Source organism: Salmo salar, chromosome ssa15 (genome assembly GCF_905237065.1).
Source record: "Salmo salar chromosome ssa15, Ssal_v3.1, whole genome shotgun sequence".
Classification (NCBI taxonomy): Eukaryota; Metazoa; Chordata; class Actinopteri; order Salmoniformes; family Salmonidae; genus Salmo; species Salmo salar.
The window spans coordinates 31,813,832-31,958,010 of record NC_059456.1 but is presented as its reverse complement, the minus strand read 5'-3'; the positions used below and the strand labels follow the sequence as shown (position 1 = coordinate 31,958,010).

The 144,179-nt window shown below is 42.9% G+C and overlaps 3 protein-coding genes across 4 annotated transcripts; 1 reads left to right on the top strand and 2 right to left on the bottom strand.

Moving 5' to 3' along the window:
* The first annotated feature begins 43,858 nt into the window (after positions 1-43,858).
* Positions 43,859-90,044, top strand: LOC106571262 (5'-3' exoribonuclease 2). Of its 2 annotated transcripts, XM_014144086.2 has the most exons (31): positions 43,859-44,115; positions 44,633-44,760; positions 44,934-45,045; positions 45,168-45,279; positions 45,431-45,489; positions 49,024-49,113; positions 49,345-49,417; positions 49,609-49,659; positions 50,834-50,991; positions 51,884-51,958; positions 52,355-52,488; positions 52,605-52,662; positions 52,949-53,056; positions 53,342-53,386; positions 54,057-54,200; positions 54,450-54,494; positions 55,101-55,189; positions 59,718-59,853; positions 63,967-64,074; positions 64,158-64,247; positions 64,462-64,534; positions 64,744-64,827; positions 66,844-66,941; positions 67,314-67,393; positions 67,511-67,567; positions 69,065-69,133; positions 72,685-72,819; positions 78,178-78,308; positions 83,126-83,189; positions 86,535-86,670; positions 89,705-90,044. In XM_014144086.2, exons 1-31 carry the CDS (start codon positions 44,041-44,043, stop codon positions 89,765-89,767), a joined length of 2,880 nt encoding a protein of 959 aa, XP_013999561.1. In that variant the 5' UTR covers positions 43,859-44,040; the 3' UTR covers positions 89,768-90,044. The 2 variants fall into 2 exon arrangements, with proteins under 2 accessions (XP_013999561.1, XP_013999563.1); XM_014144088.2 differs by lacking the exon at positions 54,450-54,494.
* An 838-nt stretch (positions 90,045-90,882) lies between these two features.
* Positions 90,883-93,158, bottom strand: LOC106571263 (homeobox protein Nkx-2.4-like). Its single transcript, XM_014144089.2, has 2 exons — positions 92,689-93,158; positions 90,883-92,511 (listed from the first exon to the last, which is right to left on the bottom strand). Exons 1-2 carry the CDS (start codon positions 93,053-93,055, stop codon positions 91,844-91,846), a joined length of 1,035 nt encoding a protein of 344 aa, XP_013999564.1. The 5' UTR covers positions 93,056-93,158; the 3' UTR covers positions 90,883-91,843.
* Positions 93,159-107,812: 14,654 nt separating this feature from the next.
* LOC106571299 (homeobox protein Nkx-2.2a) lies at positions 107,813-109,754 on the bottom strand. Its single transcript, XM_014144208.2, has 2 exons — positions 109,132-109,754; positions 107,813-108,665 (listed from the first exon to the last, which is right to left on the bottom strand). Exons 1-2 carry the CDS (start codon positions 109,364-109,366, stop codon positions 108,121-108,123), a joined length of 780 nt encoding a protein of 259 aa, XP_013999683.1. The 5' UTR covers positions 109,367-109,754; the 3' UTR covers positions 107,813-108,120.
* Positions 109,755-144,179: the final 34,425 nt, after the last annotated feature.

Genomic DNA, 144,179 nt, shown 5'->3' with positions numbered 1-144,179 from the left:
TTACCTTTTAATGGCGTCAGACCAAGGCTCTGCATCTGTCATCGTGCTCCTAGACCTTAGTGCTGCTTTTGATACCATCGATCACCACATTCTTTTGGAAAGATTGGAAACCCAAATTGGTCTACACGGACAAGTTCTGGCCTGGTTTAGATCTTATCTGTCGGAAAGATATCAGTTTGTCTCTGTGGATGGTTTGTCCTCTGACAAATCAACAGTACATGTCGGTGTTCCTCAAGGCTCCGTTTTAGCATCACTATTGTTTTCACTATATATTTTACCTCTTGGTGATGTCATTCGGAAACATAATGTTAACTTTCACTGCTATGCGGATGACACACAGCTATACATTTTGATGAAACTTGGTGAAGCCCCAAAATTGCCCTCCCTGGAAGCCTGTGTTTCAGACATAAGGAAGTGGATGGCGGCAAATGTTCTACTTTTAAACTCGGACAAAACAGAGATGCTTATTCTACGTCCCAAGAAACAAAGATATCTTCTGTTGAATCTTACAATTAATCTTGATGGTTGTACAGTCGTCTCAAATAAAACTGTGAAGGACCTCGGCGTTACTCTGGACCCTGATCTCTCTTTTGACGAACATATCAAGACTGTTTCAAGGACAGCTTTTTTCCATCTATGTAACATTGCAAAAATCAGAAACTTTCTGTCCAAAAATTATGCTGAAAAATGTATCCATGCTTTTGTCACTTATAGGTTAGACTACTACAAAGCTCTACTTTCCGGCTAACCGGATAAAGCACTAAATAAACTTCAGTTAGTACTAAACACAGCTGCTAGAATTTTGACTAGAACCAAAAAATGTGATCATATACTCCAGTGCTAGCCTTTCTACACTGGCTTCCTGTTAAGACAAGGGTTGATTTCAAGGTTTTACTGCTAACCTACAAAGCATTAAATGGGCTTGCTCCTACCTATCTTTACGATTTGGTCCTGTCGTACATACCTACACGTACGCTACGGTCACAAGACGCAGGCCTCCTTACTGTCCCTAGAATTTCTAAGCAAACAGCTGGAGGCTGGGCTTTCTCCTATAGAGCTCAATTTTTATGGAATGGTCTGCCTATCCATGTGAGAGACGCAGACTCGGTCTCAACCTTCATGTCTTTATTGAAGACTCATCTCTTCAGTAGGTCCAATGATTGAGTGTAGTCCGGCCCAGGAGTGTGAAGGTGAACGGAAAGGCACTGGAGCAACAAACCACCCTTGCTGTCTCTGCCTGGCCGGTTCCCCTCTCTCCACTGGGATTCTCTGCCTCTAACCCAATTACAGGGGCTGAGTCACTGGCTTATTGGTGCTCTTCCATGCCGTCCCTAGGAGGGGTGCATCACTTGAGTGGGTTGAGTCACTGACGTGATCTTCCTGTCCGGGTTGGCGCCCCCCCTTGGGTTGTGCTGTGGTGGAGATCTTTGTGGGCTATACTCGGCCTTGTCTCAGGATGGTAAGTTGATGGTTGAAGATATCCCTCTAGTGGTGTGGGGGCTGTGCTTTGGCAAAGTGGGTGGGGTTATATCCTGTCTGTTTGGCCCTGTCCGGGGGTATCGTTGGACGGGGCCACAGTGTCTCCCGACCCCTCCTGTCTTAGCCTCCAGTATTTATGCTGCAATAGTTTATGTGTTGTGGGGCTAGGGTCAGTCTGTTATATCTGGAGTATTTCTCCTGTCTTATCCGGTGTCCTGTGTGAATTTAAGTATGCTCTCTCTAATTCTCTCTTTCTCTCTCTTTCTTTCCTTCTCTCTTACGGAGGACCTGAGCCCTAGGACTATGCCTCAGGACAACCTGGCCTGATAACTCCTTGCTGTCCCCAGTCCACCTGGCCGTGCTGCTGCTCCAGCTTCAACTGTTCTGCCTGCGGCTATGGAACCCTGACCTGTTCACCGGATGTGCTAACTGTCCCAAACCTGCTGTTTCAACTCTCTAGAGACAGCAGGAGCGGTAGAGATACTCTGAATGATCGGCTATGAAAAGCCAACTGACATTTACTCCTGAGGTGCTGACCTGTTGCACCCTCAACAACCACTGTGATTATTATTATTTGACCCTGCTGGTCATCTATGAACATTTGAACATCTTGGCCATGTTCTGTTATAATCTCCACCCAGCAAAGCCAGAACAGGACTGGCCACCCCTCATAGCCTGGTTCCTCTCTAGGTTTCTTCCTAGGTTCTGGCCTTTCTAGGGAGTTTTTCCTAACCACTGTACCTCTACACCTGCATTGCTTGCTGTTTGAGGTTTTAGGCTAGGTTTCTGTACAGCACTTTGTGACATCAGCTGATGTAAGAAGGGCTTTATAAATACATTTGATTGATTCATTTGACAGACTGATTGATCGTAATAGGTCCCACATTGAAGTTAATCAGGAATACAACAGGGAATTGGCCTAGGAACAATGCTGTGGATTATACTATATAGCCTTTGTGTAGGTCTCTAATGCTCGTGAGTCACAGCATAGCCTTGGTAGGCTGGCGGAGGCGTCTCAGCATGTTTCCCCAATGGCACAGTATTCCCTATATAGTGCACTACTTTTGACTAGAGACTATGAAGTGAATAGGGTGCCATTTGGGACGCAACCTGATTCTAGGGAGAGACAGGTGAAAGTGTTTCGGCTTACAGTGAGAGGGATAGAGCCGTAGAAGTGGAAGTAGAATAAGCAAGCAGCTCAACATACTGTAACTAACCAATTAATAAAATGGGCTTCTGAGCATTAAAGCATGACAGGTAGTGTACAATAAACTGCACAACTCAAAGTTTACACAATGCTATGCTGAGAAAGGTGTGTTTTGTATGTACCCATAGTTAATATTCCGAATTAACTACAAGTGTGCAGGACAGACAGGAGAGTGCCTCAACGCACAGCAGTAGGTACAGCTTTTTGACATTGACGGGGAGGACACACACAGATACACACTCAGTCACAGGGCAGCACTACAGATACATTTTCCCAGTATATGTAAGAGAGGCTGAGCCTCTAAGTGCCCATTGAAACGAGCCGGAGCATCACTTACCACAGGCCTCCCAGTGCTTTCAGCTCTGAGGGGGCATGATAAAGTGGTCATGCACCCTTCTCCCCCAGAAACCACCACTCTGGGGTGGAATGCTAATCCTGTCACTAAATATCACATTTTTATACCAGACCAGATGTGTCATTGGTTCATCACTCATGTATTTTGTATGGATTACCCTCCACACCAAGAGACATTCTCACATGAAGTAGTTTATTTTCTTTATTAATAGGTAACTAACTCACACTCTTGTATAGTTTTACAGGAATAACACAATGTTAGTGTCAAGGAATATTTCACTGCAATATGCAGAAGACTGATCCAGGCTCAGTAAAACTAGTACTTATGCTTCCATTGGGACTCGGCACAAACGACTGGAATATTTTCACCAAAAAGGGCATTTAGCCTAGTAACTGTTACTATAACTGTGGTGGTTCCAGACCAACGGGACACAGCTCGATGCCGGCACGGTAGCAGAATATCAAGTCAGAGGTTGAAGCAGAGGCGGATTTAGGTATGGGTGACATGGGCAGCCGCCCAGGGCTGCCGCCCAGGGCAGCATCTTGCCGGGGGCAGCACAGGGCGCCCGCACATTTTTCTTTGTAATGGTGACATTTACGCAATAGGTTTTCTATCGCTCATTTGCACGTCACGTCAATGATATCATGTCACCGTGTGGGACTGTGGGTCAATTAACCTTGTCGGAGTGGGCGCCCTGATTCTAGTTTGTGAGCTAGGCAGGCTACTGCCTGGGAAAGTCTCCAAGTCAGAAGTACGAGATGGGGAGGGGGGCGGGGGTAGGTTGACCTCAGGTCTCCCCACTGGAAGCCCGAGGTAGGGGGAGCAGGGAATCTATCAAATAGCGCACCTCTAACTTTGTACAGTACTAATGCAATTAGTAAAATCAGTCACACTACAAAATGCTACCAAATAAACCACAATTCATTCATAATACTGTGAGAATATAGTTTCACAGACATATTGTTTCATTTTTTTCTGGTTTGTGCGAAATCGTTAAGAATAATATAAACCCAGTCTGCACACCACCAAGGTGAATTGGTTTAGTCTTGACTCTTGGTTGACAGTATTACACACAGGGCAACAATATTCTGTTTTCTGTCCAACTAGCGTACATAACATTGGATATAATTTCACACAGTTTCATCATGATAATGTGTGTAGCCTGCAGCAAAACGATTACAACCTAACGAGCACATTATTGATTTGGTTAACTTTCATTGAGGTGACATCATAAAGGTGATTGTATTGACTAGGTTGACTAGGTCCTGAGCTCAGTAAGGGGAATTTCCAAAGCTGTCGGCTAACTTAAAAGACGTCTATATTATGCTGATATTTAGTATCTTTTGTGATATATTGAGTCTTTTCGGGTGTCTGATGCCTAGAATTAGCCAAGGAGGTTGTATGGTTCATTTGGTTCCTATTCTGAAAGTTAAATAAATTGTGCATAATGACATGTGTATTTATTTGTACAACAAATATATTTAGGGTGTCAAACTCATATACTGTATTTCAATGCAAATTCAGGGACACTTCTGAAATATTTTGGAACACCCTCTGGCACTGGCTAGAATGATGAGCCATTTACCTCTTCAGCCACACAGGCCTCTTCAGAAATGATCTCGGAGCCTCTTCAGCCACACAGGCCTCTTCAGAAATGATCTCGGAGCCTCCTCAGCCACACAGGCCTCTTCAGAAATGATCTCGGAGCCTCCTCAGCCACACAGGTGTCTTCACAAATGTTGTCTGAGCCTGAGGATGAAGACCCATTTGCTTCCACTTCTCCCCAGCAGGATTCTTCAGGTGTCTGTCAGTCAGAACTGAAGGCCAGTCAGCAGGGTCTGTAGACAGTGGTTCATCCTTAGCAGCAGGATTTGGTGGGGATGCTGCTATATGCATTTCTAATAGAGAGCACATGGGCATTAGTTTACACACGTTATTCACAGCATGTATAGTGGTGGAACATCCCACATACATACCCAGTAATAATAAAATCATCATTGTTACCTACAATATGTAAACTTAAAACTTTGCAAAATTGAAATTATTTATTTTGTTTATGTTATGCAGGGATGCACACATAAACACATGTGCGTGTACCCACACACACAGACCCTGCTGACTGGCCTTCAGTTCTGACTGACTGTCACGATTCCCACCGACGGTGGCGCCCCCTCCTGCTCGGGTGGCGCTCGGTGGTCGTCGTCACCGGCCTATTAGCTGCCACTGTTTCCCTTTTTTGTTTTCCCCCCTGTTTGTGATTGTGTGCACCTGTTCTTAGTGGGGGTGATTAGCGGGGCTATTAGTGCTAACTGGTCCGCTTGTTCATTGTGCGGGATTATTTTCCTGTTGTGCTTGGGGTTACGCTGGTGCGTTTGTTATTTGCGCCGCATGTTATTTCCCCTGTGTTTGGGACTCATTATTTTGTGTGCGCATTATTTCGCTGTTTGGGGTGGCTTGTGTGTGCTCGCCTGTTGCAACTATTAAAAGCCACTACCCTGTGCTCGCTGCTTCCTGCGTTTGTTTCCTCGCTACGAGACCCGAGCCTTACAGAATCCCGCACCAAGATACTATGGAATCAGCAGGAGCAGCGGCCAACCCCCTTCCCTCGATGGAGGAACGCGTACTCCACCACACTACTGTCCTCCACCGTATCGGATCCGCAATGGACCAGATGATGGAGAGGATGGACCGATGGGAGAGGAGTGGTCTCCTCTCTCCACCTCCGGCTCCTCCGACGCAGCCATCTCCGCCTCCCACTGCATCTGGCTCTGGCGCTCCCGAGGGAGTATGATGGATCGGCGGCTGGGTGCCAGGGATTTCTGCTCCAGCTCGAGCTGTACCTGGCCACCGTCAGACCTGCTCCCTCGGGAGAGGTGAGCGTGAGTGCCCTTGTTTCCTGCCTGACGGGCCGAGCTCTGGAGTGGGCAAATGCTGTCTGGAATGGTCCAGACTCGGCGAGGGATCACTACCCGGAGTTCACCCGCCGCTTTCGGGCCGTGTTCGACCACCCTCCGGAAGGAAGAGCGGCGGGTGAGCGGCTGTTCCACCTCAGGCAGGAGACGAGGAGCACACAGGACTTCGCGCTGGAGTTCAGGACCTTGGCTGCTGGGGCGGGGTGGAACGACAGGGCCCTTATAGACCATTACCGGTGTAGTCTCCGGGCGGACGTCCGCAGGGAGCTAGCCTGTCGAGACACCGCTCTATCCCTTGATGAGTTCATAGATATGTCCATCCGTCTGGACAATCTGCTGGCTGCCCGCAGGCGTTCGGAAAGGGTCCTGTCCGTTCCACCTCCGTGCACCCCCGCCCCTACTCCTATGGAAGTAGGGGGGGCTGTGCCAAGGGGCACCGGAGGAGGTCTGGGAGTCGAGAGGGCAGGCAGAACACTTCTCGGTCACCCCAGGTGAGTCAGCACCAGATTCACCCAGAACCCCCTGTTGGTCATGTGTTCTTACCTATTTTGTTTTCTGATTTTTTCCCCCTCTTCCCAGCATAGGGCGCTAGTCGATTCAGGCGCAGCTGGGAACTTTATGGATCGCGGACTTGCCATTAAGCTGGGCATTCCGCGAGTGCCGATAGATTCCCCCTTCCCCGTGCACTCCCTAGATAGCCGACCATTAGGGTCAGGGCTAGTCAGGGAGTCTACGGTTCCACTGGACATGGTAACGCAGGGGAGTCATAAGGAACGGATTAGTTTTTTCCTTATTGATTCGCCTGCGTTTCCGGTGGTGCTGGGTGTCCCCTGGCTGGCTGATCACAATCCCCGGATTTCGTGGAAACAGGGGGTTCTCCAGGGGTGGTCAGAGGAGTGTTCAGGGAAGTGTCTAGGAGTTTCCATAGGTGCCACGTCGGTGGAGAGTCCAGACCAAGTGTCCACCGTGTGCATTCCCCCTGAATACGCCGATTTGGCGATCGCTTTCTGTAAAAAGAGGGCAACCAAATTACCACCTCATCGACAGGGGGATTGTGCGATAGATCTCCAGATTAACGCTGCGCTTCCCAAGAGTCACGTGTATCCCTTGTCACAGGAGGAGACGGTGGCTATGGAGACATATGTCACGGAATCCCTGGGACAGGGGTACATTCGGCCCTCCATCTCACCCGCCTCCTCGAGTTTCTTTTTTGTGAAGAAAAAGGATGGAGGTCTGCGTCCGTGCATTGATTACAGAGGTCTAAATGCGATCACGGTGGGGTTTAGTTACCCGCTACCTCTAATCGCTACGGCGGTGGAATCATTTCATGGAGCGAAGTTCTTCACAAAACTGGATCTCAGGAGCGCGTATAACCTGGTGCGTATCAAGGAGGGAGACGAGTGGAAAACCACATTTAGTACCAAATCGGGCCATTATGAGTACCTCGTCGTGCCGTATGGGTTGAAGAATGCTCCAGCTGTCTTTCAATCCTTTGTAGACGAGATTCTCAGGGACCTGCACGGGCAGGGCGTGATTGTCTATATCGATGATATTCTGATATATACCGCCACCCGCTCCGCGCATGTGTCCCTGGTACGCAAGGTGCTTGGTAGACTGCTGGAGCATGACCTATACGTTAAGGCTGAGAAATGTGTGTTTTCCAAACGAGACGTTTCCTTCCTGGGTTATCGCATTTCCACCACGGGGGTGGTGATGGAGTGTGACCGCGTTAAGGCCGTGCGTAATTGGCCGACTCCAACCACGGTGAAGGAAGTGCAGCGGTTCTTAGGCTTTGCCAATTACTACCGGAGGTTTATCTGGGGTTTTGGCCAGGTAGTGGCTCCCATTACCTCACTGCTGAAGGGGGGGCCGGTGCGTTTGCGGTGGTCGACGGAGGCGGACGGAGCCTTCAAGAAGTTGAAGACGCTGTTCACCGACGCACCCGTGTTGGCGCACCTGGTCCCGTCTCTAGCATTCATAGTGGAGGTGGAGGCATCCGAGGCTGGGGTGGGTGCCGTGCTATCACAGCGCTCGGGTACGCCACTGAAACTCCGCCCCTGCGCTTTCTTTTCGAAGAAGCTCAGTTCGGCGGAGCGTAACTATGATGTGGGTGACAGGGAGTTGCTAGCGGTGGTAAAAGCCTTGAGGGTGTGGCGACACTGGCTTGAGGGGGCTAAGCACCCTTTTCTCATCTGGACCAACCACCGAAATCTGGAGTACATCCGGGCAGCTAGGAGACTGAATCCGCGTCAGGCAAGGTGGGCCATGTTCTTCGCCCGGTTTAGGTTTACGATCTCCTATAGACCAGGCTCCCTGAACAAGAGGGCCGAAGCGCTGTCCCGTCTTTATGACACAGAGGACCGGCCCATCGATCCAACTCCCATCATTCCAGCGTCTAGGCTGGTGGCACCGGTGGTATGGGAGGTGGACGCGGACATCGAGCGGGCATTAGTATTGGAACCTGCGCCTGCACAGTGTCCCGTGGGTCGCATGTACGAGCCGCTCGGTGTTCGTGATCTATTGATTCGGTGGGCGCACACGCTACCCACTTCGGGTCATTCTGGTGTTGCGAGGACAGTGCGGAGTCTCAGGAAGAAGTACTGGTGGCCCACCTTGGCTAAGGACGTGAGGTTCTATGTCTCTTCTTGTTCGGTGTGCGCCCAGAGTAAGGCTCCTAGGCATTTCCCGAGAGGGAAGTTACAGCCCCTCCCCGTTCCACAACGGCCATGGTCGCACCTGTCTGTAGACTTCTTGACAGATCTCCCCCCGTCTCAGGGGAGCACTACGATCCTGGTGGTTGTGGATCGGTTTTCAAAGTCCTGCCGTCTCCTCCCGTTGCCCCGGTCTCCCTACGGCCCTGCAGACTGTGGAGGCCCTATTTACCCACGTCTTCAGGCACTACGGGGTGCCGGAGGACATTGTCTCTGATCGAGGTTCCCAGTTCACATCCAGGGTCTGGAAAGCGTTTATGGAGCGGCTGGGGGTCTCGGTCAGTTTGACCTCCGGTTATCACCCCGAGAGTAATGGGCAGGCGGAGAGGGTAAACCAGGAGGTGGGCAGGTTTCTGAGGTCGTATTGCCAGGACCGGCCAGGGGAGTGGGCGAGGTACATTCCTTGGGCGGAGTTAGCCCAGACCTCACTTCGTCACTCCTCTACTAACACGTCACCCTTTCAGTGTGTTTTGGGTTACCAGCCGGTCCTGGCACCATGGCACCAGAGCCAGACCGAGGCTCCTGCGGTGGAGGACTGCGTACAGCGCTCCAAGGAGACCTGGAGAGCCGTCCAGGAATCCCTGAAGCAAGCCACTGGACGGCAGAAGAGGAGCGCTGACCGCCACCGCAGTGAGGCCCCCGAATTCGTACCGGGGGACAGCATCTGGCTCTCGACCCGGAACCTGCCCCTCCGCATGCCCTGCCGGAAGCTGGGGCCGCAGTGTGTGGGGCCCTTTAAAGTCCTGAGGAGGATAAATGAGGTGTGTTATCGGTTACAACTCCCTTCATATTACCGTATTAACCCCTGGTTTCATGTGTCTCTCCTCAGGCCGGTGGTAGCTGGTCCCCTGCAGGAAGGTGAGGTGCCGGAGGTCCCTCCGCCCCCTCTAGACATCGGGGTCCCCGGCGTACAGCATACGGGCCATTCTGGACTCGAGACGCCGGGTGAGGGGCCTGCAGTACCTCGTAGACTGGGAGGAGTACGGTCCGGAGGAGAGGTGCTGGGTGCCGGCGGAGGACGTCTTGGACCCATCCATGTTAAGGGATTTCCATCGCCTCCGTCCGGATCGCCCTGCGCCTCGCCCTCCGGGTCGTACCCCTCCCAGTCTACGAGGTACTGCAGGCCCCTCACCCGGCGTCTCGAGTCCAGAATTGCCCGTATGCTGTATGCCGGGGACCGTCACGATTCCCACCGACGGTGGCGCCCCCTCCTGCTCGGGTGGCGCTCGGTGGTCGTCGTCACCGGCCTATTAGCTGCCACTGTTTCCCTTTTTTGTTTTCCCCCCTGTTTGTGATTGTGTGCACCTGTTCTTAGTGGGGGTGATTAGTGGGGCTATTAGTGTTAGCTGGTCCGCTTGTTCATTGTGCGGGATTATTTTCCTGTTGTTCTTGGGGTTACGCTGGTGCGTTTGTTATTTGCGCCGCATGTTATTTCCCCTGTGTTTGGGACTCATTATTTTGTGTGCGCATTATTTCGCTGTTTGGGGAGGCTTGTGTGTGCTCGCCTGTTGCAACTATTAAAAGCCACTACCCTGTGCTCGCTGCTTCCTGCGTTTGATTCCTCACTACGACGCCCGAGCCTTACACTGACAGAATTCGGACACAACTAGTTTGCAGAGGACCAAGTGATGTACCACCTAACTTTGTTTTCCCAAGGAATGAGTGTGATGGAAGAAGTTGCCACCGCCAGTATTTCAGGAAGACCTTGGTGAGTGGTGAACACATCCCTAGAAGTTGGTTGGTGTATTCTGAAAGAAACAACAGCCTCTTCTTCTTCTGTTGAAAACTCTTTTCAAAGAAGAAAATGAATTTAGCAAACTCAGGACTGACAGACTGGAAACATGCAAGTTCTTTGCTGACATCACACGACAGCAGTCGACAACACCAAAACTGCATGAAAACATGGAAAGAACTGTAAATGAGGATCAAAAAGGGGAAACAATTGATAAGCTTGAGATGGCACTTGTGGAGGCTGAGAGGACAAGATGGAAAGAGGTGTTGACATGTCTGACTACTATTGTGCAGTCTCTGGCAATTACAAATCTGGCATTAATGGGACACACAGAAACACTGTACTCTCCATCAAATGGACATTTCCTCAAAGAGGTTAAAATGACGGCACAATTTGATCCAGTCATGAAAGCGCACCTTAACCGTGTCCAAAAAGGGACCTCGAGTCACACCTCCAGCTACCTTGGCCACCAAATACAGAACAAACTCATTGATTTGTTGAGCAGCAAGGTAATTTCAATAATGGTGAGTGACATCAAGCTGGCAAAATTATTCTCTATCATTCTATATTGCACCTCAGATGTCAGCCAAACTGAACAGTTGTCAGTTGTGATTAGAATTGTGTCACTGAAGAAGGAGCCCCACATAAAGGAAACTTTTATGGGGGTTTTGGAGGCAGAGGAGTCCACGGGCCAACATGTTGCATCCCTGATTCTCAAAAGATTAGAGAAGTGAAAAATTCATTTTGAGGACTGCAGAGGACAGTCTTATGATAATGGGGCCAACATTAGAGGCAAAAACAAAGGTGTCCAAGCCAGACTCCTGGAAATGAATCCAAGAGCTCTATTTGTGCCATGTGGGGCTCACACATTGAACCTGGTTGTGGCTGATGCTGCTAAAAGTTCTGTTGATGCCACAGGTTACTTTGGCATCTTACACAAACTGTACACCTTGTTCTCAGCCTCCACACAGCGATGGGCCATCCTGAAAAAAACATGTGGACATCACTTTGAAGATGTGGACTGAGACAAGGTGGGAGAGTAAAGTTAAGAGTGTCGAGCCACTGAGGTATCAGACAGCAGCGGTGAGAGAGGCACTGATTGAGGTGAGGGATCAAACCAAAGACCCTGTGATAAAGATTGAGGCCCAGTCCTTGTCAGAGGAGGTGGGATCATACCGCTTCAGCATCTGTACAGTGGTGTGGTATGACATCTGGAGCCAGATACAACATGTGAGCAAGCTGATGCCGTCTCCCAGTATGCATTTGGATGTTGCAGTCAGTCTTCTCAGAAAGACAGAGAGAGGTCTCAGCAACTACAGGGCAACAGACTTTATGACTGCACAAACGTCAGCCAAGGATATTTGCGAGGGTATGAATGTAGAGGCCGTTCTACAACAAAAAAGGCTGAGGTCCACAAAGTGGCACTTTTCCAACAAATCATTTGGTGAGCCTTTGAGTGATGCCCTAAAGAAGCTGGAGGGGACATTTTTCAATGTCGTTGTTGATGCTGCAATCTCAGCCCTTTAGGAAAGATTTTCCACATTGGAAAATGTGGGAGAGAAGTTTGGAGTGCTGACAACCTTACAAAGTCTCTCAAATGAGGAAATGACAGAACAATGTGAGGCCCTTAGTGTGACACTGCACTATAAAGAATACTCAGACTTGGATGGCAGAGATCTTGCACAGGAACTGAAGAACTTGCCTGACTTGCCATTGAAGACCATGACCCTGCTTGAGCTGCTGATATTTATACATGAAAGGGAGCTCTCAGAAATGCATCCAAATTTGTGAACTGCTCTCAGAATTTGTCTTACTCTTCCAGTGACTGTAACTGAAGCAGAGAGGAGCTTTTCAAAGCTGAAGCTCATCAAATCGTACCTGAGGTCCACCATGTCACAGGAATGCCTTAGTGGTCTTGCTGTCATCAGTACTAACCATGCAATTGCTGGGCAGATTTCTTATGATGATGTAATTGATGACTTTGCATCAAGGAAGGTAAGAAAGGTCAGGGTTTACATGGCAGTTGTGCAATTTAGTTTGTGTGTTTCTTGTTTGAAGTGCAATAGTATAATAATCAGGTTCTCTTCTTTATACGTGTGTTATTCTATTTGTGTAATATAGGATTTGTGCAATTTAGTTTTATTTGTTTGTTTTTTGTTAGCTATTGGGTTATAATGTAATAATTAGATTATCTTTTTTATTTGTATTTATATATTACAATTTGTTTCTATTTGTCGATGTTACTTCTTTTTAATATTTATGAGTCTTATTTTTGTATACATTTTTATATTTATATAGTTTTAAATGTTCTGATTATTTTTTTGTGTTGTTCCAAAGGTCTGAATAAAAATGACAGGCTGTTATAGGGTGTAGACCAAAACGCAGCGGGAAAATGTATACTCATCTTCTTTTATTTAGGACAAAGAAAGAAAACCAAAACAAACACATATACAAAAACGTAACGACGATTAACAGTCCTGTAAGGCATGAAGCTATACACAGAAACAATCTCCCACAAAATCCCATGCCTAACACATACCTATTTATAGGACCTTCAATCAGAGGCAACGATAGACAGCTGCCTCCAACTGAAGGCCCCAACACCAATTAACTAAACATAGAAATACAAACGACTAGACTGAACATAGAACTAAACTAACATAGAACAATAACCAAAACCCTGGACTAATAAATCAAATACCCCTCTACATGAACACATACACAAACACACCCTGAACCACATAAAACAAATACCCCCTGCCACGTCCTGACCAAACTACAAGAACAAATAACCCCTTTAGTGGTCAGGACGTGACACAGGCGGAGTTCGCCCAGGGAGCCATACAAGCTAGAACCGCCACTGGGTTGAGGGAACTAAAGAGTTCCCGCGGCAAGCATCATTGTGCTTTTGTTTTGATCTGTTTAAACAGCATGGTGGCTGAATGTGTTGGTGGTCTGGCCCCGTACCCCCTAGGACTGTTTTAACTACACAAACTGCTAAGCAGCTCACAGTCCTCTTTTGTGAAAAATGAGCAGGCAAGCACACGGACTCCAAACGGAAGCTTTTGGATTTGAAAGAGATACTGTTTGATCCACAGTTCTCTGCATGTTTTTCAGTATATTGATCTGACCGTAGATATGCCCTCCCAGTCCATCATGATCTCTCTCACAGACAGACAGACAGACAGACAGACAGACAGACAGACAGACAGACAGACAGACAGACAGACAGAAAGACAGACAGACAGACAGAAAGACAGACAGAAAGAAAGACAGACAGAAAGACAGACAGACAGACAGAAAGACAGACAGACAGAAAGAAAGAAAGAAAGAAAGACAGACAGACAGAAAGAAAGAAAGAAAGAAAGAAAGAAAGAAAGAAAGAAAGAAAGAAAGAAAGAAAGAAAGAAAGAAAGAAAGAAAGAAAGAAAGAAAGAAAGAAAGAAAGAAAGAAAGAAAGAAAGAAAGAAAGAAAGAACGAACGAACGAAAGAAGAGATTGACACTTTATCTGGATAGTCCGTCTCGATAGTCCATCTACAGACTATCAGTAACATTTCAACTAACTATCTAGTAACCCTAGCCCTAACCTTAACCCTATCCTATCCACCTAACCTAATTCTTATTCTAAACCTAACCCTAACCATAACCTTAGTAAGCAGTTGCTTATCAACAGATAGTTTGTCAATAGTGTGACCATCTGTAGAGCATCTACAGATGGACTATCTAAATAAAGTGTGACCAGAAAGAGAGTGAAAGAGATCATGTGTTTGTAGTTTTGACCCTCTCTACTGTGTTTAACTGTTATTAAGCAAATGCTGTGATTGGGGGTGGTCATGGATGGAGCTCTCTCTGCTCTGTTGTTAACCTCCATTAGCAGGGCTTAGCTGAACAGTACATTATGCTGACATTTCACAAGTGTCATCCTAACAAACTTCCAGCTAGTCACTAGCAGTTTTTACTGTCACCCTCACTCATTAACTCACTCAGTCCACTGTCTGTGTCCCAAATATCTCTATTTATCACTCACTCACTCACTCACTCACTCACTCACTCACTCACTCACTCACTCACTCACTCCACTGTCTGTCCCAAATATCTCTATCTATTTATCACTCACTCACTCACTCACTCACTCACTCACTCACTCACTCACTCACTCACTCTGTCCACTGTCTGTCCCAAATATCTCTATCTATTTATCACTCACTCACTCACTCACTCACTCACTCACTCACTCACTCACTCACTCACTCACTCACTCACTCACTCACTCAGTCCACTGTCTGTCCCAAATATCTCTATCTATTTATCACTCACTCACTCACTCACTCACTCACTCACTCACTCACTCACTCACTCACTCACTCACTCACTCTGTCCACTGTCTGTCCCAAATATCTCTATCTATTTATCACTCACTCACTCACTCACTCACTCACTCACTCACTCACTCACTCACTCACTCTGTCCACTGTCTGTCCCAAATATCTCTATCTATTTATCACTCACTCACTCACTCACTCACTCACTCACTCACTCACTCACCACTCACTCACTCACTCACTCTGTCCACTGTCTGTCCCAAATATCTCTATCTATTTATCACTCACTCACTCACTCACTCACTCACTCACTCACTCACTCACTCACTCACTCACTCACTCAGTCCACTGTCTGTCCCAAATATCTCTATCTATTTATCACTCACTCACTCACTCACTCACTCACTCACTCACTCACTCACTCACTCACTCACTCACTCACTCACTCACTCACTCACTCACTCTGTCCACTGTCTGTCCCAAATATCTCTATCTATTTATCACTCACTCACTCACTCACTCACTCACTCACTCACTCACTCACTCACTCACTCACTCACTCACTCACTCTGTCCACTGTCTGTCCCAAATATCTCTATCTATTTATCACTCACTCACTCACCACTCACCACTCACTCACTCACTCACTCACTCACTCACTCACTCACTCACTCACTCACTCACTCACTCACTCTGTCCACTGTCTGTCCCAAATATCTCTATCTATTTATCACTCACTCACTCACTCACTCACTCACTCACTCACTCACTCACTCACTCACTCACTCACTCACTCTGTCCACTGTCTGTCCCAAATATCTCTATCTATTTATCACTCACTCACTCACTCACTCACTCACTCACTCACTCACTCACTCACTCACTCACTCACTCACCACTCACTCACTCACTCACTCACTCACTCACTCACTCACCTCTAAATAACCCCATATACGACTACTGCTCTATTCTGCTGTAGCCCTGATGGGTGGAGATACTCATGTCTATGCCCAGCTAATCTTTTTTTTATTTAACCTTTATTTAACTAGGCAAGTCAGTTAAAAAAACAAATTCTTATTTACAAAGATGGCCTACCCCGGCCAAACCCTAACCCAGGCAGCGCTGGGCCAATTGTGCGCCGCCCTACGGGACTTCCAATCACGGCCGGTTGTGATACAGCCCTGGAATCCAACCAGGGTCTGTAGTGACACCTCTAGCAATGAGATGCAGTGCCTTAGACCGCTGCGCCACTTGGGAGCCCAAACTATCAGACTGTAACATAAGCTAAGTGAATGTCCTGCCAACCCAGCTTTGATGAGACAACATGGCACTGACAGAGATGGTCACCTCGCTTCGCGTTCTTAGGAAACTATGCAGTATTTCGTTTTTTAATGTATTATTTCTTACATTGTTACTCCAGGAAATCTTAAGTCTTATTACATACAGCTGGGAAGAACTATTGGATATAAGAGCAACGTCAACTTACTAACATTACGACAAGGAATACAACTTTCCCGAAGCGGATCCTCTGTTTGGACCACCATCCAGGACAATGGATCGGATCCCAGTAGGCGACCCAAAACAACGGCGCCGCAGAAGGGGCAGACGGAGCGGTCTTCTGGTCAGGCTCCGTAGACGGGCACATCGCTCACCACTCCTGAGTATACTACTCTCCAATGTCCAGTCTCTTGACAACAAGGTAGATGAAATTCGAGCAAGGGTTGCCATCCAGAGAGACATCAGAGATAGTAACATTCTCTGTTTCACGGAAACATGGCTCACTTGGGATACGTTATCAGAGTCGGTACAGCCACCCGGTTTCTTCACGCATCACGCCGACAGAAACAAACATCTCTCTGGTAAGAAGAAGGGCAGGGGTGTATGCCTTATGATTAATGAGTCGTGGTGTGATCATAACAACATACAGGAACTCAAGTCCTTTTGTTCACCTGACCTAGAATTCCTTACAATCAAATGCCGACTGCATTATCTACCAAGAGAAATCTCTTTGATTATAATCACACCCGTGTATATCCCCCCCCCCCAAGCAGACGCATCGACGGCCCTGAAAGAACTTCATTGGACTCTATGTAAACTGGAAACCACATACCCTGAGGCTGCATTTATTGTAACTGGGGATTTTAACAAAACTAATCTGAAAACAAGGCTCCCTAACGTTTATCAGCATATCGAATGCGTGACTCGGGGTGGCATCATTCTGGATCATTGCTACTCTAACTTCCGCGACGCATACAAAGCCCTCCCTCGCCCTCCTTTCGGCAAATCTGACCACGACTCCATTTTGTTGCTCCCAGCCTATAGACAGAAACTAAACAGGAAACGCCCGTGCTCAGGTCTGTTCAACGCTGGTCCAACCAATCTGATTCCACGCTTCAAGATTGTGTCGATCACATGGACTGGGATATGTTCCTGATAGCCTCAGACAACAACATTGATGTATATGCTGATTCGAGTTTATTAGCAAGTTCATCGGTGATGTTGTACCTACGGTGACTATTAAAACCTTCCCCAACCAGAAACCGTGGATTGATGGCAGCATTCGCGCTTTCACCACAGCCCTAGTTGCATTTGATGTGAAAACCTTCAGGAAACTCAGGAAGCGGCTATTTGTTAATGCGGTGAAGTGCTCAGTTATGAATGCAGTGGCTAGCTCCTATTTGAGTCATCATAAACTCTCTGCTTTTAATCATGGCAAGGCAACCGGAAACATGACCGAATACAAACAGTGTAGCTATTCCCTACGCTAGGCAATCAAACAAGCTAAGCGTCAGTATAGAGACAAAGTAGAGTCGCAATTCAACAGCTCAGACACGAGACTTATGTGGCAGGGTCTACAGTCAATCACGGATTACAAAAAGAAAACCAGCCACGTCGCAGAAACCGACGTCTTGCTCCCAGACAAACTAAACAACTTCTTTGCTTGCTTTGAGGACAATACAGTGCCACTGACACGGCCCGCTACCAAAACCTGTGGGCTCTCCTTCACTGCAGTCAACATGAGTAAAACATTTAAACGTGTTAACCCTCGCAAGGCTGCCGGCCCAAACGGCATCCCTAGCCGCGTCCTCAGAGCATGCGCAGACCAGCTGTCTGGTGTGTTTACGGACATATTCAATCAATCCCTATCCCAATCTGCTGTTCCCACATGCTTCAAGAGGGACACCATTGTTCCTGTTCCCAAGAAAGCTAACGTAACTGAGCTAAACGACTATCGCCCCGTAACACTCACTTCCGTCATCATGAAGTGCTTTGAGAGACAAGTCAAGGATCATATCACCTCCACCCTACCTGACACCCTAGACCCACTCCAATTTGCTTACTGCCCCAATAGATCCACAGACAACGCAATCACACTGCACACTGCCCTAACCCATCTGGACAAAAGGAATACCTATGTAAGAATGCTGTTTATCGATTACAACTCAGCATTTAACACCATAGTACCCTCCAAACTCGTCATTAAGCTCGAGACCCTGGGTCTCGACCCCGGCTTGTGCATCTGGGTCCTGGACTTTGACGGGCCGCCCCCAGGTGGTGAGGGTAGGAAACAACATCTCCATCCCGCTGATCCTCAACACTAGGGCCCCACAAAGGTGCGTTCTCAGCCCTCTCCTGTACTCCCTGTTCACCCATGACTGTGTGGCCTTGCATGCCTACAACTCAATCATCAAGTTTTCAGACGACACTACAGTGGTAGGCTTGATTACCAACAATGACGAGATGGCCTACAGGAAGGAGGTGAGGGCCCTCGGAGTGAGGTGTCAGGAAAATAACCTCACACTCAATGTCAACAAAACAAAGGAGATGATCGTGGGCTTCAGGAAACAGCAGAGGGAGCACCCCCCTATCCACATCAACGGGACAATACTGGAGAAGGTGGAAAGTTTTAAGTTCCTCGGCGTACGCATCACGGACAAACTGAAATGGTCCACCCACACAGACAGCATGGTGAAGAAGGCGCAACAGCGCCTCTTCAACCTCCAGGAGGCTGAAGAAATTTGGCTTGTCACCGAAAACACTCACAAACTTTTACAGATGCACAGTCGAGAGCATCCTGTCGGGTTGTATCACCGCCTTGTACAGCAACTGCTCCGCCCACAACCATATAGCTCTCCAGAGGGTAGTGAGGTCTGCACAACGCATCACCGGGGGCAAACTACCTGCCCTCCAGGACACCTACACCACCCGATGTCACAGGAAGGCCAAAAAGATCATCAAGGACAACAACCACCCGAGCCACTGCCTGTTCACCCCTCTATCATCCAGAAGGCGAGGTCAGTTCAGGTGCATCAAAGCTGGGACCGAGAGACTGAAAAACAGCTTCTATCTCAAGGCCATCAGACTGTTAAACAGCCATCACTAACATTGAGTGGCTGCTGCCAACATACTGACTCAAATCTCTAGCCACTTTAGTAATTAAAAATTGGATGTAATAATTGTATCACTAGTCACTTTAATAAACAATGCCACTTTATATAATGTTTACATACCCTACATTACTCATCTTATATGTATATACTCTACTCTATACCATCTATTGCATCTTGCCTATGCCGCACGGCCATCGCTCATCCATATATTTATATGTACATATTCTTATTCATTCCTTTACACTTGTGTGTATATGGTAGTTGTTGTGAAATTGTTAGATTACTTGTTAGATATTACTGCACGGTCGGAACTAGAAGCACAAGCATTTCGCTACACTCACATTAACATCTGCTAACCATGTGTATGTGACCAATAAAATTTGATTTGACAAACTAATTATCTCCTGTTCTATAATAATGACAGTAGGTTAGTAAGTTAAAGGTAGTAGAGCGTTTGCATTAGCTTGTCAGTAATCTGCTGATTATTACATTTAGTTTCAATTTCACACCAAACCAAAGGCTGTTGTGTAAAATGTCACCACATATCACAGAGTAATGCAGCAACCTTTTGTATCAATTTGTGAATACGGTTCGGAGTGGAGCCAATTTTCCAAAAATGAAGTATCCACTGGTATTGTACCTCTGTAAATTGCTTTACTACATTTTGACAAGACTGAAATCATACTGGCTGCATTTGAAATGGCACCCTATTCCCTATATAGGGCATGGGCCCTGGTCAAAAGTAGTACAATTTGTTGGGAATAGGGTGCCATTTGGGATGCATACACTGCCTTGATAGATGTGATGGTGCTCAAGGTTGCACAATATCTGGAGTCTAACACACACACACACACACAACAGCCTCTATCTGCAGAGGTAGCTAGCTCTTATTCCCCCACAGCAAGAGAACGAGCAGACAGAAGTGGACCGGAGACGCAGCCAACGAGGTGGCTAGAGTACTAAACTAAATGCTTTTGAGAATTCACTGAAAAGCAGAGTCTGTTCTTTTTAATGACTGAAGTAAATGATTTGGCTTCAAATATATAATGCTCTAATGAAATGTACATTGACCCGTTGCACCTGTTAAATATATCATTTGTGTACTGAAATAATTGGAAATTAATTTAATTGATGTGACTGCTCTATCCAGTGATAATTGGTTAGAATTATTATATAATTTACATATTTCCTGTTCAACTGCATGGGAATAGATTTATGCTGGAATTTTGTTGGAGAGAAAAAAAAAAACACTTAAAAAAGCCAAACCATTGAGCTACAGTGGAAGAATGCAATTACTAAAAGCTATTTCACAAATGCATTTCAGGTAAGGTCAAGGACAATTTTGAAAAATAAAAAATTAGATGAAAATGTAATGGTGTTTAATGTGCACATAAAATGGCACAGAGCTTGATAATGAAAGAGGAAGGTGTGCACTCTACAGGTTTGATGTATGAAGCTCTATATTTACCTCTGTATATTTGGAGGGGAAAAAAGTATGATATTTTCTTCATTTACTTTTTATTCTACCCAAAAAGTTATTTTACATTCTATTCACTTGAAAATAAACTGTGCATACAATAAGCAAACACTTAGCAAATTAGCCCTGATGTCACTATAGTACCGTTTTGTGCTGTGACATCCAAAGGAATCAATCTCTCCATACTCATTAATGATTGATGTAGGCTTATCATCCTCCATCCGTTTTATAGCTTCCGGAATCGTGACACAGTCATCTGTAGTTTCCATACACACACACAATGGCCTCTATCCAAGGGACAGAGAATAGCTTTGCTGCTGCTGCAGGCACTAAACAGTAGCCTTCAGTCTCTCTTAATGAGGATGGAGAAAGCAATAGTTATTTGTGAACAATATTCTTTGTGTTGCTCTCCATCATAAATTATCCCCACTGACACCATCATTAACCGGACAGTGTTTATTGGTTCCTATCGCTCAATACCCTGTCTACCAGAAACGAAATGCCCCCTTCACTGTGTCCTGGTTTATGTCTGGATAGATTTCCTAAAAAAAAGGGAGAATTTTCCCTCCTGAATACACAATTGTAGCGTCATTACATCTGAAGGATCTCTCATTCATTCATAGCCATCTGTGCAATAATCCTCCTTTCCTGTTCCATGTGTAACAGAGGCAGCGGTGGCTGGCAGTCATAGTAGGGTGGGCAGATGATTAGGGATGAGGGGTTGGAGTGAGTGAAGGGGACTGGAAAAATTTGGCAGCTAGGAGGAGGCATAAGAGAAGCCTCTGCTCTGCTAAATCGATCTCTGACTGACATTTTATTTTACAGTATTTGCATTGTTGGCCTCCCTCAGAATTTGAAATAGGCAACAACTATCCTGGTTTCTTGTTAATATGTAATTGTACAGTAGGCCTAGATGTATAATTCCCCAAAGAAGACCATGATTTCGTGATAAAGCAAAGCAGATAGATGGATGGTGGGAGTCCTGGTTTCTCTGCAGCCTACTGTTATTTCACCATCACCCTTTCTTCAATAACTGAGGGCTTTTTGTTTTTTATTTCTTATCGTTACACAATACTATCTATAAAGGATAGATAAAGCTGCATTAAGAAAATACTGACGGCCTCAGTGAAATATCCTGCGTTGTGTGTTTATGTGTGTTGGTCAGGATAATGTTTATTTTGTGTGGGTGTGTGTGTGTGGGTGTAACAGAAAGCAGCCAGGGCAGTTCAGAGAACTCCCATTTAGCAGGGGTTTTCTCATTAGTGACTTTTCCCTTTTAAAGTCTTTGTTTGTGAGCCATATTAGCGGCGTAATGAGACGCTCCACATAAGCAGGGTCAGTAGCTTTGGCTGCACTCGCTGCCCTGCCGCCCTGCCAGGGGGCCCAGAAACACAACCAAACCCATGTCATTATCCCACGTCTGCTTAGCAGTCTCTGATGTAGTTGTTAACTGAGAGAACAACAGTCAAAACATTCCCACCATGCAGTACCAATACAAGTCCCCTAAGCGGGCAATATGGCTAGAACTGATTGGCCAGAACTGTCGCTCTACTGCTGTTATGCAGCTTTCATGTCAAAGCCAAAGTTTCTGAACCTAATGATGGGGAGATCTGTTGAATGCCACAGCATGGGGCTTTGGCCTCGGCTAAATAACCTAGTTCACAAATCAGTTATTAGGGACATAAATTGTTATGGTGCGTCTGCCTTGGTGCGTCCCAAATGTAACTCTATCCCCTATATAGTGTACTACTTTTGACCAGGGCTTCATAGGACTCTGGTCAAAAGTAGTGCACTAGGGAACAGGGTGTCATCTGGGAAGCACCCCTGACTCCTAGAAAGAAGCCAAAGTAAAGAAGTTTGGCTATTTGGGGGATTGTGTGCTTACCCAGATGTCATGGTGATAAGTGCTGTTTGTTAAAGCATGCATTCAGCAGGCACTCAAATTTCAATGCTAAAATAGGGAGATAAGAGGAATACTGAGCTGTCTTTGTGGAAGGCTTTCAAGCATATGTCCATGAACACAGTACGGGCTCAAATGTGCCATTCACAGACCGCACAGCTCAATGCCTGTAAAAGAGAATAGGAGAAGACCCTTTTCAAAGAGCACCCTGTATATCCCGTCTCCGGAGCTACGTAGCCATGTTAAGCCATGTTACACCTCCTGCACGTTGTTAGTTGACTTTCAACATAGAAGAAACCCAGACATATACAGAAAGGACATATATAGAACATAAGGCACTGAGTCGACTGGACCTAGTCCACCCGACTGAAGCTGGAGCTGAAGATCCAGGACATACAGACAGGGCAGAAAAGGGACGTTATTGTTACAGAGAGAGCTGTGTTATCTGAGGGCTGAATAGATCTCGCTGACCGCTGTAAGAAAGACAGCTATGCACACAAAAGTGAAGCCTTGCATGTAATGAATAAAGATCCTCTCGCCACTACACAGAGACTGGTGGAAAGAGATACACACACAATGAGACAGAAAGTAAGACATACATGCACAAGCAGATCACACACAAGAACTCTCCCCATGTATTGTGATCACTAGGGCTTACTATTTTTATCATGGTAACCCTGTCCCTATTATGTTTCATTCATACAATACTTTATAGTATGGGGAATACAATGCATTTTCTTTTTCCGATGTGGATTACTAAGGCAGGAACCAGAGGACCCTTATCAATTTAGGATTGTGGCCCCAATCGAGTGGGGTTGTTGCTTTTAATCCACTTCTATGTGATTTCACAGTTTGGGCCCTAAGCTCATCCACAAACACTTCATAGAAAGGACTGAGAGAGGACAGCTGGTCAGCCCCAGATCTGTTGACTCAATGCCGTATACTGACTGATTCATTATGATACTGTTTTAACAAGTCATCAACACTATATCCACCTCCTTCACATAGGAGATTTAAATTCATGACCTTTGACAAATCAAATCTGCCTGCCCTCAGCCCAGAAAGCATGTGACAAGCATCTGCTGGTTCAACCCTCTACCAGGTGGGGGCAGTCTTGACCAAGGTTAGGAACTGGTCGGGAAAGTGCTCTGGTACCAGCAGCCAGACAGCAACGATGATAGTATGGTGATAACACATTACATTAAGCTGTACTAAATATTATACAATGAATTTATGATAATTAATGTGCTAACTGCCCATTAGTTTACGAATAGTTTTTTACCAGTGGAGGCTGCTGAGGGGAGGACAGCTTATAATAATGTCTGGAATGGAGTCAAGGGAATGTTATCAACCACATCAAACACGTGGTGTCCATGTGTTTGATACCATTCCATTTACTCCATTCAAGCCATTATTATGAGCCGTCCTCCCCTCAGCAGCCTCCACTGGTTTATACATATGTTCTTCAAAGTTATAACATTGGTTGAAAAAAAACTGTGTTTGTCATTATTTAGCTACTTTCCAGATACTAAGCATATAGCTTATATACTTACATTGACAATAACAGTAGGCTAGTCTGGTAGAAGTTCAGAGTAAACAAAGTTGTGAGCAGCGAAGCCCCTGCTTTTGTTCCCGGAAACCCCAACCTTGTCAGTGGCCGTTTATTTCCCACACACCACCCTCTCTAAATGACATCATTCCTTACTGTTGGAACTCAACCTTGTTTCACTTCTCACTGTATAGGCACGAATAGAAATGGCATTCATGGGATTTGCTCTCCTCTAACTATCACAAGGCTCAAGGTCACAGCGAGACCACTCGGCTCTAGTGTGGTATTTAAGCAATAATGTAGAAGGCCTTAGTGAATGGCCAATATACCACGTCTAATTGATGTTCTTAAGCACAACGTAACGCGGAGTGCCTGGATACAGCCCTTAGCCGTAGTATATTGGCCATGTACCACAAACCCCAGAGGTGCCTTATTGCTATTATAAACTGCTTACCAACATAATTAGAGCAGTAAAAATAAATATTTTTTTCATACCCGTGGTATACGGTCTGATATACCATGGCTGTCAGCCAATCAGCATTCAGTGCTCAAACCACCCAGTTTATAATGTAATATATCCCATGGTATATATCCCATTATGGGAAACGGCCCTATTTGAACCAAAGACAGAACAAAGAATAGGAACTGCTCCTCTGATCATAATTACTGGAGCTCAACTGCTTTATTTATTTCTATTGGAAAAGTCTAAATGGGATCCTTAGGACATCCCAACTGTGACGTCACCCCATTGAAGTTGAAATGTAACACGGTTAAGGTAAAGGTTATGGTTAAGGTTAGGGTAGGGATTAGGGTTAGGGAACAGGTAGAGTGAGGGTAAGGGTAGGGATGTCCCATGATCCCAGATAGCACTAACCTTTTTCTATTAGTCATTAGTAAATATCTAGAGCCTCTGCACAATACTACAAGACATGATACCATCTACTAGGTGAGAGAGTGAGATATGAGAAACATGTGCATAGATCACCCATTGAAGCTCAGTAGCTAACTTTATTGTAAACATGTAAATGTTAAGGGATAGCAAAGTTCACTGAAACTACAGTACAGTACACATTTGGTGAAAAGGGAAGTTTAGGACAATTCAATTCAACACGATTATATTGAGAAAATCATAGCAGGGTCTTCCACAAAATGAGTGCCTTTTGTGTTCCTTTGATATTGTAGATAGAAATGTAAAGTCCTGTTATATAAAATGAAGTGCCCTTTAATATAGACCACATGGACAATTCAATAATTCAGTTTTATATGAATAAAGACTTGCTAAAGTGCCAACATTCAGCATTTTGACATGACCCTCTGTGCACCCTAGGAACTTCTAGGAAGTTATCCCCATCATTGTAAAGCCTTCCTTATTGTGTTGCTTTGACAAAGTCATTTCTGAAGATGTTTATTTATTTCATGTAATTAGTGATTCATTTGAATGTAAATACAATAACAACCTGTCCCTCATTTTAAGGTCAACCCTGTTATGTGAACTAAACGCTCATTTTAAAATTGTAGAACTATTCCTTTTTAAAGAAACATTGAACATCTAATAGTTAAAATGGTATTGTGTAAAAGCAGGTAAGATGGTTCAACACTTTTTGGCAATTTCCTGGTGTTTTGTGGTAGAAAACTGAGCGGGTTGAACATAACGCGGTAACCCTGTTACCCATAGATAGACAGGCTAGAAATGTTTTAACAATGACATTTTGGGGTTGAAGCTTGCATTCAAATACCCCTCCCTGTCCCACACAACAAGCTTCCATCCTCATCACAAGGGGATTTAACCCTGTTACTTGATTTGGCACTTAATATTTTTATTTAACCTCTTGAGATGGGAAAACGTGTTCTTTATTAAACTGAACATGTGCCCTTTATGACAGAATGTTACAATTAGGTGAAATATATACATTATTTTTTTTACCAAGTTACACTACTCAAAACGTACTCAGCTGGTGGAACGGCCCATCAGATCCTCTATCAATGCATACGAGAGAGAGAGGAACTAGCAGGGCTCCTCTTTGTGCAGGTCAAACAGTGAGACACTGTCCTCTGTGGTCCAGACAGCCCTCCAGACAGTCACACAGGTCCTATTGTCTCAGAGGTGCTGGGCACTGCCAATAAAACACTGCTGTTTGGACGGGCATCAGGGAGGGGTGACCTGTCACGTCTGCCTTTTCACACACATATACATCAACTTATCTGACTGCCTTGGTGATTGATGGTGAGCGGTGCAAATAGCACCCTTTTCCCTTCATAGTGCACTACTTTTGACCAGGGCCCATTTGAACACAAAACTAGTGCTGGGGTTTTATATATATATATATATATGAGTATACCAAACATTAGGAACACCTTCCTAATATTCAGTTGCACCTGCTTTTGACCTCAGAACAGTCAATTCGTCGGGGCACGGACTCTTCAAGGTGTAGAAAGCGTACCACAGGGATGCTGACCCATGTTAACTCTAATGCTTCCCACAGTTGTGTCAAGTTGGCTGGATGTCCTTTGGGTGGTGGAACATTCTTGATACACACGGGAAACTGTTGAGCGTAAAAAACCCAGCAGCGTTGCAGTTGTTGACACACTCAAACTAGTGCGCCTTGACACCTTCTACCATAGCCCGTCCAAAGACACTTAAATATGTTGTCTTGCCCATTCATCCTCTCTGAATAGCACACACACACAATCCTGGGCTCAATTGTGTTAAGGCTTAAACATCAATCTTTAACCTGTCTCCTCCCCTTCATTAACACTGATTGAAGTTGTGACATCAATAAGGGATCATAGTTTTCACCTGGATTCACATGGTCAGTCTATGTCATGGAAAGAGCAGGTGTTCCTAATGTTTTGTACACTCATATATATGCTGGGGACCGATGTGCACTGCAAATGCATGCCAAACTCTCCTTTGAAAATAATTGAATCACACTCCAGTTAAAGGCTAACCGGGGGAACATGTTTGTTATTAAAACACTTTATCCTCAAAGCTCATCCTCTGCATTTCCATGCTAATGGGCAGGTAAGGGCCCTAGCGCTCTCGGATTACTGGCCACACTAGGCCCACTGCCAGTGGCGTCCCTTCCTTTTAACAGAGTGCTTTCAATTCAGATCAATTTAGCCCAATTAAACTGCTTTACATCCCACAGAGAGTGTTTTAGAGCGACATTACAAACCATCCTTTTCAATTAGGCATGATGAAAATATCCATGACAGATCCCCTTGTTTTCATGTTTTAATATCTGAATATATACCATGGATGTCCTGGTTGCCCTTTGATATCTCTGTTAACTCCCATTTTGTTATCAGTACCTAAGGTCATCATCTTTGGGTCGCATCACGGGTCTCTTGGTCGATAACCATCCTAATGGTCCATCGTGAATTCATAAAGCTAGCTACAGTGGTAACTCATTTATGCCGTGAATATACTGAAATAGATGCTGTTTGGTGCATGTGCTTGAGGATCTCGTTCCGCACAACAATGAAACCGTTATTTAAGGACTCTTCATTTACTATAGTCTCACTACATGTTGAATGTAACAGTTATTTAGTCTCACTTCAATGTAACCCCTCATACTATGTCCAAGCAGCTGCCTCTTGGTGCCTCTGAAAAGAGATCATTATATGTTTGTGACAGATGTTGCTCTGTCAAATCAGTATTTGTCTTTGCTCACTGGTCTCCATAGAGGACCAGCATAGTAGAGCTGGCTGGGTGGATGCAAAAAAATGTACCGATTGAGTTCTGTGCAAATTTGAGATAGAGCCTGTTCTGCTATGCAGAGTAAGTGTGGCTCACTGGAAATCTTCACTTTTGCATTTGGGAGTAATATTGACTATGACCAGATATGGGCATCTTTTAATACAGCACAAGTGCCATAATTCCACCAGTCACTTCATGTTAATATCATCAGGATAGTGGTGGATATGAAACAAACAATTTCAAATATTTAATACATTTTAACTGACTAAGAAAAAGCAACCAAGGCTTTGGAGTACAATCAATGTACCAACACAAGAAACCTTGAGCCTTTTCACAACCGTACTGCTCAGCATCGAAAGCAGATCATTATTTCACATAGTTGGTCTTCCTTTTGTTGTGACAGAGATGACTGATGGGGGATTAAATCATGTACAGTTGAAAGGTACTGAGACATTTTTAAGTTTTTATTCCAATATTAAAAGAGGAATTTGCAGCAATTTCCTAGCAAATAATTGTTAAGGTTCGGCAGCAGTAACCCATGGAGCCACTCAAATGCACTCATTTCCATCAGGGCTTTGCCAGCCCAGAAATTGTATTCATGTTATAGTGTCTGGGTGCATCTTCCCAACCTTCAAATAAATAGATGAAAAATAAACATGATTCATGAACAGTAACACCTTGAGTGTTTCCTGTTGAAGAGACAGCGGTGAATGATAATGGCATCACAAATGGCATTATGTACTGTAAATTCCATTCACACGGTTGCTACACTTCAACCTTCATAGTCACACTGCTAAGTAGAACTGCCATTTGACAACAGTATTGATATGATTCAGATGCAACATACACGTTGGACAACTCCGTATATACCATCAAAACAGCTCGTGGATGGAATCCTGTGTTTGTCAAACTGCAGTCTCCATCAAAAGCTGAAGATGGAAAACGGAACTGAGAGGCAAGGCTAGCTTTGATGTAAAGATTGGTCAATTCACTTTGTGCTGCAACACGAACACAATGACTTTTTAATACCACCTGCACAAAAGGCAATGTCCTTTCACTTACTGCATCAACTTAAAACTTAACCCTGGCATGCTAGCTTTGGCTTCCTTGACATGCCACAATTTCTTTCATAATAGACTCTGGCTACACTTTTAAAACTGCTACACATTGAGGCCAAGGGGCTTTGCTACAGTCCCTCTCTGGCTGTCAGTAGTTCAACTCCAAGTAGACCTTTGCAATGATGGTATTTTCCTTGGAATCGGAAATGTAATAATCACTCCTCCTCCAGACCTACACCATCCTCTACTGCTACAGACCTACACCATCCCATCCTCTCCTGCTACAGACCTACACCATCCTCTCCTGCTACAGACCTACACCATCCTCTCCTGCTACAGACCTACACCATCCTCTCCTGCTACAGACCTACACCATCCTCTCCTGCTACAGACCTACACCATCCTCTCCTGCTACAGACCTACACCATCCTCTCCTGCTACAGACCTACACCATCCTCTCCTGCTACAGACCTACACCATCCTCTCCTCCTACACCATCCTCTCCTGCTACAGACGTACACCATCCTCTCCTGCTACAGACGTACACCATCCTCTCCTGCTACAGACGTACACCATCCTCTCCTGCTACAGACCTACACCATCCTCTCCTGCTACAGACCTACACCATCCTCTCCTGCTACAGACCTACACCATCCTCTCCTGCTACAGACCTACACCATCCTCTCCTCCTACAGACCTACACCATCCTCTCCTCCTACAGACCTACACCATCCTCTCCTCCTACAGACCTACACCATCCTCTCCTCCTACAGACCTACACCACCCTCTCCTGCTACAGACCTACACCACCCTCTCCTCCTCCAGACCTACACCATCCTCTCCTGCTACAGACCTACACCATCCTCTCCTGCTACAGACCTACACCATCCTCTCCTGCTACCCTACACCATCCTCTCCTGCTCCTACACCATCCTCTCCTGCTACAGACCTACACCATCCTCTCCTCCTACAGACCTACACCATCCTCTCCTCCTACAGACCTACACCATCCTCTCCTGCTACAGACCTACACCATCCTCTCCTCCTACACCATCCTCTCCTGCTACAGACGTACACCATCCTCTCCTCCTACAGACCTACACCATCCTCTCCTGCTACAGACCTACACCATCCTCTCCTCCTCCAGACCTACACCATCCTCTCCTGCTACAGACCTACACCATCCTCTCCTGCTACAGACCTACACCATCCTCTCCTCCTACAGACCTACACCATCCTCTCCTGCTACAGACCTACACCATCCTCTCCTCCTCCAGACCTACACCATCCTCTCCTGCTACAGACCTACACCATCCTCTCCTCCTACACCATCCTCTCCTGCTACAGACCTACACCATCCTCTCCTGCTACAGACCTACACCATCCTCTCCTCCTACAGACCTACACCATCCTCTCCTCCTCCAGACCTACACCATCCTCTCCTCCTCCAGACCTACACCATCCTCTCCTCCTCCAGACCTACACCATCCTCTCCTCCTACAGACCTACACCACCCTCTCCTGCTACAGACCTACACCACCCTCTCCTCCTACAGACCTACACCATCCTCTCCTCCTCCAGACCTACACCATCCTCTCCTCCTACAGACCTACACCACCCTCTCCTCCTACAGACCTACACCATCCTCTCCTCCTCCAGACCTACACCATCCTCTCCTCCTACAGACCTACACCACCCTCTCCTGCTACAGACCTACACCACCCTCTCCTCCTACAGACCTACACCATCCTCTCCTCCTCCAGACCTACACCATCCTCTCCTGCTACAGACCTACACCATCCTCTCCTCCTACAGACCTACACCATCCTCTCCTCCTACACCATCCTCTCCTCCTCCAGACCTACACCATCCTCTCCTGCTACAGACCTACACCATCCTCTCCTGCTACAGACCTACACCATCCTCTCCTCCTACAGACCTACACCATCCTCTCCTCCTACAGACCTACACCATCCTCTCCTCCTACAGACCTACACCATCCTCTCCTCCTCCAGACCTACACCACCCTCTCCTGCTACAGACCTACACCACCCTCTCCTCCTCCAGACCTACACCATCCTCTCCTGATACAGACCTACACCATCCTCTCCTGCTACAGACCTACACCATCCTCTCCTGCTACAGACCTACACCATCCTCTCCTCCTACACCATCCTCTCCTGCTACAGACCTACACCATCCTCTCCTGCTACAGACCTACACCATCCTCTCCTCCTACAGACCTACACCATCCTCTCCTGCTACAGACCTACACCATCCTCTCCTGCTACAGACCTACACCATCCTCTCCTGCTACAGACCTACACCATCCTCTCCTGCTACAGACGTACACCATCCTCTCCTCCTACAGACCTACACCATCCTCTCCTGCTACAGACCTACACCATCCTCTCCTCCTCCAGACCTACACCATCCTCTCCTGCTACAGACCTACACCATCCTCTCCTGCTACAGACCTACACCATCCTCTCCTCCTACAGACCTACACCATCCTCTCCTGCTACAGACCTACACCATCCTCTCCTCCTCCAGACCTACACCATCCTCTCCTGCTACAGACCTACACCATCCTCTCCTCCTACACCATCCTCTCCTGCTACAGACCTACACCATCCTCTCCTGCTACAGACCTACACCATCCTCTCCTCCTACAGACCTACACCATCCTCTCCTCCTCCAGACCTACACCATCCTCTCCTCCTCCAGACCTACACCATCCTCTCCTCCTCCAGACCTACACCATCCTCTCCTCCTCCAGACCTACACCATCCTCTCCTCCTACAGACCTACACCACCCTCTCCTGCTACAGACCTACACCACCCTCTCCTCCTACAGACCTACACCATCCTCTCCTCCTCCAGACCTACACCATCCTCTCCTCCTACAGACCTACACCACCCTCTCCTCCTACAGACCTACACCATCCTCTCCTCCTCCAGACCTACACCATCCTCTCCTCCTACAGACCTACACCACCCTCTCCTGCTACAGACCTACACCACCCTCTCCTCCTACAGACCTACACCATCCTCTCCTCCTCCAGACCTACACCATCCTCTCCTGCTACAGACCTACACCATCCTCTCCTCCTACAGACCTACACCATCCTCTCCTCCTACACCATCCTCTCCTCCTCCAGACCTACACCATCCTCTCCTCCTACAGACCTACACCATCCTCTCCTGCTACAGACCTACACCATCCTCTCCTCCTACAGACCTACACCATCCTCTCCTCCTCCAGAACACCATCCTCTCCTCCTCCAGACCTACACCATCCTCTCCTCCTCCAGACCTACACCATCCTCTCCTGCTACAGACCTACACCACCCTCTCCTGCTACAGACCTACACCATCCTCTCCTCCTACAGACCTACACCATCCTCTCCTCCTCCAGACCTACACCATCCTCTCCTCCTCCAGACCTACACCATCCTCTCCTCCTACAGACCTACACCATCCTCTCCTCCTCCAGACCTACACCATCCTCTCCTCCTCCAGACCTACACCATCCTCTCCTGCTACAGACCTACACCATTCTCTCCTTCTACAGACCTACACCATCCTCTCCTGCTACAGACCTACACCATTCTCTCCTTCTACAGACCTACACCATCCTCTCGTTTCTACAGACCTACACCATCCTCTCCTGCTACAGACCTACACCATTCTCTCCTTCTACAGACCTACACCATCCTCTCGTTTCTACAGACCTACACCATCCTTTCCTCCTACAGACCTACACCATCCTCTCCTCCTCCAGACCTACACCATCCTCTCCTCCTTCAGACCTACACCATCCTTTCCTCCTTCAGACCTACACCATCCTTTCCTCCTACAGACCTACACCATCCTCTCCTCCTACAGACCTACACCATTCTCTCCTGATACAGACCTACACCATCCTCTCCTCCTACAGACCTACACCATCCTCTCCTGATACAGACCTACACCATCCTCTCCTGATACAGACCTACACCATCCTCTCCTCCTCCAGACCTACACCATCCTTTCCTCCTCCAGACCTACACCATCCTTTCCTCCTCCAGACCTACACCATCCTCTCCTGCTACAGACCTACACCATTCTCTCCTTCTACAGACCTACACCATCCTCTCCTGCTACAGACCTACACCATCCTCTCCTGCTACAGACCTATTGTACAGGTAACTGTGGCTAGAATGGGTCATTTGTGAAAAGAGCATAATTTCTTCTATTAACACATACTTTCTTTTTATGGATCTTCTTCTGATCCCTCCACATGATAACGTCAAGAAATGTTGGAATCCAAGCACTGTATTTAAGAATGTCATATGCAACAGTTTAGCATGTCTTACCCGTACAGTACTGTATATCTTGTTGCCATGGTAATGAAAAGTAGAATGTGATGTATTAAAAAGACTGATCATCGTATGTACCTGCACAAAGTTAACTTTCACCACTTCCTTGAAACTGAAAACATTAAAAAGAGTTGTTTTGTGCTAGTTGTTGTTCAAACAAAGCAGACTACAACTGCGGTGTGGGTCACAACGAAACATGGTTCTGGTGTGTGTCACAACGAAACATAGTTCTGGTGTGTGTCACAACGAAACATGGTTCTGGTGTGTGTCACAACGAAACATGGTTCTGGTGTGTGTCACAACGAAACATGGTTCTGGTGTGTGTCACAACGAAACATGGTTCTGGTGTGTGTCACAATGAAACATGGTTCTGGTGTGTGTCACAATGAAACATGGTTCTGGTGTGTGTCACAACGAAACATGGTTCTGGTGTGTGTCACAACGAAACATGGTTCTGGTGTGTGTCACAACGAAACATGGTTCTGGTGTGTGTCACAACGAAACATGGTTCTGGTGTGTGTCACAATGAAACATTGCCTATGGTTCTCTTTATCTAGGCGGAACAATGAGCAGAAACAGATGTGTGTAGACACGCTCAAAGGAGCTCAAGGCTCAAGACCCCATTGGAACCATGGACACATAAACTGATCTATTGTAATATTTGAATTCACACTGACCTTTTCAAGGGCAGGCATCCCGGCTCGCATCTCTGCTAATCAAAAGAAGCGAGGAGCAAGAAGCGATTAATAGTTGAATGAAAAACAGCTTGGAATAACATAGTAGAATAGACTGTATTGTATTTTCCACACTGAAATACAGATTATAGAAAGGTTCACTGAATTGTCCTTGCTACTTTGGTTACGCGTCGACTTGGTTTGTGTGTTCTGTGTTGAATAATAAGTACTGTAAAAGAAAAAGGTATAATGTGTGTGTGATCACTTCGGTATACTATTTTAGCAAGTTCATGGGTTATCAAAAGTCATGTTGAGAGATGCTTGAAAATGCCAGTCCTGTGTATTTGTGTTGACAACGTGTTAAGAATCAGGGATATTATTATTTGTTGTTGTTTTTACCACGACTGAAACTGTGAGATCATGGCCTAAATTTGAGGACTCAGTCCAAATACAATGCATGTACAGTTCTTTGTGAGGCTGCTCACTCTGGGAGGGTCTGATTCATTAAGTAATTGGTTTCGAGTTGTTTACATGAGTATTAAACCTATTCAGCAGCCTTTGAGAGGTGTATTGTCCAAATGTCTCTTGTTATGAATATAGAATGAGTTCATGGGGCAAAGTGAAGCCTTATTGGCAAAACACTGCACTCGACTGAATCCAGGTATTGGGCACTGCATTGCATTTCATTGAATCTAGTGTTACATGCTTTGTGGATTAAAAATATTTATATGTGCTCATTTTCCTATAACTCATAGTATGTGAGAACTGAATCTTCATCTTTCATTTATGACTAAAGGGATACTTAAGGATTATCTACTTCCCCAAAGTCAGATGAACTCGTAGACACCATTTTTATGTCTCTACTATGCAGATACCCATAGACTTCCAGTCATTGCCCTAATACTATTGGCTTACAAAACTAAATCTAAATTCCTTCATACTGGACACAGAGCCATAAAAATAGTTTGTGTTGATTTAGTTAAAAGTGTATTGCTATTGTCGTTTTGTACAATTTGAGGAATAATTGTTTATCTAGTTCTCCTTACATTTGTGTACTGTACACAGTTGTATTCAGACTTTTTCAGCGGAGGAACCATTTTTTCTGCCAGAATGTCTGGGGACCCCATTTTGACCCCAAGTATTTATATCAACAAACAACCTTCAATTCATTGCATTTTCATCTCAAGTCAAACTTAAATCAAACCAATAAATACATTTACTCAATAAAATTGTATTTTTCTAATTATATTTTAAAACAAATGTGTTTATATTGTCCCATACAATAATCTGTACTCTTTATGTTGTCCCCGCCCCCCAAAAAATGTCAGTATTATTTTTTTGCTGACCCCACAGTACTGACTTTTAATAACACTGGTGTACAGTTTGAAAAAATACTGACATTTTTAAGCTCAAGATTGATGGGTAACCTACCTGGTTTTACTTCCTGCTTTGCTCCTATGGGTACACTCGCAATGGTCACCTGTCCAACCATTATGCCATCATTGAATTGAGTGGGGATCCCCATTCTAGTCATTCTATTTCTATGCAACAAACCACACCTCCAAGACAACTCTGGTTTGGCTTCAGTCAAGGCCAATAGCATTTCTTAATGTGCAATCTTAAAAATTGGGCCAAATCAGGAAGTGCAGTCGCCCTTTAAGCCCTTAGCTCCTACAAGGAGCGTAGGACATTGACAAATGTCCTCCATCTCACTCAGTTCGGGGGCAAGTTTTTCCAGGTCTTACCAGTTAAAGCTGCTCGCAGACATTTCTGCCTGGACTTCTCTCCTCCAAGTGTTTTGGGTTTCTAGAAATTAGAAGGGAAAGGCCAAATCACAGAGGAGGCGAATGTGGACATGGTTCTAAACTATAGGATTGACATTCCACTGGTTACAATGACTGAGAAGAACCAGTGGAGGGCCCTCTCCCTCTGTCTGACATCAGTTTGGAAACGGTCTCCATGGCAATCCAAACCAGTTGGGTCACTGAGAGCAACACCACTGTGTTATTATCTAATGGAAATTATCAAAATTCTCTAGAACTTCGTCATCGACATGTTACTTTTTGCCTTTGTATTTTGACTGTGATATTTTGCTCATTTTTATTTTATTTTTAATTTTTTCACCTTTATTTAACCAGGTAGGCTAGTTGAGAACAAGTTCTCATTTACAATTGCAACCTGGCCAAGATAAAGCAAAGCAGTTTGAAACATACAACAACACAGAGTTACACATGGTGTAAAACAAACATACAGTCAATAATACAGTAATAAGGTCATAATAATAAGGTCATCTGTGAAGTACAAGTATCTCTGCCCTCTGTAAAGTGCATTATCAAGTGTTTTGTTGAAAGTACCAACATCGTTATGATTCTCTTGTTGATATAAATTGATCACCTCAAATCAAATTGTATTTGTCACATGCACCTAATACAACAGGTGTAGACTTTACTGTGAAGTGCTTACTTACGAGCCCTTTCCCAGCAATTTAGAGTTAAAAAGTATGACAAATTTGCTGAATAAAAAAAGAACATAGTAACACCATAAAATAACAGTAACGAGGCTGTATACACAGAGTACCAGTACCGATTCAATGTGCAGGGGTACGAGGTAGTCCAGGTAATATGTACATGTAGGTAGGGGTAAAAGTGACTAGGCAATCAGGATAGATAATAAACAGAATAAAGCAGTGTATGTGAAGAGTGTGAAAGTGTGTCTATGTGTGAGTAAGTGTGTGGTATCAATATACATCTGTGCGTGTGTGTGTGTTTTGTGTGTGCGAGCGTGTGTGTGTGTGTATGTGTGAATGTAGTATTTGTGAGTGTGTGGGTAGAGTGCAGTGGGTGGGTGTTTTGTATGTGCGAGCGTGTGTGTGTGTATGTGTGAATGTAGTATTTGTGAGTGTGTGGGTAGAGTGCAGTGGGTGGGTGTTTTGTATGTGCGAGCGTGTGTGTGTGTGTATGTGTGAATGTAGTATTTGTGAGTGTGTGGGTAGAGTGCAGTGGGTGGGTGTTTTGTATGTGCGAGCGTGTGTGTGTGTGTATGTGTGAATGTAGTATTTGTGAGTGTGTGGGTAGAGTGCAGTGGGTGGGTGTTTTGTATGTGCGAGCGTGTGTGTGTGTATGTGTGAATGTAGTATTTGTGAGTGTGTGGGTAGAGTGCAGTGGGTGGGTGTTTTGTATGTGCGAGCGTGTGTGTGTGTATGTGTGAATGTAGTATTTGTGAGTGTGTGGGTAGAGTGCAGTGGGTGGGTGTTTTGTATGTGCGAGCGTGTGTGTGTGTATGTGTGAATGTAGTATTTGTGAGTGTGTGGGTAGAGTGCAGTGGGTGTGCATAGAAACAGTGCAAGAGAGTCAGTGCAAAAACAAAAAAAAGGGGACAATACAAATAGTCTGGGTAGCCATTTGATTAACTGTTCAACAGTCTTATGGCTTGGGGGTAGAAGCTGTTCAAGAGCCTTTTGGTCCCAGACTTTGTTTTATCCCGGGGAAGAAATGTATATTTTAAAATCTATCTTAAAATGTGAATTCTAATTTATCACGTTTCTTTTTTTTTAGCGTATATGTGAGAAAACCTCTGTTGCCCCATAAGGCTGTGTTTACACAGGTATACCAATTCTGGTCTTTTGCCCAATTATTGGCAAAAGAGTTGATCTGATTGGTCAAAAGACCAATTAGCAAACAAATATCAGAATTGGGCTACCTGTGTAAACGCAACCTAATACTATCTGTCACTAACAGATTAAGTTATCCATGTTAGTTTGAACATCTAAAAAGCTGGACCAACCAAGCCTGGCCCCATGAAATATACATGACCTGAAATGCCTGAAGTGATTTGCATCATATTACCCCATTCCTCTCAGTGTGTGTCTGTCTCAGACACTCAGATCATTGGCTAAATCTTACTCTATCAAATTCCCTACAAAATGAATATTTATGGGATGGGAAATTGGAGTAGGCAAGTGTTTTCCATCAGTAGCTCTTTGTGGTAATAGCACTGTCTTGAAATCAGCCTGTTGATGTCTGAAGTAGAACAGCTGATGGACTTTTTCTTCTGAAGGAGGCCATGCAGAATAGAGGAGCCCCCATTTTCTATCTAAAATGTGTTGCTATTATCCTGGTGCAACACGTTATTATTATAACCCTAGATTCAGAGAAATAGTGTACTGCACTTTTACCACAAAATCTTGAATGATAATTCTACATTCATTTTCCAGTTACATCTGGATTATATTGTTTTGGTCTATCATCATCATCTTCTTCAAAATGTTGTTTATGTCTCAATTGCCTTAATCTTGACAAAAGATTACATAAATGCATGTTTTATATGTTACGAGTTGGCTACGGGACGCAAATTATAGAATGTTTCTTAAAACAGATGCATTTCCATTCAGAATAGAGATGAGAAGCACTATTATAATCATGGTATTCGTAGTTATTAATGGTAAATATGTACAAAATATATATGACAACGTTTCTCAAACCTGAATGAAAAGGGACCAATGCAATTCAAATATTAAAGGAAATATTGCAAAATGCCTGACCCATGCTAGCCCACAAACCAAAATTGATACTGGGTGCTCAATGACTAGACAAAATAAGGAATCCTCACATTGTGGATGTCCTATGGATATCTATCCATTCATAGACGGTATAGTCATACTATATATTCACGAATACGGTCTATTCATGAAGCTCCCGAAGGGAGCACTGAAGCTATTTTTAAAAGCAAATACTCGTGGCACGCGATACAGTTTTGGAAACATTATGGAACTTCACTTTCATATCAGCCATAATACAATTTCAATAAAAACAATAGGCTAAATTACTACACACCTTTTATAGGGTTACGGTTTCCACAATGCCATATTTCCATGTTACAGCGCTTGTTTATAGAAGACAGACAGAAGATAGAGGCGACTACCTGTGCTAATTACCTATCTGCGTCTCCGAACAAGTGCGCGTAACGGAACAAAAGGTGCCACAAACTTGTTGTTACTGAAAAGTGCTGTTGCATGCAATTGTGTTAAAACCGGTTAAGACAGTGTACAGCACTGGTGTAAAGTAACTAAGTAAAAATATGAAGATGTTTTTTGGGGTATCAGTACGTTACTATACTATTTATATTTTTTGACAACATTTTACTCCACTACATTCCTAAAGACCATATGCACTTTTTACTCCCATACATTTTCCATGACATCCAAAAGTACTCATTACATTTTGAAATGCTCAGGCAGGACAGCAAGAGTACCACAGTATGAGTCATAACACCCATAAAACCTAGCCATCAAACATGGAAATAGTTCCAATCGTTTTCCTTTTATATTTATAAAACTCGATTTAAATGGTTATCAAAACGTCACGCCAGGGTAAGCCTACATGAAGAACAGCCCTTATTTTAAGTGTTTCTAAAATTCCCTATGGGAAAAAAGGATGGTGGACATATGATTGGAACCATTTTCCTGTTTGAAGGCTAGGTTTTATGGGTATTATGACACCTCCACTGTGGGGTCCTATATGGTGCAATTCACGCACCTCTCCATATAACTCATTGTCCACATGGTCATAACTCACATACATTATGCTTTTTTACTAAAAAATGGTTGTATGAACTCAGGTCAGTGAGGCCTACAGGCCATGAATAGCAAATAGAAGTTCAAAACTTGTAATGTTCACAATAACTTAAGTTGATAAAAAGATTTAACACAACATTAGATGAAAATATATCTATATTATTATGGATTTATAATCAGCTACAATGGGGCAGTCATTTTGGAGCAGGAACACAGAATTAATAAACATGAAACAAACACAACAGGAGGGTTAACCAGCAACGCAGTTCTAAGAAAATCCCCCCAAAAAGTAAGAGATTAGAATAACAAATAATTAAAGAGCAGCAGTAAATAACAATAGTGGGTCTATATACAGGGGGTACAGGTACAGAGTCAATGTGTCAATGTGCGAGGGGCCGAGGTAATTATGTACATGTAGGTAGAGTTATTAAAGTGGCTATGCATAGATAATAACAGAGAGTAGCAGCAGCGTGTGTGTGTGGGGGGGTAGAAGGAGTTGTTCAGGAGTCTTATGGCTTGGGGGTAGAAGCTGTTTAGGAGCCTCTTGGACCTAGACTTGGCGCTCCGGTACCGCTTTCCGTACGGTAGTAGAGAGAACAGTCTATGACTAGGGTGGCTAGAGTCTTTGACAATTTTTAAGGCCTTCCTCTGACACCGCCTGGTATAGAGGTCCTGGATGGCAGGAAGCTTGGCCCCGGTGATGTACTGGGCAGTACGCACTACCCTCTGTAGTGCCTTGCGGTCAGAGGCCGAGCAGTTGCCATACCAGGCAGTGATGTAACCCGTCAGGATGCTCTCGATGGTGCAGCTGTAAAGCCTTTCGAGGATCTGAGGACCCATGCCACATCTTTTCAGTCTCCTGACGGGGAATAGGTTTTGTCGTTCCCTCGTCATGACTGTCTTGGTGTGCTTAGACCATGTTAGTTTGTTGGTGATGTGGACACCAAGGAAGCTCTCAACCTGCTCCACTACAGCCCCTTCGATGAGAATGGCGACGTGCTCGGTCCTCCTTTTCCTGTAGTCCACAATCATCTCCTTTGTCTTGATCACGTTGAGGGAGAGGTTGTTGTCCTTGCACCACATGGTCAGGTCTCTGACCTCCTCCCTATAGGCTGTCTCATCGTTGTCGGTGATCAGGCCTACCACTGTTGTATCATCAGCAAACTTACTGATGGTGTTGGAGTCGTGCCTGGCCGTTCAGTCATGAGTGAACAGGGAGTACAGGAAGGGACTGAGCACACACCCCTGAGGGGCCCCCGTGTTGAGGATCAGCATGGCGGATTTGTTGTTACCTACCCTTACCACCTGGGGTTGGCCTGTCAGGAAGTCCAGGATCCAGTTGCAGAGGGAGGTGTTTAGTCCCAGGGTCCTTAGCTTAGTGATGAGCTTTGAGGGCACTATGGTGTTGAATGTTGAGCTGTAGTCAATTAATAGCATTCTCACATAGGTGTTCCTTATGTCCAGGTGGGAAAGGGCAGTGTGGAGTGCAATAGAGATTGCATCATCTGTGGATCTGTTGGTGTGGTATACAAATTGGAGTGGGTCTAGGGTTTCTGGGATAATGGTGATGATGTGAGCCATGACCAGCCTTTCAAAGCATTTCAGGGCTACAGATGTGAGTGCTACGGGTCGGTAATCATTTAGGCAGGTTACCTTAGTGTTCTTTGGCACAGGGACTATGGTGGTCTGCTTGAAACATGTTGGTATTACAGACTCAGACAGGGAGAGGTTGAAAATGTCAGTGAAAACACTTGCTCAAAGTACACATCCTGGTAATCCGTCTGGCCCAGCGGCCTTGTGAATGCTGACCTGTTTAAAGGTCTTACTCACATTGGCTGCGGAGAACGTGATCACACAGTCGTCCGGAACAGCTGATGCTCTCATGCATGTTTCAGTGTTACTTGCCTCGAACTGAGCATAGAAGTTATTTAGCTCGTCTGGTAGGCTCGTGTCACTGGGCAGCTCTCAGCTGTGCTTCCCTTTGTAGTCTGTAATAGTTTGCAAGCCCTGCCACATCCTACGAGCGTCGGAGCCGGTGTAGTACAATTCGATCTTAGTCCTGTATTGACGCTTTGCCTGTTTGATGGTTCGTCGGAGGGCATAGCAGGATTTCTTGTCAGTTTCCGGGTTAGAGCCCCGCTCCTTGAAAGCGGCAGCTCTACCCTTTAGGTCCGCTCGAATGTTGCCTGTAATCCATGGCTCCTGGTTGGGGTAGGTACATACAGTCACCGTGGGGACGACTTACTCGATGCACTTATTGATAAAGTCAGTGACTGATGTGTGGTACTCCTCAATGCCATCGGAAGAATCCCGGAACATATTCCAGTTTGTGCTAGCAAAACAGTCCTGTAGTTTAGCATCTGCTTCATCTGAACACTTTTTTATAGACCGAGTCACTAGTGCTTCCTGCTTTAATTTTTGCTTGTAAGCAGGAATCAGGAGGATAGAGTTATGATCAGATTTGCCAAATGGAGGGTGAGGGAGAGCTTTGTAAGCGTCTCTGTGTGTGGAGTAAAGGTGGTCTAGCATTATTTTCCCTCTGGTTGCACATTTAACATGCTGATAGAAATTAGGTAAAACTGATTTCAGTTTCCCTGCTTTAAAGTCCCCGGCCACTAGGAGCGCCGCCTCTGGATGAGCATTTTCCTGTTTGCTTATGGCGGAATACAGCTCATTGAGTGCGATTTTAGTGCCAGATCGGTCTGTGGTGTTATGTAGACAGCTACAAAAATACAGATGAAAACTCTCTCGGTAGATAATGTGGTCTGCAGCTTATCATGAGATACTCTACTTCAGGCGACCAAAACCCTGAGACTTCCTTAGATATCGTGCACCAGCTGTTGTTTACAAATATGCATAGACCCCCGCCCCGTGTCTTACCAGAGGCTGCTGTTCTGTCCTGCAGATAGAGTGTATAACCAGCTGTATGTTCTTAATGTCATCGTTCAGCCACGACTCGGTGAAACATAAGATATTACAGTTTTTAATGTCCCGTTGTTAGGATATACGTGCTTTCAGTTCATCCCATTTATTTTCAGCAATTGAACGTTAGCTAGCAGAACGGAAAGCAAGGGCAGATTAGCCACTCGTCGCCTGATCCTCACAAGGGACCCTGATCTCTTTCCGCGAAACCTACGTTTCCTTTTCCAGCGAATCACAGGGATCTGGGCCTGGTCACGTGTCCATAGTATATCCCTCGCGTCCGACTCATTGAAGAATAACTCCTCATCCAATTTGAGGTGAGTAATCCCAGTTCTGATGTCCAGAAGCTCTTTTTGGTCGTAAGAAACGGTAGCAGCAACATTATTTACAAAACAAGTTACGAACAACGCGAAAAAACAAACAAAATAGCATGGTTGGTTAAGAGCCAATAAGACGGCAGCCCTACCCTCCGGCGCCATCTACTTCAAAAGTACTTGAACACAATCATGTCGGACTTACCACTTCCCAGTTTCCTATTTCCTTTTTCCCAATTTTACCAAGACAAATGATTATTCATGTTCTAAATCATTCAGTGGGGTCTCTCACGAACATTTCATTAAGAGTATATGCAAAAAGTCCGATTTCGTAACCTAATACATCCGATAATAAGGACCGAGCAATGTTGACGGAGAGGTACAGCTTTCTCACCCACAACTTTTGAGAATTTTACATTTTGTGGTGGTCGTCTTCGAAGTTGTTTCTGAGGGGTTGCAAAAAGAAAAATTTGCATGACAAGAGCTGAATTCATTGTAAAAGGCTTTGTCTCAATCCATATCTATCTTACCTCTATATTGTTTTCTGTCCAGCGGATTCGACAAGAGGGGTTCAATGGGAAAGTGAGCCTGTCAGGCAGCCTTCATTCTCACACAGCATCCAGTTTAGCCGACCAGATGCTGCACAATTTATTATTTTTGACCACTTATTTTCTCTGGTCTCCATTGAAATAAAAAGTATTTTAAAACCCTAATTTTGGCCATCCTACAAAGGTAAAAACAACTTTTGAACGGATTATGATAGAGGCATGATGTTTGGAATATTGGTTTTCTTAGAGGTTATTTAAACAATGAGCATTATTTGACCCATTGGTCAAAATGAGGTTTTGATTTGACAAATCCGTTTTTGACAATTACAACCAAACTATGGATAATCAAGCTAGCTAAAATCTTATTGGTTGAATAATTGTTCTGACTTCAAAAGTACTTGACCACAATCATGTTGGACTTACTTACTACTTTCCAGTTTCCTATTTCCCACGAGCACCTGAACCCAGCATAGCATGATAGATGAGTTTACCACTAGTAATTACCAGCTGGAGGGGCGTCCAGGTGGATATTTCCCAGTCATATGTTGTAAATAAATACTACCTTCTCACTTGGTTATGATCGCAGAATTTGAACGTTTCGGAATTGAGTAACCTCATCGGCCTTCTCGATGAGGTTTGAATTCGCGATGGGGGCGCTGTTCGACTCCTGTCCTGTACGCAATTGCTCCCGGAAGATGAAAACAGCAAAACCCGGAAATCAACCGTTACCATGAGCTTATTTGTTAACGCGTAGCTACCGAAACGGCTATTTCTACAGCCGTTTTTTAACTACATCATTTTAAATCTGTATAATAATTTATAGCTGTGTGTAGCGTATTGTAAAACTACGGGAGATGGGAGTCCCCGCATTTTTCCGTTGGTTGAGTCGGAAATATTCTACAATTGTTGTCCATTGTACTGAGGAGAGGGTATGTGTTTGTAGGCAGCTATCTACTGTGTTGCGTATTTAAGACCGTGTAATAATTGTGCCCTTTATTTCTTAGTACATCTAGCATGTACTAACCTTATTGCACTTTAGATATCAAAATAGTTCGTTTTCATCATTTTCTATTTTCAACGACATAGCTAGCAGAGCATATTATATAATTTGTCGATTGAATGAACAATGTATGGGCTGCACGCAGTTAGATAGCTAACGTTAGCTATGCTACTTGCAGTGATTGACACAGAAACTCGTGTGCAGAGCCTTGCTGCCTGTGTTGCGCAAGTGTCGAGTTTGTATTTTTTGGGTTTGCGAACAAGCAGAAGCGAGACAGCCCGCCAATATTTTGACTTGGCGTGTTACGGAATCTAATGCATGACCAAGTAACGTTAAATCTCGCTAACCACCTTATTTATATTAGTTGCGTCATTGCAACCGTACATAAACAGACGTGCATTTGACAATAGGAAGAATGTTTAATTATTTTTCCCTTTTACTCCTAGTCCAAGGAATGTAATGGGGTACGAATTCCTGTTGATACCAGCAAACCGAATCCAAATGAAGTGGAGTTTGACAATTTGTACTTGGACATGAATGGGATCATTCACCCCTGTACACATCCTGAAGACAAGTTAGTCTTACTAACATAATTAAATAGAATGTGACTTTGTCCCAAATGACACCCTATTCCCTTTATAGTGCATTACTTTTGACCAGGACCAATGGTATTGGTAGTACTCTTGTACATTACCTTGAATTGTGATGATAATGTAGTGTAAACCCTCAAACTCTTCACTTTCACAGGGCTGCACCCAAAAATGAAGATGAAATGATGGTTGCCATCTTTGAATACATGGATCGGCTCTTCAATATTGTGCGACCCAGAAGGGTTCTCTACATGGCTATTGATGGCGTGGTAAATTCTGCTGATTTCTTTTCATGAGAGAGTAACATTTTTCAATGAATCCCTATTTAGATTTTCTACAGTTCTGTACAAAACAATTTGTTATACATATGACCATGTTTATCTCTGAACAGGCCCCTCGCGCCAAAATGAACCAGCAGCGCTCCAGGCGATTCCGTGCTTCCAAGGAAGGAGTGGAACTGGTTGAGGAGAAATCCCGCATCCGAGAGGAGATCCTCGGGAGAGGTGCATATATTTTCAGAAGTTTTCTTATCCTTCCAATAGTCTTGAGATGGGAGTCTTTGTTAAACACTTATTTATTTACAAATATTTTCCATAACAGAATTGCATACTAAATATATATACAACTTTTTTCCCCCCCATCTTCACATTTTAGGAGGGTATCTTCCACCGGTTGAAATCAAGGAGAGATTTGACAGCAACTGTATCACCCCAGTAAGTATGAGGCTTTTTTTTAAGGCTGTGTTTCTGTCACCAATAGCTTAAAGTAACTGTTCAGTGAAAGTCTTACTTTTAAAAATGTAATATTCTATTAACGCCTACTCAGATAATGTTGTTGAGTCATCATACACTCGTATTTGTGGCCTAAGCATAAATTAGAGAAACACTTAAAAAAACAAAGTTAAAAGAAAAATGCTTGCTTTCCTCATAGAGGATGATGTCACCCTCCTGAGGATGACCTGACCAATCAGTGGTCTTCTTGCATGAATATACAGTACACGCCCACATCATTCTGTTGGGGTATGCCCACACCATTTTAATGCAGAAAAGTTGTATATGTGTGTACGTATGTTTGGACACATTTACTCAATCAAGGGTTTTTATTTTTACAGTTTTCTACATTGTAGAATAATAGTGAAGACAAATTATGAAATAACACATGGAATCATGTAGTAAAAAAAAAGTGTTAAACAAATCAAAATATGTTTTATATTTGATATTCTTCAAAGTAGCCACCCTTTGCTTTGATGACAGCTTTGCGTTCTCAACCAGCTTCATGAGGTAGTCACCTGGAAAGATTTTCCAGCAGTCATTGACGGAGTTCCCACACATGCTGAGCACTTGTTTGCTGCTTTTCCTTCACTCTGCGGTCCAACTCAACCCAAACCGTCTCAATTGGGTTGAGGCCAGGTCATCTGATGCAGCACTCCATCACTCTCCTTCTTGGTCAAATAGCCCTTACACAGCCTGGAGGTGAATTGGGTCATTGTCCTGTTGAAAAACAAATGATAGTCCAACTAAGCCAAAACCAGATGGGATGGCGCATTGCTGGAGGATGCTGTCATAGCCATGCTGGTTAAGAGTGCCTTAAATACTAAATAAATCACACAGCGTCACCAGCAAAGCACCATCACACCACCTCCTCCATGCTTCACGGTGGGAACCACATGCAAAGATCATCCGTTCACCTACTCTGTGTCTCACAATGACACAGTGTTTGGAACCAAAAATCTCAAATTTGGAATCATCAGACCAAAGGACAGATTTCCACCGGTCTAATGACCATTGCTCGTGTTTCTTGGTCCATGCAAGTCTCTTCTTCTTATTGGTGCCCTTTAGTTGTGGTTTCTTTGCAGCAATTCGACCATGAAGGCCTGATTCACACAGTCTCCTCTGAACAGTTGATGTTGATGTGTCGGTTACATGAACTCTGTGAAGCATTTATTTGGGCTGCAATTTGAGGCTGGTATCTCTAATGAACTTATCCTCTGTAGCAGAGGTATCTGGGTCTTCCTTTCCTGTGGCGGTCCTCATGAGAGCCAGTTTCATCATAGCGCTTGATGGTTTCTGCGACTGCACTTGAAGAAACTTTCAAAGTTCTTGACATTTTTTGTATTGACTGACCATGTCTTAAAGTAATGATGGACTGTAGTTTCTCTTTGCTTATTTGAGCTGTTCTTGCCATAATATGGACTTGGTCTTTTACCAAATAGGGCTGTCTTCTGTATACCACCCCTACCTTGTCACAACACAACTGATTGGCTCAAATGCATTAAGGAGGAAAGAATTTCCACAAAATAACGTTTAACCTCTTACATGTAGACGTTCCGCTAGCGGAACACCTGCTCCAATATCCAATGATGGGCGTGGCGCGAAATACAAAGTCCTCAAAAATCCCCAAACTTCAATTTTTCAAACATATGACTATTTTACACCATTTTAAAGACAAGACTCTCCTTTATCTAACCACACTGTCTGATTTCAAAAAGGCTTTACAGCGAATGCAAAACATTAGATTATGTCAGCAGAGTACCCAGCCAGAAATAATCAGACACCCATTTTTCAAGCTAGCATATGTCACATAAACCCAAACCACAGCTAAATGCAGCACTAACCTTTGATCTTCATCAGATGACACTCCTAGGACATTATGTTATACAATACATGCATGTTTTGTTCAATCAAGTTCATATTTATATCAAAAAACAGCTTTTTACATTAGCATGTGACGTTCAGAACTAGCATACCCACCGAACACTTCCGGTGAATTTACTAAATTACTCACGATAAACGTTCACAAAAAACATAATTATTTTAAGAATTATAGATACAGAACTCCTTTATGCAATCGCTATGTCCGATTTTAAAATAGCTTTTCGGTGAAAGCACATTTTGCAATATTCTGAGTAGATAGCTCGCCATCACGGGCTAGCTATTTTGACACCCACCAAGTTTGGCCCTCACCAAACTCAGATTTACTATAAGAAAAATTGGATTACCTTTGCTGTTCTTCGTCAGAATGCACTCCCAGGACTTCTACTTCAATAACAAATGTTGGTTTGGTTCCAAATAATCCATAGTTATATCCAAATAGCGGCGTTTTGTTGTGCGTTCAAGACACTATCCGAAGGGTGACGCGCCCGGCGCGTTTCGTGACAAAAAATTTACAAATATTCCATTACCGTACTTCGAAGCATGTCAAACGCTGTTTAAAATCAATTTTTATGCCATTTTTCTCGTAAAAAAGCGATAATATTCCGACCGGGAGTCGTTGTTTTCGTTCAAAGACTGAAAATAAAAACATGGAGTCTTCTCGTGCACGCGCCCCCAGTCTCATTGTTCTCAGATCGACCATTATCCAAATGCGCTACTGTTTTTCAGCCATGGCCTGCAAAGTAATCATTCACCGTTCTGCCGCCTTCTGAGAGCCTATGGGAGCCGTAGGAAGTGTCACGTTACAGCAGAGATCCTCAGTTTTCAATAAAGAGTGTAGAAGGCCAAGAAATGGTCAGAGAGGGCACTTCCTGTAAGGAATCTTCTCAGGTTTTGGCCTGCCAAATGAGTTCTGTTATACTCGCATACACCATTCAAACAGTTTTAGAAACTTTGGAGCGTTTTCTATCCAAAGCTAATAATTATATGCATATTCTAGTTTCTGGGCATGAGTAATAATCAGATTAAATCGGGTACGTTTTTTTTATCCGGCCGTGAAAATACTGCCCCCTATCCATAACAAGTTAACAAGGCACACCTGTTAATTGAAATGTATTCCATTTGACTACCTCTTGAAGCTGGTTGAGAGAACGCAAAGGGTGGCTACTTTGAAGAATCTCAAGTATAAAATATATTTAGATTTGTTTAACACTTATTTGGTTACTACATGATTCCGTATGTGTTATTTCATAGTTTCGATGTTTTCACTATTATTCTACTATATAGTAAAAAGTAAGAAAAACCTTTGAATGAGTAGGTGTGTCCAAACTTTTAACTGGTACTGTGTGTATGTATCTGTGTAAAATATATATATGTGGTGTGTGTGTGTGTGTGGCTAGCTAATTAATTAGTGTGTGTGTGTATGAATTATTTGGCTATAGGTCGTATTTCATAGAAATCTGGAAACACTGGACAGTTACTTTAACAGTGCAGAAGAACTTGCCCCTGGTACTTTTGGACCCAGCTCTTTTTGTGAACCTGCAAAGTTGTGAATACTGTCTGAAAATTCATTATTCATTTGAAAATCATCTCTAGGGCACAGAGTTCATGGACAACCTTGCAAAGTGTCTCCGTTACTACGTTGCAGACAGACTCAGTAATGACCCTGGATGGCGTAACATTACAGTAGGTATTATTGGCATCTGTGGAAAAAGACCACAACCATTTATTTCTAATGCATTGGTTGCACTTTAATTCTTACCATGTCAAAGCTTGCTTTTTTACGTGTTGGTCTGTTCTACTCGGTCAAGAAGTACATATTTTCTTGGAAATTAAACAAAGGTCAGGTCTGACACTGTCATATGCATTCAATATTGCTATCATTGCGCAAATGACAACTTTCTTTGTTCATTCTAGGTAATCTTGTCTGATGCCAGTGTCCCTGGTGAGGGGGAGCATAAGATCATGGACTATATTAGACGACAGAGAGGTAGGAGTCAAGATGGTTTTCAATATGTGTTTGTCGACCATTTTGAAGGTCGTTTGTGACATACTTGGCTGAAATCACAGGCATATTACAAAGTCACAAATGGCCTTCCATCTTAGTACAAGCTCTGCAATCATGTGTAAGCTAACTATATGTAATGATGCGTTTATCTTATTTGTATTTTATTTTTACAGCTCAACCCCACCATGACCCCAACACACACCACTGTCTTTGTGGAGCTGACGGTAAGCTTTGCACCACAATGGTCTTTCTGTAGTAATGAGTAACCAACACAATGGGAGAAAATTGAGCATCAACGGCAAGAACTCTTCCTCATGTATCCTTCAAAGTATTGTTGAATTACGAGAGAGCATGGTGAATGCAGACATGATGCAAATTAGATCTCACATTTACTGTAGGAAAGACTTGTCAAACCAGCTAGAAGGCTTCTAAATGCACAATGATACCTATTCAGGATTTGATAAATAGTTGTTAATAATTGTAGGGCACACAATGTCACCTTATTGAGCCGGACGGGCTAAAGACCTGTGGGTGACCGTGATAACGTATTGTTTGTTTTTCTAAGACCACGGCAAAGGGTTTAGTTATGCACCGTAACTGCAGACGATGCTTTGCTAAATGGTTAATATAAAAATGTTCTTACACTTGTTTAAAAGTTTGGCAACAGTAGTTGCTACTCTCCAACCTTGGATTTTGTTAGAGGATAGGGCTTCTCTGTTTTCTGCCGGCCTTATTGTCCTGCTATATTAATGGCCAGTTAGTTTTAAATGGGTGAAATTATGCAGGACATGATAGATAAAAGCTTCAGTCATTCAATGGTTCATGATGCCCTTGGTAGACAAAAGAGGGAAAATATTGCATGTAATTAGCTTGAAGAGGAGCCTGATGCATTCAGCCTGTCCCAAATGACATCCTATTCCCTATACATAGTGCACTACTTTTGACCCGGGCACATAAGGCTCTGGTCAAAAGTAGTGCACTATGTTGGGAATAGGGTGCCATTTTGGGTGAAGCTTCACTCTCCTCAAATAGATAAATCATGCTATTGTACGTGTATATTAATGACACATGTAGATAATAATGCATGCGTGGCTCATGTGGACTAGGTCATTTAATTAACATAAAGCCTTAGAAACCTGAGTTCATTGTTCCTGATGACCATGCATGTATAAAACGCAGTACTTCAGAGCTGTTTTCAGCCTTCCACTGTATTTCAAGATTTTCTGTTTCCACAAAAACCCTGATCAAGGCCTAGGGCTGAAAATTGTTGGTTTTACATTTGAACAACAAAGAAGATTTTTCATCAACTACCACTGTTCTAACAGATTTACTGAATTTCCTCTTCACTTCCAATTCTATATTTTAAATTTGGATGGCATCTTCTGTCCATTTCCCTAGCTGACCTGATCATGCTGGGTCTTGCTACTCACGAGCCCAATTTCACCATCATCAGAGAAGAGTTCAAGCCCAACCAGCCTAGGCCCTGTGCTATGTGTGGACAGAAAGGCCATGAGATCAAGGACTGCCAGGGAGTGGCCAGGGAGAAACAGGGAGAGGTAAGTTGACTTTATAGCCATCAAGGTTGGGGTCAATTCCTCATTCAATTCTCTCTCTGTAAATTTTATTCAATTCAAATTCCAGGTCAGTCTTTGAATTCTGAGAATCCAATTCCTCTGAATTCCAATGTTGGGTAAATTCCAATAATTACATTCCCAATTCAATATTATCCCCAACAATTCTACAAATTGGAATTCATTTCCTTCAGTCTGAGCATGTTACTCTAGAGACAGCCTATCTGTACTGGAAATATAGGAATACAGGTTGAAATTATTCAAATCAAATCCTACAGTGAATGTTTTATACTATGTGCATTCATTCCATTAACTGGGAAATGTAAAAATATTGAATTTCAATTCCAAAGATTAGGTGTTTTATAATTCTAATTAAAAAAAATCCATTCCAATTCCATAACTTGAGGCGTTTTCAAATTCTAATTTAATTCCACCTAAGTTCTCCACTTCATGGGGGAAATCAAGAATTTAATTGGCTTTTCAAATTAAATTTGGAATTGACCCCATACTCAATGGAGAATCTACCACATACCCATAGACTTCCAGTCATTGCGCTAATGCTACTTAGCATTGGCTTGCTAAACTACCTCTAACTTCCTTCATACTGGACACAGACACAAAAATTGAATTATCACGAGTTCATCTGACTCTGGGGAAGTAGATACAATCCTAAAGTATCCTTTTAAGGGCCATTTTCACAGGCAGACTAAGCCTAGTCTTAAACTAAAAAGTATTTTCAATGGAGATTCTCCATTGAGTTTTGTTTTTCGTTCAGGCCTACACTTAATCTGCTCAGTAAACCGCCCCCAAAAAGTGTACATTACATTTGCTCTCCGTTTTATGAGCAATGATGACTAATATTGTGTTCTTATTGCAGCATGATGAGTTTGCAGACACTATGCCGGCTTCTGAACAGGAGTTCATATTCATCAGGCTGTGCGTTTTGCGCGAGGTACGTTCTGTCTCAGACGTCTTAGCATTTCCAAAAAGCCTATTATATTTATGGTCATGTAACTATACTGAACAAAAATATGAATGCAACAATATCAAAGATTTTGCTGAGTTACACTTCATATAAGGAAATCAGTCAATTAGGCCCTAATTTATGGATTTCACATGACTGGGCAGGGGTGCAGCAATAGACCCACCTACTTGGCAGCCAGGCCCAGCCAATCAGAATGAGTTTTTCCACACAAAAGGGCTTTATTACTGACAGGTGGCTTATGGTAGAGAAATGAACATTACATTTCAAATCGAAATGAGACATATTTACTCTTTTTTTTTTTTTTTTATTATTTTTGGTTTAAAAAAAAATCTGTTTATAAAGGCATGCTTCCTTTTCCTATAGTACCTGGAGCGAGAGCTGACAATGGCCAGTCTGCCCTTTCCCTTTGACTTTGAGAGGACTGTCGACGACTGGGTCTTCATGTGCTTCTTTGTTGGCAATGATTTCCTGCCTCACTTACCGTCCTTAGAGATTAGGTAAACCTGATGGAACTGAGATGAAGCTGATCGTCTTGAAAACACCTTGACAAAAATACGTTCTTGCTGTTTCCATTCTTTCCAATTGTTGATGGTATGTTCCATTTGTCCTTCAGAGAGGGTGCGATAGATAGACTGGTGGGCATCTACAAAGACGTCGTGCACAAGACTGGAGTAAGTGTTCTGTGTAGGCTTGGTTATGACTGTCTCACATGGGGTCTTAGGAGACGTTACTTAGAATCCCCCACCCCAGAAGTCTTTGGGTCAGTTTGCCAAACACAGATTAAGCCTAGTCCTGGATGAAAATACATGTTCTGTGTAATTTCTCTATTGGAATAGTTGTTTAGTCCAGGACTAGGCTTATTCTGTGTCTGGGAAACTGGCCCATAAAGCTGTCCTGACTTTCTTCCTTGTCCAGGTGTCTGTTCATTGCCTTAACGTGGTCTTTCTCTGCTCACAGGGCTACATCACAGAGAATGGTTTTGTCAAATTGGAGAGTGTTGAGTTGATCATGCAGGCCATCGGTGTGGCTGAGGACAACATCTTCAAGAAGCGCAAAGAGGACGATGTAAGATGGAAGCCGGAAGCAGTAGCTTTCAGCATGGAATTATTCCTCTTCAATAGATCATTTTCTTCCTTTGTTAAACTGAGGGGTGGGAGATATTCCATAGGATTTACATGAATCATGGCTTGGGTGTTGCATAAATTCTCTTTTCGAGCGGGTATTTGTCAGACACTCAGCTGTCATTTAAGCTATTTTAGCTGATGCCAATTTTAGTTGCGGTTAATCACTGTTCTGTAACTTACTAACTTTTCCAGTTGACTGTTTGTGTAAATGAGGTTTGTCTTGTAGGAGGGATTCAAGCGAAGGAATAAGGACAAAAAGAAGAGAATGAAGGTAAGTGGATTGGGCTATTTTATTGTAGCTTGACTTTGTACTGTGTGGTTGAATGCATTCTCATTTGCTTGACAAATGACCTTAACTCCTTACCTTCATGTTTTCTTAGAATTATGAGTATGCATGCAAGGCCATTTATTTCAATGGGCAGTTCAACTATTTTTCATTTATTCTGATTTATACTGTCAATGTGGTAGCGCTGTGTATTGTTCAAAACCTTCCCTTAATAGATGTTTTAAATCAGGGGTGCACAACTCTGGCCCTTGAGGTCTGCTGTATTGTATGCAAGTTTTCTTACTTGCTTTTTTGTACAATGGCAGATTTTTAGATCTAGGAAACCAAACGTGTGTGCAAGATTTGTGAAGCCAGTGACTTTATGGGCCAATTTCACAGACTCATATTAAGCCTGGGGGGTAGGAGTGTCAGGCCAGTAACCAGTAAACGTTTGCTGGATTGAATCCCTAAGCTGACAAGGTAAAAATCTTGTCATTCTGCCTCTGGGCAAGGCAGTTAATACCAGACAACAACTGCGCCAATGATGTGGATATTGATTAAGGCAGCCCCCCCACCTTTCTGTATCAGGGTTAAATGCGGATGACACATTTCAGTTGTTCAACTGACTAGGTATCCCCAAATTGTTAAACTAAATGATAAGTTGTGTGTTCCCTAGGCTCAGCAGCAGGGCCCAGCCTACATGACCGCTGGTCAGTTCGCCCCCCAGGCCCTTGGCAGCAGAGGCAGACCTGGGGTTGTCCAGAACGCCCGACACCAAGCCTTCGACATGAGGATGCAGGGCAGGGACCAGCACAACAAGGTATGATGGGGGGGCTTATCAGCGGGATATTGCTTCTGGTCAATGGTGCAAGGAAAAAACACCTATTATCCACTATTAAAAGCCAACGCTGTCATATGCACAGGATACAGTGTAGTGTACCCAGTACAATGAGATGCTTACTTGCAAGCTCTCCGCACAGTGAACATCTATACGAATGTTGAGGTGTTAGGGCGATTTATAGGACACTTATACAATTTATAGGTATTTAAAGATGTATTTTTATTTCAGGATGCTGCGCAATCCCTAAAAGCGATGATGAAGAATGGTGGCCAGGTATGCCTCCACTGAGAACCTTCTGTTTTTATAGTGATTTGTAAACTGGACTAGAATGTCCTGTATTGATCAAATCTGACGGAGGACTTTTGTCCATGTTCAAGCGTTTATATGTACCTCAAGTGTGAGCGCAGTACACATTTTCATGTTCTTTTGATGCTGGTCTGGGCTAGTTTCAACTTTTTAATTCATGTATATTCTGAAGCTCTTAATGTCTCTTCAATCTGCCTTTGTTACTTAAATGTATGAGAAAAATAGCTGGAGATATTTGCACATGAATGAAGTGTGGCAAAGGTGAAGGTCTGCACACACTAGCTGAATGTTTTATTTTCTTATAATTGGACAAGTATGCTATTTATGGCAAGTTTATGACAACCATCGGTAGAGCTGGAAATGCATGAAACTGTTTTTATTCAGTACATTAACTTAAGCGCCAAAGTAATTTATGCACAAAAGTCTAATGGAAACAACTCTGGAGGGACGTGCATATTTTTTCTACGTGGATTTTAGAATATTTGCATGAAAATCTGTCGCCAATTGGTGGAAACCGATCTGCTGCCAGATGGTTTAGGTATAATTATTTGTAAGGATGTGTGTTTTGTCCAGGCAGGAAGCAGTGATGGGCAGGATGGCCGGGGTGTGAAGCGGAAAGCCGAGGACAGTGACAGCGAGCCAGAGCCTGAGGATAACGTCAGGTAAATGGCTACGCTACAGTCAGTCAACAAGGGAGTAAACCAACCAGGACAGTCTCATCCAAGGAGCCTGTCAGTCAACCAACCAGGCAGGCCTCTCAGCAAGGGTCTGATGGTCTGATTTATGCCTCTCCAGTGCAGCATGGGCCCCTTAGGAGCTCCTCTGTGGTTTCCTACCACCTCCAAACCCCCTCCTCCTGCCTGCAAGTTATTAATATGGAAAGGAGGCATATTCTCATAAATTCCTCTGTGATGTACTCACGAAGGCTGTTGAATCCATTGGGCTAAATTGGTATTCATGGAGGCTTTGCTGTTACAAGGCTGCTCTCCCTGTGGGCCAGTGTGAAGGATTGGCTAGACAGATGCAGCTCATCTTTCATTATGTGTGCGATGCATCGCCAATCCACTAATATGTCGAAACCTTTCAGCTGCTTCCTGAAGCAGTAAACTAGTTACTCTTCTATGTCTTCAATGGACTATTGTAATTACCAGATCCTGTATGGAAGATGAGGAAATGGTCTCCTACTGGCTATAATCCACTATATGACCAAAAGTATGCCTAGCCCAAACCATGAAAAACAGCCCCAGACCATTATTCCTCCTCCACCAAACTTTACAGTTGGCACTATGCATTGGTCGCAAGTAGCGTTCTCCTGGCATCCACCAAACCCAGACGTGTTCGTCGGACTGCCAGATGGTGAAGCGTGATTCATCATGTCAGAGAACGCCTTTCCACTGCGCCAGAGTCAAATGACGGTGGGCTTTATACCACTCCAGCCAATGCTCGGCATTGTGCATGGAGATCTTATGCTTGTGTGCGGCTACTCGGCCATGGAAACCCATTTCATGAAGCTGCAGACGAACAGTTATTGTGCTGTGTTTCTTTCCGAGGCAGTTTGGAACTCTTATGAGTGTTGCAACCGAGGGCAGATTATGTTTATGCGCTTCAGCATTCGGCGGTCCCATTCTGTGAGCTTGTGTGTTCTACCACTTCGTGGCTACGCTGTTGTTGCTCCTAGACGTTTCCACTTTACAATAAAAGCACTTCCAATTGACTGGGGCAGCTCTAGCAGGGCAGAAATTTGAAGAACTGACTTGTTGGAAAGGTGGCATCCTATGACGGTGCCATGTTGAAAGTCAGACTAATTCAGAACGGACCATTTTACTGCCAATGTTTGTCTATGGAGATTTAATTACGTATTCAGACCCCTAGACTTTTTCCATGTTTTGTTATATCACAGCCTTGTTCTAAAATGTATTAAATAAAAAAAATCAATCTACACACAATACCCTATAATTACAAATCCGAAAACATGTTTTTTTGAATTTTTTGCGACTGTATTACAGATTTTAAAAAATAATAGTGTATTTACATAAGTATTCAGACCCTCTGCTATGAGACTCAAAATTGAGCTCGGTGAATCCTGTTTCCATTGATCATCTTGGAGATGTTTCTACAACTGAATTGAAGTCCACCTTTGATCAATTCAATTGATTGGACATGATTTGGAAAGACACACCTGTCTATAAAGGTCTCACAGTTCTCAGTGCATGTCAGAGCAAAAACCAAGCCATGAGGTCGAAGGACTTGTCCATAGAGCTCCGAGACAAGATTGTGTCGGGGCACAGATCTGGGGAAGTGTACCAAAACATTTCTGCAGCATTGAAGGTCCCCAAGAACACAGTGGCCTCCATCATTCTTAAATGGAAGAAACTTCTAACCACCAAGACTCTTCCTAGAGCTGGCTGCCCGGCCAAACTGAGCAATCGGGGGAGAAGGGCCTTGGTCATGGAGTCAACCAAGAACCCGATGGTCACTCTGACAGAGCTCCAGAGTACCTCTGTGGAGATGGGAGAACCTTCCATAAGGACAACCATCTCTGCAGCACTCCACCAATCAGGCCTTTATGGTACAGTGGCCAGACAGATGCCACTCCTCAGTAAAAGGCACATGACAGCCTGCTTGGAGTTGCCAAAAGGCACCTAAAGGACTCTCAGACCATGAGAAACAAGATTCACTGGTCAGATGAAAACCGAGATTGAAGTCTTTGGTCTGAATGCCAAGTTTCACGTCTGGAGTAAACCTGGCACCATCCCTACGGTGAAGCATGGTGGTGGCAGCATGCTGTGGAGATGTGTTTCAGGGACTGGGAAGACTAGTCAGAATTGAGGAATAGATGAACGGAGCAAAGTACAGAGAGATCTTTGATGAAAACCTACTCCAGTGCGCTCAGGACCTCAGGCTGGGGTGAAGGTTCACCTTCCAACAAGACAATTACCCTAAGCACACAGCCAAGACAATGCAGGAGTGGCTTCGGGACAAGTCTCTGAATGTCCTTTAGTGGCCCTGCCAGAGCCTGGACTTGAACCCGATCGAACATCTCTGGGGAGACCTGAAAATAGCTGTGCAGCAACACGCCTATCCAACTTGACAGCTTTAGAGGATCTGCAGAGAAGAATGGGAGAAACTCCACAAATACAGGTCTGCAAAGCTTGTATTGTTTATACCCAAGAAGACTCGAGGTTGTAATCGCTGCCAAAGGTGCTCCAACAAAGTACTGAGTAAAGGGTCTAAATGCTCGTTGAAGTCGGATGTTTACATAGACCTTAGCCAAATACATTTAAACTCAGTTTTTCACAATTCCTGACATCTAATCCTAGTAAACATTCCTTGTCTTAGGTCAGCTAGGATCAGCACCTTATTTTCATAATGTGAAATGTCAGAATAATAGAGGGAGTGATTCATTTCAGCACATTCACAGTGGGTCAGAAGTTTACATCCACTCAATTAGTATTTGGTAGCATTGCCTTTAAATTGTAACGTTTCGGGTAGCCTTCCACAAGCTTCCCACAATAAGTTGGGTGAATTTTGGCCCATTCCTCCTGACAGAGCTGGTGTAACTGAGTCAGGTTTGTAAGCATCCATGCTCGCACAAGCTTTTTCACTTCTGCCCACAAATGTTCTATGGGATTGAGGTCAGGGCTTTTGATGGCCACTCCAATACCTTAACTTTGTTGTCCTTAAGCCATTTTGCCACAACTTTGGAAGTATGCTTGGGGTCATTGTCCACTTGGAAGACCCATTTGTGACAAAGCTTTTACTTCCTGACTGATATCTTGAGATGTTGCTTTAATATATCCACACAATTTTCCTACCTCATGATGCCATCTATTTTGTGAAGTGCACCAGTCCCTCCTGCAGCAAAGCACCCCCACAACATGCTGCCATCCCCGTGCTTCACGTTTTGGGATGGTGTTCTTCGGCTTGCAAGCATCCCCCTTTTTCCTCGAAACATAACAATGGTCATTATGGCCAAACAGTTATATTTTTGTTTCATTAGACCAGAGGACATTTCTCCAAAATGTACACTTTTTGTACCCTAGTGCCATTGCAAAACGTAGTCTGGCTTTTTTATGGCGGTTTTGGAGCAGTGGCTTCTTCCTTGCTGAGCAGCCTTTCAGGTTATGTAGATATCGGACTCGTTTTACTGTGGATATAGATACTTTTGTACCCGTTTCCTCCAGCATCTTCACAAGGACCTTTGCTGTTGTTCTGGGATTGATTTTCACTTTTCGCACCAAAGTACGTTCATCTCTAGGAGACAGAACGCGTCTCCTTCCTGAGCGGTATGACGGCTGCGTGGTCCCATGGTGTTTATTCTTGCGTACTATTGTTTGTACGGATGAACGTGGTACCTTAAGGCGTTTGGAAATTGCTCCCAAGGATGAACCAGACTTGTGGAGGTAAAATTATTTTAATTTTTTCTGTGGTCATGGCTGATTTATTTTGATTTTCGCACGATGTCAAGCAAAGAGGCACTGAGTTTGAAGGTAGGCCTTGAAATACATCCAGAGGTACACCTCCAATTGACTCAAATTATGTCACTTAGCCTATCAGAAGCTTCTAAAGCCATGACATTTTCTGGAATTTTCCAAGCTGTTTAAAGGCACAGTCAACTTAGTGTATGTAAACTTCTGACCCACTGGAATTGTGATACAGTGAATTATAAGTGAAATAATCTGTCTGTTAACAATTGTTGGAAAAATTACTTGTCATGCACACAGATGTCTTAACCGACTTGCCAAAACAAATTTCTTAATAACAAGAAATTTGTGGTTGTTGAAAAACAAGTTTTAATGACGCTAACCTAAGTGTATGTAAACTTCCGACTTTAACTGTATGTATATGTGATATTTCAGTAGCTTTTTTTTATACGTTTGCAAAACTTTCTAAACCTGTTTTTGCTTTGTCATTGTGGGTTGTTGTGTGTAGATTGAGGGAGGGGAAACAATTTATCCATTTTTGAATAAAGCTTTAACGTAACAAAGTGGAGAAAGTCAAGGTCTGAATACTTTCAGAATGCACTGCATATAGATGTTTCACAGAATTGTGAAAGACATGCAAGACTGAGTATGGCCTTCTCACATAGTTCTATTGATTAGGAGGCCCAGGTCTTTTGTCCTTGCTGGCAGTTTAGATAGCTTTGTCATCCCACCCTTACAATAGAACATGACTGTCCATGTGTGTTAGGTTGTGGGAGGACGGCTGGAAGCAAAGATACTACAAAACTAAGTTTGACGTTGACGCAACTGATGATGACTTCCGCAAAAAGGTGGTGAAGTCCTACGTGGAGGGTCTCTGCTGGGTACTCCGATACTACTACCAGGTATGACATTCTGATTCAAATCAACGTTTATTTTTCAAATGCACATGATACAATGTAGTGTACACAGTAAAATGAAATCCTTACTTGCAAGGTCTTTCTTGAAGAAGTTAACATGCACAGCGGAGAATTAACATAATGGCCTCCGAAAAATTGGTTTTAAAGGCCCAGTGCAGTAAAATAAATATTCCCACACTGAGGTTGGAATAATACTGTGACATTGTGAAAATTATGATAATGCTCTTTTAGTGTAAGAGCTGTTTGAAAAGTTTAATCCTTTTTTGGTGGGATGGAGTTTGGGCCTTCCATGGTGACATCACCATGCAGTAAATGTATTAATAGACCAATAAGATCGAGTTTAGAAAGCCCTACTCTAAGAGAAGAGCATTCCATCCAGCCAACAGTCAACCATTGGTGTGACTTTGAAATAGTAAATCACTAGCCAAGGATAATTGTTTCAAGGCTGGATTCTTTGGTTGAAAAATATAAATAAAAAATCTGCGCCTGCACAAGTATAATTTGAATATACACTGAACAAAAATGTGTTAGTGTGGGTCCCAGGTTTCATGAGTTAAAATAAATGATCCACAAAAAGCACTACATCCCTGTTGGTGAGCATTTCTCCTTCACAAAGATAATCATCAACCTGACAGGTGTGGCATATCAAGAAGCTGATTAAACGGCATGATCAGTACACATGTGCACCAAAGGCCACTCTTAAATATGCAGTTTTATCACACAATGCCACAAATGTCTCAAGTTTTGAGAGAGCGTGCAATTGGCATGCTGACTGCCGGAATGTCCACCAGAGTTGTTGCCAGAGAATTTAATGTACATTTCTTTACCATAAGCCACCTCCGTTTTAGACAATTTGGCAGTACGTCCAACTGGTCTCACAACTGCAGACCACGTGTAACCACCCCAGCCCAGGACCTCCACATCCGGCTTCTTCACCTGCGGGATCGTCTGATACCAGCCACCCGGACAGATGATGAAACTGGGTTTGCACAACCAAAGAATTTCTGTGCAAACTGAAAGTATCAGAGAAGCTTCTGAGTGCTCGTCCTGCTCACCAGGGACTTAACCTCCCTGGGCAAGGTGGGACGCTTGCGTCAACAGCCAGTGGAATCGCGTGGCGGGAAATACAAATACCTCATAAATGCTATAACTTAAATTTCTCAAACGTATGACTATTTTACACCATTTTAAAGACAAGACTCTCGTTAATCTAACCACACTGTCCGATTTCAAAAAGGCTTTACAGCGAAAGCAAAACATTAGATTATGTCAGGAGAGTACCCTGCCAAAAATAATCACACAGCCATTTTCAAAGCATGCATATATGTCACAAAAACCAAAACCACAGCTAAATGCAGCACTAACCTTTGATCTTCATCAGATGACACTCCTAGGACATTATGTTATACAATACATGCATGTTTTGTTCAATCAAGTTCATATTTATATCAAAAACCAGCTTTTTACATTAGCATGTGATGTTCAGAACTAGCATACCCACCGCAAACTTCCGGTGAATTTACTTAATTACTCATGATTAACGTTCACAAAATACATAACAATTATTTTAAGAATTATAGATATAGAACTCCTTTATGCAATCGCGGTGTCAGATTTTAAAATAGCTTTTCGGCGAAAGCACATTTTGCAATATTCTGAGTAGATAGCCCGGCCATCACGGCTAGCTAATTTGACAACCACCAGGTTTGGCCCTCACCAAACTCAGATTTACTATAAGAAAAATTGGATTACCTTTGCTGTTCTTCGTCAGAATGCACTCCCAGGACTTATACTTCAACAACAAATGTTTTGGTTCGAAATAATCCATAGTTGTATTGAAATGGCTCCATTTTGTTTGTGCGTTCAGGTCACTATCCGAAGGGTGACGCGCGGGCGTATTTCGTGACAAAAAAATTCAAAATATTCCATTACTACTTAGAAGCATGTCAAACGCTGTTTAAAATCAATTTTTATGCTATTTTTCTCGTAAAATAGCGATAATATTCCAACCGGGCGACGTTATATTCATTCATAGACTGAAAGAAAAACATGGAGTCCTCTCGTGGACGCGCACTCCAGTGTCACTGTTCTCAGCCTGACCACTCACAAAAACTCAGTTTTTCGCCGAGAGACTGCAGAGACGTCATTCCACTTTCTGGCGCCTTCTGAGAGCCAATGGAAGCTTTAGAAAATGTCACGTTACAGCAGAGATGCTGTATTTTTGATAGATGCCCTAGAAGGAGAACAAATAGTCAGACAGGGCACTTCCTGTATGGAATCTTCTCAGGTTTTGGCCTGCCATATGAGTTATGTTATACTCACAGACACCATTCAAGCAGTTTTAGAAACTAGAAAACTAGAGTGTTTTCTATCCAAATCTACTAATTATATGCATATTCTCGTTTCTGGGCAAGAGTAGTAACCAGTTTAAATCGGGTACGTTTTTTTATCCGGCCGTGCAAATACTGCCCCCTAGCCCCAACAGGTTAACTTGACTGCAGTTTGGCATCGTAGCTGACTTCAGTGGGCAAATGCTCACCTTTTGATGGCCACTGGCACACTGGAGAAGTGTGCTCTTCACGGATAAATCCTGGTTTCAATTGTACCGGGCAGATGGCAGACAGCGTGTATGAAGTTGTGTGGCAAGAGGTTTTCTGACGTCAACGTTGTGCCCCGTGGTGGGGTTATGGTATGGGCAGACAAAAGTTACGAACACAATTGCATTTTATCGATGGCAATTGGAATGCAGAGAAAGCGTGACGAGATCTAGACACCCATTGTCATGCCATTCATCCGCCGCCATCACCTGATGTTTCAGCATGATAATGCACAACCCCATATTGCAAGGATCTGTAAGCAATTACTGGAAGGCTGAAAATGTCCCAGTTCTTCCATGGCCTGCACACTCACCAGACATGTCGCCCATTGAGCATGTTTGGGTTGCTCTGTATCGACATGTACGGCACTGTTCCAGTTCCCGCCAATATCTAGCAACTTCACACAGCCATTGAGGAGTGGGACAACAAGACACAATCAACAGCCTGATCAACTCTATGCGAAGGAGATGGTTCACACCAGATACTGACTGGTTTTCTGATCCAGGCCCCTACTTTTTTTTTTAAAGCTATCTGTGACCAACCGATGCATATCTGTATTCCCAGTCATGTGAAATCCATAGATTAGGGTCTTGTGAATTTATTTCCAAGACTGATTTCCTTATGAACTGTAACTCAGTAAAATCGTTCAAATTGTTGCATGTCGCTTTATATATTTGTTCAGTATACATTTAATGATGGGATGAAACACATTTCATTGTTCACTTAGTTAGTTGTAGAAGTGAAGAGGGAGGTACTAAGCTGGTATTGGAAAGTGTTTTGGGACATGAACATTTGCCAGTTGGCGGACTTCCCAATTCCAAGCCATTTGCACCATTCCTTCCAATGATTCAACTTTATGGTTTAACGACCTCTACTGCTCCTACCAGTTTTCCAAGTATGCAATCTTAAGAGAATTAAATGTCAGTCACAGGCAAGTGTCACCTAGATTAGAGGGTCATATAGGCTCCCAATTTTCTCTCAAAATGAATTGAAATTGAGAAAAAGTTTGGTCTTAACACGTTTTTGATTTGCAACTGCACAGGACCAAGAAGAAAACATCTAAACTGATATTGACATTTTTTTAAACTTCAAATTCATAAATGGCCTGAACTCAATTATTCCAAATTTGAATGAATGTGGCTTGAGTCAAGTGGTTCTTTGCCCTCAATGCACTACATTGTAAATTGCAAGGGTGCCAATATATTTGACCGCATCTGTAGGCCTAGGCCAGGGGTATTTATTCATCTCTGGGCATTCTTATTTAGTAGGTTATGTATTCAAATGTTTCCTGTTGAATTGTCAGTTATTTACGCAAATAAATCAAAGTAATGATTTACTATTTTCCTGATGTTGAATTCAGTCATTTATGTAAATAAATGTAAAATCAAATCTGGAGTAAGTGGACACCAGCTAGCTAGTAATTTAATCACTGTCAGTGGAAATTCCGTTATTGGAGGATCATTTCTCCTGGTCGTCTGATTAACTGTCTGTTGATTGACAGGGGTGCGCGTCCTGGAAGTGGTACTTCCCGTTCCACTACGCCCCATTTGCCTCGGACTTCAAAGACATCAAAGGCATGTTCACCGACTTTGAGCTTGGGACCAAGCCGGTAAGAATGGAGGACGGCAGGCTTCTCTCTCTCCTATTGTTAGGCCTGTCTGTTTTGTGTGGTCTAAAGTTCCTGTGTTTCAGTTCAAGCCCCTGGAACAGCTAATGGGTGTCTTCCCTGCCGCCAGTGGAAACTTCCTGCCCCCAACATGGCGGTCACTCATGAGCAACCCAGTAAGTTTCACTTAATTTTAAAATGTAAACTATTTTTCAGCATAGTCCGAGCGTATCGTATGTAGCAAATCTATAAGGGACCATAGATGTGGAACTGATAGATTTTCTATGTAGGGGACTATCCAAATAAAGTGTGACCAATGTTATGATCATAGAAGTTGGTTAACTGCTCTGTCACTCATGTTTTCCTAACCTGTCGCTTCGTCTCCAACAGGAATCCTCCATCATTGACTTCTACCCTGATGACTTTGCCATTGACTTGAATGGAAAGAAATACGCTTGGCAGGGTAAGTCAACAGAATAATGGACTATTTAAACGGGACACCTTGACATGGCAGTGAATGCAGGTGGTTAGTTTGTATGTCCTGAATGATATACTCACTGCATTGCTTGCTCTTTGGGGTGCAGGCCTGGTAACTGTAAAGCATTACTGCTGATTTTAAAAAGGGCTTTATAAAATGCATTTGATTGAATGCGTTTTCCCCTCTGTGTGTAGGTGTTGCATTGCTTCCCTTCGTGGATGAGCGCAGGCTGAGGGCAGCCCTGGCTGAAGTCTACCCAAACCTCTCTCCAGAGGAAAGTGAGTAATGGGATTCTTCAACTTCAATCCACCATTGTAAACCACTCCTTTTGGAATATGTATCACCATAGTACAGTTACAGTACTTTATTAATTAAATATTTCAAGTGTGACGAACACGTCTATAGAAGATGGATGTACAATGCATTCGGAAAGTATTCAGACCCCTTGACTTTTTCCACATTTTGTTACGTTACAGCCTTATTCTAAAATGGATTAAATAAAGTAATAATCCCTCATCAATCTACACACAATACCCCATAATGACAAAGCAAAAACAGGTTTTTAGAAATTTGAACTAATGTATTACAAATAAAATGATCACATTTACATAAGTATTCACACCCTTTACTCAGTAATTTGTTGAAGCACCTTTGGCAGTGATTACAACCTCGAGTCTTCTTGGGTATGACGCTACAAGCTTGGCACACCTGTGTTTGGGGAGTTTCTCCCATTCTTCTCTGCAGATCCTCTCAAGCTCTGTCAGGTTGGATGGGGAGCATCGCTGCACAGCTATTTTCAGGTCTCTCCAGAGATGTTTGATCGTGTTCAAGTTCGGGCTCTGACTGGACCACTCAAGGACATTCAGAGACTTGTCCTGAAACCACTCCTGCATTGTCTTAGCTGTGTGCTTAGGGTCTTTGTCCTTTTTAGGAGAACTTTTGTCCCAGTCTGAGGTCCTGAGCACTCTGGAGCAGGTTTTCATCAAAAAGCTCTCTGGGGGCTCCCGAGTGGCACAGCGGTCTAAGGCACTGCATCTCAGTGCTAGAGGCGTCACTACAGACACCCTGGTTTGAATCCAGGCTGTATCACAACCGGCCGTGATTGGGAGTCCCATAGGGCGGCGCACAATTGGCCCAGCGCTGTCCGGGTTTGGCTGGTGTAGGCCATCATTGTAAATAAGAATTTGTTCTTAACTGACTTGTCTAGTTAAATAAAGTACAATCTTTCCCTCGATCCAGACTAGTCTCCCAGTCCCTGCTGCTGAAAAACATCCCCACAGCATGCTGCCACCACCAAGCTTCACCGTAGGGATGGTGCCAGGTGTCCTCCAGACGTGACACTTGGCATTCAGGGAAAACAGTTCAATCTTTTGATCAGACCAGAGAATCTTGTTTGTCATGGTCAGTCTTTTAGATGCCTTTTGGCAAACTCCAAGCGGGCTGTCATGTGCCTATTTACTAAAGAGTGGCTTCCGTCTTGCCACTCTACCATAAAGGCCTGATTTGGTGGAGTACTGCAGAGATGTTTCTTCTGGAGCTCTGTTAGAGTGACCATTGGGTTCTTAGTCTCCCCCCTGACCAAGGCCCTTCTCCCCCGATTGCTCAGTTTGGTCAGGCAGACAGCTCTTGGAAGAGTCTTGGTGGTTCCAAACTTCTTCCATTTAAGAATGATGGGGACCACTGTTTTTGGGGACCTTCAATGCTGCAGAAAGTTTTCGGTTCCCTTCCCCAGATCTGATCCTCGACACAATCCTGTAACGGAGCTCTATGCGCAATTCCTTCAACCTCATGGCTTGGTTTTAGCAATGAAATACATTGTCAACTGTGGGACCTTATATAGACAGGTGTGTGCCTTTCCAAATCATGTCCAATCAATTGAATTTACCACAGGTCAATTTCAAGTCTCATAGCAAAGGGTCTGAATGCTTATGTAAATAAGCTATTTCTGTTTTTTATTTTAAATTTGCCAACTTTCTAAAAACCTGTTTTTGCTTTGTCATTATGTGGTATTGTGTGTAGATATTTTATTAATCCATCTTAGAATAAGGCTCTAACTGAACAAAATGTGGAGAAAGGGTCAAATACTTTCTGAATGACCTGTATAACATTACTTTATTACTGAAGTACTCAACCTGTGAAATTACTAATTGAACTCGCATAGCAATGTTTATCTTGAATGACCTTGGTGTTAGTGCTAATCAATAGGTTTATTATGGTAAGAACTCCCTTTATAGGAATCGTTTGGATATTTGACTGTCAGTCACTCCAGCTGATGTTTTCTCTTTTTCTTTCAGACAAGAGGAACAGCCTTGGCAGTGATATGCTGTTTGTTGGGAAGTCTCATCCTTGCTGTGACTTCATCCAGGAACTGTACCGTGGAGAATCTCACGAGGTATGTGAAGCCATGTCCCTGCAGCCTGATCAACTAATAGTTTATTGTATAATAAACTGGGTGGTTCGAGTCCTAAATGCTGATTGGCTGACAGCCGTGGAATATCAGACCGTATACCATGGGTATGACAAAACATTTTATTTTTACTGCTCTAATTACATTGTTAACCAGTTTATAATAGCAATAAGGCACCTTAGGGTTTGTGATATATGGCCAATATACCACGACTAAGGGCTGTGTCCAGGCACTCCGCGTTGCGTCGTGCTTAAAAACAGCCCTTAGCCGTGGTATATTGGCCATATACCACACCTCCTTGGGCCTTATTGCTTAAATATAGTATGATATTAACTTTGCTGTGTGTATTTTCCTCAGGGCACTGAAATGCCAGCAGAACTATGCCATGGAATTCAAGGTACATTAAATCTTGACGAAGACCCTATCCTACCAGATAAGTAAGGAATATCTATTTTATTATCATACATTTTAGATGTTACCATTTGCTGCCATTTATCCATCCTTCTGTGGAGAGAATCCTGGCTAACCTATGACTGTGAAACCTAATTTGTTAGGCCAGTGCAGTCTCCCATCCCCATGCTGCGGGACATCGCACAGAACACTGCCATTGGGTAAGGATTCATATTTTACCCTCACAACCTCTGTTCATTCAGTTGGTGGTTCCCAGGGGCTATATGTAACCAACATGGTGTTCAGTCTGGTCTGCTGCCCAATATTTGTTCTTCCATAGTCCCATTAACCAGGTTTCCATCCAACCTTTTTATGTGAGTTAAGTACATGTAGGATGATAAATGTCATGACAGGCTTGATGGAAACAGAACATTTTTATGTACATTTTCCAAATGTCGACAAAGTAAATTTGGAGTCACGTGATGTGTGGTCCTCCCACTAGGGAAAGTATGCCGTTTATTAGGCTACAGATGAAATACATTCTGAACTTCACAGGGTGGAGAAAGTGCAAGGTGATGAGCTTGACTCTTTTTCAATAAATATTGAGGGTCTTATTCTGCTGACATGTTTGACGCTTGGCTGCCGTTTTTGACAAAAATAATCTTGCTCTTTTGTCCATAATAATCTCATGTAGGCTATACATATGCTGTAGCCAACAGCGGCGTAGATAGAGTACTGCATCTGCCCTGTGTGCTGTTGGCTAGTGCGCACATGCCAGTACCAGAGTGGGTACACTCGCTATATAACGCAAGCCTTTTTTTGTGAGAACCATCGGTAGAGTTGAAAATGTGATGGAAACCCATATAACTTGTATTCTGTACATGGGACTATAACCACAAAAGCGTTTTTTATGTACCCTATGTCATCACGCACAGCCTTTTATCTGCAACAATTCAATTTGATGGAAGCTACAATTTATTCATACTTGAATGTTTCACCATGTCTGGCTGTACAAAGACTGAATTCCATAAGAATTTTCACCGGAAGGGCAAGTTGACAATCCTTAGTGGTAGTCGTAAGTTCACATTCCTGCCTAACACTTTGTGATTGATCTCGACCAGGAGGCGAAGTTGGAGGTCACCTTGCGAAACTAAATTCAGATTTTCCTGCTACAATGGTCGACTTCAGACTCTCATATTTACCACAAGAGGGCTGCAACTGTCACTGGGTCCTTAGATGAAATGACCTGCTGGTCCCTCTGGGGGTCAGTTTTAAGAGAAGCTGAGACTCCTTCATTCACACCGGGCCTGCGTCCCAAATGGCTCCCTATATAGTTCATTACTTTTGGCCAGATATAGGGGGCCATTTTGAAGACGTGTCCCTCATTCACACTGAGTTGGAACAAGACTCATGCCAAACTTGAATTGATACCGTTTTCTATGACCAGCGCTGGAGTATCAGATAATGATAATACCAGGGCTCACTGTATTTCTCCTTGGGACAGGATGGTTATTGAATATATTGCCAATGCAAGGTTTGGGGTCAGCTTTGCCTGTACTCTTAGGCGATCCATGTTCTTAAAAATATATTTTTCTGTTTTCACTAAGGCTAAATTAAAAGTTCTGATATAAACTAACACATTAATAATTCATCAAATCAATTGTAGCAAGAATTCTGTTTTATAAATGTGTGTAAATTGTTCCTTTTTATCTTGGCAGAGTGAAATATAAGGACCCACAGTACGGAGAGACCTTTGTGTTCAAGGCTGTCATTCTTCCTGGGGCTAAGTAAGTTAACTATTTCTATATATTTTATATATATATATGGCAAAACTGTCAACCTGGGGGGAGCCTGGCTGGCTACATGTGTTTGTGGAAAACACAGAATATACACCAGGTGTTATACACACAGTAAGATTATATACAACAACAAAAATATATATATATATATTTTTTTTATATATTTTATATAATGAACATATTCCCATTGCATCAGTGTTGTATATAATCTTACTGTGTGTATAACACCTGGTGTATATTCTGTGTTTTCCACAAACACATGTAGCCAGCCAGGCTCCCCCCAGGTTGACAGTTTTGCCAGACGAGCTCTATTCTATGTTGGTGGCCGTCTAGTACATTTTAATGCTAGATTGTATTTTCAACCGGGGGCAAAAACATGATTTAAATAAATAAATAATGAATCAATCAAATGTATTTATAAAGCCCTTTTTAGATCAGCAGAGGGCACAAAGTGCTATACAGAAACCCAGCCTAAAACCTCAATCAGCAAGCAATGCAAATGTAGACGCACAGTGGCTAGGAAAAACTCCCTAGAAAGGCAGGAACCTGGGAAGAAATCTAGAGAGGAACCAGGCTCTGAGGGGTGGCCAGTCCTCTTCTGGCTGTGCTGGGTAGAGATTATGAGAGTACATATTGTTCTTCAAGATGTTCAAATGTTCAAAGATGACCAGCAGGGTCAAATAATAATCACAGTGGTTGTAGAGGGTGCAACAGGTCAATACATCAGGAGTAAATGTCAGTTGACTTTTCATAGCCGATCGTTCAGAGGTCGAGACAGCAGGTGCGGTAGAGAGAGAGAGTGGAAAACAGCAGGTCCGGGACAAGGTAGCGCGTTCGGTGAACAGGTCAGGGTTCCTTAGCCGCAGGCAGAACTGGAGCAGCAGCACGACCAGTTGGACTGGGGACAGCAAGAAGTCATCAGGCCAGGTAGTCCTGAGGCATGATCCTAGGGCTCAGGTCCTCCGGGAGGGGAGAGAGAATTAGAGGGAGCATACTTAAATTCACACAGGACACCGCAGAATTCACACAGGAGAATTACACAGACTATTACAGCATAGATACTGGAGACTGAGACTGGTTGGGTCGGGGGACTCTGTGGCCCTGTCCGATGATACCCCCGGACAGGGCCAACCTGGCAGGATATTACCCCACCCACTTTGCCCAAGCACAGCCCCTACACCACTAGAGGGATATCAACAGACCAACTTACTACCCTGAAGATCTCCACTGCCCAGGGGTGCAAAAGTGTTTCATCAGCTGTTGTACAATATGATATAAAACACAAGAAAAAAATAATTTTGACTGTATTGGGCCTTAAATCCTGTAGCAGTCTCTACGGCTTCGTCTTTTTTTCTCAGCCATCTGCAATACAGGCATGAATGAAGCAGGCGTTTGGCATGGGCTTTGCTACACAGAAAGCAGCAGTTGACTAGTCCGTTGTGAACACTTTGATTAAATCACTAGACATATATCAATATCTTTGAATATACCATGTAAGTATCATTGGCTTAAAACAATTCAAGCTGTTTTCTTTTAGCCTCACTCTGGTGCAAAATATATCTCTCCACTAGCCTACCTATTGTTCCTGCGGTGAGAAGGATTCACCATATTCATTGAATGTTTTCATAATTTATCTGTAGATAATCGCCATAAAGTCTACCAGTAACCAAATTAGGGAGCTAAGTGAATGGCTCTCTTACCGATGCAATTCGGTAGGCTACTGACGAGTCACTCACTTTAACGTCACTGTCTGGCAAGGCCTGATAAGACTTCAAATAAAAACAATCTTTAGTTGTCCTGATGTGATACCATGGACATACAATGCATTCGGAAAGTTCAGATCACCTTGCCTTTTTCCACATTTTATTACATTACAGCCTTATTCTAAAATGGATTATATTGTTTTATTTGCTCATCAATCTACACACAATACCCCATAATGACAAAAGCAACAACAGACTTTTAGACATGTTTGCAAATGTATTAAAAATCTAAAACTGAAATAACACATTCACGTAAGCATTCAGACCATTTACTCAGTACTACTTTGAAGCACCTTTAGCAGCGATTACAGCCTCGAGTCTTCTTGGGTATGACGCTACAAGCTTGGCACACCTGTGTTTAAGGAGTTTCTCCCATTCTTCTCTGCAGATCCTCTCAAGCTCTGTCAGGTTGGATGGGGAGCGTAGCTGCACAGCTATTTTCAGGTGTCTCCAGAGAGATTCGATTGGGTTCGGGCTCTGGCTGAGCCACTCAAGGACCATTCAGAGACTTGTCCCGAAGTCACTCCTGTGTTGTCTTGGCTGTGTGCTTAAGGTTGCTGTCCTCTTAGAAGGTGAACCTTCACCCCAGTCTGAGGTCCTGAGCGCTCTGGAGGATTTCATCAAAGATCTCTCTGTACTTTGCTCTGTTCATCTTTCTCTCGACGCTGAAAAACATCCCCACAGCATGATGCTACCACCATGCTTCACCGTAGGGATGGTATTGGCCAGGTGATGAGTGATGCCTGGTTTCCTCCAGACGAGACACTTGGCTTTCAGGCCAAAGAGTTTAATCTTTGTTTTATCAAACCAGAGAATCTTGTTTGTCATGGTCAGTCCTTTAGGTGCCTTTTGGCAAACTCCAAGTGTGCTGTCATGTGCCTTTTACTGAGGAGTGGCTTCCGTCTGGCTGCGCTACCATTAAGGCCTGATTGGTGGAGTGCTGCAGAGATGGTTGTCCTTATGGAAGGTTCTCCCATCTCCACAGAGGTACTCTGGAGCTCTGTCAGAGTGACCATCGGGTTCTTGGTTGACTCCATGACCAAGGCCCTTCTCCCCCGATTGGTCAGTTTGGCCGGGCGGCCAGCTCTAGGAAGAGTCTTGGTGGTTAGAAGTTTCTTCCATTTAAGAATGATGGAGGCCACTGTGTTCTTGGGGACCTTCAATGCTGCAGAAATGTTTTGGTACCCTTCCCCAGATCTGTGCCTCGACACAATCTTGTCTCGGAGCTCTATGAACAAGTCCTTCGGCATCATGGTTTGGTTTTTGCTCTGACATGCACTGTCAACTGTGGGACCTTTATATAGACAGGTGTGTGCCTTTCCAAATCATGTCCAATCAGTTGAATCTACCACAGGTGAACTCCAATCAAGTTGTAGAAACATCTTAAGGATGATCAATGGGAACAGGATGCACCCAAGCTGAATTTTTAGTATCATAGCAAAGGGTCTGAATACTTATGTAATAAAGTATTTCTGTTTTTTATTTTAACTAAATGTGCTAACATTTATAAACCTATTTTCACTTTGTCATTATGGGGTATTGTGTGTAGATTGAGGGAAAAAATTAATTTAATACATTTTAGAATAAGGCTGTAACGTAACAAAATGTAGACAAAGGGAGGGGTCTGAATACTTTCCGAATGCGCTGTATTTTCCCATGTGGGTTGTCTTTATTTTTTGTGTTTGATCATGGTGCTCTGACATTGTATGGTGTTGATTGTGACTGTTCATTTGTTTGAAAAATCTAAAAATTGTACTTACAAAAATCTTTCCTCAGGATGCCTGAGAAGGTTCTGAAGCCTGGGGACTGGGAGAGAGGTAACCGTGGCAGGGGTAACTGGAGGCCCCAACTGGGTTTCAACTCCAACAGGCAGCAGGTCCACCTTGACCAGTCAGCCTTCAGGTCCCTGGGGTACGTGCACACCACTTCAAACTAGATAGCATTGGCCGACTTTTATGATGTCCCTTCAACAGTCGCCATTAAATACCCACCTTTTGATTTATGCCATCTAAGCTCTTTTACTTAGTCAGATGTTCTTAGAAGGCTGAATTATCATTTAAATCTGCAGTCTGTAATTCAAACAATGCTCACCCACCCCCCCCCATGCTTTTTTTGATAAACAGCTGAGGGATGTTTTAAGCTATACAGTGTTTACTGTTACATTAACAAAGTAAATAGTTAACCTCTATGGGCTAGGTGGGATGCTTGCGTCCCACCTACGTAACAGCCACTGCCAGCCTGTGGCGCGATTTTTAAAACCTTAAAAATCCTATTACTTCAATTTCTCAAACATATGACTATTTTACAGCCATTTAAAGACAAGATTCTCGTTAATCTAACCACACTGTCCGATTTCAAAAAGGCTTTACAACGAAAGCAAAACATTAGATTATGTCAGCAGAGTACCAAGCCAGAAATAATCAGACACCCATTTTTCAAGCCAGCATATGTCACCAAAACCCAGAAGACAGCTAAATGCAGCACTCACCTTTGATGATCTTCATCAGATGACAACCCTAGGACATTATGTTATACAATACATGCATGTTTTGTTCAATCAAGTTCATATTTATATCAAAAACCAGCTTTTTACATTAGCATGTGACGTTCAGAACTAGCATACCCCCCGCAAACTTCCCGGGAATTCGCTAACATTTTACTAAATTACTCACGATAAACGTTCACAAAAAGCATAACAATTATTTTAAGAATTATAGATACAGACCTCCTCTATGCACTCGATATGTCCGATTTTAAAATAGCTTTTGGTGAAAGCACATTTTGCAATATTCTAAGTACATAGCCCAGGCATCACGGGCTCGCTATTTAGACACCCGGCAAGTTTAGCACTCACCAATATCAGGTTTACTATTATAAAAGTTTGATTACCTTTTGTTGTCTTCGTCAGAATGCACACCCAGGACTGCTACTTCAATAACAAATGTTGGTTTGGTCCAAAATAATCCATCGTTATATCCGAATAGCGGCGTTTTGTTCATGCGTTCCAGACACTATCCGAAATAGTAAAGAAGTGTCGCGCGCATGGCGCAATTCGTGACAATAAAATTCTAAATATTCCATTACCGTACTTCGAAGCATGTCAACCGCTGTTTAAAATCAATTTTTACGACATTTTTCTCGTGAAAAGCGATAATATTCCGACAGGGAATCTCCTTTTCGGCAAACAGAGGAAAAAAATCCCAAAGGCGGGGGCGGTCGGGGTCACGCGCATAAGCCCAGTGTCCCTTGATCGGCCACTTGAGAAAGGCGATAATGTGTTTCAGCCTGGGGCTGGAATGACGACATTCTGTTTTTTCCCGGGCTCTGAGCGCCTATGGACGACGTGGGAAGTGTCACGTTAGAGCAGAGATCCTTAGTAAAAGATAGAGATGGAAAAGAAGTTCAAGAAATGGTCAGACAGGCCACTTCCTGTAAAGGAATCTCTCAGGTTTTGACCTGCCATTTGAGTTCTGTTATACTCACAGACACCATTCAAACAGTTTTAGAAAATGTAGGGTGTTTTCTATCCATATGTAATAAGTATATGCATATTCTAGTTACTGGGTAGGAGTGGTAACCAGATTAAATCGGGTATGTTTTTTATCCAGCCGTGTCAATACTGCCCCCTAGCCCTAACAGGTTAAACCAAGTTCAAAGTTCATGAAGTCTAAAAATGAATGTACCTATCCCGGATTGCCCCTTTAACCTCTTGGGGCTAGGTGGGACGCTAGCGTGCCACCCGTGGTGCACTCCATCAACAGCAGGTGCATTTCAAGAGCGGCAAATTTGAATCCAAATAAATGTCAAAATTCAAATTTTTCAAAAATACAACTATGTTACACCATTTGAAAGATAAACATCTCCTTAATCTAACCACGTTTTACGATTTCAAAAAGGTTTTACGGCGAAAGCATAAATTTAGAGTATGTTAGGACAGTACATTTACAAGAGTTGTGTGTAATGTTTTGTCAAGTCAAAGACAGGGTCACCAAAACCATAAAACCAGCTAAAATGATGCACTAACCTTTTACAATCTCCATCAGATGACACTCCTAGGACATTATGTTAGACAATGCATGCATTTTTAGTTCTATCTAGTTCATTTTTATATCCAAAAACAGCGTTTTACTATGGCATTGATGTTGAGGAAATCGTTTCCCTCCAATAACCGGCAGTCAAGTCAGCGTCACAAATTAAATAATTAAAATTAGAAAACATTGGTAAAATATTATATTGTCATTTAAAGAATTATAGATTTACATCTCTTGAACGCAATCAACTTGCCAGATTTAAAAATAACCTTACTGGGAAATCACACTTTGCAATAATCTGAGCACTGCGCCCAGAAAAATACGCGTTGCGATAGACTAGACGTCATGTTGGGGAGATCTAAAATCGAAAATACTATGTAAATAATCCATTACCTTTGATTCTCTTCATCAGATGTCACTTCCAGGTATCACAGGTCCATAACGAATGTAGTTTTGTTCAAAAAAGCTCATCATTTATGTCCAAAAATCTCCGTCTCGTTAGCACATGATGTAAGCCAGCCGGACTTCTCGTCATGAACGAGGGGAAAAAATATATTTCCGTTCGTTCAAACTTGTCAAACGTTGTATAGCATAAATCATTAGGGCCTTTTTTAACCAGAACATGAATAATATTCAAGGTGGACGAATGCATACTCTTTTATAACGTATTGGAACGAGGGTACCCAACATGAACTCGCGCGCCAGGTGTCTAATGGGACATCATCGTTCCATGGCTCTTGTTCGGTCAGACCTCCCTCCAGAAGACTCAAAACACTTTGTAAAGGCTGGTGACATCTAGTGGAAGCAATAGGAAGTGCCAAAATATTCCTAAGCCCCTGTGTTTTTCAATGGGATAGGTTTAAAGTCAATACAACACATCAGGTATCCACTTCCTGTCAGAAAATGTCTCAGGGTTTTGCCTGCCAAATGAGTTCTGTTATACTCACAGACACCATTCAAACAGTTTTAGAAAATTTAGGCTGTTTTCTATCCATATATAATAAGTATATGCATATTCTAGTTACTGGGTAGGATTAGTAACCAGATTAAATCGGGTACATTTTTTTTATCCAGACGTGCAAATGCTGCCCCCTAGACCCAACAGGTTAAGGAACCTGGGTAATTGAACATCTGGCTGATTCTGGACATGTGTGTCCACGCACATACACACATACCGTTCAAAGGTTTTGGGTCACTTAGAAATTTCCTTGTTTTTGAAAGAAAAGCACTTTTTATCAATTAAAATAACATCAAATGGATCAGGAATACAGTGTAGACATTGTTAATGTTGTAAATGACTATTGTAGCTGGAAACGACAGATTTTTAATGGAATATCTACATAGGCGTACAGAGGCCCATTATCAGCGACCATCACTCCTGTGTTCCAATGGCACGTTGTGTTAGCTAATCCAAGTTTATCATTTTAAAAGGCTAATTGATCATTAGAAAACCCTTTTGAAATTGTTAGCACAGCTGAAAACTGTCGTGGTGATGAAAGAAGCAATAAAACTGGCCTTCTTTAGACTAGTTGAGTATCTGGAGCATCAGCATTTGTGGGTTCAATTACAGGCTCAAAATGGCCAGAAACAAAACTTTCTTCTGAAACTCTTCAGTTTATTCTTGTTCTGAGAATTGAAGGCTATTCCATGCGAGAAATTGCCAAGAAACTGAAGATCTCGTACAACGCTGTGTACTACTCCCTTCACAGAACATCGCAAACTGGCTCTAACCAGAATAGAATGAGGAGTGGGAGGCCCCGGTGCACAACTGAGCAAGAGGACAAGTACATTAGAGTGCTGCCTGTTGGAGTAGAAACCCAGTTTGATAAACAGACGCCTCACAAGTCCTCAACTGGCAGCTTCATTAAATAGTACCCACAAAACACCAGTCTCAACATCAACAGTGAAGAGGCAACTCTGGGATGCTGGCCTTCCAGGCAGAGTTCCTCTGTCCAGTGTCTGTGTTCTTTTGCCCATCTTAATCTTTTATTTTTATTGGCCAGTCTGAGATATGGCTTTTCCTTTGCAACTCTGCCTAGAAGGCGCCTCTTCACTGTTGATGTTGAGACTGGTGTTCTCAGAACAAGTTTCAGAAGAAAGTTCTTTTTTTCTGGCCATTTTGAGCCTCTTTTTTTTAACCTTTTATTTTACTAGGCAAGTCAGTTAAGAACACATTCTTATTTTTAATGACGGCCTAGGAACTGCCTTGTTCAGGGGCAGAAAGACAGATTTGTACCTAGTCAGCTCGGGGATTCGATCTTGCAACCTTTCGGTTACTAGTCCAACGCTCTAACCACTAGGCTACGCTGCCGTCAATTAAACCCACAAATGCTGATGCTCCAGATAATCAACTAGTCTAATGAAGGACAGTTTTATTACTTCTTTAATCAGCACAATAGTTTTCAGCTGTGCTAATATAATTTCAAAAGGGTTTTATAATTATCAATTAGCCTTTTAAAATGATAAACTTGGATTAGCTAACACAACGTGCCACTGGAACACAGGAGTGATGGTTGCTGATAATGGGCCTCTGTATGCCTATGTAGATATTCCATTAAAACAGTTGTTTCCAGCTACAGTAGTCATTTACAACACTGTATTTGTGATTAATTTGATGTTATTTTAATGGACAAATTTTTTTATTTTCTTTCAAAAAACAAGGACATTTCTAAGTGACCCCAAACTTTTGAACTGTAGTGTGTATTATTTATGAACGAATTATGCTTCTGAAGCAACCATGATGTAGTCAGATTTTTTTTTTTCTTCAAGTCCTTCATTCTTTAGATTTAGTAGCTATTTGCTTTGATGGGGCCAAATCACAGGAATTCAGAAACGGGTAATTAGGAAAACCTAGCATGAATGTGTTTTTTGGGGGGTGGGGGGGTAGTTTGCTTGTGTGTAGCTGTGACAGGAAATGGTTAGTATTAGCAGTCATGTCTATAGTATACTAAATCTCAGTAGGAATGTTTTATGAAATGTGTTCTGTATGTGTAGGATTTCTGCCGTTAGCTGATGTTTAATGCCTCAGACTTGGTGTGTTCCTGAATCTAAAGTAGCCACCGTATTGGGTGCACTTGGCGTGGCATCCGGACCCAAATGTCTTCCTCAATTAAGTACCCGGCCACAAGGGTTAGTCAGCTATTTGGCTGGCAGCTGGCGCTTATAGAAGTGTGTATGGAACAGCCGTTAACTGATGTTTAACGTCTGTGACTTACTCTGCGTGTTCTGTTGTTTTCAGTCACAGCATGAACAGACAGCAGCAGGGAGGTGGGCAGTACAGCAACGCTCCGCCCCCTGGCAACTACCACCAGGGGAACTACAGCAGGCCCCCCCACAGCGGCAGTGGTGGTCACCTCCCACCCTTCCAACGTAAGACCACCTACACCCACACAGGCCCCAGACAAACACCTTTACTGCATTTCTGATCAACTAAAATATAGCCATTACATTGTGTCAAGTAGTAACTCTCTCTCCATCTGAAATAGGCAATAGAAAGGCTGTCAGACGGCCAGTAATCTCCATTCCGATAAGGCGTTTTGTGGCATCATTCCTTACTTGCAGCTACATTTCACTTCCTTTCTCCTTGGCTGAGATATTGTACCTCTTCTGAAAAGACATAACTATATTATACCATTAAATGGCCCTTTGTTCAACACTGGGAAGTTAGAATGGTGTAACCTACGTATGGAGGGGGGACATTCTCTGTTTCCCTGCCCCTAATCAGAGGCTCCTGGATGGGCCCTTGCCTCATGCTCCTCTGACAGCAGGTGTGTGTTACAAATGGCACCCTATTCCCTACATAGTGCACTACTTTTGACCTATATAGTGCCCATAGAGCTCCGATCAAAAGTAGTGCACTATATAGGGAATAGGTTGTCATTTGGGATGCAGACTCGGTTCTCCAATTTGACTTTGATGTGCCAATTTGCAAATGGATGAATAATCTCATCTGTCTGCTGATAGCTTGTGGGGGAGTCGAGACTATTATGGTGGCACTTGATGCAAATAAGCCTTGGTTCCTTCGGATTGTGGCAGCCAGTGCCTCCCCTGGCCTATGCTGTTTATTCCTGATGGTAAACTTGCCAATTAGCAGCGTAGGACCGAACTTCATCCTCTCTTTTTCTATATGAGAGTTATTTTGATTAAGGCAATCAGGGTTAATACTCTGGCCCATCTGTGATTGTGGGCCTGTTTCTCTTCAAATTGTCACTTTACGTGACGGTGGGATTTTTTTATTCATGTTCTTCTAGTCCTCCTGAAGAGATGTAATTATTCCTACACTTCTGGCGGCTTGATATTAACATTTAGTTGATGTGAATTGTAACTGCTTAATTTCACCAACTACTGTACCTTTGACACTTTCCTTGAATAACCAGATGGCCTACACATTAAGTCAGTAAGAGCAATTTACATGAAATAATTGTAGAAATAATTGTAGTATTTATTCCCATGCCCATCCGTAATAAGAGAATCTAGCCATTTTGGTCAACTCATTTATGTACAGGTTTCATGATTATGAATTGTTATATTTAATGAGATGAATAACCACATTCCCTATGGAAAATCTACACCCCCTTGAACTTTTCACATTTTGTTGTGTTACAAAGTGGGATTTAAATAGATTTAATTGTCTTTTTTTGGGGGGGGGGGGGGGTCATTGATCTACACAAAATACACATGTCAAGTTAAAATGTATATCTTTTTATAAATAAAAAAAATTGTATTCACCCCTTTGTTTAGGCAAAACTATCGCTAGTTCAGAAGTAAAATCTGGCTTAACAAATCACAAGTTATGAATTCACTCTGTGTGAAATAATGGGTGTTGACATAATTTTTTTACTGACTACCCCCTTCCTCTTTCCCCATACATCTGTAAGGTTCCCCAGTCAAGTATTGGATTTCAAGCACAGATTTGTCTACAAACACCAGGGAGCTTTTCAAAAGCCTCATAAAGAAACTGCTGTGATTGGTAGATGGGTAACAATAAATCAGACATTGAATATGTCTTTAAGCATGGAAATGATGCTGTGGCTGATGTGTTAAACCACCCAGACAAATCAAAGATGCAGCCGTCCAACTGAGCTGCAGGACAGGAAGGAAATTGCTTTGGGATGTCACCATGAGACCATTAGGGATTTTATAAAAAAACAGCTACAGAGTTCATTGACTGTGATGGGAGAAAACTGAGGCTGGATTAAGAACATTGCAGTGACTCCACAGTAATGACTTCAATGAGTGTGTAGTGATTACACAGTAATGACTTCAATGAGAGTGAAAAGAAGAATGCTAATCTATAGAATAAAAAGCCACAAAAGTAATACTGCAAAAAAACATAGCTAAGGAATACACTTTTGGGCATAAATGCAAACCTTATGTTGGGGGGGGGGACACACCACATTACTGAGTAACTTAACTGCCTCATTTTCAAGCATGGTGGTGGTTGCATCATATTATGGGTATGCTTGACATCGGCAAAGACTAGTGAGTTTTTCAGGATGAAAAGAAATGGAGCTAAGCGCAGTCAAAATCCTGAAGTAAAACCTGCTTCAGTCTGTTTTACGCTAGACACTGGGCGAGGAATTCACCTTTCAGCAGGACAATAACATACAACACAAAGCGAAATCTACGCTGGAGTTGCTTACCAAGAAGACAGTAAATGTTCCTGAGTGGCCAAGTTACGGTTTTGACTTAAATATGCTTAAATCTATGGCAAGACTTTAAAATTGCTGTCTAGCCATGATCCCCAACATCTTGACAGAGCGTGAATAATTTTAAATAGAATAATTTTGCACAATACAGGTGAGACTTACCCAAGAAGACTCTGCCTAAGGTGTTTCTAACATGTATTGACTCTGGGGTAAATTCTTATCTAATGAAGATATATTAGTGTTATTTTTTATTAGTCTTTCAAATATAGTAGAATTGTTCTTCCACTTTGACAGAGTATGTTGTGTAGATCATTGACAGAATGTACAATGAAATCCATTTTAATCACACTTTGTAACACGAAATGTGTAGAAATTCAAGTGCGGTGTAGACTTTCTATAGGCACTGTATACATGCAGACTTGGCATTATCGGTCCCAACAGCACAATTAGCCTGACTAGTTATTGAGACCAGACTAGAAAACAACTCTAGGACGGTAGTGTGCTCGGAGTTCAAAGACATGCTTTTGTTGCTGTTAACTGTCTCTGAGAGGATCCACTAGGTTGTCAGTAATCACCCTGGTCCGGCTGGGTCCTTTGTGTTGGGTTGGGGGGGCTCCTGTGTCCCTCCCGGTGTCCCCGTTTGCTGATTAGTGGTGCTAGCTGCTCTGGGAGACTAGGGGTGGTAATGAGATTGTCAAGTGCTTCTGGACACACTGGCCCCTCTGATAAAAGCCTTCTGGGAGGATCCCATTTGATTGGATGTGTAGTAGACTAGGGAGGGTTGAAACCAAAGTTAACTTCCCCTTTGACTGCACCTCTACCCCCATGTGGTGATGTGTCAACGCGCTGTCTCTGAAACATGTTGTGGGGTTTTGTTGTGCCTATTCAAAATGGCTGCTGGGTAATGACCCACCGGGGAGACACCGCTGGTTGCCATTAGTCTTCTGACATCCAGTCACATTGTGTTAGCAGCAACTTTGTCACACCATTTTAAAAGTTGCAGTTTAATGGTCGTATCCCATGGAATTATATTTCCAAACTAAGTTCTAGACCTAGAACTTGACCAACTGTTTTACTGGAGTAATGGAAGAACATGTGTATTGGGGGACATGTGAGTTGGTTTGAGCTAGTTGTAATCCCTTGGGTTAATACAGTGACTGTATATTGTACCGGGGGATTTTAGGTGTAATCCTTCGTTGTCTTTTGTATCACATGGCCCAGGGCTCTAGAGTTTTAGATCATTGTTAATTAAGGAGATTGACAGGTGTGTAATTATAATTTCCTCCGTTGAGTGACTGTCTGCTGGTCATCAGAGTAGGACAGAAGACACAGGCCAGAGTGGGTGGTCCTCAATAAAGTTGAGTTGGTCCAAGAGATTATTAACGGTCAAGATTTACTCATCTACAGGTCCAACCTAATCACAGCGTCTGGACAAACAGTTATGAATTGTTGGTATGTTTCGGTTATACATAGTTCTTTTTTTCTATGTTTCTCAAGTGACTGAAAATTCTACATCTGAAAACCTTAAGTTTGCTCAGTTATGTTGGCTTGTGGGTCTACTTTACTCCACCATAACTCAGACTGACCAACCAGTCTATATTCTCTCTTGGTCATCTCAGACCATGTTAAACTCTCTACATGTCATAACATTCAGCACTAGGTATTGTACCACAAGGCCAAACATGTTTATTTCCCAGGGATCCCATCGCCTCTTATCAAATTTCTTTTAACACCAGCCTCCAATCCAGGTTTGTAAATGACTGGCTTTTCTTTGCTGAAGTTCTTTTCATCACACCCTTCACCCCGCCCCCTCTCCTCCTGTCTCACCCACTCACCAGGCCTGCCCCTATAAACAAACAAGTCCCAGGCTTGCAGCTGGTCATTGCCTTGGCAACAGCGGATCTAGAAGAAGCGGCTCTCAAAGGGGCTCGCTGCGCTAGAACTAGGGGTACTTGAGCCATCCACAATGCTGCCCACTGAATGCTTATTTCATTTTCCTGAAGGAAGGAATGCAAATGAAGCATTTTTTTCTCTTTTCCACCCACCTCAAATCTTATTGTGATTTAGTGCTTCAATGGGCTTCATTTTATCTTTGGGATTGTTTTATCTCTTGGATCAGGTTTAAGATTGAAATATATGGGTTTGATGTTGAGGTTAAAGCTGAAATTAATTGGGTTAATTAACTTGTACGTTTTGACATGCTGTCGCAGTGTTGTATACCAAACCTGAGTTTCCCTATTGATTGGCAAACATTCCGTGCAGCAGCTTTAACTTTAACTCAAAGGGATTGTCTTATTATTATTTTTTATATTAAGTGGTGTCTCATTTTGTCAATCTAGCATTTACACTCTACTGAGAAATCTCATAGCTGATTTTTATCTATGCAATGTGTGTGGAAATTACACTGATGGCAACTCATCAGAACAGAATTCTTAGGTAGATGGACTTAAAGTATTGCTCTTTAAGAGTTGCGCTCGTTATGTTCACTTAGTCGTGTGTTGGGGCCCTTTTTTTGAAAAAGTCTCTTGTCACCCACAGATTCTAGGCAGCAGGGTCTTCTAGGGACACCTCCCCCATACAACCCTCAGCAGCAATATCCAAGGTGAGTCTACGGCTCTCTGCTTTTTATACATAGGCATGTATTTACAAGGTATTCCCTCATCCTGGGCCTGCTAAGTTCATGACTAATGCAGTAGCATTTTATATACACTTTATAAACCGATGTAGTACTATTTTGTTTTTTAAAGGGTGCTCGCTGCAGCATATTAAGTTAACCTTGATACACATTTGTTTTTTTACTACCCATGAGGTTTAGCGTAATATGTGGTTAGTAGAAACTGTTTCAGTGCTTTAGTGGGGGACCACTGAGTCACACTAAATGTACAGTTAGATGAAACATCTTGCTTTATTAGTTGAGGCCACTGGGCTTCACCATGGGGGGGCTTAGAGATGAATTAAGAATTTGGGAGCGCTAAACAAATTTCTCTTGAGGAGGTTTGGCCAACTTAATGAGGCATCACTAATACTGCTCCGGCAGTATCCTTTCGGCGCCACAGTGTCCGCACAGGCCCGTCATTGATTCTTTCTCCAGACCTCTTGAAGGACTAATCAGCTTCTTTGGTTCAACTTTTCAGGCCTTCCAGGTCCATTGTGGCTCTCTGTCACCTTAGGTCACTAGTTATTAGTGGTGAACTGAAAACTGTTTCTAACTACTTATACCAGCTGGACTGAAATGACATGCATAAGGAACCTGTAGGAGGGATTACGGATTCCAGTGCACGGCTAAGTCTGGCATTGGGGATGAATGTGACATGGTTCAATAATGAGGGATGGGCCCTTCTAGGACGGTTCCTACTTCTTCCTTCGGCCATTGTAGTGAATAATATGAGACTTAATATGGTGGCTTGGCTTATGGATGGACACATTGCTGAGGCATTATTCTTGGAGTGATGGTGTGGGCGTCACACACATGCAATGTGGCGTCCTCATTTTAGGGATGAGTGCAATTCACGATTCAAGTCACATGTAAATGTCTGGTTTATTTCATACTTTGGCTTACATTTCATATTCTTATACTTTCATTCATGTGAAATGGGTGGCCATTTTTTTTCTCTTTTTCTGAATTAAATCTCCAGGTCGTTACTAATTAGCAGGGATGTTGCTAGGTCACCATGGTCAATTGAAAGCTGCATCAATAGAACTGGAAAAGGTTTTTTTTTTTTTTGCTCCTGATTAGGCGCTTTGACATATTTAGACGGAATAATGGGTAGGACTGGAGCAGGGAGGGCCTGAAGCCTAAATTGCCCAGCATGGCTAATGTGTTTGTAGCTGTCTATGAGTACGCTAACATGCACACAACAATTGCGGATAGTCAGATTAATATAATAGTTTGACTTAAGCGTTTACATGCTTTGCAATTTCCCTAATATTGTTCACAAGGACACATCTGAAATCAGGCTACGAGGGGACTATGATAAATGTAGAAAATCGCGAACAATTATTTTTGTGAAGCATATTTGGACGTATAAAGTTTATATGAAAACTAAGTGCATGCTTTCAGTTTTCCGATCTCGCTTCACTCATGCATAAGAGGGAAGCTTGCACTACCGATGCTGTCACATGCGCAGCTCAAATACACCACTAGAACTCTGTTTATTAAGGCCTTTACATGTCCTAATTTGAAAGATTACTCAGAAACCAGGTGTTTTAATTGGCATGTGCTTACTTCGATTATGACCTTGCGCAGATTTAAAGTAAGCAGAGTAAGGTGTTTACATGACTGCCATACTCAGCCTGCTGCCATCTGTTTTAATATTGAGTTATTACTGTGCATGTAAACGTACTGAAAGGCTAAGGCACATACAGATGTCAGAATTTAGATATGGATCGGCACAATCTACTTATTCAGTTTGCTGGTGTCTTGGAGCTGAAATTTGGATCATGCGGTACATGGCGTCAGGTATTCTAGCAGTTAAGAACGTTGGGCCAGTAACCGAAAGGTTGCTGGTTCGAATCCCGAGCCGACTAGGTGAAAAATCTGTGCCCTTAAGCAAGGCACTTAACCCTAATTGCTCCTGTAAGTCCCTCTGAATAAATGTAAACTGTGCTAATGCCGATTAAAAAATAAATCGAATGGAGAGCAATGTACAATACGGCAAACTATGAAACACTTTTTTTTATTGTATTATATTCTGATATGATGACTTGAACGGTTCATTGGCTAGCTGTTTTAAGTTCTGGTTAGTCTGTAATTTACTTTCTGATAACATCTAAATTATTGCAAATTAGCGATGGTTTAGTCATCTTCTATAACATGGCAGTTAACTTCTTATGGGCAGGTGGGACGGTAGCGTCCCACCTGGCCAACATCCGGTGAAATTGCAGAGCGCGAAATTCAAACTACAGTATTATAATTATTTAACTTTCATAAAATCACAAGTGTAATACATCAAAATAAAGCTTAACTTCTTGTTAATCCAGCCGCTGTGTCAGATTTCAAAAAGGCTTTACGGCGAAAGCATACCATGCGATTATCTGAGGACAGCGCCCCGCATACAAACACATGAAAAACATATTTCAACCAGGCAGGTGCGACACGAAAGTCAGAAATAACGATATAAAAAATACCTTTTTATGATCATCTTCTGTTGGCACTCCAAAAGGTCCCAGTTACATCACGAATGGTGTTTTTGTTCGATAATGTCCTTTATATCCGTAAAAACTCAGTTTAGCTGGTGCGCTTCAGTCAATAATCAGTTTCCCTCAATCAAAATGCATACAAAATTATTCCCAAACGTTACTAATAATATTTTCCAAACAAGTGAAACAACGTTTTATAATCAAACCTTAGGTACCCTAATACGTAAATAAACTATCAAATGTAAGACTGAGAATCGTTATTGTCTTTACCGGAGAAAAATACCAAAGAACGCGCTGTCTTCAACGCGCTTGGAAACACTCCAGCCAAAATGGGAGCCACCTAGAAAAACTACAATTTCTGGCTCATTTTTCCAAAAACCAGCCTGAAACTCTAAAGACTGTTGACATCTAGTGGAAGCCCTAGGAACTGCAATCTGGGAGGACTTGGCCTTATAATAAAAGTGATAGCCATTGAAAATAGTGGTAGGCTGAAATACTTTTGGGGTGGGGGGATGGTTTGTCCTCAGGGTTTTGCCTGCCATATCAGTTCTGTTATACTCACAGACATAATTTTAACAGTTTTAGAAACTTTAGAGTTTTCTATCCAAATCTACCAATTATATGCATATTCTGGGCCTGAGTAACAGGCAGTTTACTTTGGGCACGCTTTTCATCCGGATGTCAAAATACTGCCCCTACCCAAAAGAGGTTAAGAGTTGATTTGTGATGTAGACCCTACAGTCCAGAAATTAACCAATGAAATAAGTCATTATTAAAGTCCAAAACAACAATGTTTGTACCCACACAGGCAGCAGTATGGTGGTGGTGGGCATGGCTGGGACCGGTCGACGCAGAGAGGAGGCCACGGAGGGGGGCAGGGCCAGGGCAGCTACCGTCAGCAGCGTGGTCAGGACGACCGCAGAGGAGACCGTGGAGGACAACCGGTAACTACATTATTCAGCTGACTTTATTTAGGACTAACATATGACATCAATGAGGAAGGCGTGACCTCAACGTCAATATACCTGTGTTTAGGGCTGGGCGATATGACGATTTATATATCGTGTGATGGAAAAACATCTATCGTTTCCTATTATGCTCTATCGTTTATTTTGTTGTGTCGCAAATCACACTCTTTACGGCAATATCTTTTGTCAATTGGACGACACTTTGCGTTCTTCCACACGTGTCGTGTGGAAGGACATTTGCAACACTAACGAACATGGAGGAGAGTGAACGTGGCACGGAGACAGGGAGCTCGTACCTAAAAAGAGGGGCAACTTCGGTCACATAGACGTGGTTTGGGTATCAAAGTCTGACATGAACCAGAAAACCAACCTCAGCAAAATATGCCGCAGGCCGGTCCCGACAACGAACTCCATTAACCTATTTTACCACCTACGCAAGAATCATGTGAAACAGTACGGAGAGAGTCTATGGATGAGACCCAAAAAAGTACAGTCGAGTGCTCAAAACAAACCCCCGACTCAGACGTTGCAAGAGGCTTTTGCCCGCGGCACAGCATATGGCAAATAATCACGAAGATGGAAGAAGATAACAGCTGCCGTTACAACTTACATCTGCAAAGACACGGCCCCAATTTATACGGTCGAGAAACGGGGGTTTCGTGAGTTGGTACTTACACTCGACCCAAGGTACCAAATGCCTTTTATTTTATTTGAGTATAATTCAAAATGTAATAAGAAATAGGCCTTTACATGTGGTCATTTTATATATACTATTTATTTATTGAATTTACAGGAAATGTGTATATTGTGAAATGTACCGTTATTGGGATATGAAATGACCTATATAGGGATATGAGATTTTGGTCATATCGCCCCGCCCTACCTGTGTTCATTTGATCATGGAATAAAGCCTGCGCAGAATAAGTGACTTGCCTGTTTGAGTGCGCCAACTCCTGTTTACCATGAATTAGGCCTTTTGGAACTTTTTCCTGGATAGTAACTATTATTGACGTCAACAATGTCCACCTTACAAGGAGCACGCCTCCAGCGCATTAGGAGCACGCCTCCAGCGCATTAGGAGCACGCCTCCAGCGCATTAGGAGCACTTACCTATACTATGCACATGTTTGTTTATGGCTTTAAGTCAGAACATTGTTTATGTGGATAGTGATCAGTTATTTTGCATGCGTATGATAGTGGCTTGCAAAGGGGTTCACCAACCTTGGCATTTTTCCTATTTTGTTTCCTTACAACCTGGAATTAAAATAGATTTTTGGGTGATGTGTATCATTTGATCTACACAACATGCCTACCACTGAAGATGCAGAATATTTTTTTATTGTGATACAAACAAGAAATAAGACCCCAAAAAATGAACTTGTGACCGTGCATAACTATTCAACCCCCCCAAAGTCAATACTTTGTAATGCCGCCTTTTGCAGCAATTACAGCTGCAAGTTTCTTGGGGTATGTCTCTATAAGCTTGGCACATCTAGCCACTGAGATGTTTGCCCACTCTTCAAGGCAAAACTGCTCTAGCTCCTTCAAGTTGGATGGGTTCCGCTGGTGTACAGCAATCTTTCTCATAACACAGATTCTCAATTGGATTGAGGTCTGGGCTTTGACTAGGCCATTCCAAGACATTTAAACGTGTCCCCTTAAAACACTAAAGTATTGCTTTAGCAGTATGCTTAGGGTCATTGTCCTGCTGGAAGGTGAACCTCCATCCCAGTCTCAAATCTCTGGAAGACTGAAACAGGTTTCCCTCAATAATTTCCCTGTATTTAGTGCCATCATCATTCCTTCAATTCTGACCAGTTACCCAGTCCCTGCCGGTAGAAAAACATCCCCACAGCATGATGCTGCCACCACCATGCTTCACTGTGGGGATGGTGTTCTCAGGATGATGAGAGGTGTTGGGTTTGCGCCAGACGTAGTGTTTACCTTTATGGCCTAAAAGCTCAATTTTTGTCTCATTTGACCAGAGTACCTTCTTCCATATGTTTGGAGAGTCTCCTACATGCCTTTTGGCAAAGACCAAATGTGTTTGCTTATTTTTTTTCTTTAACCAATGGCTTTTTTCTGGCCACTCTTCTGTAAAGCCCAGCTCTGTGGAGTGTACGACTTAGTGGTCCTATGGACAGATACTCCAATCTCCACTGTGGAGCTTTGCAGCTCCTTCAGGGTTATCTTTGGTCTCTTTGTTGCCTCTCTGATTAATGCCCTCCTTGCCTGGTCCGTGAGTTTTGGTGGGCGGCCCTCTCTTGGCAGGTTTGTTGTGGTGCCATATTCCTTAAAAAAAAAAATTATAATGGATTTAATGGTTCTCCGTGGGATGTTCAAAGTCTCTGAAAAAAAATTGTTATAACCCAACCCTGATCTGTACTACTCCACAACTTTGTCCCTGACCTGTTTGGAGAGCTCCTTGGTCTTCATAGTGCTGCTTGCTTGGTGGTGCCCCTTGCTTAGTGGTGTTGCAGAATCTGGGTCCTTCCAGCACAGGTGTGTGTGTGTGTGTGTGTGTGTGTGTATATACTGAAATCATGTGACAGAGAGTGCACACAGGTGGACTTTATTTAACAAATTATGTGACTTCTGAAGGTAATTGGTTGCACCAGATCTTATTTAGGGGCTTCCTAGCGAAGGGGGTGAATACATATGCACAAACCACTTTTCTGTTTTTTTATTTTTTGAAACTAGTTATTTCACTTCACCAATTTGGACTATTTTGTGTATGTCCGTTACATGAAATCCAAATAAAAATCAATTTTAATTAGAGGTTGTAATGAAACAAAATGGGAAAAATGCCAAGGAGGGTGAATACTTTTGCAAGGCACTGTATATGGCAGGGAGACAGAGGGTAACTACTAATTCAGCCTCTCAAAATATACATTAGAAGAAGACTAGAATGAAGCAAAATGTTGCAATGTCTGACATCTTTGATCTTCATACGCAAATTTCATGTGCAGCATGTCTGACTGATTTGGCCCTTGTTTTCTGTGTTTTACAGGGATACCACTCTGGACGGAATTACCACTTGCCACCCCCAGACGGAAAATACAATTGGAATTAAATTCAGACCTAGTAGTGCTGAAGGCGATTTTTAATTTTTACTTTTTTCGCAATACACGTCTTTTTCAGGCTGTTTACTTGTAAGATGTTTTTGTTTTTAATTCTACCTAAAATGTTCTTATGTAATGCATTTTTAAAGATAACTGTAAAACTTGTGAAATACAAGTCAGTCAAGACAATTGTCATTGTCAGTTCATTTGGAAAGATTAGCTCCATATTTCAGTGTACAAGTTACTCTATTTTCTGAAATAAAACCAAATTCAGCTTTTTGCATCACATCTACATCTTTGGTTTTTAGAATCACATTTCTGCTGATTTGTCAACCTCTAGCTTTTTTTTGTCAAGCATTCATAGAAGAAATAATGATCATTTTGTTTATAAACTCAAAATACCTAAATCATTAAGGAGTTAAACACTTTAGATAATGGGTTTATTTAGGTTTTTTATCAATTTAATTCTTTAGTCATTAATTTAGATTGACGAACTCGACGGCAGTTGCATCAGGCCTTTGTTTTTGAGGTGTAATAATGTCATTAACCGATATCATCCTATTTTATATCCTATTTTATATCCTGTCTTGTTTCATTAAATCGTCACGGTCCATTTTCATAGGTAGATGAATGGCTGAATGGTATTTTAGCGGGCAGGTAGCACAATGTACTTTTTCGGCTTGCTTGCGTCTTGATGCTGAAACTGGGATCATGTAGTACAGGGCAACATGTAGTCTAGTGGTTAGAGCGTTGGGCCAGTAACCGAAAAGGTCACTTGTTTGAATCCCCGAGCTGACAAGGTGAAAAAATCTGTTATTAGCCGTTGAGCAAGGCACTTAATCCTAATCGCTCCTGGGTCGCCGTTGATAATGACAAACCCTGGCCTTCACCCCACTGTGTGAAGATGTCTCGGGGGAGTTCGGATATGCAATTCACACATGCAATAATATACACTTGTACATGTGTGAAATAGGACAAATATAAGCACCCACCAAAATTATTATAATAATTTGTCTCAATTATGTGCCAATTTAATTTGGGACATATTATCAAGTAGGCTAATTTAGCCTCACATTAATTAGCATTTTTCCTAGCCTGTATTTCAAAGTCACAAAGAACCCAGGAATAACAAAGAAATTATATTTATTGGAAATTACAATCTTAAACAATTGTGTGCAGTTACAGTTTGGAAATTCTAACCTTTCGTCACCTGATAATAGACCTTATTTTTTGCCCAAACAGCCTAACAGGTCCAATTAAATCTCCTGCAAATAGTCTTGCGTTTTAGGACTTTATCTTGCTGTATAGACTAGGTGCTTAAATGTTTATCTCCACTTAACCAGGATGCCTTGTAATGGCAGAAAATATTGGAATTTACATTTATTGAATCTGTTTTCTTTCAATAATTGTGTGGTGGTAATAAGAAATAAACAACACAAATTGTAACATTGCTATAATGTAAAGTACAATATCATTGGAATAATTTAATTACATTAGATCTGTTTGAAATCATTGTGCTATACCTGTGAAATTCGATGCATTCCAGTCAATGTGGCTCATAATTATTCTATCAACATAAATAAGCAGTAATGCTTACATGCCAAGCGATATATTTTTAAAGTTTAACAGGAATGTGATTGTTATATATTTACGCTATGCAGCAGCAGTCACATTTTGTAATTTACCAAAACAATTTTTGAACAAATATTTCGTTTAAAAACAAAAATCATAGTCACATGAAATATTTTTGTTAGCTATATACAGTTAAGGTTCATTCATCGAAATATTACAATACTTCGGACTGATACCCTCGTGTCCTTAAAGAATTGAATGCCAACAAATAACTTCACTCCCTTTTACACCCGAATAATACCGTCACGGAGTGCTTGGGAGTCTCATTTTTATCAAATACTCTTGATCAAAAGTATACACGCACGGTCGACTGTTAATAATAGGTGCACCATGCACCTCCAAAATGTCAAATTCTGGTGCTTCTGTTGTCCTCAATGTCAACGACCAATGTCTTTCCGGCTTAAAATCCACTTGACGTTATTTGTCTCCCGAATTAAAATGTAAATTTCTTCCTTCTACCAAGTTCTGCCATAAAGCAGGTTTGAACTGACCATGTTATTGGTGTACTCGAGGAGAGCCGCTTCTGTCTGAGCCATGTTAATCTGGCTGTGTAAACTAGGGGGACTGGGGGACATTTCCTCCAGTTCTTCAGCAGTGGATAACGGATGATGCACCAGCTGATTCTGATGGTGATTGACCACCGCACTGCCCGAAGCTGTCATCTCTCCACTAGAGACGTTCTGCTGCTGCACCTGCTGATGCCCAGACGTCGGTGTGCTGGATCCGTTCTGACTGGGCTTGCCATCCTTCACGAGAACCGGGACTGCCACCCGCCTCGGTGACTGCTGTGGGCACACATTGCCATTCTCCTGTTGAATCTGCAGAGTGGCTTTGTCCTTTGCCTGGCGTTTCATTTTGTACCGGTGGTTCTGGAACCAAATCTTGACCTGTGTTGGTGACAGGTGAATCATGCTCGCCAGGTGTTCCCTCTCGGGTGCTGACAGGTATTTCTGCTGCTTAAACCGCCTCTCCAGCTCGTACACCTGGGCCTGAGAGAAGAGCACCCTTCGTTTTCTCCTGGGCGCAGAGTGTAGGGTCACCATGGACTTGGTGGCGTCCATCCCTGCCAGCGTCCCCATCCCGGTCATGTTCATCCCATTGGAAGCCCCCATGAATCTAGAAACTGCAATAGCGCACAGATACAGGCTGTTAACTTAGACTGCATCTAATATGAATTTATTTAAGTGCTGTGCATCATGCACCATTACAATGTAGTTTCCATTCATTTTAATTTCTTATTGAAAACGAATTGTCTTGGCATTTATTTGAAAAGAAACAAGACTGAGCTTTTTCAACTTACTTGTTGGGTAGCGGGGTTCGGTGTTTGCACTATACCATGCAGTTGCTGCTGCGCCGTTCCTCATGGTGTCTTGGTACGACGGGAGGTCTCCCATATTACCGATGCTGCCGTTGCAGTATCCACCCATTGCGCTGGAAAATTGGGAGACGCTGTGTGGCATGTGATAAGCGGTCGCCACCCCGGTGTTATGGCCCATGGAGTGCTGCTGCAGTCCAGGTTGAGACACCGGAGTCTGCCGATATGCGCCCAGCGGAGACGCGAGGTTCCCTGTACAGTCCATTCCTCCAAACTTTCTGTAGGTCTCCTCGATCGGGCTTAGAATATCTGTCACTGAGAAAGGAGTTGAGTGCTTTGGGCTCAAGGACATGGTTTAGCCCGCAGGTGAATATGGCTGAACGCGGAACAAGCCCGACTGTGGTGCTGTTGTCCCCTCACTGCTCACAGGACACCTACGTAATAGAGTACTTGTGGGTCCGTCTGAGATATCCAATTGATCGCCTTGGAGAAGGAGGGGAGCCTTGGACGCTCTTATCTTGTGTTTACTCTAGCCAGGCGCCAGGTTTACGACAAACACAAGGGGCGGAGCAACGAGCCAAACGATCCAACAATGGCCATTGACATTTTACCGGGGTAATTGAGGAAAATGTTACTTTTTAGTTAAGATCAGCAAGATGCCGTCTAGATGGTTTGAACTTTAAACGTGAACTTCATAAATACCTCGGATATGGACTTGATTTGAAACGTATTTTGAAAGTGTATTTGGTCTCAAGCTATAGTGTTGTTGAAGTTAGGTAAAGCTGTTGCCATAGCCTAATGAAATAGCAACCTTTTTATCAACTCGAGAGCTCTTGGAGCAGACACGAGACGGAGAATCGGGCACAAAAATGAGGACACTTTAGTTCATCATCCAACCTGCCACATTCTGATCATTTAGCATTTTTATGTGTGTTTTCTCATGTTGACAAATGGGTGCATTACACCATATCGATTTTATGAGCTGTTATGTATTTTTGCTTCTTCTTTACTACATTTCATTCAGACAATACAATGGATGAATATTTTTAAATATGTAGATTTGAAGAATTAAAAACAGCCTACCAATGTTTTCCAGTGACATTGTGTTCACTGCGGTTAACGAGTCACTCATTGGAATTCAGACAAATTCCACTTGTTGACTTGTATTCCAGTCATCATGGTACTTTTTATAATTTGCAATTAGCCTAAATGTAATTTTGGACAGCTCACGGATAGAATATAATATATAGCACAATATCCTCCTAGAACGCAAAAAATGCCAGCGATTCAATGCCAATCCAGTCTTGATGTGAACGAGATTCATCTAAGACAATTAAATGCGTATTAAGGCCTTATATTTTCTAAAACAAAAGTGATGGATCACCAGTAGCATGCTAATGTTGTTAATAACTCAATGTTGTCATTTAGACTTTGATCTGTAATGGTCATTTTATCTCAGGTAGACGATTTCGAGTTCACTTGCTTTAACTCATCGAACGCTTCAGAGGTAGGCTATGCGAGTAGGCTAATCTGAACATTTGAAAAGGGTCATGGTGTGATGGTGATTTCGTGACTTTAAAGTCACTCACTATAAAACTGCCTAATTATTTTTACCAGAAATGTCTTTGGTGCAGGCTATTGACTTATTAATAACAGGTGCATTTATTTCACTTAAATAAAATGTCTGTTAACTTCACCTAATGTTCTCTTTTGTCAATCTTTATAAAAGTGAAGTAAAACTTGATAGATCATTTCTAAATTCTGTGTACATAGCAGTGAAGTAAGTCCCTGTAGCAGAAAGAGATCGCAAGGCCGTAGAATGGTTAAGTGCTGAAGAACAGTCACGCTTGCTAGATACTGACTGGCCTATTGACACATTCTCTTGTTTACTCTTTACTCATGGTTTTGTTAATTTTCCAAAAAAAAAAAAACGTTTTCTTGATAAATGTCCTGCTCTCTGTCTTGTCGAATGCAGACCTATTATGTGTAGCATATTGTTCTATTCTACTTCCCTTGTTGGCGATAAGCCCAGAGTATTTAATTTCGATAACATTGTTCCTAATTTTGCTCAGGCCTGCATCAAGGTTTGCCTCGCACAATTGTAGCGTAAGTCTCATTAAAATGTACATAATGGATAAATTCTTCTACTTTTCATGTGTAGGCTATGCATCTGTTGTATCATAGTTCATAATAAACCAATTGTGCTGTGATGGCTACCAGAAGTAGCCTTATTACCGCAGATACCCATTACCGTGCAGTGTGTTTCTGTATGCAAATAACCAAACCTCTCAACCTCGTGGACCTTTCAGTCAGAGTGTATGGCTAGGGACCACCGCGCACTCATTACGTCCATTCCAACGTGCGTGCTCCTATTATCATGGCTCCATAGAGAAGCATTCGACAACGAAAAAAAAAACAATGACTTCGGTATTTACATTAAAACGTGCATTTATAGCTATCAATACATATGCCTATTCACAAAAAAATATTATTCGAATAGCCTATCGCATGTGCTGGCTTACAGCAGGTGAAAAATATTTTCAGCTCGGGTCCATTGAATTGCAGGTAAATTGTTTTTGTCTTAATCATGTTTCTATTGACTGGTAACTTTTTATCATGAGTCCCTGATCAATATGAATGAAGCCGGTCAAATTACACTGCAATTATTATGATGGATTGGTGTTCCGTAACCTAATCGTTTGTGTAGAAATTGTAGAAACAGAATATTGAGCTAGCTGATTATTGTGTAGCAAGTGGGCTATATTCTTGACATAAAGTAATAGCATCCTATGAAGCAAAACGCTTAAACCCAAAATAGGTCAAAATTGTAAAGAAAGGTATTATTACATAATCGTTTACAAAAATATAGCCCATAGACTACCTATGGACGATCTAGGCCTATTACTTTCCTAGACATTTCAAATGATTAAACAATCCAAAAACTGTTTTAGGTAATTGTGTATATACTAGCTATAGGCCAAAACAGTCAACTCAATTTCACTTTTGATTAGATGCATCGACACTGGATGTAAATAGTCTGTTTCATCATAACTAATATAGCACAAAACACAAGACATTTTGGTTGGGAAAGAAAATAAGAGACACTCTAGCACTAAGCAGAACAATGCCCCCCCAAAGATGATAATAATATTAATAATAATTCATAGGCCTTTTATTTTTAAAATAATTTTTGCTTCCCGGCAATGACAGATTTTCTTGAGGTGACAAACTAACCAAATTGCGAATTATTGTGAATTCTGAATGATATTTGAATTGTGTTCAAATATTATTATGCTATTTATTACCTCTATATAATTGTGCATCACCTAAAGTACACCCTACACATTTTTTATGGGGTTATACATGCTTATTAAATATTTTAGGATCATAAACGAATTGCATGCGTTTTTTTGTTTGAGGTTATATTTGAAAATACCCCTATGTCTTGAGGTTATATCTGAAAATACCCCTATGTCTTGCAGGTGAGGGATGGCATCAATGGGGCACTTGATGCATTTCGGCATCACTGGCTCAATAACATGAGAGATTTGGAGAGGTCAGTAAAGGGTTTGTGCGCTTAGAGTGAAGGCCGGGTCCTGAACCGTTCCTGCTAATACACCGGAGATGTAAGTGAAGCAAATGAGCTTGTGCGGAGTCCGTGCTTGTTAGCTAACCCAATTCAACTAAACGAAAAGCTATGATCTCAACTTTCATGTCACGGCGAGGTCAACAAGAAAGAAACAAGATGGATAGAAATGATTTACCGAAGTATATTTTGTAACCTACACGGTTCGACGGTTTCAGAATGTTGCTGGACAGTTGGCGCCTATTCGTTTTCCTGCAGAAGAGACATTTCCAGAAATGGAAGTCCTCTTTGCAAGACAAAGGGCAGCTATATTAAGTTATGCAGCTGTGCTACAAACTACTAATCTAATCGAATCGTGTTGGGACGTCATTCCTTGTGCACGAGACGAACCTGTATGTCTGCTCTCTTTGTTTGGTCAATCCCTTATGAACGATTAGTTCATTTGAATTACACCAAACCCCCTGGGTATTTGCTCAACGGAGGGCCTAGAGGCTATGTTTGCCGACTACACTGTCTGACAATATTGTTAATAATGACAATATGTTTCACAAGAGGAGAGGTCAGATTTAAATATTAGGTTCCACTGCAGGCACACGGTGGCTTCTCTTGTAGGTAGGTAGTCTATGTCCTATAAAAAAAAAATGCTTTTTGGGGCATGCACGAGCAAAATCTCGTTGGTGGTCTAAAGAGCATGGTAGCCTAAATGCATAAATCAACAATTGGAATAGGAATTGACTTGATAAAGTTGTGAAATTAGTAAAGTCTACTGAACCTAATCTTAATTTTGACATTCAGGAGAAATATCATGGCACGATGAGATGTCAGGCCTAGTCATTTATGCTTTGCAATCAAATGTAACCGGACCTGTCGCGTATTGTAACCTGTCACCAAAGACCACCTCTTTACCTGGGAAAACAAGTTAGAATTACTTACAGCAGTGCACCAAAATCACAAGAAGATAACCTATAATTGAATTCAATTATAGGTCTATGTTTAATAGACTATTGTTTTAACTTATGATAACAGGCTATTTAATAAGATACCACACAAATATTTTGTAATATGTTTAATTGATTTAATGGAAGCACTTGGGTAACGTGTAAAAGAGCATTTTAAGAAAAAGTTGTATTCTAGACAAAATCGACTGTGCTATCCGGAAATTCAAGCGGCATCTATATGTAGGCTTTGTACTCCTTTATGCCATAGCATATACTTACTACTTTAAGGGGAATTATAAGCGAAATATAGACTTATTAGTATAAGAATAATAGCAGCTTATTCTCAAGCTTTCTGCTCATGGAGGGCTTTAATTTATTGCTTTACTGTATTTTGACATTCCCAATGTGTATTTTATGGATTGACCCTTTACTTAACTGCTGATTGTTTTGGCAGATTAGTGCACCAAACTGTTACATTTTTCGCGTGCAGTCTTCTAGGTACATGGGTCTGCATTGTACACATATCCAAGGGATAAAAGTGTGAGTCTACTCAAGACCCTGTCATCTGCTCCAGTATTCTTTGTCTTTCAATTCATGTTTGTTAGGGAATGAAATGCTAATATGTTGGGGACTGGGGCTTTAGATGTGGACTCTGCAGTAGGCTATATTGTGCAAGTGTGGACAACTGTATTGATTCATGTGAAATCAAAGGATATCAGCAGCCGATATCAAATAAATGATCGTATATAATCATCTAGAGTTGAATGGTGTTTCTGTAGGCTAGTAGTAGCAGAAATGGATACAACTACACCAAGAAATACGTGCATTATCGACACACCTGAAACTTTCAGGTTCTATTTTTATAGCGTATTTTATAGCAAATAAAGTAAAATAATTCCTTTCGAAGCGAAATTGGTCAAATGCCATAGTAAGCTGTTAGACTAGTAGACATACCAATGATGAGGATAATAATGATTATAGGCCTATAGCCTAGTATACGCCTATACTGTATGTAGCTAGCCTGTCTCAAGGTCATCTTTCTGAGGTATTTCTATGACACACCTAACAATATCAGGTCCAATCATCTCAAGGGCACACACATCAATTTGATGGTATTCTATTGGCAGGCTAGCATGGTGACTCCAAAAGGAGATAAAGATCAATTTCCAGCTCCATGGTATTTCTACATATATTGCTCTCCAAATTTGGGACACCATACATCGCAGCACAGCATCTCTTTTGATGGCCTATGTTTAGTCTTTTTTACACCCATGAGGCAAAGCATCAATACTGATATGATAGGGAATGGGAACTTTATCTATTCCATACCACCTTCTTCAATGTCTTTTATTAAGCCATTGAATGGCTTAAATTATTCATTATTTTAATGTACATGTTTATATATGTATATATAACCATGTCCTATTGTGATTCTGTCCCGTATTGCCAAAATGAATTGTGAGCTATAGTAATGAAATATTTGTTATCAATTATTGGCATGAAAACATCTGTACAAAACAAAGATCCAATGAATATGAATCTGCTGTCTATAATTAAAGGGCCACTTGAAAATAGATGAATATGCAAAGACATCCACCAAGAACAAGGAAGATTTTATATTCTATGAAGAAGACTAGTTCGCTGGACATGGCTGATCCATGGCCCGGTGTATTGTGCATGCACTTAAAATGAACTGTGATGGTTCCTTTGATGTGAGCCATTGTATCATGCTAGCCTATTTAGTTTGCAGATGCCATGTGTAATATGACGGCCGTTACTTCAGCCTCACACAGCTGGGCCATAGCATACTGTGTAAGGAGCATTACAGGAATAGATTGTATGATTTACTGCTGTCCTATTGTAATGAAATGTAGGATATACCCATTGATTCTTGAAGAATGTACCTTATAAATGCCCTATGCGCTTAGTACAATATGCTGAGGGTGTGATAATTCTGCTAGTTTGTATATGACTGTGTAATGTGATAGATATTATCACTATTTCAATCAGGTTATTCACGTGTAATATGATTTTATGCTACTATCTAGTACACCGTAATGAAAAGCACAGCCACAAAGTGCCCAACAGCGAGTATAAAGATAAGTGGCACTTTGCAGTTTAGGTATCGCAATTAAATTGATTTTCTCCCGCCTATTCTTTGCAGCGCACGTCACAATTCATTTAGCAAACCACATAAACACTCAGGAGAGTGATTGCATTTTCATCGAAATCACCCACATCTCTGTCCCAACTAACTGAAGAAGATTGCCCTCTGCGGATCAGGAAAAATGCAGTATTTGAAACGACGTATTGATATTGGGATATTACGAGACTAATCATGTTGTGTTCTCTTTTGTGTTAAGGAGAACACTACACAGTCATTATGATGTGAAAAGACAGTTAACGTGGATTTACACCCATCTGGCAGAACATCACCCACAGTGTATCCCTCCTGTGAGAGAATGATCATTAACACTCCCGATGTAAGCTTTATTGATTTTGTGTCGGTCTTATATGGAGGAGTGGTCTCCTGACATGCACCCTTGCTGAATAATCTCTGACTTCTATTTTGTTAATTGCATCCGGAGATCTCGTCAGGGCCATTCTCTCTCTGTGTTGTCCCTACCTACCTTGTGTGACTCCCTACTTAATACCATTAGAGTTTCTAGAAATAAAGCTGTAGGAAAAATATAATTTCTTACTTCCATTTTGTCCAGGTTCTTGAGGTTTTTGAGGAACTTCCTCGCGCTAAGCTAACCTTTCATGAAACTTGACAGGTGGGGGAGCCACGTATACACAGGAAATGTAGTTCAAAATTCACACTTTGACAAAAACACCTTGAATTGAATGAAGATGCTGTTTTGTGAAACCCTCTATTATCACAACCCTGGTTCATGTCTGTATGACATAGGCCTACTATGTTTGCTAGAAAGATCTCAATTTACCCTCCCTTTTTTCCATTTCCCGTTTTTCAATTTCTACCTATTACTCTCTCTCTATCTCTCTGTCTCTCTGTCTCTGTCCCTCATTCTCTCTCTTCTCCATTTAATCCCCTGCTCTTCTGAAGAGCAATAGGACAAGCAGCTGTGTTCCGGGGCTCTTGGAAAGGCAGCCACTCAAGCCACTCACAGGAGGGATCCAGACCACCTGGCTCCTACCCTGGCCAGCCCAGCAACCAACTCCCAGCCAGGGGAAGAGGGGGGAGGGTAATCGTTGACCTCTTACCCACTAATCTATGAAATCTATGGACAAAATACATTAAGCAGATGTTCTTATCCACAGTGACTGACAGTTAGTGCATTCACCTTAAGATAGCTAGGTGAAATAACCACATATCACAGTCATAGTAAGTACATTTTTCCTCAATAAAGCTGTTATCAGTAAAGTCCGTGCAAAAAGAAAAGACAAGTGCTTATTTAAGATACTATTTTGAGGGATAGGGTTTCAAACATTTTATATGAATCGTTCAGTTAGTGATTTAAATAGTTCACCTTACATGCAAGTTACAGCACTGACATCTTTATGATGAACAAGAGGTGAAAATTCTCGTACATCGCTACCTAGGGATATTCAGTCCAAAATAAAAGTCTGGGACTGTTGTGTCATGTAGTGTTTTTTTTACTTAAACCTTTAACTAGGTAAGTCAGTTAAGAACAAATTCGTATTTACAATAACAGCCTAACCCGGATGACGCCGGGCCAATTGTGCACAACCCTATGGGACTCCCAATCACAGACGGATGTGAGGTAGCCTGCAGTGATGCTTCTTGCACTGAGATGCAGTGCCTTAGACTGCTGCGGAGTGTGTCGTGTTTTGTTGTGAGACATGCGTTCTATCCAGGTTACATCCCAAATGGTACCCTATTCCCTATTTAGTGTGCTCGACTTTTGACCAGGGCCAATAGGGCTCTTGTTAAAAGTAGTGCACCATGTAGGGAATAGGGTGCCATTCGGGACATATCCATTTGCCTGTATGGACTGTGGCGTCGGTCAGATTCCTAGTGAAGAGCTCTTGAGAGGGAGTGGATGACCAGCAGCCAGGCGAGGCCACGCTTAGACGAGTAGACAAGATTTCCAGAGTGCCACTGTGCCATGGGATTAACATCTGTGCCACTGGCTGCAGGGAATGAAACTCTGTGCGTCCCAAATGGCACCTTATTCCCTATGTAGTGCACTACTTTGGACCAGAGGCCATAGGGCTCTGGTCAAAAGTAGTGCACTAATGTAGGGAATAGGGTTCCATTTGGGATGCAAACAATGTGCTGCTCCAGGCTCACAGAGCATGTCTGTCTGCGGGTATGAAAGAGGTGGAGAGCGCGCTGAGGAAACAAGGGAGACTAGCCATTGTCCAGGGGAGGCTGGATGACGGTTCACAATGCTCCTTCCTGAGGATCTGAGGTTGAAGAAGGCTACTGGAGTCTGCAGGCAGCATTCTTTTACTGGGAGACAATGGTCCTTCAGCTCAGGGTTGTAAAATCAACCATTCAATATCACTGTATGACAGTTCTATAGGATAAGGCACCACTAGTATCCTTATGAGGAAAGTCATTATCTAGCGTATAGGTTATTTATTCTTCCTGCGAAGGATGAGCATAACACAAAGGACATAGTATGGTTTCAATGTGGATATCCTTCTGGATCATATATCAGAGGTATAGTAGGTTTCACTTCTTCACCAAAGGTCACTTCTTCACCCCCCCCCACTGTGTAGGGGGAAAAATGAACACAAAAACATGTGCTTTGTCTTTGACAACCTCAATCATGTTCTATAAAGAAGGGAAAACCACACTTGAAATGGTTATGATTTAAATCAATAAGTAAAGAATGCTGAATATGTGGAAGAGTTACAGTCAGGACTGGAGTTCCTACAGATGTAGGATCTTAAATTGAGCCAGTTTGCTACAGCAGGAAAATAATCCTGAATCGACAGGAAATGGGAATTATTATGTGGGTTATAATTAATGGACATTTTTGGAGGGGTTGATATATTTTTCGTTAGGGCAGATCAAGTCTGAAATGACAAAGTCTTAAAAGTATTTTTAAACCTTGAATACACTACAAGTTTGCATTTCTCTGCAACAAAAGACAGATTCAATTAATATCCTAAATCTGTAGTTTTGTCAGGAGGTACAGTGCCTTCAGAAGGTATTCACATCCCTTGACGTTTTCCCCCAAAAATGTGTTACAGAGATGTATCACTGGCCCACACAATAACCCATAATGTCAAAGTGGAATTATGTTTGTAGAAATGTTTACAAATTAATAAAAAATGAAAAGCTAAAATGTCTTGAGTCGATAAGTATTCAACCCATTTGTTATGGCAAGCTTAAATAACTTCAAGAGGTGGCTTCCCAAGTGGCGCAGCTGTCTAAGGCACTGCATCACAGTGCTAGAGGTGTCACTAGAGCCCTGAGTTTGATCCCAGGCTGTGTCACAGTTGGCTGTGACCGGGAGACACATGAGGCGGCCCAGCGTCGTCCGGGTTAGGGAAGGGTTTGGCCGGCCGGATTTCCTTGTCCTATTGTGCTCTAGTGACTCCTTGTGGAGGGCTGAGTGCCTGCAAGCTGACAACAGTTGCCAGCTGTATGGTGTTTCCTCTGACACATTGGTGCGGCTAGCTTCTGGGATAAGTGAGCAGTGTGTCAAGAACCAGTGCGGCTTGGCAGGGTTGTGTTTCGGAGGATGCATGGCTCTCCACCTTCGCTTCTCCTAAGTCCGTACGGGAGTTGCAGCGATGGGACAAGACTGTAACTACCAATTGGTAAAAAAGTTCAGGAGTAAAAATCTACATACTAAGTTGGATGGACTCACTATATGTGCAATAATAGTGTTCAACATGATAGTGTTTAACCTCATCTCTGTACCCCACACATACAATTATCTGTAAGGTCCCTCAGTCGAGCAAAGAATTTCAACCACAAAGACCAGGAAGGTTTCCAATGCTTTGCAAAGAAGGGCACCTATTGGTGGATGGATTTTAAAAAGCAGACATTGAATATCCCTTTGAGCATGGTCGAAGGACAGGACGGAAACCACTAAGGGATTTCACCATGAGGCTAATGGTGACTTTAAAACAGTTACAGTTTAATGACTGTGATAGGAGAAAACTGAGGATGCATCAACAACATTGTAGTTATTCCACAATACTAACCTCATTGACAGAGGAAAGAAGGAAGCCTGTACAAAAAAACAAATATTCCAAAACATGCATCCTGTTTGCAATAAGGTACTAAAGTAAAACTGCACAAATATGGCAAAGAAATTAACTTTATGTCCTGAACACAAAGCGTTATGTTTGGGGCAAATTCAACACAACACATCACTGAGTACCACTCTTCATATTTTTAATCATAGAGGGGGCTGCATCATGTTATGGGTATGCTTGTCATCACCAAGGACTATGAAGTTTTTTAGGATAAAAAGAAATGGAATAGAGCTAAGCACAGGCAAAATCCTAGAGGAAAATCTGGTTCAGTCTGCTTTCCAACAGACACTGGGAGACAAATTCACCTTTTGGCAGAACAATAACCTAAAGCACAAAGCCAATACACTGGAGTTGCTTACCAAGACAGCATTTAATTTTCCTGAGTAACCTAGTTACAGTTTTGACTTAAATCGTCTTAAATTGAAAATCGTCTTGAAAATCTATGGCAAGACTTGACAATGGCTATCTAGCAATGATCAAAAGCCAACTTGACAGAGCTTGAAGAATGTTTTTAAGAATAATGTGCAAATATTGTACAATCCAGGTGTGCAAAGCTCTTAGAGACTTACCCAGAAAGACTCAAAGCTGTAATCACTGCCAAAGGTGATTCTATCATGTATTAACTCTGGGGTGTGAATACTTATGTAAATTAGATATTTCTGTATTTAATTTTCAATACGATTGCTAAAATGTATAAAAACATGTTTTCACTTAGTCATTATGGGGTATTGTGTGTAGATGGGGTGAGAAAGAAATCTATGTAATCAATTTTGAATTCAGGCTATTACACAACAAAATGTGGAATAAGTCAAAGGGTATGAATACATTCTGAAGGCGCTATAGATTATCTGGATGGAGGAGCCTTGTCTAGAGGGTCTAAGAAACTGTGAGACTGGAGATGGAGCAGGTCGAAGAAGAAGAAGATTACCTTATTGCCCAATGGACACGGATGTCCAACGGAAACTTATTTCAACCCCTCAAAAAGAAACAAATAGACATACCAAATGTTATTAATGCATGTAGGTTCAAATATCACTAGTAAATGAGAACATTCTTGTGAATCCATCCAAGGTCCTTTGTTGCCCAACTGCTCCCCTCTGTGGACAAACCACTCCCCTAACAGCTCTCCCATGTGCCCCTGCTGCCTGTTCTAAACTGAATGAGGTGAATGTTGAGCAAAACAAGTTTTTTACAGACACTCTCGTTTAATTTGTCTGTTAAACTAGTCAATAGATATTCAAACTCTTAACCTCTAAACATGATTAGATTTAAATAGATATGATCAATACATTTTTTTTTAAATCTCATTAATTAAAGACCTACACCTTCCTGTAACAACAACTGAGGGAAAAAAAACATTTGTCTAAAATGCTCAATGCAAATAAATTAGATTACAATTATTAACTGCTCAAATGACAAAATCTGTGTAATATTGGTCCTGGGAGCAGGTAAGGGATATACAGTATACCCAGTGGTTATAATACAAATCCCCTGTGAAGACTGTAGGCATCTTTATCCTTTTTCATTAAGGCATATACTGCCATCTAGTGGCTAAAGAATAGTACATAGTTGTTTGATGCTCAGCTGCTGGTTGACTTAATAGAGCCCCACAGTGGAGGTGTCATTTGTCCATTTAAAGAAATGTTGCCAGTGTATTAATTACTACATTTAGATAACATTAGATGGTTAATCCAGAGATTCTTACCTTTGCCTCGATTCGTCAGTCTCATCCTGATCATGGCATTTGTAATTCTTTATGAAACTCACATTAGCAGCTAATTAAAATTTCATTTTGGGGGGTAAATACAGGTGAATATATTGATAAAAGTTGCCTTGTCCTAATGAGATTTACACAGTTATCAAAACTTTACGCCAAGGTAACACGAAACACAGCCCTTATCTGAAGTGTTTCTAAAATCCCATATGGGAAAAATGAATGGTGGAAAAACAATTGGAACCATTTCCCTGTTTGACCGCTAGGTTTTATGGGTATTATGACTCATACTGTGGTTCTCTTTAAGGAATGCGAGTAACATTATAGCTTATATACCTATTATGTATTATTTATCACTTCAAAGTTGTGCTTGAAGTGCATGATGAGTGTACAGTTATCCACTGCCTACAACATGTGTTTTAGAAGACTAGAGTGAGTACAGATATTTTATGGGCAAAGTATCTGGAAAACTGGTTACAAATATTTAGAGAGAGAGTAAGAGAGATAGGGAGAGATGGAAAGAGTGGGGTTGCACAGAGGAACCTTAGGATAAGGACCCCCTCCCTGAAAAGATGCTGCATGAATTTGTAATTATTTTTCCCCTTGGGAGGTAACAATGGGATGTTTGAAAGCAGACACAAGTTGGGTTTTATTAGGGGTCCCTCCCCATCCCCTCCACGAGGCCAGCTGCCCATACGGAATACAACGTCTCCAACAAGGGTCACAAAAGAGCCAAGTGAGCCTTTACAAAACCTCAGAGATACTTATTCCTTATCCTTACTGAGAGATGAGCTGACCAAACTGACGCAGCTGAAATAGAAACAAAAACGTCCACAGCTCTCCATCCACCACTGCCACAACATCCCCTCTCTTTTCCATGCTGTGCAGCCAAACATCCACAGCTGCACTCTATTATATATTTGCGGATTTCTTTGTGAATAGATAAGCAATGCAGTTCTGTGAGAAACTGAGTGAGAAATAATGTAGTTTCAATTGTGTTTATATTGACTATAATGAATTTGTTGCAACAGGAAACATTATTCATAGGAATAGAGAAAGTCAAATGGGTCTTTTATATAATTACAACAGAGGACGCTTTGTATTTTCTAACTTCAGAATTTATTCATATCCATACATATACAATCCTATAAGCAATACACAGGGTTGGGTAGGTTACTTTCTAAATGTAATCCGTTACAGTTACTAGTTACCTGTCCAAATTTGTAATCAGTAACATCATTTTTGGATTACCCAAACTCAGTAACGTAATCTGATTACATTCCGTTACTTTTAGATGACTTTCCTTTGAGGCATTAGAAGAAGACAAACATAGCTGGCCGTACATGGATGTTACATTTTACTTTATGAATAGGTTATAGAGGCTTCTTCTAACCCATAGCTTTCTACTACATACATACATTTCTACTACATAAGATTAAATGATATCTTTACATTAATATATATCATTTATAAGTCCAAAAACTGTAGCAACTACAGATTGCACCTTTAAGTATATCAAAAGAGTGCGAGTTTGAGCATGTGTCCATTAGGCCTATGGATGTATTTTTTTATCAGCATGAATTAGACGGAGTAATAGAAGCCAGACTTTTATTCCATAGGCTGGGATCCTCACTATGCAGCTGCTACAAGAGCGCATTTTCACTGGCTGTCCACTGGTTTCAAAAACAATGATTGATAGGCAGGTTAAACTTCTTGAATTCAACCATTATTGGGTTCAAATATGCATTTAGATTTGTGAACAGCCATCCACAACAACCACAATCCATAAGGTGCAAATAGCTAAATGAGAGAGCAGCAGTGTGATTCACATCAATGCACTATGTAGATATCAATAATAAGTGATATCTCTATCGCCGTAGACTACACCACTGCTGTCATCCTTACCTCCAAGCGTTTATTCAAGTTGGATAGTCGCACCATTGGAAGACAGCTTGGACTGTAGCCTACAAAAGTCCATTCCGGCTCTTTTCCCGCGATCCATCAAACACATTGGGTGTGTCGTCATAGGGGTCTCAGACTCGCTCAGGTGGAACAAACTTAAATTTGTATCTTTTTTCAATGCTGATTTGAATGTCATTGAGAAAACAGAGAAGTGTCAAATATTTTTTTCGCAAACATCCTTTCTGAATTTAAATGTAATCCTGGAAGTAATCATCTAGTATTCTAGTTTTTCAGAAGTATCTGTAATCTGATTACAATATATTTGCTTGTAATGTAACCGATTTGTAATCCCTTACATGTAACGGATTACACCCTGGCCATACATCCTTTTTCAATCTGGAAACGTAAAGAGAATATAGCAAAATAGTCCTATTTGTTGTAGGCACGTGCATAGGGCGTTTTTACTTTTGAGAAGACTGTGTTTGCAATAGAGATTCACTTCAGGGTTGTTTCTGTTTTGCTTTGTGATTCAATAACAAACCTGACCGGAATTAGATACAGGAAGACATAAAACATGTTTTGCACGATCTGCTACTTTAAAAAAGTAACTCGTATTCATCTAGTTTTGTGCGTAACGGCATCTATACGCATATAACAATTTTAACAAATAATGAACAAGTTACCCTAAATGAAGTCTATTCGATTCCCCTTATTGGACCTGTATAAAAGTAATTGAATGTAGTTTAATAAATGAATAATAACCACATCAAAATGACAAAGGTTTATTCACGGCCATAAATATTCAAGTTAAATAAACAGTACACCAAAAACCATAAATTAATTCATAATATGAGCACTTTACAACAGACATAACATTTATTTATAACATTAATTTAGCAAACATTATAAAACTAACGGAATCTCACGAGGCCTAACATCGTCCAACTCATGGGCCACCCCATAATCAGCTTTGATGTGACTAAAATAGAGATCATAATTTCAATCCAAATCAGGAAAAGTTGTATTTATATTTTGTTCGAATCAAAGTTATTTGAAGTAGACCTATCCATCTTTTACCAAGTCCACTGGTACATTTGCGCCAAGTGATGCAAACTGGGCAGTTGTGACATGGCGTCGGGGCTGTAGTGAGAGCGCATATGCATGTGATGGAGAGAATAGGCGTTATACGCCGAGAGAGGTATTCCAGCCCTGAACGAGGCCTCAAGTTCCTGAGTTTTGCTTGTGTCACACGGTTTTCCATCCCGAATCAAAACCGGAATGGCCACCCGTCTTGGGGACACGAGATGAACCATTTCAATACCCTTCTCAGCGCGTGCTCTCTTCATTTTATACCGGTGATTCTGGAACCAGATCTTCACCTGGGTCTGTGTCAGTCTTAGTGCGTTGGCAAGGTGCTCCCTCTCCGGCGCAGAGAGATATCTCTGTTGTCGAAATCGTCGCTCTAGTTCATATGTTTGCGCTTTGGAAAACAGCACCCTCCTTTTCCTCTTCTTTCCAGAGTCGCTGCTGTCAACTGCGGTGTCTCTGTCGATATCTTGGGATTCGTCGGCGGACAGCTCTGGAGATTTCGGTTCGTTTCGAGAATCAACTGACAAACCTGTTTAAAATGAAAAATCGTCGGTCTGATTATTATAAAAGATGGACAATAAATACAGTGAAAATATAGTTAATATTTCATCATAGCCCATAGTTAATCTGAGCAAAGAATGGAAAATATTGAAGAGATTAGCTATATAATCTAAAACAATGGCCTATTGGTGACCAGGGCTAAACTATGACGATTACGCGTGGATAATTACGCAAGGAGACTTGCATTAAGCACGTATAATATTACACATTCTGATTACGCATGAATAAACTACTTTAAGAGTAGACTATTAAGTTAAACCCATAAGAGATAGGCCTAACTAAAATATGAAATAGTGAAAACGTTAATGCAAAGGTTTTTGTTTTCATTAATGGCTTAATTGATAACTAATTGAAATGATGATATGACTAGGAAGTGGACAAATCAATTATATACCTCAATGCTTAGGAAACGAACTTTTTAAAGAGCTACTCACGTGAATATTGGATGCTGTTGGAGGAAGCAAGCCATTTTGAGTAGGAATTACCACCACCATCACACAAAAGGCTCTTATTTCCAGCGTTTTCTAAAGATGGATTTTGCGTCATAATCTCACTAGTTTCCTCCTCGTTCTCATCCTCGGTCTCCTCCGTTCCAGAACCTCCATTGGTGTCAGGAAGATCCAGAAGGTCCTTTACAGAGAAGCCCATCTTTGTGTTGTTGAACGACATGGTGTGAGAAAGTCTGTGGTGCGCGCTGTAAACAAGAGTTCGTTTTTATCCCTGCTGCTATGCTGAACCAGTAAAACTGAATAAGAGGACACTATTTCAAAAGGAGGTTAAGATGAAATTCAGGCCGTGTCCTTTGGGTTAATTCAAGCCAAACGAAGAATTAATCCTGGCATGCTAGTTGTTCACCGCTGGCTCGTCGAGAGGGCTCCAATGTGTTGGTCATGGAGGAGCGCAGGAGTTTATGGAGAGGAGAGGCTCATGGATGCTGCACGACTAGAAGCACTTGCATAAAGGAAGCCATCGCCAGTCGGATTGGTCTATATAAGGTTAGTTAAAACACTGAACCTGCAATGGAAAATGAATCGGAATATGCCAGGGAAAGACTGAACGCGTGTAGGAGGTCCTTGGAGTCAAGTGGATGAAGAATATTTGTGGGTGTGAAATGCTAGGGTTTGGGACATCCAAATCTCTGTCATTGGTGCTTCAGAAATATGATGACTGGTATTATGGGACAGATAATTACCGAGATGGGGAGGGGCGTTTGTGCATTTCATTTACACAAACCACTATACTGCATTGCTTCAAACCATTATAATGTATCGCTTCAAAGCAAATACATATCTATTTAGGGGCAAGAACACCCTTTAAATATGTATGTAATTAGTCTACGTATCGAAGTTTGAATTGTGGGTGTTTAATATGGATAACTCATGAAGACCTTTTAGGTCAATATTTTGGTGCAGGCTTAAGTCAAGTATCCTATCATGAATAAAACATAGCCTGACTCAGAATGTTGTTTGACATCTCTGCAAGGCGTTTATTGTAAATAGGCTAACTACATTTGGATAAATACGTTCTAAGAGGAGAAGAATAAATTCCGTTTATTGAGAGTCTTACATACGGAACTTGCAGTAGGCTGAAATCAATCATGTTGGTCATTTTCTCCTTAATTACTATCATCATTATTACCATATTATTACCATATTATATCTTTATTCTGATCACTATAATTATTTATCGCTGTCATAAATAGCTAACTACAACATGCATCCATGCATTGGCTAGACTATCCATAGCTACACAATGTAATACATAAAGGCTATATCCCTTTGGAATATTAGTCAACATTTCTTCATAATAATGACACTTATTTTATTGCAGCAATTTATTTTCAATTCACGGGGAATCGAATGAGAAGCCGTTGAGTCAATATAACACGCAGAATATCGTGTTGATATTATTTACAGATCTTTTTATTGCCCACTGCCCTCATCTAGTAGGCGATGTGATGTGGGTGACAATGATTCTCGTTCTCAGCGAATCCTCCGGGAGTCCTGGGTGGTCAGGCTAAGCAAACACACGTACAAACCGATTGCTAAGCTGCGGACAATGGGGAAAATGTAGACAAATGTCCGGCTCCTTTTGGAAGTTTTTGTGTAGGCTAAGATTTTGCATTTATTTCGGTTGCAAGATAATAGATGATTGACGCCCCCTTACAATGTGCCGTAACTGTTTGGAATAAATCCGACGTTGCCCCCAGTTGTCATGGTATTCAACTGCTTTCAATGGACTATCTCTTCATTCATCTCTGACCGCCCAGCCTCGCTACCTCACACACACACACACACACACACACACACACACACACACACACACACACACACACACACACACACACACACACACACACACACACACACACACACACACACACACACACACACACACACACACACATTATTATTGTTGTGTTATAACTATGGCACCGCTTGTGTATTTGTTTGACCAGTAACGGGTTTCTTAAACTAATTTAGACTGACTGAGAGGCTATCGCTTACAAGACTACTTCACTGATATTTACATGTTTACGCTCTCACTCACAGTGTACACACCGTGGAAAAAAACGATCTGTATGGTACACACTAGTGCCTATAGGGCCTAAAGAGGGTAAACAACTCTCACTGAGCCCATGCAAGTTCTGCTCGCCTGCTTCCTGAGATACCAGATCACTTTCTGAAGGGTCTCCCCTTAAAATGTACACAACTTTATTCCAGGACAAATACAACCTTTCTGTAATTGATATAGGATGATCAATGGTTTATTAAAGTACACATATTTATGATCTTTGTTGAATGTTTGTAGCCCAAATGGATGTTTGTTTGGGGTCAATGTTTGCCAGATTGTAAACCTTATTTGTCATTATTATACACATCATGATACTTACTACTTGGCTTTGGAAACTACTGAACAATTTTCACCATAGTCAATTGGGCTCAGTCCAAGAAAGAGAAATCATGGCCAAGCAGAAGCATCTCTGCGCTCTCAAAGGAGCAAACAAACATTCCCAGCAGGTTCTTAGTTAAAGGTGATGCTATATTCTAACCTTTAGGGTCAAAACAAGCCAAGGACATTGGACACAACAATAAACATCCTTCCTAGGGCCAGGGGAAAAACAGTATTGTGATAACTAATGCAATACTGTACCGATTCAACGGTTAAATTACAAGTTATCAGATATATTCTGACGTTGAGGAGTGTTAGCAGATTTATCAGGCAAAAAGTTTGTATATTTAAAATACCTTAGTACCAGAGTATTCCAAATGTAATGCATTACAACAACAATTAGTTCCATCCTATTGCGGAACTGAATTGCAATGGCCTACACAAAGAATTGTGAGGCATATATAATCACAATATGTATGTAATCGTGACCTATGTATCATCATATAGCATGAGGGCCCTGCCAGCCTTATTCTGTATGCTGGCAGATCCCTGTTTTACAATCAAATCAACCCAGACAGAATATTGAGAGAAGAAAACCAGTGTGAAGTGATGTCAGGGGCAGAGCTCCTAGGTAGACCTGTCAAACTGTTACCATTACTGGCTGCAAGAGGGAGGAGGAACCAACTGCCTGCCTGGTAAGCACAGACAAATAAACACACACACACACACACACACACACACACACACACACACACACACACACACACACACACACACACACACACACACACACACACACATATGGCTATGTCTTACTATACTTGTGAGGACTTTTTGGGGACCCTAATCCTAAACCTAACCGTAACTCATAACCCTAACTCAAAACCTTACCACTAACCTTTAACCCTAATTCTAACCCTAAACCTAACCCCTAAGCCTAAAATATAGCCTTTTGACAAGTGAGGACCGGCAAAATGTTTACTATTCTTGTGAGGAGTTTTGGTACTCACAAGTATAGTAAAACGTGTACACACACACACCCACACACACACACACAAAAGAAGATATCCTGATGCCTAGTCACCTTACCCCTATATATATCTATCCCTACCACTCCAATATCCCTGCACATTGTAAATATGGCACTGGAACTGACCCTGTATATAGCTTACTTACTTTCTCATGTTCTTCTTATTTCCATTCATTGTGTGTTTTTGTTGTACTTTACCTAATTTTATAGTATAATATTTTTTTACTTCTGATATTGATTACTACATTGTTGGAAAAGAGCTTGCAAGAAAGGTATTCCACTGTACTTGTGCACATGACAACACAACTTCAAATTTGATAGCCTGCCCTAAACCAATCCCATCTCTGCCTTTAGAAGTACTTCCTTGTCAATGTTAGGTGAAGAGGGCCACCTACTGGCTCACACTGACACTGGCTTACATCCACCAGTAGTAGTAGTATTCCCCATAAAACTCTTCTCAATTCAAGTTAGCAGGGGGCATAATTCAACTAGACTAGAGCATGGTCTGCGTGTCGACATGTCAATAATTCATTCAATGAGGAAAGAAGATGAAAAGTTTATAGAGTGCAGTGGGTTAAACCATAGGGGTTTCAACAAGAGATGTGTGAGGCATAATAAATACAAAAATCACAGTTGAAATACTAACACTGCACCACCCGTGTAATTCAACCCTCTACATCTGCGAAGCATAGAGGTATGCAAAATAGGCTCAAATAGCATGTTTAAACCCACTGTCCTAAAAAAGACTCGGTCATGCGTTTGGATAAGAACTGTAATGTACATGTTTGTCCAGATAGTGGCGCCTTTGTATCAATAATACACTGACAGCAGGCAGTCCTACAACAGTAAGGGAGAATCTCAATTGGATACATACTCCTCACATCCTCTCTCCTCAGATCCCTTTTTCTTTCTCATCCCATGGGTTTTGAGAAGGGCAATTGAGATTCCCCATAAGAAAACGGTTTGCTGTCAAGATGACTGCAGAGCAGTCAAAGGTCTGAAGCGAAAGACTAGTACATTTCCTTCAGGTTGTGAAAAACATGTTCAATTCACACGTTCAGTATGTGAAATATCCCTGCAAGAATGTAGAACAACAAATATAGATTATTGGATGACGCTGTTCTGACAGCAAGTCTGACAGCTTTGGCCTCAGGATAGGTTCACACCAGACAGAGAGAGCAGTCTGTTTAACCTCTTGTAGAGAACATGTCCTAAACATCCCGCATCCATGGCAACAATGTCATCAATTTACTCTTCCTTATCTACCTGATCTGAGGCTCCCCTGAGACTCTGAGGCACACCTCAGGTACTCAACACCATGAATGAAGAGAGCACACATACAGGGGGGGAAAGGAACAAAATATTTTTTGGGAAGGCGATTGTGAATTTGATCTGAACAAATAGAGATTTTAAATGGAAATGAATTGATTTATCTCTGCTGTTCCCATACAGTGCATGTTTTTCTGTACAGCCAGGTCACCCATGATACAAGTCATTATTCAACATACATCCATGTCTGAGGACATTGGAAGATGACGTGGGAACCCGCCACTAGGGGCACTATTAGCACTGTTACCTTCAAGTCGATAGAAAGTTGATGTTGATATTTTGGTTTTAAGCCGTTAACGAGCTGTCTCTACCCTGTAGTCTGTAGGTTAAGGCTATACTATATCACCACTAACCAGCTGTCTCTGCCCTGTAGTCTGTAGGTTAAGGCTATACTATATCACCACTAACCAGCTGTCTCTACCCTGTAGTCTGTAGGTTAAGGCTATACTATATCACCACTAACCAGCTGTCTCTGCCCTGTAGTCTGTAGGTTAAGGCTATACTATATCACCACTAACCAGCTGTCTCTACCCTGTAGTCTGTAGGTTAAGGCTATACTATATCACCACTAACCAGCTGTCTCTACCCTGTAGTCTGTAGGTTAAGGCTATACTATACTCACCACTAACCAGCTGTCTCTACCCTGTAGTCTGTAGGTTAAGGCTATACTATACTCACCACTAACCAGCTGTCTCTGCCCTGTAGTCTGTAGGTTAAGGCTATACTATACTCACCACTAACCAGCTGTCTCTACCCTGTAGTCTGTAGGTTAAGGCTATACTATACTCACCACTAACCAGCTGTCTCTACCCTGTAGTCTGTAGGTTAAGGCTATACTATACTCACCACTAACCAGCTGTCTCTGCCCTGTAGTCTGTAGGTTAAGGCTATACTATAATCACCACTAACCAGCTGTCTCTGTCCTGTAGTCTGTAGGTTAAGGCTATACTATATCACCACTAACCAGCTGTCTCTACCCTGTAGTCTGTAGGTTAAGGCTATACTATATCACCACTAACCAGCTGTCTCTACCCTGTAGTCTGTTGGTTAAGGCTATACTATATCACCACTAACCAGCTGTCTCTACCCTGTAGTCTGTAGGTTAAGGCTATACTATATCACCACTAACCAGCTGTCTCTGCCCTGTAGTCTGTAGGTTAAGGCTATACTATATCACCACTAACCAGCTGTCTCTGCCCTGTAGTCTGTAGGTTAAGGCTATACTATACTCACCACTAACCAGCTGTCTCTGCCCTGTAGTCTGTTGGTTAAGGCTATACTATATCACCACTAACCAGCTGTCTCTGCCCTGTAGTCTGTTGGTTAAGGCTATACTATATCACCACTAACCAGCTGTCTCTGCCCTGTAGTCTGTTGGTTAAGGCTATACTATATCACCACTAACCAGCTGTCTCTGCCCTGTAGTCTGTAGGTTAAGGCTATACTATATCACCACTAACCAGCTGTCTCTACCCTGTAGTCTGTAGGTTAAGGCTATACTATATCACCACTAACCAGCTGTCTCTACCCTGTAGTCTGTAGGTTAAGGCTATACTATATCACCACTAACCAGCTGTCTCTGCCCTGTAGTCTGTTTGTTAAGGCTATACTATACTCACCACTAACCAGCTGTCTCTGCCCTGTAGTCTGTTGGTTAAGGCTATACTATACTCACCACTAACCAGCTGTCTCTGCCCTGTAGTCTGTAGGTTAAGGCTATACTATATCACCACTAACCAGCTGTCTCTGCCCTGTAGTCTGTTGGTTAAGGCTATACTATACTCACCACTAACCAGCTGTCTCTGCCCTGTAGTCTGTAGGTTAAGGCTATACTATACTCACCACTAACCAGCTGTCTCTACCCTGTAGTCTGTAGGTTAAGGCTATACTATATCACCACTAACCAGCTGTCTCTGCCCTGTAGTCTGTAGGTTAAGGCTATACTATATCACCACTAACCAGCTGTCTCTACCCTGTAGTCTGTAGGTTAAGGCTATACTATATCACCACTAACCAGCTGTCTCTGCCCTGTAGTCTGTTGGTTAAGGCTATACTATATCACCACTAACCAGCTGTCTCTGCCCTGTAGTCTGTAGGTTAAGGCTATACTATACTCACTACTAACCAGCTGTCTCTGCCCTGTAGTCTGTAGGTTAAGGCTATACTATACTCACCACTAACCAGCTGTCTCTACCCTGTAGTCTGTAGGTTAAGGCTATACTATATCACCACTAACCAGCTGTCTCTGCCCTGTAGTCTGTAGGTTAAGGCTATACTATATCACCACTAACCAGCTGTCTCTACCCTGTAGTCTGTTGGTTAAGGCTATACTATACTCACCACTAACCAGCTGTCTCTGCCCTGTAGTCTGTAGGTTAAGGCTATACTATACTCACCACTAACCAGCTGTCTCTACCCTGTAGTCTGTTGGTTAAGGCTATACTATACTCACCACTAACCAGCTGTCTCTGCCCTGTAGTCTGTTGGTTAAGGCTATACTATATCACCACTAACCAGCTGTCTCTACCCTGTAGTCTGTAGGTTAAGGCTATACTATACTCACCACTAACCAGCTGTCTCTGCCCTGTAGTCTGTTGGTTAAGGCTATACTATACTCACCACTAACCAGCTGTCTCTGCCCTGTAGTCTGTTGGTTAAGGCTATACTATATCACCACTAACCAGCTGTCTCTACCCTGTAGTCTGTAGGTTAAGGCTATACTATATCACCACTAACCAGCTGTCTGTGCCCTGTAGTCTGTAGGTTAAGGCTATACTATACTCACCACTAACCAGCTGTCTCTGCCCTGTAGTCTGTTGGTTAAGGCTATACTATACTCACCACTAACCAGCTGTCTCTGCCCTGTAGTCTGTAGGTTAAGGCTATACTATATCACCACTAACCAGCTGTCTCTACCCTGTAGTCTGTAGGTTAAGGCTATACTATACTCACCACTAACCAGCTGTCTCTGCTCTGTAGTCTGTTGGTTAAGGCTATACTATATCACCACTAACCAGCTGTCTCTACCCTGTAGTCTGTAGGTTAAGGCTATACTATATCACCACTAACCAGCTGTCTCTACCCTGTAGTCTGTTGGTTAAGGCTATACTATACTCACCACTAACCAGCTGTCTCTGCCCTGTAGTCTGTAGGTTAAGGCTATACTATATCACCACTAACCAGCTGTCTCTGCCCTGTAGTCTGTAGGTTAAGGCTATACTATACTCACCACTAACCAGCTGTCTCTGCCCTGTAGTCTGTAGGTTAAGGCTATACTATACTCACCACTAACCAGCTGTCTCTACCCTGTAGTCTGTAGGTTAAGGCTATACTATATCACCACTAACCAGCTGTCTCTGCCCTGTAGTCTGTTGGTTAAGGCTATACTATATCACCACTAACCAGCTGTCTCTACCCTGTAGTCTGTAGGTTAAGGCTATACTATATCACCACTAACCAGCTGTCTCTGCCCTGTAGTCTGTTGGTTAAGGCTATACTATATCACCACTAACCAGCTGTCTCTGCCCTGTAGTCTGTAGGTTAAGGCTATACTATATCACCACTAACCAGCTGTCTCTGCCCTGTAGTCTGTTGGTTAAGGCTATACTATATCACCACTAACCAGCTGTCTCTACCCTGTAGTCTGTTGGTTAAGGCTATACTATATCACCACTAACCAGCTGTCTCTACCCTGTAGTCTGTTGGTTAAGGCTATACTATACTCACCACTAACCAGCTGTCTCTGCCCTGTAGTCTGTTGGTTAAGGCTATACTATATCACCACTAACCAGCTGTCTCTACCCTGTAGTCTGTAGGTTAAGGCTATACTATACTCACCACTAACCAGCTGTCTCTACCCTGTAGTCTGTAGGTTAAGGCTATACTATATCACCACTAACCAGCTGTCTCTACCCTGTAGTCTGTAGGTTAAGGCTATACTATATCACCACTAACCAGCTGTCTCTACCCTGTAGTCTGTTGGTTAAGGCTATACTATACTCACCACTAACCAGCTGTCTCTACCCTGTAGTCTGTAGGTTAAGGCTATACTATACTCACCACTAACCAGCTGTCTCTGCCCTGTAGTCTGTAGGTTAAGGCTATACTATACTCACCACTAACCAGCTGTCTCTGCCCTGTAGTCTGTTGGTTAAGGCTATACTATATCACCAGTAACCAGCTGTCTCTGTCCTGTAGTCTGTAGGTTAAGGCTATACTATATCACCACTAACCAGCTGTCTCTACCCTGTAGTCTGTTGGTTAAGGCTATACTATATCACCACTAACCAGCTGTCTCTACCCTGTAGTCTGTAGGTTAAGGCTATACTATATCACCACTAACCAGCTGTCTCTGCCCTGTAGTCTGTTGGTTAAGGCTATACTATATCACCACTAACCAGCTGTCTCTGCCCTGTAGTCTGTAGGTTAAGGCTATACTATATCACCACTAACCAGCTGTCTCTGCCCTGTAGTCTGTAGGTTAAGGCTATACTATACTCACCACTAACCAGCTGTCTCTGCCCTGTAGTCTGTAGGTTAAGGCTATACTATATCACCACTAACCAGCTGTCTCTGCCCTGTAGTCTGTAGGTTAAGGCTATACTATACTCACCACTAACCAGCTGTCTCTGCCCTGTAGTCTGTAGGTTAAGGGTATACTATACTCACCACTAACCAGCTGTCTCTGCCCTGTAGTCTGTAGGTTAAGGCTATACTATACTCACCACTAACCAGCTGTCTCTGCCCTGTAGTCTGTAGGTTAAGGCTATACTATACTCACCACTAACCAGCTGTCTCTGCCCTGTAGTCTGTAGGTTAAGGCTATACTATATCACCACTAACCAGCTGTCTCTGCCCTGTAGTCTGTTGGTTAAGGCTATACTATACTCACCACTAACCAGCTGTCTCTGCCCTGTAGTCTGTAGGTTAAGGCTATACTATACTCACTACTAACCAGCTGTCTCTACCCTGTAGCCTGTAGGTTAAGGCTATACTATACTCACCACTAACCAGCTGTCTCTGCCCTCTAGTCTGTAGGTTAAGGCTATACTATATCACCACTAACCAGCTGTCTCTACCCTGTAGTCTGTTGGTTAAGGCTATACTATACTCACCACTAACCAGCTGTCTCTACCCTGTAGTCTGTTGGTTAAGGCTATACTATACTCACCACTAACCAGCTGTCTCTGCCCTGTAGTCTGTAGGTTAAGGCTATACTATATCACCACTAACCAGCTGTCTCTACCCTGTAGTCTGTTGGTTAAGGCTATACTATACTCACCACTAACCAGCTGTCTCTGCACTGTAGTCTGTAGGTTAAGGCTATACTATATCACCACTAACCAGCTGTCTCTACCCTGTAGTCTGTTGGTTAAGGCTATACTATACTCACCACTAACCAGCTGTCTCTGCCCTGTAGTCTGTAGGTTAAGGCTATACTATATCACCACTAACCAGCTGTCTCTACCCTGTAGTCTGTAAGTTAAGGCTATACTATATCACCACTAACCAGCTGTCTCTGCCCTGTAGTCTGTTGGTTAAGGCTATACTATATCACCACTAACAAGCTGTCTCTGCCCTGTAGTCTGTAGGTTAAGGCTATACTATATCACCACTAACCAGCTGTCTCTACCCTGTAGTCTGTAGGTTAAGGCTATACTATATCACCACTAACCAGCTGTCTCTACCCTGTAGTCTGTAGGTTAAGGCTATACTATACTCACCACTAACCAGCTGTCTCTGTCCTGTAGTCTGTAGGTTAAGGCTATACTATACTCACCACTAACCAGCTGTCTCTGCCCTGTAGTCTGTAGGTTAAGGCTATACTATACTCACTACTAACCAGCTGTCTCTCCCCTGTAGTCTGTTGGTTAAGGCTATACTATACTCACCACTAACCAGCTGTCTCTACCCTGTAGTCTGTAGGTTAAGGCTATACTATATCACCACTAACCAGCTGTCTCTGTCCTGTAGTCTGTAGGTTAAGGCTATACTATATCACCACTAACCAGCTGTCTCTACCCTGTAGTCTGTAGGTTAAGGCTATACTATATCACCACTAACCAGCTGTCTCTGCCCTGTAGTCTGTAGGTTAAGGCTATACTATATCACCACTAACCAGCTGTCTCTACCCTGTAGTCTGTAGGTTAAGGCTATACTATACTCACCACTAACCAGCTGTCTCTGCCCTGTAGTCTGTAGGTTAAGGCTATACTATATCACCACTATCCAGCTGTCTCTGTCCTGTAGTCTGTTGGTTAAGGCTATACTATACTCACCACTAACCAGCTGTCTCTGCCCTGTAGTCTGTAGGTTAAGGCTATACTATATCACCACTAACCAGCTGTCTCTGCCCTGTAGTCTGTAGGTTAAGGCTATACTATACTCACCACTAACCAGCTGTCTCTGCCCTGTAGTCTGTAGGTTAAGGCTATACTATATCACCACTAACCAGCTGTCTCTGCCCTGTAGTCTGTTGGTTAAGGCTATACTATACTCACCACTAACCAGCTGTCTCTGCCCTGTAGTCTGTAGGTTAAGGCTATACTATATCACCACTAACCAGCTGTCTCTACCATGTAGTCTGTAGGTTAAGGCTATACTATATCACCACTAACCAGCTGTCTCTACCCTGTAGTCTGTAGGTTAAGGCTATACTATATCACCACTAACCAGCTGTCTCTGCCCTGTAGTCTGTTGGTTAAGGCTATACTATACTCACCACTAACCAGCTGTCTCTGCCCTGTAGTCTGTAGGTTAAGGCTATACTATATCACCACTATCCAGCTGTCTCTGTCCTGTAGTCTGTTGGTTAAGGCTATACTATATCACCACTAACCAGCTGTCTCTGCCCTGTAGTCTGTAGGTTAAGGCTATACTATATCACCACTAACCAGCTGTCTCTACCCTGTAGTCTGTTGGTTAAGGCTATACTATATCACCACTAACCAGCTGTCTCTGCCCTGTAGTCTGTAGGTTAAGGCTATACTATATCACCACTAACCAGCTGTCTCTGTCCTGTAGTCTGTTGGTTAAGGCTATACTATATCACCACTAACCAGCTGTCTCTACCCTGTAGTCTGTAGGTTAAGGCTATACTATACTCACCACTAACCAGCTGTATCTACCCTGTAGTCTGTAGGCTAAGGCTATACTATATCACCACTAACCAGCTGTCTCTGCCCTGTAGTCTGTAGGTTAAGGCTATACTATACTCACCACTAACCAGCTGTCTCTACCCTGTAGTCTGTAGGTTAAGGCTATACTATATCACCACTAACCAGCTGTCTCTACCCTGTAGTCTGTAGGTTAAGGCTATACTATACTCACCACTAACCAGCTGTCTCTGCCCTGTAGTCTGTAGGTTAAGGCTATACTATATCACCACTAACCAGCTGTTTCTGCCCTGTAGTCTGTAGGTTAAGGCTATACTATACTCACCACTAACCAGCTGTCTCTGCCCTGTAGTCTGTAGGTTAAGGCTATACTATATCACCACTAACCAGCTGTCTCTGCCCTGTAGTCTGTTGGTTAAGGCTATACTATACTCACCACTAACCAGCTGTCTCTGCCCTGTAGTCTGTAGGTTAAGGCTATACTATACTCACTACTAACCAGCTGTCTCTACCCTGTAGCCTGTAGGTTAAGGCTATACTATACTCACCACTAACCAGCTGTCTCTGCCCTCTAGTCTGTAGGTTAAGGCTATACTATATCACCACTAACCAGCTGTCTCTGCCCTGTAGTCTGTAGGTTAAGGCTATACTATACTCACCACTAACCAGCTGTCTCTACCCTGTAGTCTGTAGGTTAAGGCTATACTATATCACCACTAACCAGCTGTCTCTACCCTGTAGTCTGTAGGTTAAGGCTATACTATACTCACCACTAACCAGCTGTCTCTGCCCTGTAGTCTGTAGGTTAAGGCTATACTATACTCACCACTAACCAGCTGTCTCTGCCCTGTAGTCTGTTGGTTAAGGCTATACTATATCACCACTAACCAGCTGTCTCTGTCCTGTAGTCTGTAGGTTAAGGCTATACTATATCACCACTAACCAGCTGTCTCTGCCCTGTAGTCTGTAGGTTAAGGCTATACTATACTCACCACTAACCAGCTGTCTCTGCCCTGTAGTCTGTAGGTTAAGGCTATACTATATCACCACTAACCAGCTGTCTCTACCCTGTAGTCTGTTGGTTAAGGCTATACTATACTCACCACTAACCAGCTGTCTCTGCCCTGTAGTCTGTAGGTTAAGGCTATACTATACTCACCACTAACCAGCTGTCTCTACCCTGTAGTCTGTAGGTTAAGGCTATACTATATCACCACTAACCAGCTGTCTCTGCCCTGTAGTCTGTAGGTTAAGGCTATACTATACTCACCACTAACCAGCTGTCTCTACCCTGTAGTCTGTAGGTTAAGGCTATACTATATCACCACTAACCAGCTGTCTCTACCCTGTAGTCTGTAGGTTAAGGCTATACTATATCACCACTAACCAGCTGTCTCTGCCCTGTAGTCTGTAGGTTAAGGCTATACTATATCACCACTAACCAGCTGTCTCTGCCCTGTAGTCTGTAGGTTAAGGCTATACTATACTCACCACTAACCAGCTGTCTCTACCCTGTAGTCTGTAGGTTAAGGCTATACTATATCACCACTAACCAGCTGTCTCTGCCCTGTAGTCTGTAGGTTAAGGCTATACTATACTCACCACTAACCAGCTGTCTCTGCCCTGTAGTCTGTAGGTTAAGGCTATACTATACTCACCACTAACCAGCTGTCTCTGCCCTGTAGTCTGTAGGTTAAGGCTATACTATATCACCACTAACCAGCTGTCTCTACCCTGTAGTCTGTTGGTTAAGGCTATACTATATCACCACTAACCAGCTGTCTCTACCCTGTAGTCTGTTGGTTAAGGCTATACTATACTCACCACTAACCAGCTGTCTCTGCCCTGTAGTCTGTTGGTTAAGGCTATACTATATCACCACTAACCAGCTGTCTCTACCCTGTAGTCTGTAGGTTAAGGCTATACTATACTCACCACTAACCAGCTGTCTCTGCCCTGTAGTCTGTAGGTTAAGGCTATACTATATCACCACTAACCAGCTGTCTCTGCCCTGTAGTCTGTAGGTTAAGGCTATACTATATCACCACTAACCAGCTGTCTCTACCCTGTAGTCTGTTGGTTAAGGCTATACTATATCACCACTAACCAGCTGTCTCTACCCTGTAGTCTGTTGGTTAAGGCTATACTATACTCACCACTAACCAGCTGTCTCTGCCCTGTAGTCTGTTGGTTAAGGCTATACTATATCACCACTAACCAGCTGTCTCCACCCGGTAGTCTGTAGGTTAAGGCTATACTATATCACCACTAACCAGCTGTCTCTGCCCTGTAGTCTGTAGGTTAAGGCTATACTATATCACCACTAACCAGCTGTCTCTACCCTGTAGTCTGTAGGTTAAGGCTATACTATACTCACCACTAACCAGCTGTCTCTGCCCTGTAGTCTGTAGGTTAAGGCTATACTATACTCACCACTAACCAGCTGTCTCTACCCTGTAGTCTGTTGGTTAAGGCTATACTATATCACCACTAACCAGCTGTCTCTGCCCTGTAGTCTGTTGGTTAAGGCTATACTATATCACCACTAACCAGCTGTCTCTACCCTGTAGTCTGTAGGTTAAGGCTATACTATATCACCACTAACCAGCTGTCTCTACCCTGTAGTCTGTAGGTTAAGGCTATACTATATCACCACTAACCAGCTGTCTCTACCCTGTAGTCTGTAGGTTAAGGCTATACTATTCTCACCACTAACCAGCTGTCTCTGCCCTGTAGTCTGTAGGTTAAGGCTATACTATACTCACCACTAACCAGCTGTCTCTGCCCTGTAGTCTGTTGGTTAAGGCTATACTATATCACCACTAACCAGCTGTCTCTGTCCTGTAGTCTGTAGGTTAAGGCTATACTATATCACCACTAACCAGCTGTCTCTACCCTGTAGTCTGTAGGTTAAGGCTATACTATATCACCACTAACCAGCTGTCTCTGCCCTGTAGTCTGTAGGTTAAGGCTATACGAAATCACCACTCACCAGCTGTCTCTGCCCTGTAGTCTGTAGGTTAAGGCTATACTATATCACCACTAACCAGCTGTCTCTGTCCTGTAGTCTGTTGGTTAAGGCTATACTATACTCACCACTAACCAGCTGTCTCTGCCCTGTAGTCTGTAGGTTAAGGCTATACTATATCACCACTAACCAGCTGTCTCTGCCCTGTAGTCTGTAGGTTAAGGCTATACTATACTCACCACTAACCAGCTGTCTCTACCCTGTAGTCTGTAGGTTAAGGCTATACTATATCACCACTAACCAGCTGTCTCTGTCCTGTAGTCTGTAGGTTAAGGCTATACTATACTCACCACTAACCAGCTGTCTCTGCCCTGTAGTCTGTAGGTTAAGGCTATACTATATCACCACTAACCAGCTGTCTCTGCCCTGTAGTCTGTAGGTTAAGGCTATACTATACTCACCACTAACCAGCTGTCTCTGCCCTGTAGTCTGTAGGTTAAGGCTATACTATACTCACCACTAACCAGCTGTCTCTGCCCTGTAGTCTGTAGGTTAAGGCTATACTATATCACCACTAACCAGCTGTCTCTGCCCTGTAGTCTGTAGGTTAAGGCTATACTATATCACCACTATCCAGCTGTCTCTGCCCTGTAGTCTGTAGGTTAAGGCTATACTATACTCACCACTAACCAGCTGTCTCTACCCTGTAGTCTGTAGGTTAAGGCTATACTATATCACCACTAACCAGCTGTCTCTGCCCTGTAGTCTGTTGGTTAAGGCTATACTATACTCACCACTAACCAGCTGTCTCTGCCCTGTAGTCTGTAGGTTAAGGCTATACTATACTCACCACTAAACAGCTGTCTCTGCCCTGTAGTCTGTAGGTTAAGGCTATACTATATCACCACTAACCAGCTGTCTCTACCCTGTAGTCTGTAGGTTAAGGCTATACTATATAACCACTAACCAGCTGTCTCTGCCCTGTAGTCTGTAGGTTAAGGCTATACTATATCACCACTAACCAGCTGTCTCTGCCCTGTAGTCTGTTGGTTAAGGCTATACTATATCACCACTAACCAGCTGTCTCTGCCCTGTAGTCTGTAGGTTAAGGCTATACTATATCACCACTAACCAGCTGTCTCTGCCCTGTAGTCTGTTGGTTAAGGCTATACTATATCACCACTAACCAGCTGTCTCTGCCCTGTAGTCTGTAGGTTAAGGCTATACTATACTCACCACTAACCAGCTGTCTCTGCCCTGTAGTCTGTAGGTTAAGGCTATACTATATCACCACTAACCAGCTGTCTCTGCCCTGTAGTCTGTAGGTTAAGGCTATACTATACTCACCACTAACCAGCTGTCTCTGCCCTGTAGTCTGTAGGTTAAGGCTATACTATATCACCACTAACCAGCTGTCTCTGCCCCTGTAGTCTGTAGGTTAAGGCTATACTATACTCACCACTAACCAGCTGTCTCTGCCCTGTAGTCTGTAGGTTAAGGCTATACTATATCACCACTAACCAGCTGTCTCTGCCCTGTAGTCTGTTGGTTAAGGCTATACTATACTCACCACTAACCAGCTGTCTCTACCCTGTAGTCTGTAGGTTAAGGCTATACTATATCACCACTAACCAGCTGTCTCTGCCCTGTAGTCTGTAGGTTAAGGCTATACTATACTCACCACTAACCAGCTGTCTCTGCCCTGTAGTCTGTAGGTTAAGGCTATACTATACTCACTACTAACCAGCTGTCTCTACCCTGTAGTCTGTAGGTTAAGGCTATACTATATCACCACTAACCAGCTGTCTCTACCCTGTAGTCTGTAGGTTAAGGCTATACTATATCACCACTAACCAGCTGTCTCTGCCCTGTAGTCTGTAGGTTAAGGCTATACGAAATCACCACTAACCAGCTGTCTCTACCCTGTAGTCTGTAGGTTAAGGCTATACTATATCACCACTAACCAGCTGTCTCTGCCCTGTAGTCTGTAGGTTAAGGCTATACTATATCACCACTAACCAGCTGTCTCTACCCTGTAGCCTGTAGGTTAAGGCTATACTATACTCACCACTAACCAGCTGTCTCTGTCCTGTAGTCTGTAGGTTAAGGCTATACTATACTCACCACTAACCAGCTGTCTCTGCCCTGTAGTCTGTAGGTTAAGGCTATACTATACTCACCACTAACCAGCTGTCTCTACCCTGTAGTCTGTAGGTTAAGGCTATACTATACTCACCACTAACCAGCTGTCTCTGCCCTGTAGTCTGTAGGTTAAGGCTATACTATACTCACCACTAACCAGCTGTCTCTGCCCTGTAGTCTGTAGGTTAAGGCTATACTATATCACCACTAACCAGCTGTCTCTGCCCTGTAGTCTGTAGGTTAAGGCTATACTATATCACCACTAACCAGCTGTCTCTGCCCTGTAGTCTGTAGGTTAAGGCTATACTATACTCACCACTAACCAGCTGTCTCTGCCCTGTAGTCTGTAGGTTAAGGCTATACTATACTCACCACTAACCAGCTGTCTCTACCCTGTAGTCTGTAGGTTAAGGCTATACTATACTCACCACTAACCAGCTGTCTCTGCCCTGTAGTCTGTAGGTTAAGGCTATACTATACTCACCACTAACCAGCTGTCTCTACCCTGTAGTCTGTAGGTTAAGGCTATACTATATCACCACTAACCAGCTGTCTCTGCCCTGTAGTCTGTAGGTTAAGGCTATACTATATCACCACTAACCAGCTGTCTCTACCCTGTAGTCTGTAGGTTAAGGCTATACTATATCACCACTAACCAGCTGTCTCTGCCCTGTAGTCTGTAGGTTAAGGCTATACTATACTCACCACTAACCAGCTGTCTCTGCCCTGTAGTCTGTTGGTTAAGGCTATACTATATCACCACTAACCAGCTGTCTCTACCCTGTAGTCTGTAGGTTAAGGCTATACTATATCACCACTAACCAGCTGTCTCTGCCCTGTAGTCTGTTGGTTAAGGCTATACTATATCACCACTAACCAGCTGTCTCTACCCTGTAGTCTGTAGGTTAAGGCTATACTATACTCACCACTAACCAGCTGTCTCTGCCCTGTAGTCTGTAGGTTAAGGCTATACTATACTCACCACTAACCAGCTGTCTCTGCCCTGTAGTCTGTTGGTTAAGGCTATACTATATCACCACTAACCAGCTGTCTCTGCCCTGTAGTCTGTAGGTTAAGGCTATACTATATCACCACTAACCAGCTGTCTCTGCCCTGTAGTCTGTAGGTTAAGGCTATACTATATCACCACTAACCAGCTGTCTCTGCCCTGTAGTCTGTTGGTTAAGGCTATACTATATCACCACTAACCAGCTGTCTCTGCCCTGTAGTCTGTAGGTTAAGGCTATACTATATCACCACTAACCAGCTGTCTCTACCCTGTAGTCTGTTGGTTAAGGCTATACTATATCACCACTAACCAGCTGTCTCTACCCTGTAGTCTGTTGGTTAAGGCTATACTATACTCACCACTAACCAGCTGTCTCTGCCCTGTAGTCTGTTGGTTAAGGCTATACTATATCACCACTAACCAGCTGTCTCCACCCGGTAGTCTGTAGGTTAAGGCTATACTATATCACCACTAACCAGCTGTCTCTGCACTGTAGTCTGTAGGTTAAGGCTATACTATATCACCACTAACCAGCTGTCTCTGCCCTGTAGTCTGTTGGTTAAGGCTATACTATATCACCACTAACCAGCTGTCTCTGCCCTGTAGTCTGTAGGTTAAGGCTATACTATATCACCACTAACCAGCTGTCTCTGCCCTGTAGTCTGTAGGTTAAGGCTATACTATATCACCACTAACCAGCTGTCTCTACCCTGTAGTCTGTAGGTTAAGGCTATACTATACTCACTACTAACCAGCTGTCTCTACCCTGTAGTCTGTAGGTTAAGGCTATACTATACTCACCACTAACCAGCTGTCTCTGCCCTGTAGTCTGTAGGTTAAGGCTATACTATACTCACCACTAACCAGCTGTCTCTGCCCTGTAGTCTGTAGGTTAAGGCTATACTATACTCACCACTAACCAGCTGTCTCTACCCTGTAGTCTGTAGGTTAAGGCTATACTATATCACCACTAACCAGCTGTCTCTACCCTGTAGTCTGTAGGTTAAGGCTATACTATATCACCACTAACCAGCTGTCTCTGCCCTGTAGTCTGTAGGTTAAGGCTATACTATACTCACCACTAACCAGCTGTCTCTGCCCTGTAGTCTGTAGGTTAAGGCTATACTATACTCACCACTAACCAGCTGTCTCTGCCCTGTAGTCTGTAGGTTAAGGCTATACTATATCACCACTAACCAGCTGTCTCTACCCTGTAGTCTGTAGGTTAAGGCTATACTATATCACCACTAACCAGCTGTCTCTGCCCTGTAGTCTGTTGGTTAAGGCTATACTATATCACCACTAACCAGCTGTCTCTACCCCTGTAGTCTGTAGGTTAAGGCTATACTATACTCACCACTAACCAGCTGTCTCTGCCCTGTAGTCTGTAGGTTAAGGCTATACTATACTCACCACTAACCAGCTGTCTCTGCCCTGTAGTCTGTTGGTTAAGGCTATACTATATCACCACTAACCAGCTGTCTCTGCCCTGTAGTCTGTAGGTTAAGGCTATACTATATCACCACTAACCAGCTGTCTCTGCCCTGTAGTCTGTAGGTTAAGGCTATACTATATCACCACTAACCAGCTGTCTCTGCCCTGTAGTCTGTTGGTTAAGGCTATACTATATCACCACTAACCAGCTGTCTCTGCCCTGTAGTCTGTAGGTTAAGGCTATACTATATCACCACTAACCAGCTGTCTCTACCCTGTAGTCTGTTGGTTAAGGCTATACTATATCACCACTAACCAGCTGTCTCTGCCCTGTAGTCTGTTGGTTAAGGCTATACTATACTCACCACTAACCAGCTGTCTCTGCCCTGTAGTCTGTTGGTTAAGGCTATACTATATCACCACTAACCAGCTGTCTCCACCCGGTAGTCTGTAGGTTAAGGCTATACTATATCACCACTAACCAGCTGTCTCTGCACTGTAGTCTGTAGGTTAAGGCTATACTATATCACCACTAACCAGCTGTCTCTGCCCTGTAGTCTGTTGGTTAAGGCTATACTATATCACCACTAACCAGCTGTCTCTGCCCTGTAGTCTGTAGGTTAAGGCTATACTATATCACCACTAACCAGCTGTCTCTGCCCTGTAGTCTGTAGGTTAAGGCTATACTATATCACCACTAACCAGCTGTCTCTACCCTGTAGTCTGTAGGTTAAGGCTATACTATACTCACCACTAACCAGCTGTCTCTACCCTGTAGTCTGTAGGTTAAGGCTATACTATACTCACCACTAACCAGCTGTCTCTGCCCTGTAGTCTGTAGGTTAAGGCTATACTATACTCACCACTAACCAGCTGTCTCTGCCCTGTAGTCTGTAGGTTAAGGCTATACTATACTCACCACTAACCAGCTGTCTCTGCCCTGTAGTCTGTAGGTTAAGGCTATACTATACTCACCACTAACCAGCTGTCTCTGCCCTGTAGTCTGTAGGTTAAGGCTATACTATATCACCACTAACCAGCTGTCTCTACCCCTGTAGTCTGTAGGTTAAGGCTATACTATATCACCACTAACCAGCTGTCTCTGCCCTGTAGTCTGTAGGTTAAGGCTATACTATACTCACCACTAACCAGCTGTCTCTGCCCTGTAGTCTGTAGGTTAAGGCTATACTGTACTCACCACTAACCAGCTGTCTCTGCCCTGTAGTCTGTAGGTTAAGGCTATACTATATCACCACTAACCAGCTGTCTCTACCCTGTAGTCTGTAGGTTAAGGCTATACTATATCACCACTAACCAGCTGTCTCTACCCTGTAGTCTGTAGGTTAAGGCTATACTATATCACCACTAACCAGCTGTCTCTACCCTGTAGTCTGTAGGTTAAGGCTATACTATATCACCACTAACCAGCTGTCTCTACCCTGTAGTCTGTAGGTTAAGGCTATACTATACTCACCACTAACCAGCTGTCTCTGCCCTGTAGTCTGTAGGTTAAGGCTATACTATACTCACCACTAACCAGCTGTCTCTACCCTGTAGTCTGTTGGTTAAGGCTATACTATATCACCACTAACCAGCTGTCTCTACCCTGTAGTCTGTAGGTTAAGGCTATACTATATCACCACTAACCAGCTGTCTCTACCCTGTAGTCTGTAGGTTAAGGCTATACTATATCACCACTAACCAGCTGTCTCTACCCTGTAGTCTGTAGGTTAAGGCTATACTATATCACCACTAACCAGCTGTCTCTGCCCTGTAGTCTGTAGGTTAAGGCTATACTATACTCACCACTAACCAGCTGTCTCTGCCCTGTAGTCTGTAGGTTAAGGCTATACTATACTCACCACTAACCAGCTGTCTCTACCCTGTAGTCTGTAGGTTAAGGCTATACTATACTCACCACTAACCAGCTGTCTCTGCCCTGTAGTCTGTAGGTTAAGGCTATACTATATCACCACTAACCAGCTGTCTCTGCCCTGTAGTCTGTAGGTTAAGGCTATACTATACTCACCACTAACCAGCTGTCTCTGCCCTGTAGTCTGTAGGTTAAGGCTATACTATATCACCACTAACCAGCTGTCTCTGCCCTGTAGTCTGTAGGTTAAGGCTATACTATATCACCACTAACCAGCTGTCAAAACCCTGTAGTCTGTAGGTTAAGGCTATACTATACTCACCACTAACCAGCTGTCTCTACCCTGTAGTCTGTAGGTTAAGGCTATACTATATCACCACTAACCAGCTGTCTCTGCCCTGTAGTCTGTTGGTTAAGGCTATACTATATCACCACTAACCAGCTGTCTCTGCCCTGTAGTCTGTAGGTTAAGGCTATACTATATCACCACTAACCAGCTGTCAAAACCCTGTAGTCTGTAGGTTAAGGCTATACTATATCACCACTAACCAGCTGTCTCTGCCCTGTAGTCTGTTGGTTAAGGCTATACTATATCACCACTAACCAGCTGTCTCTGTCCTGTAGTCTGTAGGTTAAGGCTATACTATATCACCACTAACCAGCTGTCTCTACCCTGTAGTCTGTAGGTTAAGGCTATACTATATCACCACTAACCAGCTGTCTCTGCCCTGTAGTCTGTTGGTTAAGGCTATACTATATCACCACTAACCAGCTGTCTCTACCCTGTAGTCTGTTGGTTAAGGCTATACTATATCACCACTAACCAGCTGTCTCTGCCCTGTAGTCTGTAGGTTAAGGCTATACGAAATCACCACTAACCAGCTGTCTCTGCCCTGTAGTCTGTAGGTTAAGGCTATACTATACTCACCACTAACCAGCTGTCTCTGCCCTGTAGTCTGTAGGTTAAGGCTATACTATACTCACCACTAACCAGCTGTCTCTGCCCTGTAGTCTGTAGGTTAAGGCTATACTATACTCACCACTAACCAGCTGTCTCTGCCCTGTAGTCTGTAGGTTAAGGCTATACTATATCACCACTAACCAGCTGTCTCTACCCTGTAGTCTGTAGGTTAAGGCTATACTATATCACCACTAACCAGCTGTCTCTACCCTGTAGTCTGTAGGTTAAGGCTATACTATACTCACCACTAACCAGCTGTCTCTGCCCTGTAGTCTGTAGGTTAAGGCTATACTATACTCACCACTAACCAGCTGTCTCTGCCCTGTAGTCTGTAGGTTAAGGCTATACTATATCACCACTAACCAGCTGTCTCTGCCCTGTAGTCTGTAGGTTAAGGCTATACTATACTCACCACTAACCAGCTGTCTCTTCCCTGTAGTCTGTTGGTTAAGGCTATACTATATCACCACTAACCAGCTGTCTCTACCCTGTAGTCTGTAGGTCAAGGCTATACTATACTCACCACTAACCAGCTGTCTCTGCCCTGTAGTCTGTAGGTTAAGGCTATACTATATCACCACTAACCAGCTGTCTCTGCCCTGTAGTCTGTAGGTTAAGGCTATACTATACTCACCACTAACCAGCTGTCTCTGCCCTGTAGTCTGTTGGTTAAGGCTATACTATATCACCACTAACCAGCTGTCTCTGCCCTGTAGTCTGTAGGTTAAGGCTATACTATATCACCACTAACCAGCTGTCTCTACCCTGTAGTCTGTAGGTTAAGGCTATACTATACTCACCACTAACCAGCTGTCTCTGCCCTGTAGTCTGTAGGTTAAGGCTATACTATACTCACCACTAACCAGCTGTCTCTGCCCTGTAGTCTGTTGGTTAAGGCTATACTATACTCACTACTAACCAGCTGTCTCTGCCCTGTAGTCTGTAGGTTAAGGCTATACTATATCACCACTAACCAGCTGTCTCTACCCTGTAGTCTGTAGGTTAAGGCTATACTATACTCACCACTAACCAGCTGTCTCTACCCTGTAGTCTGTAGGTTAAGGCTATACTATACTCACCACTAACCAGCTGTCTCTACCCTGTAGTCTGTAGGTTAAGGCTATACTATACTCACCACTAACCAGCTGTCTCTACACTGTAGTCTGTAGGTTAAGTTTATACTATATCACCACTAACCAGCTGTCTCTGCCCTGTAGTCTGTAGGTTAAGGCTATACTATATCACCACTAACCAGCTGTCTCTGCCCTGTAGTCTGTAGGTTAAGGCTATACTATACTCACCACTAACCAGCTGTCTCTACCCTGTAGTCTGTAGGTTAAGGCTATACTATATCACCACTAACCAGCTGTCTCTACCCTGTAGTCTGTAGGTTAAGGCTATACTATACTCACCACTAACCAGCTGTCTCTGCCCTGTAGTCTGTAGGTTAAGGCTATACTATATCACCACTAACCAGCTGTCTCTGCCCTGTAGTCTGTTGGTTAAGGCTATACTATATCACCACTAACCAGCTGTCTCTACCCTGTAGTCTGTAGGTTAAGGCTATACTATATCACCACTAACCAGCTGTCTCTGCCCTGTAGTCTGTAGGTTAAGGCTATACTATATCACCACTAACCAGCTGTCTCTGCCCTGTAGTCTGTAGGTTAAGGCTATACTATACTCACCACTAACCAGCTGTCTCTGCCCTGTAGTCTGTAGGTTAAGGCTATACTATACTCACCACTAACCAGCTGTCTCTACCCTGTAGTCTGTAGGTTAAGGCTATACTATATCACCACTAACCAGCTGTCTCTGCCCTGTAGTCTGTTGGTTAAGGCTATACTCACCACTAACCAGCTGTCTCTGCCCTGTAGTCTGTAGGTTAAGGCTATACTATACTCACCACTAACCAGCTGTCTCTACCCTGTAGTCTGTAGGTTAAGGCTATACTATATCACCACTAACCAGCTGTCTCTGCCCTGTAGTCTGTTGGTTAAGGCTATACTATACTCACCACTAACCAGCTGTCTCTGCCCTGTAGTCTGTTGGTTAAGGCTATACTATACTCACCTCTAACCAGCTGTCTCTGCCCTGTAGTCTGTAGGTTAAGGCTATACTATACTCACCACTAACCAGCTGTCTCTGCACTGTAGTCTTTTGGTTAAGGCTATACTATATCACCACTAACCAGCTGTCTCTGTCCTGTAGTCTGTAGGTTAAGGCTATACTATACTCACCACTAACCAGCTGTCTCTGCACTGTAGTCTTTTGGTTAAGGCTATACTATATCACCACTAACCAGCTGTCTCTGTCCTGTAGTCTGTAGGTCAAGGCTATACTATATCACCACTAACCAGCTGTCTCTGCCCTGTAGTCTGTAGGTTAAGGCTATACTATACTCACCACTAACCAGCTGTCTCTGCCCTGTAGTCTGTAGGTTAAGGCTATACTATACTCACCACTAACCAGCTGTCTCTACCCTGTAGTCTGTAGGTTAAGGCTATACTATACTCACCACTAACCAGCTGTCTCTGCCCTGTAGTCTGTAGGTTAAGGCTATACTATATCACCACTAACCAGCTGTCTCTGCCCTGTAGTCTGTAGGTTAAGGCTATACTATATCACCACTAACCAGCTGTCTCTGCCCTGTAGTCTGTAGGTTAAGGCTATACTATATCACCACTAACCAGCTGTCTCTGCCCCTGTAGTCTGTAGGTTAAGGCTATACTATACTCACCACTAACCAGCTGTCTCTACCCTGTAGTCTGTAGGTTAAGGCTATACTATATCACCACTAACCAGCTGTCTCTACCCTGTAGTCTGTAGGTTAAGGCTATACTATACTCACCACTAACCAGCTGTCTCTGCCCTGTAGTCTGTAGGTTAAGGCTATACTATATCACCACTAACCAGCTGTCTCTGCCCTGTAGTCTGTTGGTTAAGGCTATACTATACTCACCACTAACCAGCTGTCTCTACCCTGTAGTCTGTAGGTTAAGGCTATACTATATCACCACTAACCAGCTGTCTCTGCCCTGTAGTCTGTAGGTTAAGGCTATACTATATCACCACTAACCAGCTGTCTCTGCCCTGTAGTCTGTTGGTTAAGGCTATACTATATCACCACTAACCAGCTGTCTCTACCCTGTAGTCTGTAGGTTAAGGCTATACTATACTCACCACTAACCAGCTGTCTCTGCCCTGTAGTCTGTAGGTTAAGGCTATACTATACTCACCACTAACCAGCTGTCTCTGCCCTGTAGTCTGTTGGTTAAGGCTATACTATATCACCACTAACCAGCTGTCTCTGCCCTGTAGTCTGTAGGTTAAGGCTATACTATATCACCACTAACCAGCTGTCTCTGCCCTGTAGTCTGTAGGTTAAGGCTATACTATATCACCACTAACCAGCTGTCTCTGCCCTGTAGTCTGTTGGTTAAGGCTATACTATATCACCACTAACCAGCTGTCTCTGCCCTGTAGTCTGTAGGTTAAGGCTATACTATATCACCACTAACCAGCTGTCTCTACCCTGTAGTCTGTTGGTTAAGGCTATACTATATCACCACTAACCAGCTGTCTCTACCCTGTAGTCTGTTGGTTAAGGCTATACTATACTCACCACTAACCAGCTGTCTCTGCCCTGTAGTCTGTTGGTTAAGGCTATACTATATCACCACTAACCAGCTGTCTCCACCCGGTAGTCTGTAGGTTAAGGCTATACTATATCACCACTAACCAGCTGTCTCTGCCCTGTAGTCTGTAGGTTAAGGCTATACTATACTCACCACTAACCAGCTGTCTCTGCCCTGTAGTCTGTTGGTTAAGGCTATACTATATCACCACTAACCAGCTGTCTCTGCCCTGTAGTCTGTAGGTTAAGGCTATACTATATCACCACTAACCAGCTGTCTCTGCCCTGTAGTCTGTAGGTTAAGGCTATACTATATCACCACTAACCAGCTGTCTCTGCCCTGTAGTCTGTTGGTTAAGGCTATACTATATCACCACTAACCAGCTGTCTCTACCCTGTAGTCTGTAGGTTAAGGCTATACTATATCACCACTAACCAGCTGTCTCTACCCTGTAGTCTGTAGGTTAAGGCTATACTATACTCACCACTAACCAGCTGTCTCTACCCTGTAGTCTGTTGGTTAAGGCTATACTATATCACCACTAACCAGCTGTCTCTACCCTGTAGTCTGTAGGTTAAGGCTATACTATATCACCACTAACCAGCTGTCTCTACCCTGTAGTCTGTTGGTTAAGGCTATACTATACTCACCACTAACCAGCTGTCTCTGCCCTGTAGTCTGTAGGTTAAGGCTATACTATATCACCACTAACCAGCTGTCAAAACCCTGTAGTCTGTAGGTTAAGGCTATACTATATCACCACTAACCAGCTGTCTCTGCCCTGTAGTCTGTTGGTTAAGGCTATACTATATCACCACTAACCAGCTGTCTCTGCCCTGTAGTCTGTAGGTTAAGGCTATACTATATCACCACTAACCAGCTGTCTCTACCCTGTAGTCTGTAGGTTAAGGCTATACTATACTCACCACTAACCAGCTGTCTCTGCCCTGTAGTCTGTAGGTTAAGGCTATACTATACTCACCACTAACCAGCTGTCTCTGCCCTGTAGTCTGTTGGTTAAGGCTATACTATACTCACCACTAACCAGCTGTCTCTACCCTGTAGTCTGTAGGTTAAGGCTATACTATATCACCACTAACCAGCTGTCTCTGCCCTGTAGTCTGTAGGTTAAGGCTATACTAAATCACCACTAACCAGCTGTCTCTACCCTGTAGTCTGTAGGTTAAGGCTATACTATATCACCACTAACCAGCTGTCTCTACCCTGTAGTCTGTAGGTTAAGGCTATACTATATCACCACTAACCAGCTGTCTCTGCCCTGTAGTCTGTAGGTTAAGGCTATACTATACTCACCACTAACCAGCTGTCTCTGCCCTGTAGTCTGTAGGTTAAGGCTATACTATATCACCACTAACCAGCTGTCTCTGCCCTGTAGTCTGTTGGTTAAGGCTATACTATACTCACCACTAACCAGCTGTCTCTGCCCTGTAGTCTGTAGGTTAAGGCTATACTATATCACCACTAACCAGCTGTCTCTGCCCTGTAGTCTGTAGGTTAAGGCTATACTATACTCACCACTAACCAGCTGTCTCTTCCCTGTAGTCTGTAGGTTAAGGCTATACTATATCACCACTAACCAGCTGTCTCTACCCTGTAGTCTGTAGGTTAAGGCTATACTATATCACCACTAACCAGCTGTCTCTGCGCTGTAGTCTGTAGGTTAAGGCTATACTATATCACCACTAACCAGCTGTCTCTGCCCTGTAGTCTGTAGGTTAAGGCTATACTATATCACCACTAACCAGCTGTCTCTGCCCTGTAGTCTGTAGGTTAAGGCTATACTATATCACCACTAACCAGCTGTCTCTGCCCTGTAGTCTGTAGGTTAAGGCTATACTATATCACCACTAACCAGCTGTCTCTGCCCTGTAGTCTGTTGGTTAAGGCTATACTATACTCACCACTAACCAGCTGTCTCTGCCCTGTAGTCTGTAGGTTAAGGCTATACTATATCACCACTAACCAGCTGTCTCTGCCCTGTAGTCTGTAGGTTAAGGCTATACTATACTCACCACTAACCAGCTGTCTCTACCCTGTAGTCTGTAGGTTAAGGCTATACTATACTCACCACTAACCAGCTGTCTCTGCCCTGTAGTCTGTTGGTTAAGGCTATACTATATCACCACTAACCAGCTGTCTCTACCCTGTAGTCTGTAGGTTAAGGCTATACTATATCACCACTAACCAGCTGTCTCTACCCTGTAGTCTGTAGGTTAAGGCTATACTATACTCACCACTAACCAGCTGTCTCTGCCCTGTAGTCTGTAGGTTAAGGCTATACTATATCACCACTAACCAGCTGTCAAAACCCTGTAGTCTGTAGGTTAAGGCTATACTATATCACCACTAACCAGCTGTCTCTGCCCTGTAGTCTGTTGGTTAAGGCTATACTATATCACCACTAACCAGCTGTCTCTGCCCTGTAGTCTGTAGGTTAAGGCTATACTATATCACCACTAACCAGCTGTCTCTACCCTGTAGTCTGTAGGTTAAGGCTATACTATACTCACCACTAACCAGCTGTCTCTGCCCTGTAGTCTGTAGGTTAAGGCTATACTATACTCACCACTAACCAGCTGTCTCTGCCCTGTAGTCTGTTGGTTAAGGCTATACTATACTCACCACTAACCAGCTGTCTCTACCCTGTAGTCTGTAGGTTAAGGCTATACTATATCACCACTAACCAGCTGTCTCTGCCCTGTAGTCTGTAGGTTAAGGCTATACGAAATCACCACTAACCAGCTGTCTCTACCCTGTAGTCTGTAGGTTAAGGCTATACTATATCACCACTAACCAGCTGTCTCTACCCTGTAGTCTGTAGGTTAAGGCTATACTATATCACCACTAACCAGCTGTCTCTGCCCTGTAGTCTGTAGGTTAAGGCTATACTATACTCACCACTAACCAGCTGTCTCTGCCCTGTAGTCTGTAGGTTAAGGCTATACTATATCACCACTAACCAGCTGTCTCTGTCCTGTAGTCTGTTGGTTAAGGCTATACTATACTCACCACTAACCAGCTGTCTCTGCCCTGTAGTCTGTAGGTTAAGGCTATACTATATCACCACTAACCAGCTGTCTCTGCCCTGTAGTCTGTAGGTTAAGGCTATACTATACTCACCACTAACCAGCTGTCTCTTCCCTGTAGTCTGTTGGTTAAGGCTATACTATATCACCACTAACCAGCTGTCTCTACCCTGTAGTCTGTAGGTTAAGGCTATACTATATCACCACTAACCAGCTGTCTCTGCCCTGTAGTCTGTAGGTTAAGGCTATACTATATCACCACTAACCAGCTGTCTCTGCCCTGTAGTCTGTAGGTTAAGGCTATACTATATCACCACTAACCAGCTGTCTCTGCCCTGTAGTCTGTAGGTTAAGGCTATACTATATCACCACTAACCAGCTGTCTCTGCCCTGTAGTCTGTAGGTTAAGGCTATACTATATCACCACTAACCAGCTGTCTCTGCCCTGTAGTCTGTTGGTTAAGGCTATACTATACTCACCACTAACCAGCTGTCTCTGCCCTGTAGTCTGTAGGTTAAGGCTATACTATATCACCACTAACCAGCTGTCTCTGCCCTGTAGTCTGTAGGTTAAGGCTATACTATACTCACCACTAACCAGCTGTCTCTACCCTGTAGTCTGTAGGTTAAGGCTATACTATACTCACCACTAACCAGCTGTCTCTACCCTGTAGTCTGTAGGTTAAGGCTATACTATATCACCACTAACCAGCTGTCTCTGCCCTGTAGTCTGTAGGTTAAGGCTATACTATATCACCACTAACCAGCTGTCTCTGCCCTGTAGTCTGTAGGTTAAGGCTATACTATACTCACCACTAACCAGCAGTCTCTACCCTGTAGTCTGTAGGTTAAGGCTATACTATATCACCACTAACCAGCTGTCTCTACCCTGTAGTCTGTAGGTTAAGGCTATACTATACTCACCACTAACCAGCAGTCTCTACCCTGTAGTCTGTAGGTCAAGGCTATACTATATCACCACTAACCAGCTGTCTCTGCCCTGTAGTCTGTAGGTTAAGGCTATACTATATCACCACTAACCAGCTGTCTCTACCCTGTAGTCTGTAGGTTAAGGCTATACTATACTCACCACTAACCAGCTGTCTCTACCCTGTAGTCTGTAGGTTAAGGCTATACTATATCACCACTAACCAGCTGTCTCTGCCCTGTAGTCTGTTGGTTAAGGCTATACTATATCACCACTAACCAGCTGTCTCTGCCCTGTAGTCTGTAGGTTAAGGCTATACTATATCACCACTAACCAGCTGTCTCTGCCCTGTAGTCTGTAGGTTAAGGCTATACTATACTCACCACTAACCAGCTGTCTCTGCCCTGTAGTCTGTAGGTTAAGGCTATACTATATCACCACTAACCAGCTGTCTCTGCCCTGTAGTCTGTAGGTTAAGGCTATACTATACTCACCACTAACCAGCTGTCTCTGCCCTGTAGTCTGTAGGTTAAGGGTATACTATACTCACCACTAACCAGCTGTCTCTGCCCTGTAGTCTGTAGGTTAAGGCTATACTATATCACCACTAACCAGCTGTTTCTGCCCTGTAGTCTGTAGGTTAAGGCTATACTATACTCACCACTAACCAGCTGTCTCTGCCCTGTAGTCTGTAGGTTAAGGCTATACTATATCACCACTAACCAGCTGTCTCTGCCCTGTAGTCTGTTGGTTAAGGCTATACTCACCACTAACCAGCTGTCTCTGCCCTGTAGTCTGTAGGTTAAGGCTATACTATATCACCACTAACCAGCTGTCTCTGCCCTGTAGTCTGTAGGTTAAGGCTATACTATATCACCACTAACCAGCTGTCTCTGCCCTGTAGTCTGTAGGTTAAGGCTATACTATACTCACCACTAACCAGCTGTCTCTACCCTGTAGTCTGTAGGTTAAGGCTATACTATATCACCACTAACCAGCTGTCTCTGCCCTGTAGTCTGTTGGTTAAGGCTATACTATATCACCACTAACCAGCTGTCTCTGCCCTGTAGTCTGTAGGTTAAGGCTATACTATATCACCACTAACCAGCTGTCTCTGCCCTGTAGTCTGTAGGTTAAGGCTATACTATACTCACCACTAACCAGCTGTCTCTGCCCTGTAGTCTGTAGGTTAAGGCTATACTATATCACCACTAACCAGCTGTCTCTGCCCTGTAGTCTGTAGGTTAAGGCTATACTATACTCACCACTAACCAGCTGTCTCTGCCCTGTAGTCTGTAGGTTAAGGCTATACTATACTCACCACTAACCAGCTGTCTCTGCCCTGTAGTCTGTAGGTTAAGGCTATACTATATCACCACTAACCAGCTGTCTCTGCCCTGTAGTCTGTAGGTTAAGGCTATACTATATCACCACTAACCAGCTGTCTCTGCCCTGTAGTCTGTTGGTTAAGGCTATACTATACTCACCACTAACCAGCTGTCTCTGCCCTGTAGTCTGTAGGTTAAGGCTATACTATACTCACTACTAACCAGCTGTCTCTACCCTGTAGTCTGTAGGTTAAGGCTATACTATATCACCACTAACCAGCTGTCTCTGCCCTGTAGTCTGTAGGTTAAGGCTATACGAAATCACCACTAACCAGCTGTCTCTACCCTGTAGTCTGTAGGTTAAGGCTATACTATATCACCACTAACCAGCTGTCTCTGCCCTGTAGTCTGTTGGTTAAGGCTATACTATACTCACCACTAACCAGCTGTCTCTACCCTGTAGTCTGTAGGTTAAGTCTATACTATATCACCACTAACCAGCTGTCTCTGCCCTGTAGTCTGTAGGTTAAGGCTATACTATATCACCACTAACCAGCTGTCTCTGCCCTGTAGTCTGTAGGTTAAGGCTATACTATACTCACCACTAACCAGCTGTCTCTACCCTGTAGTCTGTAGGTTAAGGCTATACTATATCACCACTAACCAGCTGTCTCTGCCCTGTAGTCTGTAGGTTAAGGCTATACTATATCACCACTAACCAGCTGTCTCTGCCCTGTAGTCTGTAGGTTAAGGCTATACTATACTCACCACTAACCAGCTGTCTCTACCCTGTAGTCTGTAGGTTAAGGCTATACTATATCACCACTAACCAGCTGTCTCTACCCTGTAGTCTGTAGGTTAAGGCTATACTATACTCACCACTAACCAGCTGTCTCTGCCCTGTAGTCTGTAGGTTAAGGCTATACTATATCACCACTAACCAGCTGTCTCTGCCCTGTAGTCTGTTGGTTAAGGCTATACTATATCACCACTAACCAGCTGTCTCTGCCCTGTAGTCTGTAGGTTAAGGCTATACTATATCACCACTAACCAGCTGTCTCTGCCCTGTAGTCTGTAGGTTAAGGCTATACTATACTCACCACTAACCAGCTGTCTCTGCCCTGTAGTCTGTAGGTTAAGGCTATACTATATCACCACTAACCAGCTGTCTCTGCCCTGTAGTCTGTAGGTTAAGGCTATACTATACTCACCACTAACCAGCTGTCTCTGCCCTGTAGTCTGTAGGTTAAGGGTATACTATACTCACCACTAACCAGCTGTCTCTGCCCTGTAGTCTGTAGGTTAAGGCTATACTATATCACCACTAACCAGCTGTTTCTGCCCTGTAGTCTGTAGGTTAAGGCTATACTATACTCACCACTAACCAGCTGTCTCTGCCCTGTAGTCTGTAGGTTAAGGCTATACTATATCACCACTAACCAGCTGTCTCTACCCTGTAGTCTGTAGGTTAAGGCTATACTATATCACCACTAACCAGCTGTCTCTGCCCTGTAGTCTGTTGGTTAAGGCTATACTATACTCACCACTAACCAGCTGTCTCTGCCCTGTAGTCTGTAGGTTAAGGCTATACTATACTCACTACTAACCAGCTGTCTCTACCCTGTAGCCTGTAGGTTAAGGCTATACTATATCACCACTAACCAGCTGTCTCTACCCTGTAGTCTGTTGGTTAAGGCTATACTATACTCACCACTAACCAGCTGTCTCTACCCTGTAGTCTGTTGGTTAAGGCTATACTATACTCACCACTAACCAGCTGTCTCTGCCCTGTAGTCTGTAGGTTAAGGCTATACTATATCACCACTAACCAGCTGTCTCTACCCTGTAGTCTGTTGGTTAAGGCTATACTATACTCACCACTAACCAGCTGTCTCTGCACTGTAGTCTGTAGGTTAAGGCTATACTATATCACCACTAACCAGCTGTCTCTACCTTGTAGTCTGTTGGTTAAGGCTATACTATACTCACCACTAACCAGCTGTCTCTGCCCTGTAGTCTGTAGGTTAAGGCTATACTATATCACCACTAACCAGCTGTCTCTACCCTGTAGTCTGTTGGTTAAGGCTATACTATACTCACCACTAACCAGCTGTCTCTGCACTGTAGTCTGTAGGTTAAGGCTATACTATATCACCACTAACCAGCTGTCTCTGCCCTGTAGTCTGTAGGTTAAGGCTATACTATACTCACCACTAACCAGCTGTCTCTGCCCTGTAGTCTGTAGGTTAAGGCTATACTATATCACCACTAACCAGCTGTCTCTTCCCTGTAGTCTGTAGGTTAAGGCTATACTATACTCACCACTAACCAGCTGTCTCTACCCTGTAGTCTGTAGGTTAAGGCTATACTATATCACCACTAACCAGCTGTCTCTGCCCTGTAGTCTGTAGGTTAAGGCTATACTATACTCACCACTAACCAGCTGTCTCTACCCTGTAGTCTGTTGGTTAAGGCTATACTATATCACCACTAACCAGCTGTCTCTGCCCTGTAGTCTGTAGGTTAAGGCTATACTATACTCACCACTAACCAGCTGTCTCTACCCTGTAGTCTGTAGGTTAAGGCTATACTATATCACCACTAACCAGCTGTCTCTACCCTGTAGTCTGTAGGTTAAGGCTATACTATACTCACCACTAACCAGCTGTCTCTGCCCTGTAGTCTGTAGGTTAAGGCTATACTATATCACCACTAACCAGCTGTCTCTGCCCTGTAGTCTGTAGGTTAAGGCTATACTATACTCACCACTAACCAGCTGTCTCTGCCCTGTAGTCTGTAGGTTAAGGCTATACTATATCACCACTAACCAGCTGTCTCTGCCCTGTAGTCTGTAGGTTAAGGCTATACTATACTCACCACTAACCAGCTGTCTCTGCCCTGTAGTCTGTAGGTTAAGGGTATACTATACTCACCACTAACCAGCTGTTTCTGCCCTGTAGTCTGTAGGTTAAGGCTATACTATACTCACCACTAACCAGCTGTCTCTGCCCTGTAGTCTGTAGGTTAAGGCTATACTATACTCACTACTAACCAGCTGTCTCTACCCTGTAGCCTGTAGGTTAAGGCTATACTATACTCACCACTAACCAGCTGTCTCTGCCTTGTAGTCTGTAGGTTAAGGCTATACTATATCACCACTAACCAGCTGTCTCTACCCTGTAGTCTGTTGGTTAAGGCTATACTATACTCACCACTAACCAGCTGTCTCTACCCTGTAGTCTGTTGGTTAAGGCTATACTATACTCACCACTAACCAGCTGTCTCTGCCCTGTAGTCTGTAGGTTAAGGCTATACTATATCACCACTAACCAGCTGTCTCTACCCTGTAGTCTGTTGGTTAAGGCTATACTATACTCACCACTAACCAGCTGTCTCTGCACTGTAGTCTGTAGGTTAAGGCTATACTATATCACCACTAACCAGCTGTCTCTACCCTGTAGTCTGTTGGTTAAGGCTATACTATACTCACCACTAACCAGCTGTCTCTGCCCTGTAGTCTGTAGGTTAAGGCTATACTATATCACCACTAACCAGCTGTCTCTACCCTGTAGTCTGTTGGTTAAGGCTATACTATACTCACCACTAACCAGCTGTCTCTGCACTGTAGTCTGTAGGTTAAGGCTATACTATATCACCACTAACCAGCTGTCTCTGCCCTGTAGTCTGTTGGTTAAGGCTATACTATATCACCACTAACCAGCTATCTCTACCCTGTAGTCTGTTGGTTAAGGCTATACTATATCACCACTAACCAGCTGTCTCTGCCC

Coding starts and splice junctions, on each gene's coding strand:
- LOC106571262 (XM_014144086.2), top strand. CDS start 44,041: ATGGGAGTCCCCGCATTTTTCCGTTGGTTGAGTCGGAAATATTCTACA. Junction 45,490..49,023: donor ACAGCAACTGTATCACCCCA/GTAAGTATGAGG, acceptor AATCATCTCTAG/GGCACAGAGTTCATGGACAA. Junction 67,394..67,510: donor GACCCTATCCTACCAGATAA/GTAAGGAATATC, acceptor CTAATTTGTTAG/GCCAGTGCAGTCTCCCATCC.
- LOC106571263 (XM_014144089.2), bottom strand. CDS start 93,055: ATGTCCTTGAGCCCAAAGCACTCAACTCCTTTCTCAGTGACAGATATT. Junction 92,512..92,688: donor CGAACCCCGCTACCCAACAA/GTAAGTTGAAAA, acceptor GCGCTATTGCAG/TTTCTAGATTCATGGGGGCT.
- LOC106571299 (XM_014144208.2), bottom strand. CDS start 109,366: ATGTCGTTCAACAACACAAAGATGGGCTTCTCTGTAAAGGACCTTCTG. Junction 108,666..109,131: donor CAACAGCATCCAATATTCAC/GTGAGTAGCTCT, acceptor CATTTTAAACAG/GTTTGTCAGTTGATTCTCGA.